The 142,083-nt window shown below is 38.2% G+C and overlaps 1 protein-coding gene and 1 non-coding gene across 2 annotated transcripts; one reads left to right on the top strand and one right to left on the bottom strand.

Annotated features, from left to right (window-relative positions):
* Positions 1 to 1,135: 1,135 nt before the first annotated feature.
* Positions 1,136 to 1,208, bottom strand: TRNAK-CUU (transfer RNA lysine (anticodon CUU)). Its single transcript has one exon. It is a non-coding gene; the product is annotated as a tRNA-Lys (tRNA).
* Positions 1,209 to 26,592: 25,384 nt separating this feature from the next.
* COL21A1 (collagen type XXI alpha 1 chain) lies at positions 26,593 to 141,005 on the top strand. Its single transcript, XM_054822413.1, has 30 exons — positions 26,593 to 26,654; positions 56,982 to 57,101; positions 59,024 to 59,575; positions 63,572 to 63,740; positions 63,879 to 64,095; positions 66,419 to 66,592; positions 69,257 to 69,334; positions 71,628 to 71,636; positions 73,462 to 73,545; positions 76,535 to 76,597; positions 86,308 to 86,361; positions 87,248 to 87,301; positions 89,857 to 89,910; positions 90,716 to 90,769; positions 92,378 to 92,431; positions 92,511 to 92,564; positions 95,918 to 95,971; positions 114,858 to 114,902; positions 115,266 to 115,319; positions 123,830 to 123,883; positions 125,162 to 125,215; positions 125,742 to 125,813; positions 130,091 to 130,126; positions 130,818 to 130,862; positions 132,963 to 132,995; positions 136,553 to 136,699; positions 136,795 to 136,849; positions 137,115 to 137,315; positions 138,798 to 138,875; positions 139,628 to 141,005. Exons 2-30 carry the CDS (start codon positions 57,014 to 57,016, stop codon positions 139,813 to 139,815), a joined length of 2,874 nt encoding a protein of 957 aa, XP_054678388.1. The 5' UTR covers positions 26,593 to 26,654; positions 56,982 to 57,013; the 3' UTR covers positions 139,816 to 141,005.
* Positions 141,006 to 142,083: the final 1,078 nt, after the last annotated feature.

Genomic DNA, 142,083 nt, shown 5'->3' with positions numbered 1-142,083 from the left:
GATTTGGTTTTCTTGTGTGTATAATAGGAATAAATATATTCAATGTAAGAAGATATATCAAATAATGGGAATAAATATATGTGTTGGATTTGCGTGGCAGGGTTTTGGTAGCGGGGGGGCTACAGGGGTGGCTTCTGTGAGAAGCTGCTAGAAGCTCCCCCTGTGTCTGACAGAGCCAATGCCAGCCGGCTCCAAGACGGGCCCGCCGCTGGCCAAGGCCAAGCCAATCAGCGCCTCTGTGATAACATATTTAAGAAGTAGAAAAACACTTAGAGAGAGAGAGCTTTTGCAGCCGGAGAGAGGAGTGAGAAGATGTAAGAAACTCTGCAGACACCAAGGTCAGTGCAGATGGAGGGGGAGGAGGAGCTCCAGGCGCCGGAGCGGAGATCCCCCTGCAGCCCGTGGTGAAGGCCATGGTGAAGCAGGCTGTTCCCCTGCAGCCCATGGAGGAAGGATGAGGGGGTGTAGCGATTCCACCTGCAGCCCGTGGAGGACCCCACGCTGGAGCAGGTGGAGGCACCTGAAGGAGGCTGCGGCCCGTGGGAAGCCCACGCTACAGCAAGTTCCTGGCCGGACCGGTGGACCCGTGCAGTGGGGAGCCCACGCCAGGGCAGGTTTGCTGGCAGGACTTGTGACCTCGTGGGGGACCCCACGCTGGAGTAGTTTGCTCCTGAAGGTCTGCACCCCGTGAGAGGTACTCCATGCTGGAGCAGGGGAATGATGAGAGGAGTCCTCCCCCTGAAGATGAAGAAGCGGCAGAAACACCGTGAGATGAACTGACCGTAACCCCCACTCCCCGTCCCCCTGTGCCGCTGAGGGGGGGAAGGTTGAAGCCGGGAGTGAAGTTGAGCCCGGGAAGATGGGAGGGGTGGGGGGAGGTGTTTTAAGAGTTGATTTTATTTCTCATTCCTCTACTCTGTTTTGCCTAGTAATAAATTAGATGAATTCCCTCTCTAAGATCAGTCTGTTTTGCTCATGACGATAATTAGTGAGTGATCTCTCCCTGTCCTTATCTCGACCCACAAGCATTTCGTTATGCCTTTTCTCCCCTGTCTAGTGAATGAGGGGAGTGAGAGAGCGGCTCTGGTGGGCACCTGGCCCCCAGCCAGGCTCAACCCACCACAGTCCCTTTTGGCGCCCAATGTGGGGCTTGAACCCACGACACTGAGATTAAGAGTCTCATGCTCTACCAACTGAGCTAGCCGGGCAGCAATATCTTGCCATAGTGGGGCAGCCCAGATGGGTTTGCCTCTGCGTTGCCAGGTGTTTCGCTTCCACTGCTGTAACCACCCCCACAGGGCATTGGCCACCATCCATGAGTCAGTATAGAGGTACAGTGTTGGCCACTTTTCTCTTTCAGCAATATCTAAAGCCAGCTGGATGGCTTTCACCTCTGCAAACTGGCTTGATTCACCTTGTGTTAACTAACCAGGTGGCCTTTGCTAAATGCGTGTCCCAGTGTTTGAGGGTCCCACCAGCCATTGCTCTCAGGGTAGTTTTTCACCTTTCAATTTTCCCAGAGGCTGGTGCATGGTAGGGGATGTGATACACCCACTCAATACCATGCTCTTTGGCCCAGGTGTCTATGAGGTTGTTCCGAAAATGAGTCCCATTGTCTGACTTGATTCTCTCTGGGGTGCCATGTCGCCACAGGACTTGCTTTTCAAGACCCAGGATGGTGTTCCGGGCAGTGGCATGGGGCACAGGATATGTTTCTAGCCATCCAGTGGTTGCTTCCACCATTGTAAGAACATAACGCTTGCCTTGGCGGGTTTGTGGGAGCGTGATGTAGTCGATTTGCCATGCTTCCCCATATTTATATTTCAACCATCGGCCTCCGTACCACAGAGGCTTTACCCGCTTGGCTTGCTTGATGGCGGCGCACGTTTCACATTGATGGATGACCTGTGAGATGGCGTCCATGCTCAAGTCCACCCCTCGATCACGGGCCCATCTATATGTCGCATCTCTTCCTTGATGGCCTGAGGTGTCATGGGCCCACCGAGCTATGAACAATTCACCCTTACGCTGCCAGTCCAAATCCACCTGAGCCACTTCAATCTTGGCAGCCTGATCCACCTGCTGGTTGTTCTGATGTTCCTCTGTGGCCCGACTCTTGGGTACGTGGGCATCTACAAGACGTACCTTTACAACTAGCTTCTCTAGCTGGGTAAGTATCTGGTGTGGTCCATGATCACATCTTTGACAATATATAAACATAATACATGTTAAAATGCTATGACATTTACAAATTAAACCTGCCAATTAAGAGCTAGATACTTTCTTTATTAAGCTGTTAAGAAACATTTATTGTTTTCAAAAATCTTAGTGAATAAAAGCCATCAGGATCATTATCATAATAAATATCACAAAGAAGCATGCATCATTTGAAGTGGAAATGATTGAAATAATCATGATCTAAAAAAAAAATTAGAGGAGCATTTATGGAGACTTGTAAATGTTTTCTATGCAAGAAATTTTCTTCTAGCTTTAGGGAGAGTTTGGTTTCTAGGTATATATCCTAAAAGAGATGAAAAGATAGTTTGCTATGCATGCTTGTAATGAAATTAAACTCAAAATACTGTTTTAACTGTTTTCGTGTTTATAATTTTTACTAGCTTTTCACACTTGCTTCTCCTGTGTTTGGTGTTTTTTTTGTTAACCACATACATTTATTGTATGTTTCATCTTGTATAGCCAAGAGTTCTGAATAAAATCAGATCAGTGATCCTCCACTACCTTCGTCATCATGATGGATAATTTGTAGGTTGCTTGGATCTCAGTGAAGATCATAGAGCCATAGAACAGTCTGGGTTGGAAAAGACCTCAAAGACCATCTAGTTCCAACCCCCCTGCCATGGGCAGGGACACCCTCCACTAGACCACGTTGTCCAAAGCCCCATCCAACCTGGCCTTGAACACTACCAGGGAGGGGACACCCACAGCTTCTCTGGGCAACCTGTTCCAGTGCCTCACCACCCTCACAGTAAAGAATTTCTTCCTAATAGCTGATCTAAATCTACTCTCTTTTAGTTTAAACCCATTACCCCTTCTCCTATGGCTACATGCCCTTGTAAACAGTCCCTCTCCAGCTTTCCTGTAGGCCCCCTTTAGGTACTGGAAAGCTGCTATAAGGTCTCCCTGGAGCCTTCTCTTCTCCAGGCTGAACAACCCCAACTCTCTCAGCCTGTCCTCATAGGAGAGGTGCTCCAGCCCTCTGAGCATCTTTGTGGCCCTCCTCTGGACTCACTCCAACAGCTCCATGTCTTTCTTGTACTGGGGTCCCCAGAGCTGGATGCAGTACTCCAGGTGGGGTCTCATGAGAGCGGAGTAGAGGGGCAGGATCACCTCCCTCAACCTGCTGGTCACACCTCTTTTGATGCAGCCCATGACACAGTTGGCTTTCTGGGCTGCAAGCACACGCTGCCGGCTTATGTTGAGCTTCTGATCAATCAACACCCCCAAGTCCTTCTCCTCAGGGCTGCTCTCCATCTATTCTCCACCCAACCTGTAGCTGTGCTTGGGATTGCCCCAACCCATGTGCAGGACCTTGCACTTGGCCTTGTTGAACTTTATGAGGTTTGCATGGGCCCACCTCTCAAGCCTGTCAATAAGCTGTATAATATTAATTACACATACTGTAAGCTGGTATGTATACCAGTGGGAAGTAATTGGGGTTTAAAATTAGGTGGACTATCAACATTCTATATTTTATTTTAAAGGGAGAAAAAGATGTTGAAGGAAGTGTAAGTAAAGAAATGTTTTTGATCTGTGTGTTCCTTTCTCCCTACTCCTGTTGCATTTATCTGACCTGAACTCCTTGCAAAAACAATTGCATAAAGCCAGGAAGAGCTAAATAACTGTTCCAATGGTGTTATGGCAAGCCATAATTTACAAAGTGCTCTAAAAGTGAGTTATTTGTTTAGGAAAGCAGACAAAAGACTGCACAAGCTTGAAGATGCCACGGACGAAGCAGAACAGGGAAGATTGGATGCCAAGTCCCCCTCCCCCGGGAGAAAGATGCTCCCGGAGCCAGCAGTCCCATCCACAGGACCACTTGTGGGACTGCTGTCCTTTTTGAGCTAAAATATCATAAAAGGGAGAAATAGTTAGGGAGAGGAGAAGATACGTGGAATTGATCTGACACAGCAGGAAATCATTATAATGAACACATCAGATGGATCAGAATGGGTACAAACCCAGTGAAAAGTTATTCCTCAGGCCAGTGAAAATGCATTAGGGAAGATTTCTGTCTCACTGAATATGAATTTAACAAGGAAATTAATCCAAACCGATAAGATCGCAGACACTTTCTTGTAAAATTTTTTCTTATTTTTGTAAAAGCCGTGTTTAAAAATAACCACACTTGAATATTTGGACTATAAACATCATTTTAGCCTTAGCTGGATACTAGAAGAGGGCAGTACAGCCAAACATTGTTAACCAGATAATTACAGGAAATTTAGGAGGCATTTTGGTGGGATTTTCTGACAGAACTGTTTCTACTCTATTTTCCTAATGTTTCTAAAGCTCTTTAACTACAGGGACTACCTTTTCCAGAAACTCATGTAATTAAAAGTGTGTGAAAGAATATCCTTAGAGCAAACTTCAACTTTTGCAGACAGCATGAGGAAGAAATGTGCCAGCAGCTGCTCCCTCTACAGAAACGTTCTGACCAGTTCTCCAGGACCTAGGGATATTCCTGGATACCCTGGGCAAGAGGTAAGTGCAGTGGGAGAGAAAAATAGGCCCATTTCACAAATCTAAATGTAGCTGAAGCACCGAGTGACATGGAACTTGAAGTATAAGGAACACAAAAGACTTTCTTTGGCGTAATATTATACTTGATTTTGTTCTCACTGAACTAAATCCAAAGTGAGTTTTCCATTTCCTTCAATAGGAACCAGGGGAGTTTGTTTTCCTGCAGGGAAAACAAATACAGAATAGCTATGGAAGAAATTAGAAGCCTGCAAAACAAAATAAAATGCCCAAAGCAAGTACTTGAGATCATTACTATGTTAACTTTAGCCTGAGAAACAGGCAGTGAAGTTATGGTAAAAGATTAGATAAATACATTTTAATGCTATTACAAGCTGAGCAATAATCTAATAAACTTTTTCTAAAAAGCTACCTCCGAATGATATGCTACAGTTTTAAAACTTTATATGTATCCATGTTTTCAACAACTCTGAAACCACATTGTGACTCATAACCAGAGTATTCATCTCCCACGGGTCTAAAAGGTCTTGAGGGACCATAATTTACTTTTTCCTTTCTTGAGGGACATTTAAGGGATCATAATTTCATTATATACCATTGATTAGTATTTTCTAGTACATACAGCAAAGAATTCCACAGCAAATCTGTTACTGGAGTAGTTATATTCATTACTGTGCTGCAGCCAAAACCTTCTTGCATGATTTAAAAGAAGAGGGAGGGTTTAAAAAGTTATCAGCAAAAATATCTGGGCTATTTCTTTTTCCTTCATATATGTTCCTATATGTTCTTCATATATCTTTGTTACTGTGTTGCTGACCACTGCATACAGTATCATGAATTCTAAACAAGATTTATATTCCAAATCTAGAGTTAAATACTATGGTAATGAGGTTTTTTTTTTAGTGATGCTTTCCAAAGATAGACAAAAATACTCTTTTGAGAGTGGAACAAAATGGTAAGACATTGCATGCCAGGTTTGGAAAACAGGTAAAAATAACCTTGTTTAACCTTGCAAATTTTAGGTTACCACCTATAGAGACATAACATGTTGATAACTTAACTGTATTACAGGTAATTTAATAAGACTGAAAGTACCCATCTGCTTTTAACTCGTCTTCCTTCCTTGCTCCACCTCCCCCTAACACACTTTTCAGTCTGTGTAGACCACAGTGCCAAACTGAAAGTACACAATGTTATCTCCGTTTTCTCGCCATGCAGTTAAATGTCTGGAGTTTTGTTATTTTTTGTTGGATTTTATTGGTTTTGTCCTTTTAAACAAACTTTGAGTTACTTTATTTTATGGTATTTCTTTGTTCTAAACAGTCTTTACCTTCTTAATCCCTCTGTTTTTCCTGAGCTGGTTTTGGTGTCCCCTCTCCACCTGCTGTGGGCTCTCTGCTTTATTCCCCGCCAGGGAGATGTCTCTCCTTGTATCCCCACCCCTTCCAAGCCTCACTTTTCAAATTTGACATGTGAGCAGAACTATCATTCCTCTCCCAAACGTCTTCACATCATCTCTGCCCAGATATAAAAGGGTTAGAAATAATGCTAATACAGAATTGTGCTGGAAGGCAGTGCAGAGCACTGCTGCCTGTGGGACTGTGGGACTTCTCCTTGTCCACAACAGAATAAACCATGGTCAGGTCCATGCCACCAGCTCTCAGCTGTCACAGTCGAAGCACTACTCCTAAGAAAGCAGGCATCTGTAGATACTTTGACCCTTATTCTTACATGATCATTATCTATCATAAGCATCATTGGCTCTCACAGGTAAACTAACCACACCAGGAAGCTCCCCCATGAAGTTCTACAGGTCTCTGAGGTTGTTCTTCATTTTTTTTTTTTTTTTTTTTGCTATGCCTTCTGTATAAAGAAAAGAGCATTTTCAAAGAGTCTACTTCATAAATAAAGACAAGCTGTATCTCTATTTAGAATCAGATCACTGGCTTGCTTTCTACACTGAAAATTTGGACTCATTTCCACTGTTGTCCATAGTTTATTTTGTTAGATGTTACAGATTGGAATTAAACGAGGGAGAATTAATATAAACTGAAATCATGGATTTGCGGCAACATTAAGAATTTTACAGGGCAAACCTGGGTTGAAAGAAATTGATGGGGAGTATGGGGCAGAAGGATTTCATGGTCATTTTCTTGATCCTGGAAAACAGAGACTGAAATGTGTAATATCTTTAAAAGATTTTTTTTTTTAATATTGTCTTTTGCTCAGTGAATTTCAGTTTCAAAGTGTATCAACAATGAACTGTTTTCCACTTGAATGTAAACATTAAAATTATTGTAGTCATTAAATTTTAGGTGAGCGTGGTAAAACTGGAGATAAAGGGGCCAGAGGTTTTGGACTAGTTGGCTTTGAAGGCAACCAAGGCCCAAGAGGTAAGTTTTGTTCTTGAAATTTTGATGGTTGAGGGAATAAACAGACTTGTACAACAAGAAATTTTGTTTGCTTTGCAAAATGATGTTTAAGATGATAGATGTAAATATAATGACTATATATATGGATTCTCAGTATACATGCATTTACTGAGAAAAATCTTGTATGATGGTCTATTGCCAAAGCCACGAGATATATTCAGCTTACAGTGAAACCAGAGTTTTCACAGTTCTACTTCAAACATGGCCCTATTTTTCTCATGCATTTTTTGGTCAAATTTTGCATTTTTGTCTCCTCTCCCCCTTTTTTTTGCAGGAAAGATGAATAATATATGTGAAGAGACCATGCTAAGCGTATTTACCTTGGCATTCTTTGTTCTTAGCTTCCCACATTGTCCTTTGTATTTCTTTTCCAGGATACTGGAGAGGAATCAATGTCAAAATTGACTATTTGGGTGACCTTTTGCACTATTTACTTCATGAAACCCTAGGACAGAGATCTTCTTTCTTGCTTGTAGTGTTTATTTTTATGGGACTATATCGCTTATACGCTGCTTGCCATGCTCTATGCATGGCCCAGAGAGTACTCCAGGAGAGAGGTCTGCAACAGGCATACCCTAACATTTACAGTGATGTCATCTCACAAGGCTGGTTGTATTTGTCTGCTGGATCATATATTTCCTATAAGAATATATTTTCTCTGTGATGTATTCCAGTAACAGCAAAATAAACAGCTTGTGCACTGGATTGGAGCATTTTAAATGAGTACGCATATATGAACAGTTAATTACACTGCTTATGGAATGAAGTTTTTGTACCCTTGCATCCTCAAAGAAAGCGGGTTAGCGCTTTCAGCTCTGTTCATTTGTGAGGTCTCCACAGCAGCTGTGAGCCACTAGCTCCTCTGCAAGTCACGTCTGCAAAGCTGTTCACAGGACCCTGAGCCCAGCAGCCCCCCCTGGGGGTGGGTAGCTGGGAGAGGACCAAAGTACGTATTGGGGCAGGGAGGGAGGTATTTTGGGCAAGCTTTATAGTCTAGAACATGGGGGTGGAAAGCAGAAAATCTGTTAACGTTCCTGATTATCATGCACCAGATATAATCCAGCAAATTACAGCTTTAGGTAAATTATTACCAATGCTTGGCCTCCCTTTCCTTATCTATAAGATGAAGTTTATATGATACATTCTTATGGATCTTCACAGGAGATAGAATATAAAAATGCAGCATGGTTGCTTTCCCCCAGCTCTTCTATACAATAATCTTTTTATTTGCTGTTACAATTGTAAGGAAAGTACTTACATACAGGAGAATATGTACATATTCAATGTAATTTTCTTATATCTCCAGAAGGACCAACCTATCTCTGGCTCCACTTCATACTCCACAGTTGGAGTTTGTTCGTATTTGAATTATCAATTTCCGACTCTTCCTGTTGGTCTTTGAAAACGTTCACAGCCTGATTGCCGTGATCCTGGCGTGGAACAAACGAAACAGCAAACACAAAAGAAAACGTCATTCCCTGGTTGCAAGGTGCACCAAACTTCCTCCACTCTCCCCAACATCTCCTGCTACATAAGAGCAGAACAAGGCACGGTTCATGCTTGTTAATGTAACCCGGGTGTATGAGATCTGGAGAAACAGGACCATGGGGTTCGGGAGGGGTTAAGTTCATACAGCTGAGAGGCTACTTCATTCACTGTTTTGGCTGCCAGACCTGTTGCTGTGGAAATGATAGCTGAGATATACTGCAGTTTTTTAGATCTGTCTTCCAGCTTGAGTTAAGGTTTTCCCTGATGAACCATAAACTTGAAGCTACTGGACAAAGGGAAATAGGGATTTAATCCTTTTAGGCCTCGAGCAGACACCCCTCTGTTCTGGTGCTATTAGCATCCCTCACTGCAGTGAGACTATCAAGGCGATAGGAAGCTGGGAACAACAACATTGCCAAACATTCCCCTTGGGGATGCAAGGCAAACTGGAGACACACGTCTGTAAGTGACATGAGAATGAGTTATGAGCATGAGGAGCAAACGGGCAGGAAGGATCAGCCGGTTCAGGAAGGTACAGGAGAGGATGGGCCGTTGGCGAGCACAGGGGGTTTAAAACTGCTTTAACAAGACACGTGAGGCTAGTTCAGTGTTTTTCCAAAGTTATCTTATCTGTTTTGGATATTTTTATTTCTGGGTCAAGCAGAAGTCAGAGAAGCAACTAATAAAAGTGTAGTCTGCTCTGAACCACTGCATGTGTGCTAGTACTGCCCAGGACTGAATGCCGTTTATTCCAGGAATAATGCGTTTCATTATCTTAACCTTACCTCAGCGATGGCTGCAGGAGCAGTCCCTTCCACTTTGGAGACAAAAGTTACAAATGAGTCAAATTGACTGATGTGATGGTTGGCTGCAGAAAATAAGACGAAAAATTATTTGTTAACATGGATATAGCCCACACCTTGAAGGTGTGCAGTATAACCATGGTCTTATGCAAAACTATCACAACCTGTTCAGCTGACTGATGATAAACAGCTAGTGAAAATAAAGCTGCATCAAGTGATTCAGCTTTTGTAGGAATATATATGAACAAAATGAAGGATATATGATGTGATCAGAGCTTTATCAATGATTTCTCCTAAAAGGGCTGTCCTCCATTATTCATTTGGAGGAATGGGAGTGAGAACAATATGCATTTATATTTTAGTTTAATAGTAGTCTTCATGTCTCCATTTTCCCATCTTAGTGAAGAAAAGTTCAGCCCATAGACTGGCCTCTGTCTGAACGTGTAATGGGTGAATATATGAGAGACTTGTAATAAGCTTGCTTGTTAGTCCAAGTCCTGTAAACACTAAATTGTTCACACAACAGCTGCTATGGCTAGTCACACATAAAGATTTGCTGAGCTAGGTGATGATTTCAGAGCCTGACCTTGTTCAGAGTCTTTTGTAATACTTTCCCTTTTTACGTCTGCTATTTCTGGTGGACAATAAAGTAACAGCGAGGACTGTTCCAATGATTTATACGAGTTTTAATAAGTTTTAAGAAGCATTTTAGATGAAAGATTAATTTAATTTCTATTTTAATGCAAAATGTCCTTCATAAGAATATTTTCCATGCTGGAAAGTAAAATTTTCCAATGTTAGGAAAAGCCCAGTTCAAGCCTGATTGCATTTATTATAATACTGCTTCACTTCAGTTAATTGCTCAAAGCACAGAATAGATAATGCTGCCTTAGAAACAGCTTTTAGATCTTTTGTTGACTTCAGTATGTAGCTGTAGTTGTTCTTATCTGATGATATCTGAGCTGCTGTTAGAAAAAAAATCATTTAGCTTCAGAAGGACTTTTATCAGGCAGCTGTTGCTGCAGTGTCTTCTCTGTTTCACAAAGATGAGTTAGTTTTATCTGACATTACATTGTATGGCAAAGGAATACTTTAATCTCTCCTTCACAGATGTGAAACTGAGCAATAAAAGGACCGTAGTGTGGGGGGAAGCCACTACACTGCTATTAAAAACCACACCAAACACCTGAAATTTCTCTTCCAAAGTACTTAACTTTATACAACCCATTCTCCCTGTTCTGCCTGAGTATCAGACCTTCAATCTGGTACTCACCCTAGGAAGCTCACGCTTAGTGGCTGCTCACTGAGACCCTGGTGTTACCTACCTGCTTGGAATCACACAGGCGAGGACATGTTTTCTAGGACATCTTTTAAAATAAACCCAGAGGGGAGTTTTCATATGAGCTATCCACTGGGTGGCAGAAGTAGATCAGAAAAATCTTACTCAAACATAAAGAACATAAGAGGGATGTATAAATGTAGCCACTATGTGAAGTATTTTGTAACAGCACTGTATGAATCTTCTACCTGAGCTGGATGTATTTGAAAATAACATATTTCGTGAGATAATAAATTGGAAAGGCTTTTTTTACTCTTTTTACCTTTCTGTGTGTAAGCAGAAATAAACTTCTACATGCCCTTCCTTTATTTTTTTTTTTTTCCTTCCTTACCAACTACAAGAGATTATTTTCAGAGGGGAAGACAGCCTGGGCTGCCCTGCGACCTCATCCTTTTCTTCCCACCCCTTTCAGTGGAGAACACTGCTGCTGGAGCTGGAGGCTTTGCTGTGTCCTCTGCCCCAGCTGCTATTCTCCCATTCCCTCCTTTATGAGGAACTTGCTCCTTTGGAAAAATGACATGAGGATGTGTCTTAAACCTTCTCCTACTCCAGTGTTGCCACAGCTAAAACAAATTGTCAGTGTTGAGGATATCAAGATCTCTTCCCAAGGTAGGTGTTCCCGGGTGATCCCCAGGACCTTGAGTTGGTCTCTCTTGCGAGTAGCTCTCCCTTTGTTGTGCCTGGGTTTGTAACTCAAGGCAGATTTGCCAGCTTAAGGAAGAAGTCGAACCAGTTGTAAAATAGTGCGTGACTAGTTAAGAGACTGAGGGGGAGCTGATAATTTTAATAGTGATTAAAAGCTCTCAGTATGATGAGTAACCCACAAATTTTAGTTGAGCACAGTGAAAATGGAGGTAAAGGGGCCAGAGGTTATGGATTATAACCTTCAACTGGCCTTGAAATCAACCAAGATCCAAGATGTAAGTTTTCTTCTTGAAATTTTTCCTGCTAAAAATCCATTTAAATCACAGTCTATATATTCCTTTTGTGTGTGTAATTCCATCAGAAGCAGATCAGCCTAAGTTAAGATTGTGATCCAGTACAATTCCCCATGTGTGTGCGCATCCTGTTGTGACAACTGAACATCATTCCTCTTTGGAAAATAATTTGAAACAAATGATGTCCACTGTAAAGCCCCCAAATCCTAAAACTGACCCAAGAGATCCTGAGGGTTTAAAAGAATATACTACTTCAGTTCACTTCCTGTTTGTTTGTTTAAATACCTTCTCTACAGTATGTATGAGAAAGAAATATAACTAGTGTTGTCACTGCTTAGGATTTTTTTACGGTGGATTTGGCCTTGTTGCCAAAGTTTGCCCTTTACATCCACCTGTTCCTCTGCCCTCCAAACAGCCCAAACTCCCTCTCTTCCCCTTCTCTGCTCTTTCTGGTTCTCCTGGCTTCTTCCACTGCCAGTGGGCAGGGGAAAGATGCAGTATCCAGTACGGTTAGTCCCCATGAATATTTTTGTCCTATTAAACTCAATGTCCAAGAACGTCTTTATTATGTGTTTTATTATTCAGAGGCTGTGAGGACTGCGGTGCTTTGAAAGACGTACCGCCCAGCAGGCGGGCAGAGCATGTGGTGGAGCGGGTTGAGCTCAGCATCTGGAGGATTAGGTCTAACTGTGTGTAGGGTGATTGATCTGGAATGCTTTTAATTTACAAGGGTAGTTCCCAATAGTGTATTTCTAGCATTCTTTCTTTAGAGGACAATGAATGCCAAGTCATAATAACTAAAATGAGGTCAGCTATATCAGGCCCAAGCTATTTGACAGCACACTTTGAAATCTCTGCAATGAATTGGATGAAAGAAGCAAAACTGTTGAATCTCGCTCTGGCATGACTCTTACTCCGTTTTTTTAACTAATTATGGCAGTATTATTCCACTTTGAACACCACTGATAGATGTACACAATACTGTGAAAGTTGATGTGTTTTTTCTGACTTGCATGGTATAGATTTTTAGACAAAACTGCTTATAGCTATATTTAATCTAATCTTTGAGTTAAAATCTGAAGATACGATGCCACTGAACATGCATGGTGGAATACACAAAATTCTGTATGCTATACAAGTTCTATACACACCTGTATCCATATTTGAAGATCAGTAGAAGTTGGTAAATAAAAGTAAGCGCTCTGCAAACAGATGTGATATGTGCAAATAGTGTGTTATGTTGAATTTTTTTTTTTTTACTGAATAGTAACAATCCTGGTACAAACAGAGGAGAGCAGTGGGGAAAAGAACGATGTCTTCCAATTTTTATGCCAGATATAAAATAAGAAAGGTAGATTGCTGGGCACACTTGCTGAAGACTTGCACGTTAATCAGGTCCAAGTTTACTGGAAGGAGTAGCTTCTCCCAGCCAGTCTGCATGCTGGGAGTTGTGGCATGGTGAGACCAAAGCACTGTTCAAAAGAAATAAATATTCACACATATCTTACTAGATCTACTGAATAGTTTTAGATACAACTTTAATATTTTATGCCTATGCATCAATGCTAGGTTCCTTTATCAGGTCACCGTATTTATCACTTAGAAAATGCCTAGTTTTAAAATCTGAATGGAAATTGAAATATTATTAAAGCAGCTCAAAAAATTAACTCCAAACACATCTTGTCTATATTTAATTTTCATGATGTGTAAAATGCTCATCACAAAAATTGCTTGAAGTAAAAGGAGCTTGCCAACTTAACAGACTTAAAAATAAAGAAAAAACCCTTGATGATGTTAAATATACAAGAAGAGAGCCCTGGTATTGTGGTTTGGATTTTTTTTTTTTTTAAATATTCTAAACATATAGCTGGGGATTCTCGGAGAGCCCTACTGTATTTAAAAATCACATGGTAAAATATGAGTTTTTTCACTCTAGCTTTCTGTAGTAAGGAAAATTAGAATTTAAGACACATTACACTCAGTTATTGGGATGGAAATACTTTTTATTCGTGGAACACACATAATTACTATCCTCTGTGTTATTTTTCTTTTTGTTTCCTTCACTATTAAAGAAACAGCAGAAAATTAAAACAAAGTTTAGCCAAACTGAAAAGTAATTAATTTATACAGAAACTGTACAGACTACTCATGGTCTAATGCTATTAGCCCAGGAGAAGTTTTGGTCTTAATGACATTGTATGGTGCTGACATGGGCTTTGGATGTGCAGTGGTTTACAAAACTGCTTCTAGTAACTTGAGCATATACATTTTCCAAGGAAACAGTCCAAATTTTCCAAATAAAAAATATTGAGTGGAAGGACATGCTGGAATCGGAGAAACAAGCCGGGGTGTGGGAAATGTTAACTCACAGAGCAATTGAGTAATGCTGGTTGGTCCCTGTCCCGTTCCCCACTGACCTTTCCGTAAATGAACCCTGGGATGACTCACCCTGCAGTCCCACCTCAGTACCTTGTCTGCCCTCCATCCCTTTGGGGCTGCTGAGAGGTTGCGATGGCAGTCACCTTCATTTGGCTCATTCATAGCAGAATTTTGGTGCTTGCTGTTTGGGGGTTTTTTTGTGGCTTTTCCCCTCCTCAGCTCCTATGCAAAACCATCCCTTCCCTTTCCTTGGGTTACGGCAGAACTCAGTGTGTTGCGATGCAAATTTACACCCTTTCAGAAAGAAGTTGATTCGCACTTCTTTTCTTCTCTAAGGTTCATCTTAGCACATTTTTTTGAAGTTTCTTCAACTGAGCTTTGACTTCTCAACTACCATCACTTTAATTAGTTGATACCAGTTTACCTTGATGCGTGTACTACCACGGAAAAACAGCTCAGTGTCACACAAAACATAATATGTCGTATTTTTCTCATATGCCAAAGGGCAGTTACCAGTCGTGATGACAAGATTATTAATATCTGTTGATCTTGAAGGAAAGTATTATTGTTGCTTTACTTCCTAAGTTTCCAGAAATCAAGTTCCCAAAGACACTGGGATCAGATTTTATGCTAGAGTCACAATTTTATTGCACCAGTTTATTGCTGAACCTTGTGTAATAACAGGATGGACTTGATTATACTTTGAGCAGTAGCACTTGAAACTACAGAACTGGAAAGAAAATTCATGCCTGTTCTCTGGAATACCCAGGGTCCAGCAGACTTGAAAAGGAATCAGAAAATCATTGCGACGTTGCAGTGAGCCATTGGGGAGCCAGGCAAGCCTTGCGGCACTGAGTCAGCATGTAATTTCAGGAGTCTGTATTTCCTCAAATGCAATTCAATTTTGTGTATTCTTTCCTGATTTTTTTTTCCTCCCTCCCTCCCATGCTTTCCATGTTTTTCTGGCTCTATGTTCACATTTTAGCTCTTGAAAGAGAAGGGGTAATAATCCATTTACTTAGTGGGAATTTGCTGCGTTAGGCAGGCTGAGACGGAAAAATTGCCATTTCTGGAGATGCCACAAGTCTGATATCATGGAGTTGTTCCAGGTATCTGTGTTAAAAATATCCATTGAATCTTAGACTCGCCTTGAGCATTTCTGATTGACTTAAATTTATAACATCCTTTGACAAAAATGTCCGCAATCTAATTTTTGTTATTATAGTTATTCCCCCATTCATTGCACTTTGACAGCTGCCTTTATGTTCACTAAATTAAGTGAATGGTTAACAAATTGTTAGGAATAGAAGTATTCAGTATAAAATTAACTTACAGTGGCTGTTTCTTGGAGCTGGCAAGAGGACCCTAATAAAAACTGGGTGCTTAAATATGTAGTATTAGAATAATGGAATAAGAATAAAAAGCCTGGAAAACAATGCAGCACTATTTTCTATTGTACTGGAAATCATGAGTTGTACTTTATTTGATATAAAATTATGGATAGATATGAATTTTCAGTAGAAACTAAATACATAATATTTATATAATATCTTAATCTGATGGCTTGTACCATATGATGGGAGTACTTTTCAGAAAATTCTATTATACTTTAGTAATTATAAAACTTTTATATGGAAGCCTAGAACACGAACTAGGCAGTTTACTTAGGTAGCAATGTAATGCTGCTTAACATTATTTTCTCACTCGCTTACAACTTACAGATATTTGAAAAAACAGAATAAAAGCAAAAGCAGAAAAATAACACACACAGATAGAAGAGGGTCCTCCTGGGGAAAAAAAAAACAAACCCAAACCAAAAAAACCCAACCATGCCAAAAAATGATGGAGAGGGAGGAAAGAAAGTGAAAGATGACCCTTTGTTTAAATCAAGTCATCAACCGGGAGATACATTCCCCTTCTTGAAAGCCTAGCCCTAAGGAAACCTATGGCAGTTCTGATTTTCAACAGGGCCAAATTTCATCCAATATTAATTATTTCTCTACATCAAGAATAAATTTCTAGTATTGACCAGGCTATAGCACAGGTCAGTATTTTTCAATGTCTGACTTTGTCTTTACTCACTTTGGCTTCTGTATCTTTAATGACAGTGGCACATAAGTTATTATAAGAACTTAAATGTTATTAATTCTTAATTAACATGAAAAATGTTGTTCTTAAAATGCAGACCAGGATTTTTTACTTGATATTTGCAAAGGCACATAGCAAATTTATTTCTTTATTGGTGGACATCTTTAAGAGTAAATTAGACAAACACCTTGTGAAAATTATTTAGGACAGGGACTGTGATTTCTTGGGAGTCCTGACAGCCTCCTCTTTTTTTTCTTTTTTTTTCCTCCGTTGTTCATGATTCATTGACTTCCATGCTCTCAGCTTGCCTTAAGCTATCATTTTTTAGGAATTAACAGTAATGGATGACTTTTTAATTAACTTTCACTAACTATTTGAATAATTAGCAGAAACTTATTTTTCAAACTGATTTATTTTTGTGAAACCCTTAAGAATCTACATAGTCTGCCATCTGGCATATACAGCCATGGTCATCTGCTCAGTCAGGTTCAGCATCTGATTATAGGTTTAGCCTGTAGTTGGACTGAGTCTGATGTGGTCTAGCTTGAAATTCTTTGAATGTTTCCATTTGCTTTGTGGATTTTTCTTTAGAGGAGACAGAGTAGAACTGCTCAGGTAGCACATCTGACGTGGTCAGCTGAAAGCCTTCTCCAGTGCTGCTGAAAAGCCACTTTACAAAGTAACTGTCATTCTTAGAAGTCATCCCAAATTAGGGATGAAGTTACTCTCACTAGGTCTGTAGCTGAATCTAAATAAATAATCACTTTTGACTTTCCAGTATTGTGGTGTTATTTGAATGCATGTTTAGGCAGCTTGTGAATTCACAAACATCCTTGGAGTCTCTTTGGAGTCTGTGGTCTATGTACCTGTGACTTCTGTATCCAGTAGGTAAATTTATGACAAAAATGGAAGATTTCCATATAGTCAAATAAATGAACTTTTGTGGTTCTCTAATTTTTGCCCTTTGACAATTTTTGTTCTGTGCCTGTTGAACTTGACCTTTTTTTTATTTTTTTCAAAGTGCAAACTTAACAAAAATCTTTGTCTTACTACAGGTCTATGGCAAGTAGTTGGGATGATTCAGGCACAGAGAGTCCCTCTCTCCTTCAGGATTAATCTTTTGACTATTTCTCAGTCCAGAAGAGTAGCTTGTATTTTCTGCTCCGTAAAAATTTTGTAGAAAGCTGCTGTAGAAGTCATTGTGCCTTCCTCACATATGTAGGAACTTTCCATTATTTTACTCTGCATGTTTTTGGACACAAGACTCCAGCCCACCATCACTGACTTTTTTTCCCAGGAAAATTGTGTGATCCTTTGCAAATGAGCATTATTTCTTACAAATTTAAATCCTGGCTCTTAAAAAGTTTTGGAGTACTTTCCACTTCTACCAGATGTTCCACCCATATTTTATGGGAACAAATGAAGTCATTTTAGAATGTGAGGATGTTTTTTGATCCTCAGAACTTGAGTTATACTCTTCACAAACATCTGAACCGTCCCTGGTGCATTCAAGAGTCTAAAAGGAATTCTGCACCACTGAAGCAATCCATAGGTTATCATAACAGCTGTTTTTATCCCCCCATCCTCCATCTCTGAATGATAGTTCAACTAGAAGGATATCCACGTATTGGATGAATTAAAACTGTGAATATATGCTGCTCCTTACCTGTTTTCCAAAGTATCTCTTGTATAATACGGTGGATGTTCTTGGCCTTTCTGTGAATGAAGACTTTTGTAAACAGAAATCTCTTTATGTCCCTTCATGTCTCTATCAGATGTTTGATACAAGTGTGGAGGAACATGGTGATTGTTGCTTCAAGCCATCCTCTAGCATGAAATTTAATTTCTATCTACTACGTGATATGCTAGAAAATCCAATGGGAGCAAGGCTGCTGCATCCCAGCAATATTCCATGAATTATGCTTCACTGCTGCTCCTCATCATATGTGCCCAGCTCTTCATTATACTTGGAGAACACAAGGTACAAAATAATTGCTCTATTTACTTCCTTTCACTGCTTTCTATGGACATTTCTGTTGGGTCTATTCCTAGATTTTTTTTGATTCTTGTGTTGCTCCACCACTTTTGAGTTCTGTCTTTCTAAGAAGCTCTGAACCACCAACCCCATTGTACGCTCTCCCCATCACTAGCTTTTTCTTTAGCTGCACTTCCTCCTAGTCATTCCTTTGCCTCAGAGCAAAATCCTTCATCTAGCTTGAATCAAAGTTCTGCAGAACAGCAGTCCCTGTTTCAAAGAGTGGTTCTCAACCTTACAGATGTACTTGCATGATTATTTATTATCTTTCTAACTCTTTTATAAGCCCTTGCTCAGAATGAGAGCAATGAGAGGGTGTCCTCCTTGTCACCCTGCATGCAAGGCCATTGCTTCAGGAGGTCACACTTCTTCCTACTGACACTGAGCACCCAAATATTACCCAGAAACACCTTCATTAGTAATGTTAATACTATAACAGCACAACACAATTTACTGCAGAAGAAAGCACACAAAGTGAGCTGTACTTTTCTTGTCTGCAGTGGCAGAGGTTTAGTATTAAGCACAATTTCTTCAGTCCAACCACCTGAGCACTGCTTCCTCTGTGGAGGTCAGCAAACAGTCCAACAGCTCTGCCACTTTGAAGCCATGGATGTCTGTGAAGTGCTATAGGAAACCCAGAAGGTCTGGGGTTGCATAGGTCCTTCTAAAAACTGCTGCCAGACCTCCAGTAACACCAGATTTTCTTCTCCTGTAAAGTGGCAGTCCTCAGCAGACGCCGTTCCACCATCTGGTGCCTTTAAAGTCTACTGCACCTGTAAATACCATGTGGCTTGGAGTCAGCTAAGAAACAAATTTTCTCATTCAGCTGGCCACTGACATTTTGCGAGATTTCTGCTCCTTGAAGTCCTTCAGTATTTTCCAATTACATTGAAAATTACTCATGTTTTGCCTCTGGAAAAAAAAAAAAAAGCTTCCATGAAGTTTCCATGACAATTTCTGCTCATTGCTTGCAACTCATGATCATTGACTTATGCACTATGTTCTCTTTCTTCACCAGGAGCCATTTACAAAAAGACTTTTCACTCAGGTTTCAGTCCATCTCTTGAGCAGACTGTTACGGGAGTTGCCCAGTCAGCCAGCTGCCTTCCTGTGCATCCTGTCTTCTGCTTGCAGTAATGATGGCAAGCTAGGCAATTCTTAAACTTACAGCCTTTCCATATTGAGAATCGTCTATAAATTAAGATTCAAAAGGACTAATATTTAAACACACTCCTTATATACAGTACTTTCTGAATGCCGCTTATTGCTTTAGGTCTTCTTGAATGTGCTAGATCACAAATCCTAGGCTTACATGACTTACCTGTTGGTTTCTTTCTTGTGCAGAAGTCACCAACCATAACTGTTGTGAATGGCAGGGCAGCATTTTGAGGCAGAACTTACCTTTTTTCTTGCTCCCCCTGTATCCAGAGCAACAACAGTGAAACCACTGCTAAATGAAGTACTCCTCCATGGAGGTGCTTCCTAGAATGATTCTTATATAATTTATAAGGTCTAAATCAGATTTTGGGATCTGCATGTTATCGAGTTGCTGTAAGTTAATGATCACATCACAGAAAAAATCTTGGGTGTTAGCCAGTGCAAATATATTGGAAACAATTTTTGCCTACAACACATCTAAATTCAGCTCTGAGTTTCAGCTGATCAATATGGATTATATTAACTCACAAGAGAAGAAAATAGCTCATGGTGCGGTTTACAAGATGCCTGAGTGACAGGACAGCTGTTGGCTCTGGAAGTTCCCCACCCCATGCACTAGAGTCTGCTACATGCAGCCTTCTATCCGTGATAAATCCTACTTTTGTTCTTCTTTATTTCTCATGGCAAATGAGAGTGATTTTATCTGGGACAACTTTCTGTACAACCTGACTATATGAAAACAATATATGTGGGACCAGATTCTGTATGCTGAGTTGTGCTGAGTGTGGTACTCTGAAAAGGTCTAAAGGTGTAGATGAGCCTACTGAATTAATATAACTCTACGCAATGAAAAGAGTGGAGCCTAGCTCTTACTAACTTTTTTGTGTGAATAGAAATCTGTAAGATTTCTGTAAAATCTTGCAAGTCTAAGGAGTTAATTTTTTCCCAGGTTCAAAAGTTTCTGTGCCTTTTAAATACTTTCGTCATCTGTGTTAATGACTACAGTTACTGAAAATCAAATGTACTACCCCATTTTTGAAAGATCTATTTCATCCATGAGGACTATTCACACTATGTAACTTCATTCCAGATTTGTATTATCAATGAAGGATAAAGTCCTAGTCTAAATGTTCTTACCTGCGTCTTGGAGAAGTCTCTCTCTCTCTTCAGTGTTTATGCAAAAAGACCCGGCTCCTACAGTGGACACCAAACTTAGGTGTTTGTATCTATTGCCCAGAGTGCTTACATTATCATCTTCAAACTATGAAGAGCTATCACTTTAACTATGGAAATACAACTTTCCAAACATCAAGCTTTTTTAAGCAATTACTTAAATGACAGGGATTATGGAAACTTCTGTTTGGCAAATCCTGGGCTCCAGCTACTATTTTCCAGTTGTTTATTTCTCATGCATTAGCTCTGGTTTCTCTTTTCCCAGCCCCAAACCCTGCTCTCATCATGATAATGCAGAATTCATTTCAGAATCTGGGCTATGCCAATATAGTAAACCAAAGTATATTTGTTGGAGAAGCGATGTAAAATACAAAAATGCTGGTATGAAATAAAGTTGTCAAACTTCCGTCCCTTAGAAAACAACCTGATCTTGCAGAGATGGTTTAAGAATATGATGTGGTTGCTGACAGCTGAATCAAGCATAAGTCTTGCATTGCTAGTTTTCTAGAGCATAAATTCTAAGTGGTGTGATTACTACAGCTCCTGTATTTATTAGGATTTCATATACAGCTTAAAGTTGTCTTAGAATGCACCCTCATTAGGGTCTGAGTTGTGATTTTGGTGTCCTAAACATAGCCTAAACTCTTATTAAATATTGCCACTCACAGGCACAGTACACTTCATTTATTAGGTATCTGCTGAGGTGAAAAGAAGTATTGCTATTTACCAGGAGCAGGATTGGTCCCATGAAAATTAGCTATCATACACAGGTGTAAACTGAGCTGGTTCAGCATCAGCACTTATCTCCGAGCTTACTGGTTCCTGGCTGGCATCCTATTATTTATTGGATGATTGTAGGTATGGCTAAAAGTAAAGAAATCATAGGCACAGTATTTCAGTGAAACTTCAGGCCAGCCATACCTGAAAACTAGAAATTATGTCTGATGCTAGCAGAAAATATTCTTAAGCTTGAATGTATAAGTAATATCAGCCTGGCCTTTTACAATACATTGAAATGTCACTATTTTGCATGTGATCACTAGTAACAAATACAGAAGTTGGTGTAAATCTCTCAAATTACATGACCTGAACACTGTATTACATTGGAAATAATCTAAATATATGTATTTTTTAAAGATTATGCAGAACAGTTTATGAATTTAAAAGACGCTGTTTCATGACCACTCTTCCATGCCCCACCACTTCATCCGCTCCGTTTGTCCCACACCAAAGGGCATGGGAGAGGGCCCTGTGTTGCCGCTGCGGGGGAAAGAGAAGGGAAATTTGTGGCTGGTGAAATGGGTCTTTGGAGAATTGACCTTCACATGATTTCTACAGTGATGAGTCACGCTACCTCCATGATTCACTTCCTCAGGACTATGCCCTGCAAACCCTAATACGCACACCAATATGCACACCATGTCATTCTTTAGAGTAAAGCTACTACTACGCAAGTCGTTACAAAAGCAGACCTATGTCATAAAGAACTATTTATTAATGTACCTTTTATCTTTTCCAAGCATTTCTCTTCAGTTTAGACGGCAAAGATATCTTCCTGTTTATTCTGTCCTTTAAAACTTCACTGCGGAAAAAATTGCAAAATTAAAATTTTTCTTGAGCAAGGAAGAATAAGGGCTGCAGACTGTGATTCCTGTTTCAGGAGGAGGAAAATTGACATAGAAGAATAGGGCTTGAAAGGTACTTAATCCCAGTCAGTAAAGCTTGAATCTTCAATATATTTAGGTAATATGGATTTAGCTCAGCATAACTCCTGAGAGTTTCTACAAGTTTTCTGTCCACACAAACTTGGTTAATATATCTTGTTTGAAGAAACTTCATCTGAAACCACAGAATCCTGAGACAAAGACAGACACCAAGAGCTTTCACGGTGTGGGAGGAGGATGACACAATTCTGATTGCCTGAAGCAAGACAGGAATGTAACAGAGGCCTCAAAATGACTAATTTGGACACAATTCATGCTTAGGTTTCAGTCTGGATTTTAATTTAATTTGTCTTTCATATTGCCTCACAGGGCACCATACCTTTTTTTATGCTTTACATAAGAATTCTTTCCTCTTCATAATCAACATCTAAGAAATAATATAAAATATTATTGATAAATAATCAGCCAAAAATTCACCATGCTCATAATTTAATGGTAGGAGCATCTTAATTGATGAATAAACATCTTAATGGCAAAACAATGATCTACTGGGGGCTACGTTCACATCCACATTCATGCATAATTTCTTCTAGCCTCAGGGCTAACAAGACTTAATTTTTGCATGTGTTAAACAAAGAAATCATTAGTGAAGCCTGGGTGATCACTGATGGATTTAAGTCATACGATAGCTAATTGTGATTGAGACTGCTGCTTTATTACTCTAATTTTTCAGACTTCATTGTAGACTCTGTTAAAGGCAAAGTTTATGCATACAGCATTATAATGTTTCCAAATTGATTCCCAGGGAGCAGAGTTGTTAAACAGAGCATCCTCAAAACTTGCAAAAGATTCCTGTTTAAAGGGTCACAATACATTGGCCTTGAATGGTAGGAAATTGTTCATGCTGTTAAGAGAAATATTCTCTTCATATGAACAATGGCCCAGAGGTGCTACATATTGAAAAATACTGATTCTGTTAGATTTAAGCCCTCTTAGAGTTGGCATTTACTATTATGTTCTCCGTCCATGGTATAGTTAAACATTACGAATTTTTTTTCTTGAACTTTTTTAGCTAAAATAGGTATTGTCTAGTCTATGACAGTTCATACACAGAATCCCTTAAACATCTCCTAGAGGGTCATCTTTTACATAGGAAAAAAATATACACAAAATACACTATGCGCATGTCTTTAGGTAAGTATGTATATACACATATATATATGAATGAATTCACTGACAGCAATCAAACTGCATCATCGCAAGCTGAGATATACATTGCTTCATTGCTGAGCTGCTCAGTTTTCCGAACATGGTCAGAGCAAGGATGGGAAGCAAGAAATCACTGTCAGAGATGTTCCTTTCAGACGTTCCCAAATAGTGCCTTTCTGGGATACGATTTAGAATGAAAAGCATCTTTTGATCCTTTGCTGTGTTTGGATAGCCAGACAACAGCAGGGTTGATTTTTTTTTTAATTTCTTTCTTTTTTGCACTTAACTGGAAGGTGATAGCTCTTTCTATGAAGTGTGGAGATGTTTGTCTAAGCTTCGTCTCTGTGTATGAGCGGGCAGCACGGACACTTAATGCCTTGTTCATTCACAAAAATCTGCTGCTCTTCAGTGATCCTCAAAAGAGACTACATGTTGAAGCATATCGAGGTTATGTTTGAGCCCAGATTTGTCTCCTGGCTGAATGAACTATGCAAACACAAGCTTGTACACAGGCATCAGTATAAGGAAAGCCTGAAAGATCTGTGGGAAGAGAGAAGCTGAGGTCTCTTAGTAACGTGTACCCTGACTACAAAATAGGTGAAACTGGTCATGGCTACTGCTGTGCGCACAGTACGCACAGCCCACGATGTCTTGGAAAAGCAGATTTAGCATCAGGAAGACAAGCTGGCCACAGATCCTCAAAATGGCAGTGGCAGAGGGGGGTGAGGACCTTGAGTACGAAAGGAAGAAGCCTCTGTTTGGGATCACTGGCATCCATACCTGTACTGCTTTCTAATGTCGGTATCTGTTACGCTTGGGAGAACAAGTATCTTATTCACAGAGAACTAGTGAAGCTGCATTCCCCTTCCTACCTGCCAGCCTCAGACCCCTGTTAGCCAGGTATCCAGTCTGATGGAAGCTGCCACTTCCATGCTATTTAATTAATGTTTTTCTCCATATGCATTCCTTCACAGGAGGACAGGGCTCATGTGGCACAGCTCTGAGGTTCCTCCAGGACCTTCACGGACATGTAGAGAGGAGACATGAGGAACATCACCTAGGTACAACCTGTGAATAAAGAGCAATTAGGGAATGGCCCCAGAGATCTTAAATACTGTGTTGCCTCTGCTAGGCTTGCCACACCTCTCTTGAGTCTGTGGGTTCTTGAAGTTGGTGTAAAGGCAGTGAAGGACACCAGCTCCTGGTTTTGGTAACACCTCTACCCATATGAAAGTCATGCACTCACTGGCTGGTCATCCAAGTCCTTGTATTGAATTTGCATGGCAAGGTTTTGGTAATGGAGGGGAGGCTACTGCAGTGGCTTCCATGAGAAGCTGCTAGAAGCTTCCCCCATGTCCGATAGAGCCCATGCCAGGTGACTCCAAGACAGACCTGCCACTGGCCAAGGCTGAGCCCATCAGTGATGGTGGTAGTGCCTATGGGATAACAGAATTAAGAAGCAAGGGGCGGTGGGAGAAACAAACACCAGGAGCAATTGCAGCCAGAGAATAGTGAGAAGATGTGAGAGGAACAACTCTGCAGACACCAAGGTCAGTGCAGAAGGAGGGGGAGGAGGTGCTCCAGGCACCAGGGATGAGATTCCCCTGCAGCCTGGGGAGAAGACCATGGTGAGGCAGGCTGTCCCCCTGCAGCCCATGGAGGTTCATGGTGGAGCAGATAGCCACCTGCACCAATGGAGGACCCCACGCTGGAGTAGGTGGATGCCCAAAGGAGGCTGTGACCCTGTGGGAAGCCCACGCTGGAGCAGGTTTGCTGGCAGGACTTGTGACCCTGTGGAAGGGACCCATGCTGGAGCAGTTCATGAAGAACTGCAGCCTGTGGGAAGGACTCGCGTTGGAGAAGTTGGAGGACTGTCTCCTGGGAGAGGAACCCCACGCTGGAGCAAGGAAAGAGTGTGAGGAGTCCTCCCCCTGAGGAGGAAGGAGTGGCAGAGACAACATGTGATGAACTGACCACAACCCCCATTCCAGGGGGAGAAGGGAGAGAAATTGGGAGTGAAGTTGAGCCTGGGAAGAAGGGAGGGGTGGGGGGAAGGTATTTTAAGATTTAGTTTTATTTCTTATTACTTGATGCTGATTTGATTGGTAATAAATTAAATTAATTTCCCGGAGTCGAGTCTGTTTTGCCTGTGACGGTAATCGGTGATTGATCTCTCCCTGTCCTTATCTCGACCCATGAGCCTTTCGTTATATTTTCTCACCCCTGCCCAGCTGAGGAGGGCAGTGACAGAGTGGCTTTGGTGGGCACCTGGCCTCCAGCCAGGGTCAACCCACCACATTCCCAAAGGTAAAGTGTTCCCAGCAGCCTGTCTGCTAGACACAGCTGTCGCTGAGGCCAGGGCTCACAAAAGTCATCCTGTGCCTTCACCTGGAAAAAGAAGTGCCGGAAGCTGGACAGGAATTTATTCAAGGTGCCCATCTGTGCATTGCCTTTGCAGCTGCAGGAATAGATCTATTCCTCTGCCACAATACCTTGCAGAGTGCGTCGTCTAAAGGTGGAGCGAGGCATTTGGGTAACAAGAAGGGCCAATAGTTTTGCATGGTCAGAAAAAGGGTGTCTGCACCTGAGCTCTGGTATGGGTGGTGGTACCACGGATGATCAAAGGGTGGTGTGGTGATTACCAGAGGTCTGTGGGACAGCTTCACTTCAGAAAGTGTGAAACCACATGTGCGACAGAAGGGCTGAGGTGTGTGGCCAAATAGTATCTAATCTTGCAGTAGCTCCCCAAACCAGGTACTTCTGAAGTGAAAGGTGCATCATCACCAAGTTACTTCAAACCACTGGTCTGCCTCTCTTGTATCAAACAACTTGCTAATCCCAGATGCAGCCGGGGGTCAAGATGCTCTTCCAGACCAGGGAAAGCCTGTCCAACCCTTTACCGAGGACCGGGTGAGATGGCGGGGGGCCACGCATTTTGGGGGGCAGTGGTGCATAGGAGGTGCAGAAGGGGACCAGCAAAGCTGCGGGCTCGGGCTCGGGTCCTGCGCTGGTCAGCGGCCAGGCCAGGGCCGTGCCAGGACGCGGGGCCGGCGCCGCGGGGAGGCGGGCGGGAGGCGGTGCTGCCGGCGGGGCGGGCTCCTGCTGCCGGCGCGGGGCCGGGGCCGCCGCCGCCGAGTGGGCGTGGGGCAGAGCCGCGCCGCAGCGAGCAGAGCCCTGCGGCAGGTGGGGCAGCGCGGCTGGCGGAGGGAGGGCGTGCGGCCGCCGGCAGGTCAGCGGGGGCTCCCCGGGGGCAGCGGGGCGGAGGGGCGGACTGCCCGGGGGCGCTTCGCCCCTGCGGGGCTCCCCTCGCTCGGGGCGGGGGCGGTGTGTGTGCGGCTGGGGGGGCAGCCGGAGGCGGCTCGGGGACACACACACACCCCCACACACCCCCCCACACACCCCCCGGCAGGTGCAGCCATCGGGGCGGGCTCGGCCCTCGCCCCGCAGCCGGGCTGTCTCCGCGGGAGCCCGGGTGTGGGGACGGTGGGCGCCAGAAAGCCGCGGGTCTGAGATACGGACGTTTGTGCCTCCTTTTTAACGGGCCGCGTCGCTGATGTGGGGGTTTTGCGATGCGGTTGCAGTGCGTGCAGGCAGATTGTACGAGCCTGAAATCCTCACTTAGTTTTTTGGCACGAGATGAAATCATTTATATCACGCTATGTCCTCTGTGCCATGCAGAAATCTGCTTTATTCTCACACCACGGGTCAAACGAGTTACTGACTTTGTGGATTAACTTCTTTGATAGTTTGTGGCATGGGAGTTCAGACTTTACAATACTAAGTAAAGTTGAAGGGTTCGTATTAACTGCAATTATACTTGTTTCTGTACCTGGAAAGAAAAAAATCTGCTCTGTAGGCCACTTCTGATTACTCCTGTGCAGTTGTGTAATGCTTAGATGTGCTGAAAGGATCTGATCTCGGATTCAGGGATTTCACAGGCTGGAAAAACAGCTCACTGGTTGATTCTGGAAGCCTTCCAGCTTTCAGGCACCCGAGAAAGCCTTCCGGGTTTATTAGACTTAGTAAACTCACTTGGAAGTTTTCCCCAAACCTTACTGATTGTAGGGACGGTCATTATATATCTCTCAAATATTTATTCAAATATATAATACTGAACTAAAGAGTGGGCACAAGATATTTAATTGAAGAACCGTGCTAAGTATTTTCCTTAGGAAATTTAGTTTTCAGCATGAAGACTTTGATAGGATACAGAGTGTTAAAGATGTGCAAAATCAAGACAAATTTCATTCTGGGATGCGTAACAGGAGCGTTGCAAATGTGTGATGGCATCCCTTGGTAGTTGTGACTTTGGGGTCTGTGTCTGGTATCAGTACTGTCTGGGATTTTGAATACCACTGTTCCAGCAGAGTCTTACCAGTTCGGCAGGAGATGAGTAGCAAAGGTGATCAGAGATCTAGAAAACAACCTATAAGAAAATAGTGAAAGAACTGGAATGTTATAGTCTAGGGAAGCAAAGACTGTTGAGAGATGCGATAACGATCTTCAACTGTGTAAGTGGTTGCTTACCCAGAGTGGCGGGAAACAAACTGTTCTCCACATCCCGTGGAGATGTAACAAGAACCAGCATGCTGAACTGCAGCAGGAGAGATTAGGTTAAATGGTAGGGAAAGTCCTGCTGAACTGTACAGGTAATTGAGCATTGGACTGTCCAGGTAGGGTGTGGAATCTCTTTCACTAGTGCTCTTTAAGGTCAGATCTAACAAGCATTTACCAGAAATGCTTAAGGCAAGAGTGATGGTGCCTTCTTCTTGTGAGACACACTACATGACCTCTTCAGGTCCCTTACAGGCTCCAGCGGTGGCAGAGGCTACCAGTAGGGCAGCCTGTGAACTCACACTCTCGGCGACAATCATGCATATCAAAGAAGCAGCTTTGTAAGGTAAACACGGCTTAGTAATCCATCTATAATATTTCACTCACATGCCTAACATTTATGCTAGATTTTGTGATTCTTCTTCCATCTGCTCCAACTGCTCCAACAGTTGAAATCTAAGAGCAGTAGCGGATGATCTGCTGAAGAACATCATGTCTTGGTTTGGCACCATCACAACCAGTAAACTGGTTTATTGGTAAATGCTAGGAGATTTGGGCTTAGTTTCAGAGTACAGTTCTGTAAACTGCATCCCGTTGCTCCCTTCAGGTCCTCAGTAATACAGGTGAGTCTCAGGCAGTCCATGAGGCAAAACTGCTTCAGTTTAATTTATCTCTGTCTTGGCTATGATAGTCATCCCTGAAATTACTTGGATTATAATTCAGTTCTTAAACACACTTTGATAAGTGTAGTTGGTCCTACTGCATTAAACAAGTTTTTTGCCTAGTCCAATTATTAGCCCAACTAATTACAGAAATAGCTGGCTGGAATGCGACTTGGTGTTTCTCTTCCCTTGCCTCCATTACCTAGAGGTTTTTGCCACTTTGCTCAAGTTTTATTCTTTTATTGTGTTATTCTTTGTGTTGTTGTTATCAATTTACATATTAATTATTTTAAAAATTCTATGACATTCTTTGCTTCCAGCGACTGCTTGTGAAATTAGCTTCACAGTCTGAAAAAGGATCACTTAAGTTTTTTGAACGTCCCTATGATGTGATACAAGGCCTAACTTCTCTTTCTAGGTTATTCGTTATTGTTTCGTGTCCCTGTGTTCTGCGCTTACTGCTTTAGAGAGGCATTGAATAAAGCTGATTCAGTCTTTCCAGTGTCTCTTTATAAGACAGGCCTTTTTAATGTTCTTAGTTGTCTGTATTATTATGATGCCCTTGTTTCTGCCTTTTTTCTCTTCTTTGAGCTGGTGTGACCAGAGCTGAGCCGAGTAACCCCGCTGAAGATGCGGTGTTCATGCAATATCTTCTGCTGCTTCCTCCTCAGCTGCTTCCCTCGCTTCCCATTGCGGCTGCGGCAGCGCGGCAGATGAGAGTGGCTTGAAGAGACCAAAATGCGCCTTATAAAATGCATTGCCTTGCATTGAGTTTTTCTGATACCAGTTTGTCGCCCTGTAAGCTGTCAGAGTTTCTCTGAATCACCTGAAAGGATGCATTTTGTCAGGGCACAGCGGCAAGGGCTCCCCATGGAGGGGGCGGCAGGGCAGGGCCAGCAAGGTCTCTAGAAGAGTTTTTCATGAGAGAGATGTGTGTGGTTCAGCACCCCGTCCCTCTGCGGCACGTCCTGTGCTGGAGCGTAGGGTTTGATGTCCCCCCGTGCATCTTTTGCCTGGAGAATCCAGTGCACCTCCTTGAGCACCAGTGCTGACCGCACACAGCGCACTGCATTGGAGCTGGCTTCGTCAGCCAGGGTCTGCTTCTGAGTAGCCAACTCTACTGGCCAGGAGTAAAATTTAGGGGTGAGCAGAAAATTGTTGAGGAGGTTGCTACGCCGTGGCACTGCATGTTGCTTTGTTAAATAAATAAATAAAAAAAAATCAAGGCTTGGCATTTCTTCCCTGCTTTTGCCCATGAATGGGGAAATAGGCTGAGCCCTGCAAGGCTTCTGTTTTGTTTCACTTAGAACTGGACTGGCCGTGGAAAAAAGGAGTGTATGGTAGAAGAAAACTTGGACCTGTGGGGGGCACAGACAAAATGACTTGAGAGGCTTTTTTCTCTCCCTAGTTTCTATGGTACTGGGGTACTATGAGACTTACAAAAGAAACTTCTCTAAGTTGCCATTAATCTACACAGACATTGTTTTAAAGCAGCGCTGACTGATTCAGCCTTCCAGGGTAGGTGTCAGGCACACTATTCGTGATTAACAGCAGATAGAAACCAGGGAGATGAGCAGTGTTGATCGTACTGAATAATATTATGAATGGAAATAAGAGTACAAAGTAAATACATGTCAACCTTTTGGAATTTTGCGTGATTTATATCGTTTGAATTTTGGATTGAGTAATTGATCTTTTTATCAGTGTGTTTTATGTTGTAATAAAACAGGATTTAAATATTGAGAAGTTAATAGCTGCTCTAAGTAAAACACACAGGCACTGGAATGAAACACATTCTCTATATATATAACATGCAAAAATTGCAGGGAAGTTTGTTTGAACTTGATGTGGTGAAAAATAAAACTATCATTCATGCCAGTGAGAGATTTACATTTTTCCTTGAATTCTCTCTCAGTGCGAAGTAAGCCTGTAGAGAGTACTGCATTAGCACATAGGCCATCTAAATTTCCACCTTGTATATTAGCACTTTAAGACCTCTTCATAATTCAGACTTTTATATTCCAAGATTTTTCTCTCTCCTATGATTAGTTCCAGTAGCTTGGTCTGAAGCTCTGGTTTGAGGCATGAGACACTGAACTAATAACAAAGAGAAGCTGGAGGCTTCTTAGCCCTGTAGAGAGAAATAAATACTGATGTGGCAAAATGAGCGGGTTCTGGGATCGCGGGGGGAAGACAAGGAGAGGCTGGGATCAGTCGCAGCTCTTCTGGGGCAGGAGGGGTTGAGGAGTGGCTGTAGGGACCACCTGCCTTTGGCTGTGGGACCAGGACCAGGGCTCTTCTGGGAACTGACATGGGGACAGAGGTATGAGGAGGGCTCAGGGCATTTTTAGGACAGGGAGGGTTTGGGGGAGCTTTGTGGGAGCAGAATCTGTCTTATTGCTTCACACTTTTCATCCAGACCAGCTCACCTCATTGTTCTCCACTGTCGCATGTTGTGGGTGCCTCCTGTCACCTCTGCAGCCATCCATTTTTTTCTCAAGCTAACAGTTTTCCTTTTCCTCTCCACTGGCCCCTGCAAATGTTCCTCTCCTTCCCAGGCTTTGGGAAAAGGGCTGGGCTCTCAGTGTCACTTCTTCTGGCTGTTGGGAAGCTGTTAAAGGGAGGTATGAAGAGAGATAAGGGGACTGTGCAGAGGTGAAGACAGCACTTCAGTGACCTTGAAGAGCAAGTGCTGGCAGGTCCTGCTGCTGCCTCACGTACACTCATCTCTGTCCTTAGAGGTGGTGGCGGAAGCACTGTGTAAACAGGAGGTGCCAATCAGTGGTGTGGGATGTAGCTTTGCCATCCCCATCTTCTTTGGCTTAGGTAAAATCTGCTGGTAGAAGTAGACTACTTGTTTACAAGTGTGCAGGTCCATGTGTGGGTGTAAAAGACCCTGAACAAAGAAGTGATCATTGGGGTTTTGTATGTTTTAATTGGGAAATTAAGGTTCTCTGGTAGAGCTCTAAATGTGTCTGTCTGGACACAGCATATCCACAGCTGAAGTGGCTGTAGCATGCTGTATATTTGCTGGCGTGACAAAACTTGTAGGATTTTAAAAAAAAAATTATCTGTGGAACATACTAGAAAAGCGTCTTTATCCAAGATGTCTTTGAAAGGGAGAAATTGAGTTGTTGGAATGAAGAGTGTCCCAACTTCTGTGGTTGGAGTGTACATTAACACTGAATTTTGCTTAGCTTAGAACATTTTTATATATTTTAAAGATCATGTACTATACCCAAAGCTCTGTATTTTTTGTCCAACTTATCAAATGTACAATGTTGATTTGCATTATCCAAACTGTCAATTCTTTTCCTCTTTCTTTTGTGTAAATCTTCAGAGCCATGGTGATGATAAAACATGTTCTAACTTGCCTGAACTCATTTATATCCTACATCAACAGAAAGTGGAAAAAAAACCAGCCCCTGAGCTCTACTTTGAGATTAAGCCAACAATTTTTAAAGCATGCCAGCTTGTATTTTCCAAAATATTTTATAACAATCTGTACTTTCTTCATTAAGTAGAGTTAATGATTTCCAAAAGTTTTCTTTTAGACAAAACTGTTGCAGCATGTAAAAGTGAGCCCAATTAAGGTGATTCGAAGACACGTAAGAGAAGGGTGCTGCAGTTGGTGTAACAGCAGGAGTATGTGTAGGCTCAGCCTTTAACAGACACTTGGGAAGTCTTTGTTGTCAAGAGTACCTTGTGCTTCTTTTGGTCTCAGGAGGTAATTGCAATTCTCCCCCCCGCCAATGAGTATTAGTTCCCTAATTCCACAACAGCTTGCAGTATCTTATGTGGAGAGGTCAAGATAATATTACATAGTTGTATCAACAGTACAGTTTATTAAAATACCAGATGATTGAGCTCAGTTTAGAATCTTGTGGTATTACCCTTGCTTCACTTAAGTGCGCAAAACTGTGTGAACTTCTGCCAAACTAGCAGGGGAGCTGCCAGGGAGGGACCACAAGATCCCAAGATGAGCTTTCTAGACTGTCAGTGTAATGTGTACATTTGAGGGGAGATGTACCAACTGGTATGTTACTTCCTTTCCTGATATCAGGATCTTAAAAGGTTCAAATTATAGGTGCAATTAGAAAGGTACCTACTGCCTTCCGTGTCCCTAAATGAAATAATTTCTTTTTCTTAGTCTTTTAACCAGCTGGTATCTCTTGGGTGGCTTTCTTGGACCTCTGGCCCATTAGCAGAGAGCTAAGCAAGGCTGTTTAAATAAATATCTCTTCCTTTAATTGCAGCTCTCTCTGACCAGATCAGCATGTTCCTACTTACTTGCACTTGGGATCTGACCCTGGTTTCCTACTATTTCCCCTTTCCTCATTGCAAGTAGAGAAAATAGAATAATATTCCCAATTAAATAAGACAGAGGAGAAAATAAGCACTGGAAGTGTAGCTGCACTGTCCTATGTGGAGAAGAGGAGGCAGGCACGTCTGTGCAATAACTTAAAGGATGGGTAAATTACGCAGAATATGAATTGAAGTTGGAAGAAGCAGGAGTGGACCATTGCTGGACTGTTAGGGTTGTGGATTCATTCCTTTCTCAGCTGTGGGAAATGTTTCAAAAGATAAAAACACTCTCTGGGAAGTGGCTCTCTCAGATTAGACTTTATGCCCAAGTCAAAAACCCAGGGCAAAGTTATGTAATGCTGGACTTCCATTTAATCGGAGGATTGATAGCTTATGGGAGGTGGACACGGGAGTCTCCACCTCTTAAACTCTTGGCCTTGATAGCACAGGATTGAAATATAAAGGAGATCACTCCTGGCAGAATATAAGCCGAACTGAATGTCAGTATCTTGGGAAAGAAGGGCACACAGTTCCTTCCCAAGTGGAATGGTATCTGCCTACTTCCTGCATTTAAAAGGTTTCCATTAGGAGGGAGCAGAACTGGGTGGGTGGAAGTGAGAGAACTGTTGAGATACACCGTGAGATTCACCGTCAACTCATGAGATAGAACAATGTGGAAAAGTACAGCCAAGAACATGGGAGCTGTGTAAAGAGTGGAGGCCTTCACTTCATAGCAACTTAAAACAAAGGAAACTTTAGGTGGAAATGCAACAATAAAAGGTGTTAATATGTCAAGAGGCATTTTCAGAGACAAACCGCCTAATTTCAGGAAACCGAAACTCTCACCGGCTGAAACTCTGTCATTTGCAGAGAAAGCAAGGATCAAATGGCAACCCTAAGCAAACCAACCGGATAAATTAAATGGCTTTTTGAATAGCCCTGGCTGGAAGTTGAGCGAAAAAGAAGAATGAGGAAAAAATGGCAATTAAGAGACTTGGAGGAGATTATTCCTATCCGTGAAAAGTAAAATTGAGAATCCTTCAAATCCTGTGAGGAATTGCACAAATCATGAGAAATCACTTATGATAAAATGTATATAAATGCTGGCAATATACAAAACTGTGAAAAATATACTCTTGCAGTATAATAGAAGAGAAAGTGATAAAGGAGTTTTTGCTTTTTTACTACCATGGAAAAGAATGAGGAGTGGGGAAGGGCAGGAACACTTGCTGAATAACAGTGATTTTTTTTTTAAGGTCCTAGACAATGGAGTTTTATGTTTGTTATTCCCTGATGAATTTGCAATGAGGAGAAAGGAATGTAATTGTATGCCCCTGTGATTAAGTCCATTTGCTGTGCAAAGAGGCCCACATGGTCATGGTGTGCTCATGACTCAGCTGAAATGCACATTGACAACTTTTGCCAAAAAGGAGAGGGAAGCCAGGATGCAGAGGATTTCATTAAGGAGCTCAAAAGAGAGGACAGCTGCACCTAATTTTCAGAAGCACATAGTTGTCTTTGAGGAAGCCAAGCAGTACCAAGAATAAAGCTATATTTTTATTTCCTAAAGAGTAAAGGCATTCTATTTGTTTTATCTCTTATTTTCTTTTCCGATCTGGATTTAAATAAGGTATCTGCCCTCAGAAGAGGTGTTTCTAGCAAAGGAGAATTTCTTCTTTGCATATGCATAGATATACCTACTTATGCTAAGTAATCACTATAGGTAATGAGTAGTTGATGCTTTGATGGTACCTGCCAGTAGTAGCAAGAAGAAGGCATTCAACAAAACCCTCCTGGAGCTGTCCAGTACAGAGCATTTCCCTTGCACAAGTTTTGGTGCTTTGGAGAAGACCCAATTCTCTCTGCTCCTCAACATTTGACCACATGCAGTTTTCAATTTGTTTCCTGGTTTAATCTGTCTGGGTTTTAAATAGAGCTTTGGTAATGTATATCTTCTGCTCCTGCAGAAATATTTACAGGATGTCTTTGGAAAGTTGGGCAACTGCAGGCAATGAAATCTTGCTCAGAAATCAAATGTGATGTGAAAGTTCTGTTGTATGGTGATTTCATCCTGACCACTCCACTACAGTAACACCAAAATAGAACTCAAGTGTGGATGATTGACACCTGAAGTAAATATATGATCGCATTAAATCATTAACCTGATTTCTTGTTTGAATAAATAGGAGACAGCCTTTTTCTCCTGAAAATGAATAGGTGAAGAAGTAGAGAATATTTTGATAAAATGGAAAATATTCATAATTATAATGATAATTATTAGGAAATAACCTACTGTCATTTTGACATAGACATTTTGCTGCCTTTTCTGTGAAATGGTTATTTTCTAGTCTTGTTTACTTATACATTTTCATTGGTTGATATTTTAAATCTATTTTCATTGTCGTGGAAGCATATTTTATAATATGGCTGAAAGGGAATTGACTTTCTGTGTTTGTGTATGTGCTTTTTTTCACCTTTGATACTATCTGAGAACCAACAACCATGTGTCTAGATATAGAGTTCATCTTTAACAAGTTCATTCCAAAACATACATAACAGCACTTGATTTTAAAGATTTAAAATATTAAGCAATGCTTATGGATTATGACGTAATTGCCGGTTATTATGGCTAAATTGTAGCTAAATTCTGTTCCTTGCAAATTGATTGTGAACCCTGATGAATTATACAGCCCATGTAAGAACAGAGAATATAATCACACATCTTGGAATAAGGCTTAGAAGCAAAAAAATCCATTTTAGTCAAACAGTGGGTCAATCTCTTTTTGAAGGAGATGACACTTTTATACCAAGTCATTCTGAAGTGGTAAATAATTAAATTAATGAAATTAATTAGCTTATTGTGTGGAGTATCTAGAATTCACAGCCCACTTATATAACTATTGTGATCTTAAAGTACCTCCAAATACCACCATTGTTGCACTGGCAAATGTAGCTTCTATAAAATGTGCCTAAGCATATTAAGTTAATTTTCTCATAATATTCAATATTTCAGTAGTTTTGTATTTTGTAAATATAGTATCAAAATTGGAGCAATAGAATTTTAAAGAACACTTCTTGAACTATGGTTGTTTCTTTTACATCAAAAGCAATGTTAGGTGGAGATGAGACCGTGGCATATCATTCTGTAACTGGAAATAGAATAGCCAGTTATTAAAGTTTCAAGTTATACAATGTAATGTGTTCGTTTATTTATTTTGATGACTTCCTCACTTGTTTCATTTGGAGACCCAGTCCTACAGACAATGCTGTGTTTATTTGGGCCTGAATGCAACAAATTATAGTCCAGGTGCAGATTTTATGTGCCATGGAGATTGTCATTAATTCATTTTGGTTGGGTTTTTTTTTTGTTGTTTTTGTTTCCCCCCCGCAGTGGAAACAGCAGTCCACCCAGTCATATTAAGTTGAAGTAGTCACACTCTGTCTGTACAATCATTGGTTTTGTCTAAACCCACAGGTGCTAGTTTTACAACTTGTGGGTAAATGCTATATTTATTTTACAGTTTTATTTTATACTTTATGTATTTTTTTATACTTCAGCATAGAATGTGGACTATAATATACTTTATAAAAAATTTATTAATTTTATATACAAAATTTTCTTTGGTGCAGATCAGGTAATATTACTATTGGATTGTGCTAATGAATGAAGCATTAATGAATGGACCATCAAAATCTGTATAGAACTGAAACTAGTGGAGTGCTTTGGGTGAGTGGTTATGAATTTCTAAAAACTGGTCTTACTTGTGGGCAGATAGTGAGGAGCATAGTGATGCAGTTGAAGGTAAATAGCGTGGCCAGCAGGACTAGGGAAGTGATCGTCCCCAATTACTCGGCACTGGTGAGGTCGCACCTTGAGTACTGTGTTCAGTTTTGGGCCCCTCACTACAAGAAAGACATTGAGGTGCTGGAGCATGTCCGAAGAAGAGCAACAAAGCTGGTGAAGGGTCTAGAGCACAAGTCTTATGAGGAGCAGCTGAAGGAACTGGGGTTGTTTAGCCTGGAGAAAAGGAGGCTGAGGGGAGACCTTATCACTCTCTACAACTACCTGAAAGGAGGTGGTAGCCAGGTGGGTGTTGGTCTCTTCTCCCAAGTAACAAGTGATAGGACAAGAGGAAATGGCCTCAGGTTGTGCCAGGGGAGGTTTAGATTGGATATTAGGAAATATTTCTTCATCGCAAGGGTTGTCAAGCATTGGAACAGGCTGCCCAGGGAAGTGGTTGAGTCACCATCCCTGGAGGGATTTAAAAGACGTGTAGATGTGGTGCTTAGGGACATGGTTTATTGGTTGGACTTGGCAGTGTTAGGTTAACAGTTGGACTTGATGATCTTAAAGGTCTTTTCCAACCAAAACGGTTCTGTGATTCTAAATGAGTGATATTTGCCAAGTCACAGTAAAGAAACTTGATTTTCAGGTTTCCATGGGACACATGGGAACACAGAAAAATTGGAAGAATGAACCTAAGGAGAGACCAGTGAAATCAGGATTTCTGGGAATACACCTTCAGCAAACAGCACCTAAGTTAGAATTTGTGTCTCTGTTTCGAAGCACAGAATCTACTGCAGAGCATCTGTGTTGGGCATTACTAGTATGTTCTGGCTTAGTTAGAAAAGACTGCCCTCAGTTACAGAAATGAGTCTTGAGTATAACATTACTCAAAGGCCTAAGGACTTTGGTATGTAACGTCTACTCTAGGGGCCTATGTCCAACATTTAAATGCCGTAGAGACTCTTGCTTCTACTCAACCGCAGGGGTAACTGAAGTCATCATGCCTGCGTTTCTGTCAATAAAAATTCCTACACGCCTACACGTCTGATGCAAGGCATGCCTAGAACTGTGTGGCACAGTAGGTACCTAGCACAAGCCCAATTCCTAGAAAGGTTTACAGGGTAGGAATTCCTCTGTCTCATCTGTGGATCCCAATCCAGCAGGAATTTTTAAGACATGTTTTTGGAAAAAGGTTCGTGAAAAGCAATATTTTTTACTCTTTATATCATGTGGGTAGAGTATTAGTCAGAAGGGAAGACCAGGGCTTAGTTCCTTCCTCACTCTGAAGCAGTTTGAACCATTTACCTTCACATTTCTGGTAAATGTTCAAATAGTGAGTTTCTGGATAGAGGTGGAATGGGAGAGGAGAAGTATGCGGTATGGTGTAACTATGGGTGGTATTGTGTGTTTCACGCTGTTTTTTGCCAGCACTGCAGAGAGTCATAACAATAGGTATCAGCATTTTCAGTTTCTAAAGTGATCCTTGTGGCATAATTGACGTGCACCAACACTGGAGATCTCTGATTTGTTTTGGATGTTAGGCCTCTGAAAGAAAGCCGCATCACTCCGGAAGCGTTTGTTGTTTACGCTGTACCAAAGTGAGATGTGTATGTGTCAACTATGGTAGAGATTATGCTTCTTATTAAATGAAGAGGAAAGCTATGTGAAAAGTCTGATTTATTCAGTCGAGGATAATGGCAGACATTGTGTGTGTGTGTTTCTGTATTAGAAACAAAGCCATAAAAGTAAAGCACACAAATGCATTGTTCATACTGCCTCAAGCAATAGCACACTCAATAGCTTCTTTAGGATTTTCTGATTCAAGATGTCTCTGAGCAGAACTGAAGAAGTGTCTCTCTGACACTCACACAGTGATGCTCTGAGGCACTGGCGGAGAAGACTTGCCCAGCAGAGGCTGTGCCTGACTCCAGAATACCCCTCACCACAAGGATGGTGCCTTCTGGTACAGACGTTTTAACACCTATTAGTTGTACCATGTTAGAATCATAGAATGGTTTGTGTTGGGAGGGACCTTAAATACCATCTAGTTCCAACCCCCCTGCCACAGGCAGGGACACCCGCCACTAGACCACGTTGCCCAAAGCCTCATCCAACCTGGCCTTGAACACTTCCAGGGAGGGGACATCCACAACCTCTCTGGGCAACCTGTTCTAGTACCTCACCACCCTCACAGTGAAGAATTTCTTCCTAACATCTAATCTAAATTGACCCTCCTTCAGCTTAAACCCATTACCCCTTGTCCTGTCACTACACTCCCTGATAAACAGTCCCTGACCAGCTTTCCTGTAGGCCCCTTCAGGTACTGGAAGGCTGCTATGAGATCTCCCTGGAGCCTTCTCTTCTCCAGGCTGAACAACCCCAACTCTCTCAGCCTGTCCTCATAGGAGAGCTGCTCCAGCCCTCTGATCATCTTTGTGGTCCTCCTCTGGACTCGCTCCAACGGCTCCATGTCTTTCTTGTACTGGGGCCCTCAGTTCTTACTCTTAGCTTGATAGAGGATTGGAATACAGAAATAAAGCTTTAATGCATTTTTGAACCTGCCTTTTTTAATTTGTGTTACTTAAGTCTACTAGAACTTTGTCTATGAAGTGAACTTCGTAGACAGGGAACATCACATAAAAGGGAATATGTTTAGAAACTCTTCATCTGATCCATTTTGATCTCTTTTTGTGTATGCTGTCTAACATAAATAATTTATTGCTATATGTTGGATAAGTTGGGTATAGAACTTTTTTTTTCTTGTTCTGTGTTTATTTAATGGTTGTTCATGCTGCTGGTTTACTATATTTTTGAGAGTTTATGAATCCCACAATTTAAAAGCTAAAAGGTATTTTCTAATAACACTATAGAAATGAACATGAATCTTGTGCATCATGGACAGTGAATATAAACCAAATGATTTTATCTTGGTGCTCCATAGCATAAATGCAAGCACTGAACTCTGATGAACCTGGAGGTTTTGGTTTGTACCATGACAGGCACTTGCAGCACTTCGTTTTGTAACTAATTACTTTGCACCAAGTATTTAAAAATAACAGGAGCAAAAAAATGTAAAAAACCCTGCTATTATTACCTCCAGCATCTTTAGTGTTCTGGTGATAAATGATCAAAATCTTAGAAGTGCTTGCAGAAGGCTAAGGATTGGATATAATTTAAAAGGATCACTCCCCAAAGGAACGCTGCGGAATCCCATGGTCTGAAGAATCAGTGCTAGTAATGCTTTTAAACTGTGGCTTTTAATTTACTCTAAGAAATACAAATTGGAACTGACATTTAACAGATGAATTTATCTCCACAAGCCTTCTTTACGTGAAGTCACTAGGACTGCATGCGTGGTGCTTTTGTCCAGCTGTATAATCCTTAGCTTCAAGTGCCAGAGTAAACCTTGGAAACACTGTAAGTTTTTGCTCTGAAACACTGTAAGTGATGCTCAAGATTTTGTGTTCTTTGGAACACAGAATATATTAGAATTCTCTCTTGTATATAAATTCAGCTTTTTAAAAGAAGCAAACAAACAAACAAAACCCTTAATCTGCCCATTTTTCTAAGAGCACCAGTTTGACATTTAAAAAAAAAAGCCCTTCTCAACTTGAATAACTCTGGAATATGTCTGAAAATGCATCTGGCATCTTTAGAAATGTCAAATTTCTGGCACGGATAATAACATATTGTATTCTTTTCACTGTTTTTGAAAGCCATGTATTAGAATTTATGACAATATAAAAATCTGCCTTTTTAATTTGTGGGAGTTCTCTGAAAGGTAAGTTATACACCTGTTTATGTAAGAAAGCATGACCTCTGCTATCCGATAGCATTAATATACACTGTAAGCAACTTGTCATAACTCCTAGCAAGTGTGACATGTTGTTTTATGTTGTCTTTTGCAACCTACGTTGGTGACAGTAGACATTTCTTAATGGACTCTATGGAAAATGTTACATGTTTTGTGTGTTTTGAGAGATGGGAACTACTTTGGAAAAATTCCTCTGTGCTTTTGAAAGAAAAAATGTTGCCTAAAGTGCTCTAACCTCTAATGGCCATTTATTTCACCTGTTGCTAATTTAAGTCAAGCTGGCTGAATCAGAAATGTGATATGCCTGATTTATTAACAAATTCTAGGCCCCTTAATGTCAAAAAGAAAGAAAGGGCAGAACTGTTTGTTCTCTTGAGCAGAAAAGCTGCAAGTGGAATGGCACGAAGGAGGCAGCATGGGAAAATCTTCAGCTATTGACTGTGTTGGCTATAATACTGTAAAAGATCTAATCTGTCAGAGTAGCCTGAGGTAGGATGCTCTTTATGCTAAATAATATTTAATTATTGCTCAAAAGAGGGAAAAGAGTGCCTTATTTCTTCTGGTTCCCTGGTGGAAACCTAAGCGGTGTGTGGGTGATGAGTGCTTATGACTGTTTGGGATCACTGCTGAGTATCGTAGCTAATCTCATCCAAGGGCCCAGATGACTCTCTGACCCATACCTTGAAGATTTCTTCATAGACGTAGAGTGGGAGGAAAGAATTTGCCTTCTTCCCATGTGCTGTAACCTGGCAAGATGGAACAGGATGCTGCCCTGCACCCCCAGTCCGTCCTTGCAGTGCCAGCTTGCGGGGAATTGTCTGGGACGGCTGAGGAATAATTTTCTGCATTTTGAACACAGAGATTTCTGAGAATTTCCAAGTGCATAACAAACCTGCATGGCCCTGACTGTTGTAATTGTAAAAACAAACACCTCTCAGGCTTGAGGGTAGTTCTTCTAATGGTATGCTGGAGATTTGGAGTTGTACTCCTCTTGTGTTATTAAATCCTCATTAGTGAATGTCTGAAGATTAAATAAGTGGCCAATAGCACAGATTGTCTGGAGTGAGAGAAAAGCAAAAGCAAAGATATTGGAGGTAAATGGTTATAGTAGTATTACAGGCTTCAGGGACTTTTTCACAGGGAGAGATGAGATGGCACGTACGGTTCTGCTAGGTTAGTAGTGGGAGAATCACTCCCCAGCATCACCAAGGGTGTGGCTTATCATAAACCAAGAATGTGATAGCTAGACAGTTATGATACAGATATGGAGCCACGTATCCAACTATGAAGCGTCACATGTGAAAATTCAAGCACACAAAGACATGTAGGGAACACTTTAATATGTCAATATGAACACAGAAGAGAAGAGCTGGAGTTACTCATGAAAGCAGGAAAGGCACTGCTACATGTTAGAAAATCACAGGCAATAAAAGGCCACTTTAAAAGCTGAAAGCTGAAGAGCTGGTGGATGTCTGCTACAAAGGCTCTTGTTGCCTCTGACCACAAGATGAATTCCTTCAGGAGATGAAGCTCTGGGGGCCCCAGTACAAAAGAGGCATGGAGCTGTTGGAGCGAGTCCAGAGGAGCAAGGCCACGAAGGTGATCAGAGGGGTGGAGCACCTCTCCTATGAGGACAGGCTGAGAGAGTTGGGGTTATTCAGCCTGGAGAAGAGAAGGCTCTGGGGAGACTTTACAGCAGTCTCGCAGTACCTGAAGGGGCCTACAGGAAAGCTGGTGAGGGACTGTTTATCAGGGAGTGTAGTGACAGGACAAGGGGTAATGGGTTTAAGCTGAAGGAGGGTCAATTTAGATTAGATGTTAGGAAGAAATTCTTTACTGTGAGGGTGGTGAGGCGCTGGAACAGGTTGCCCAGAGAAGTTGTGGATGACCCCCTCCCTGGAAGTGTTCAAGGCCAGGTTGGATGGGGCTTTGGGCAACGTGGTCTAGTGGCGGGTGTCCCTGCCTGTGGCAGGGGGGTTTGGAACTAGATGATCTTTGAGGTCCCTTCCAACCCAAACCATTCTATGATTCTATGATTCTATGAACTCCTTGTGGCCTTAATAAAAAAATACTATTTTGTCATTGCTGACTTCAAACTGGAAGTTGTTTGGTAGACATCTCCCGTGCAGGAATCTGGCTGTGTATTCTGTGCATGTGATGGGGGAGATATGGAGTAGCTGTGGGTCTACTCTGAATACCCAACGTGTGGGGTGTACTCTGAACACCTGAACTTTTACTCCTGGTTACTCAGCTGTCTGCTGGTCTTGTTGCGACGAGGAGTGGTCAAGATATGAGGGGTGGCGTGGCTGCCCCTGAAGCCCCATTCTGCCCTCTGGGACAGCAGGAAGGCAGGGCTGTCTGGGCCTGCTTTCCTCACCCCGTCCCACCTCTTCCTCCTGTTTGCTCTTCATCACACTCTCCTCTTACCTTCATAGGCCCTGCTCTGCAACAGAATAGCTCAGAAAAGCAAACAGCTTGGAGAAGGGTGATGTGCCTGAGGGACGGGGGCCGTGCACCTCAAAGACAAGCGCCCTGGAAATTGTACTCTGAAGAGTGAGAAGGAGGGGTACTGGAAAGGACCTGCGGAGATACAGAAACATGGAGGTTGGAAGGGACATGCTGGGATCATCTGGTCCAGCCTCTGCTCAAAGCAGACCCAGTTAGCGTAGGCTGGCTAGAGTCTTGTTCAGTCCAGCTTTGAAAAACGGCAAAGATGGAGATTTTGCCACCTCTTTTAGTGTCTGGCCATCTTCCTGGTAGAACATGTTTCCCTTGCATTGAGCTGGCCTTTCCTCTCTTCCCATGTGTGCCCATTTCACCTCATCCTTCCACTGTACGGCTGTGGGGAGAGTCTGCCTCCATCTCCTCTACACCTTCCCTCTAGGCAGTTGCAGACCACACTGAGATCTCCCCGCAGCTTTCTCTGCATTTAGGTAGGGAGGTTGGGGATGAGGGAGAGAGGAAGAGACCCCGATTTTATTCCTGTCTCGCACTTAGACTTCCACAGCCCCAGAACAATATTGGCCAGGACTGCAGACAGCTTCCCCATCCTCACTCCCTATGCCCCAGGAGCCCTGCAGAGTCCTCCCAGACATCTGACTTGCCTCTCTGTTCTCTCTTAATGACTTGTAGCTGATGCTGCACATGATCTTCACCCCCAGGAGCTAAACTGCTTCAGCAAAGGCCATTCTTTAAATAATTAGAAACAGGTTCATTAGCAGACACTGAGGGATACCTACAAACAGCAGTGCTTCTGAGATCATCCTGAATAACCATTGTCACCAGTTTATTCTTTGTAGGTTACTTCAGAGATGTTGGGGTTTTTGGTGTCACTACTCAGTAGATAATCACCTCACTATGTGCTGTTGCTCCAGGGCTGGGACAAAGTAGACCAGTATGTTTGGATGTGTGAAGTACAAAGCTTTTGCGTAGAAACGGAATTAATCTGGGATCTTACAATAACAAGCATGCTAAAATACTGTGTCCTGTTTTATGTCCACGCCTCAAAAACATTATGTCAAAAATAGAGTTCAAAGGAAAGTAACAAAAAAGAGAAGGGATCTGGAAAACAAGTATAGCTACATGAATCTTATGAGGGTCAAGTGGTTTAGTATATGAAGGACAGGACTGAGTGATGACTTGGAGTGTGGATACATATAGATAGAAAGGAGTCAGGAGGACCTTTCAGTTTTGCTGAGAAAGTCATAGGCAGAACCGGTGGCTGGAAATTCAGACAAATTCATCTTCGAAGTAAGACACAGTTTCTTAAAAGTGGAACTGATTAAACAGTGGAAAAGATTGAGGGGAGTGGGGAGAGGAGGGATGTGCTCCAGTCATTAAAACAAGATTAGATATTTTTCTTAAAAATGCAATTTAATCCAGATTCTTGTTAACAATCTATGGTTTATGCATACAGGGGTCAAACTAGATGACAAGAATATCCTGGATGATCCTCTCTCTTCCCAAGATCACGTATGATGGCTTTGGCAAAGCAGATGAATTTTCACTTAACTGTATGGATGTTGAAATGGCATTTCTCTTCTAAACGTATGTGCTTTCATGTACAACTTAAACCAGCTCCTTGTTCAGACACCCATCTGGGGGACTGGGAAATACTGGTGGTTTTCCTATGTCAGGAAGTGATTTACAACATCCAGGGTGAGGTTTGTATGGTATCTGCTGGCTTACTTCCTATTTTTTCTTAATGCTATTTACCTGTGTGAAGCAAAGTTGAAATCAGGGAGAAATACACAGGAATTTTCTGGGGAGGGAATACCCAGAGACACGGGTTGTGTAGTGCGGGACGGTCCTGGCCTTATCCCCACCCTGCACCTTTGCAAAACCTTCTTGGTGTGACTTGTCCGTTCATTAGTTACTCAGCTCTGCAGCTACTGTGTCCTTAGTTGCTTGGTGCACTGAAGGAAAAATATAAGTTGGGGACAAGGAAGGAGTTTTATACTTTATGAATGTAATAAAAATAATTGTCTTCATATAACAGGCTGTAAGAGTCATCACATTGTGAAGAAAGTGAGCTTGAATACTTGCTGGAGTATCTTTAGTCTTCTTGCAGGTGAAAAGCAGCTAAGCGTGTAAATTTTGCATGGTTTTAATTTTTGCTTGGGATCATACCATACCTGGAACTGTGAGTGTTTCTCCAAGTACCAAATTTTGGATATACTTGAAACAGTAAATGTTTATGTTTGAGCATGAATGTGCTAAATTCCTGTTTTCTTCCCTCAAAAAACTGTTTAAAATATTAAGGGTCTGATTTAGCTCCACTGAAGGCAGCTGGAGTTCTTTCAAAGTTTTCAGTAGTTCAGGTCCTAAATTCCTCTAGAATTTCTACTGTTTCCATTCCTTCAGCAATCACAGCCTCCTTTGAATGGCTTCTCAATATTTTCAGTAAAAACAAGACTAAGTAAAAAAACTCTGTCATTTGAAAAACATCGAACTGGAAAACCTAAAATTCTTTTTTGTCTGTTTAGCTCATATGACTCGTCTTGGATTGATGTCAGTGAGTTTATACATCATTGTCAAAATGCTAACATATAATCAAACGTTTTAAAGGCCAGTCTACTTCATGATACCTTTATACGTAGTCTACTACAACGGCTGTTGTAGTAAGTTAAATGGAATAAAATCCATTCATTCTGTAACATAAAACAATAAAATCAAGTTTTGAAGCTTGAACAGAGACTTTAACCAGCTTTTCCCATGGCTATGAATTGCTATTAAAAAAAGGGAAAAAAAAGGATGAATCTATTTTGCCTTTTATTGAATGTTTTGGGAAATGAGGGAAAAAGAGGGAGGACAGTTAAAGAATTGGAAAGGATTAAGCTTTCAAATAAAGTTTTGAAACCTTCAGCTAAAGTAGGAGTCCGTGTCATCTTTCTTATCCCTTCCAGCATTTGACAGTACTTAAATTCACGCTGGGAGTAACATCAAGTATAATTTGTGGAAAAAGACAATGAATAACACTAATGGGCTTGATCCGTTGTGCTTGATGCTGGAATCCAAACCTGTTTGAGGGATAAACAAGACAAACAAATAGAAGAAAAATATAGGAAGACAGAAAATATAACTTCTGTTTCTGATGCTGGCCCTTACTTGCAGGAGGCAAACATACCCTTATTCTTTCCTTCACATAGCAAACTTATTTTACATCACCTGTTGTGTATTTCTTACTGCTTCTCTTGTTTTCACAGTGAATGTTGCGATCATCACATTGCAAATAACAGCTAAGCCAGCCCTACCCTCCCTTTTCTAAAAGTGGAGGAAAAAAATGAAAAGATGGAAAGAAAATAAATGTTAGGGGGAAAAGAAAGAAGTGGGTGAGGAGCTATTGGCAGCAACGTGTATCTGACCTATCAGGACCTAGCTGAATTTGGTAGCACTGACAATGTTTCTGAATCCTTGGCTGACTTGCTTTTCTGAGAACTTTGAGCAATTCTGTGTCTCTCTTGTCAACTAGGCATGATCCTTATGTAGTCTTTAAATTGCATTAGATCTTACTTGGATTGGTTCAGGTTTTATGTCGCCTTTATGCCTCTTTGTGTCAACATTCGTTGATAGAGATTGTTGGACCTTTCTCTCAGACTTGAGCCAATTTCTATAGTGGTTTCATTGCTAAATTATATATAATTATATGTAATTATATATAATGATTATATATCATTTCCAGTTATTGCATTATGTGCCCCAATGACTGTTTTCCTTCAGTTTACCAACAATTGTCACTGGCCCAATTGATCTCTACATTCCTTACCTCAGATGAAATGGTCTCCCAAACTATTGCTCCAGGTAGTCATTTGTATTAAATTGTTTTCTCTTTCCCTGTTTGGTAACATAGATACATATACATGTGCACATTCAAAATTCAAACTTTTGGTTTTCTTGCAGCAGTAGGTTTAACATTTCTTATGCAGAATCCTGTTATCGTATGCTGGGTTAATTTCAACTGTACAATCTGAGTGTCAGATTTTATCCTATTGATTAGCTATTTTGTTTTCCTTGGGTCCGTCCAAGGAGGGATAATTCTGTGGAATCTCAAGTTGCTTGATAAAGAGAGAAATAACAGCACAGGCTTTTCACAGACGGGATGAAATCATGGTTTCCAGGGAGACCTCAAATTCATTTGTTGCAGCCAGAGCACTGAGCTGCCAACTGTGGTTGCTTACATAAGTTGCCCATCCTATATTGTTTTCCAATCAGTTGTATATCAGTCCAGCAGCTCAAATGCTGTGGTAAGCTGGTAAGCCTCTTTTTTTTTTTATTTTTTTTAACCCATAATAACTAGCTGCTGGCACCTGGCACAGCATCCTCTGGGAGTGGGAATAAATCCAACGAACTCCAAAGTGCCAGAATAAATTGGATTTAAAAATACAAGACTTCTGTGACTTCAGATGTTGGAGCATGAATACAAACTTTCTCTGCTGTAGACTGGAGGAGTCTGTGGGTTTGCTGTGCTTTAATGAATCATATGAAAATTAAACAGTCAGCCCATCCCACTTAAGAGGATTCTTTGCTTTAATAAATATGTATCTTCTTGCTGGGGTTATAATATATATCAAGTAGTTACTTTGGTCTTCGATGTACAGCATCAGAGTTGATATAAAGCCTTTATACAGTTGACACAAAGCCTTTTTCCTGAAATCTGGTGAAAATATGATAATTTCTTTAATCCGCTGTGCTCCTTTATATAATCGGCATAATACTTTATGCAGTATATATATCAAAGCTATAAACATGGAGTGTAATGTTACCATGCAGTACTAATTCCTGTGGGTTTGTTTATAGTGAATACCCCTAATAGTGGAAATTGTAATCGTGTTGCAGAATAGTTTCATTTAAACTACCAGTCCATAGGGATTTTTTTCTTACCTATACCTAAAATGTCTTTTGGAGTGCAGATTGGAGTGGTTTGCTTTGTCAGTAGCTTGGGCAATGCTCTTTGGACTGTTAAGTTAACCATTTTTAACGAGAGGCTTAAATTGTGGCTATGGCACAAACGAATGAAATATCAACCATAAACTCGAAGTAGTTGTTAGTGCCTTTCCTGAGCTTTGGGGGAGAAATCCAAAATAATGTTTGAGCAGCAGGAGCAGACTGCGCTAGTGCATACTTGAGGGACCACAGGTGGATCTGCAGAGACAGGTGAGATCGATTTCTGAAAATTGCAGGCAAGATGTGATGCTCCTGCTTCTCCGAGGTCTCCGATATTCATTCACTTTCTGCAGGCGCTTGGACAGTCACCTTCAGCTAACCCAAGTCGCTTTGCCGTCAGCACCGCGCAGCTCCCATTGCTGCAGCTGTGGACTTGATAGACTCACTTACTCAGCTGCAATAGGTCTCCTCACTTCTCTCCTGGGTTTCTCCAGCTCTGTCTGGAGATCTCTGTTCTGTAGCCTGTCTACCAGGTAGGCTTTTAGACTTCTACAGGGAGGGGAAACACAGCTGTACCCCTTACCCTTGCCACTGTTGTAGAAAGAAAGACAGCAAAGGTGGTGGGAGTCAGGGGGGGGGGCTAAGAAATAAAAGGGTGAGGAAATAAAGTATATCTCAAACAAACTGTGTACTTTGTATAGCCATGTATTCTTATATAGACTAAGTTCAGATATTGCTTAGCTGGAATGGAACCATTTTACAATTACTATTAAAAAAAATTAAAGAAAACTCAGAATATGCATAACTTAAACACATTTTCTTTCTTGACACCTCTTAATAAAACCTCATCTGAACTACTCTATAATCATATATTTAATGTTGTAGAACACTCCTGGTATAAATGTAATTATACTGGTGATTGTGCCAAAATAGTTCATTCCAACATAGAAATAGAAAGAAATCATATCGGGAATACAAATGTATTTGTCACTGCAGGAGACTTTTTTTCTATTTATACACGGTCTTGCATTTATATACATATGCATATGTGTAAACCAAGCCTAAATTAATGATGTCTTCACAGCCTCACCCTTCCCAGGAAATGCTGCTATTCTTTCAAATGTTTGCGAGTATAATAGCCTCATCAGTTATGCCCACCAAGAAAAATAAATGAAGAGGAACAATATGTGGAAAACATGAATGCAGAATGGGACCGAAATCAAAGTGGAAATAAATACAGATTCAGATGTATTACTTGTTAAGAGTAACTGGCTTGGAGTAACCTCATAGACTTTTTGAATGCTTAGGACTGGTAGTATATGGTAGAGTGAGGAATAAATAGTTAAATGTAAATTGCCCTAACATTTTATTTGTAAAACACATTAATTTTGAAAGCAGAGAACAACTATAAAAAGAAGATGATGCAATATTGCATTACTTTTCCACATTATTTAATGCATATAAATCAGGATTTTCCAGGTTGCTTTTCTCTTGCTGTACAGTTTCTGTAGTATTGCGTAAGTTTTGGAAATGCAAAGAATCTCCTGTATGCCCTTTCGATCATGATTGCTGTAACGTTTTAATATTTGATCCTTTGTAGGCCAAACCTAATGATCTCCAGTTGAATTAAGAGATGTTTATACAGTGATGTAATATGAGAGAAGTGTTAATTTGTACTTGGAAGCCAAGATAATGTATATAACCTTTAGTCTGGTTCAATTTTGTCGGTGCTGGAAAAGGTTAAAATCATACCCTTCCTGGCCTCCTCCTTAGACAGTAACTAGCTATGGGAAGAAGTGAAGGAAGGAACTCCTCCTTTCGCTATATTTCTTCAGTGTAGTTCTTCAGCAAGAAATCTTCATGCAGCAGAGAAGCCAGGGTTTTCAGAGAAAGGATTTCTCTCTCTCTTTCTCTCCATTCCCCAGTTTGAACAGTGACAAAACTGCACTGAAGAGCACGTATTTTTGATTCAGGAAGATTCCAAATTGCTCTAAATGGAAAGTTTCTTCAGAGAGTATTCCTGGGAAGAGTAAAATGATATACTTATCTGGGCGCTGGAATGCTGGATATGGAAAGACTGCGTCAGTAAACTGCCTTTTGACATGCAGAAGGTGCTGCTTTTAGGCATCTTAAATGCAAAGTGGAAATGCTGCCAAACCTGCTTAGACACCTAAATTTCCTACTGAAAACTTAATTGGGATGTGAAATTCTTCGGCTGTGCATGCATACAGGAGATGCTGTGGTTTGAGCCTCTGTGCACTTTTGCGTAGCAAAGCAGTTCTGGGAGTTGTACGCCTTTGCCATCTCTAACACGCTGCCAGCCTTGAATTCATTCAAAAATCGAATAGAGGCTATTGGTTTCAGCAATGGCTGTACCTCAATTTACTTGCCAGTTGGAGGCGTTCAGTGGCCCTGTTTGTGCAAATGCTGCTGCACAGCAAAATTGCAGCACCCAGAAAAAAGCAAGAAATACATTGCAGGAACCGTCTAATTGGTTACAGCTGCCTAAAATGACATAGCAAGTAGGCAAGTCAGTATGTCACCAATTTTCAAACTTCATATAGGGGTTTTCCTCCTATATGTGACAAAACCTGAATGTGCATTGGGGAAGTTGTAATTTACCTGTCTCTGACCATGCACTCACATGGGCTGATGCAGCGAAGCTTTATTGTACCTTCTTTCTCTCCTGCCTTTGGTGAAGGTAGAAATAATACTCGGCTAACTCTGCTTTGGTGGAGAACAGGGTCTTACACTACTGCTCTATGGGTCACGGTTCAAGGGCCTGTGTGCTTAGTAGCACTGCTATGGTTTTACTTTTCATTTACTTTGAGATGCACCGAAACTTGCCTGAGTCTTGATGCAAGCCTCAAAACTACTAAAATATATTTGGTGTACTCTACAACCCCTTATTTCAGGGGCTGAGAGCAGAGGCCTTTACATAAGCTCTTTGGGATCCCTCTGTGCAAGACAGACCATTTTACCCCAGGGGACTGTTTCTACTGACTCCAAACATCCCTTCTGCTATCAAAGTGGCATTAAAAAAAACAAGATAAAAAGCATACAGTGAAGAACAGAAGAAGGGCCATAATGAGTCACACTAAAGGTCCGCCCAACGCAGTATCCTGTCTCCGTGAATGTCTGATAGGTCCTTGGGCTTTAATTTAAACAGTTTTGTGGAGTTGGGAGATCGCCAGAGGCTTGCTCCTGCCACCCTGTGCATCACCAGAATGACAAAGCCTCTGGGTGCAGTGCACTGTCCCATATAAGGTGGAAAAATGAAATAACCATGGGGGATGCCTTGAAAAATAGAGTAACACATATGCTATTTCTCCACTAATACTCTCAGTCTGCAAACCTTTACTTGAGCTGGATGCAATGTCTGTGTATTTATTTAGTAACCCTGTATGGATTTCTCTTACATGAGCTTCCATACACTAAAAGTGTTTTGGCATAAATGAGAGGTGGGAAAGCAGTTTCATAAATGTGTTTTCCTGGTTAAGTTTGGTAAAACCACAAACTAATCACAACAGATAATTTGGAAAAAGACAGAGACTAAAAGTCTTATTTAAGACATTTTCTGTTTTGTGGGGTTTTTGTGTTTTTGTGGGGTTTTTTTTCCTTTTCACATTGCTTAGCATAATATCATAGAATCATAGAATATCTCAGTGTGGAAGGGACCCTTAAGGATCATTGAGTCCTGGCTACTGTTTGCAGATGCAGAGAAAACAAGGACCAAGCGTGAATCCTGTGTCCCTCTGCCTGTGCAGTGCCGGGACAGATTTATCATCCCTTAGCACTTCCCCGCATAATCTGACCCAGCTCCTACAGCTCCAGCAGCAGATGTTTGGCACGAGGACCCTGACTTCTCGTAGCAGCCAGCAGAGCTCTCAAGGGCAGAGAAGCAGGGAGCACTTTCATGGACCACCATGGAGACGTCTTTCTCTCTTTCTCTTAAAAAAGCTGGAGATGGAAAGGACATGATCAGCAGTGATGAATTTTGGCTTTTGGCAATGTCAGTGGAGAGGTCCTGGGCTGATATTAATGGTGGCCTGTCCATGGTAGCAGTAAGGCACTTGGGCAAGTATTTTCTGTAAGTCATTTCCAGTACAATTCTGTTGCCTGTGCTATAATTACTGTGTCAACAAGACACAGAAGGTTGGTCTCTGGAGTTGTTGGTTTGGCATCTCTTTTGTCTGTTAAAAGTGCAGTGCTATATTATTTTCTTTCAAATAAATTGAATACTGGATAATTCCTGGAATCCTCATTGGCTGGTTGCTTAAGTCTTGGGTTTATCCTTTTAATTTTGGTTTCTATTAATAAGTCCATTTTGGACTACTAAATAGTTATTTGGCTTTATACTTACAATGAAGTTCTCAAGTTCAGTATCCCATGCTTTTCAGACTTTGTTGTAAATTAAATACAGAAGGACTTTGACAAATAGATGGAAAAATTGGTCAGTTGAGGGAATACAATTTGATTCTGCAAATCAGATAAGCTTGTTTTGCCAGTTATTTTACTGATTCTTTTTAAGAAATACAAGTTGGAGCATGGTTTTCACCAGAAGAAATCTTGCTCTGATGTGATGATAGTTTCAATACTTTAATGTCTTTCAAGATTAGAGACATAGACTGAAGGCTGCTGTAGCATTCAGTAGTGAAGAATGGAAATTCTTCACCATGAGAAGTGAGACATAAATGATTCCTGTCCTGTAAGTCTCTCCTGTGCTCCCCCACACTGATGCCTGATAGCTTGTGAGGATATTCCCAGTATTATTGCTTTTACCGGTGGACCAAGAGCGAGTTTGGATATGCCCCTCGTATGAGGCCAGGGCTGCACAGCAGACAGCAGTTCTCTGTTTGGGTAGGTGGGGCTGGGGCCAGGAGGAACTTGCAAATGTTTCTTCTTTCTTGTTCGACCTTTTTTCTTTCAGGACTCCTGTTTTGCAGATTTTTAAGACAACTCAATGAGAGCTGACCAGCGGGGTCGTACGAGGGATGTGCCATTAATTTTTGTGTGTTGTTTAATATATATACATGAATGAGATGAATGCAAATGAATGATAGGAGAATACAGAACTGAAAAAATCATATATCCCCATGAATTTTCCTTTCCTTCTATTTCCCCTCTAACACCCCTCACTCCTATTTGCGGTGATTTTGACATGACCTTTCCCCTCTGCTCCTAAACCAGGTTCCCTGACACTCTCTGTACTCCAGGACAGCCAGTAAACGCTGCTTTCACGTGTACCTCTTCCACAGCAAAATATTAGTGTTTCTGTGGAGCACCTTGCAGCCCCCTACTCTCTCCTTCCCACCCAGCCAGCTCTGAGCATCTTCCTCTTCCCTGTAGCATCTCTCGTTCCTGCTGATCTGGGGGTTTCATCCCTGAAGGTACCCTGAAGGTACCAGTGGGTAAATGTTTGGGGAAGGATGAAAGGAGTTGGTGCAGTTTAAGGCAGGCATTAATGGCTTCTGCAGGCGTTGGTGAAAGGAGAGCTGCGCCAGCGAGCAGGATCCCCGTGTCCCCGCCTGACCTGAGGTGCCTGCACATACAAGTTTTGTGCTGCAGGGAGTGTGTTGTTAAAATAATTTTGTAGATTTAGCGTGCTGTTTTATTTTCAAAAAAAGTGCAATATTAATGGTGGCAGTCCTTGTACTCTCTTTAGTGAAGACTGATGCAGTGAAGTGTCTAAGTTCCTTGGTTTTTATCTTCCTTTTACATAAATTCTATGGATTTTACATAAATAACCATTTACACGACCACAGAGATGACAAATACCAAAAATTAGTAAATGTACTGTTGTGATATTTTCCTCAGTCGTCTTTTTCACAACTATTCCTTATCAATTTTTTGGACCTTTTTCATTTTGGGTTGTTGGTGGGAGGAATCTGTAGGATTTTATAGTTTGTTGGGGTCAGCATTGTGCTTTTTTGATATATATCAGCTCTCTGCACAGTAGTCTGTCTTTTTTCTTCAGTTATAGGCTGACATTTTTCTGGTATTCTCAAAGAATGCAGTTGTCCTTCTCTGGTTACCTGCTATTCAAATTGCCTATAGATTTAATTTCATATGTTCTTCTTTGGTATTACTCAATTTGGCCTTGTGATGGATGTGTTTTACCCTTCAGTAAACACTTGCACAGAAAAGGCTGAAAGTGAATTTAAAATGATGAATCTTACAAACCATCAAGTCTGAAATAATCAATGTAAATTGTCCACTTCTCCTATGGTAAGATTTTCTCATTATTACATGTCTATAACTCATACGCTTAATTTCATAGTTTAAACAGATCCTTTTTCAAATAGCTGGGACAAGAAACTGCCACTTAATCTATTTAAATGAGGTTGATAACCCAGTATTTGTGTAGCATCATTGGAACAGTGCATCTTATGTCCTATCCCGTAGACCCCAAAGTGCTTCTCACCCATTCTGACTCAAGGTAATATGAATAACAAAATATGGAGTTACCTTGCAATTATCTGTAATCTGAAGGTGATATTTAATAACATAATAATTATGGTTTTTATTATTAACTTTGGGGGATTATATTAAGTAGGACTAGCATTTCCTGGAAATTTACTTTTGTGCATTTCTTGAGGTTGTTTGTGGAGGTAATTTTTTTTTTTTTTTTTTTTTGGTCTTAATGGAATGAGTGCTTTTTAAGCAATGGAAAAAGCAAAGCAGCTGACTGAAAAGCCAGAGTAATGAACTGATTTTGTGGCTCATCTTCTATTTGGCAAATACAGATCATGAATCTAACAGAAATGAACGTGACATTGAAGTTGCTGCCTCTCTCCTTGTTATTGTCTTGCCCCCACAACTCTGTAATCCCTTTTTCCCATATCATTTTCCTAAAAACATCATGTCAGGTATATACATCTTTAGAGAGAAAGGTCTACATTTAATTGCTGTAGAATTTTGTTGCAGAAAACAGCTTACTGGCTGCTTGATGGCAGCTCAGTATGTTATAATGATTAAATGGCATTCTCTTCAGTTTACTCCCTTGACTAGTCTTGGAAAATGGTTACTTATTTCAATTTACCTGTTGCTTCTCCTAAAGGGGACTTTCAATAGGCATGCTGAAATGTGTTTTGGTGTGGTTTTGGAGAATAGCATTTTCCAGCACTACGGAAGTTTCAGAACATCTGCAAGTACCTTATTACTGGTAATGTGGTGGACACCTTTTCTACCCTGAAGAGTTCAAAATTAAAGATTAGCAATATAAAAAGGACAAATACACACAACTTTCACCCCCCCTCCCGCAATGTATTGACTTTTAATTTTGTTGTGTAACAAATATTTTCATTTATATTTGACCTTTTAGGTGAGTGTGTAGATCATTTTGGTGTGGGCATAAGTAATGTTTATGAGTAGCAGAAAAAGATATGAAAAGGGGAGGAGTCTTGGCCTTATTCAAGGAAGGCATTTCAATGCGAGGAAATGGACTGAAAAAAGCAGGAAGAATGTTAGTGATAAACTAGCATGTAATAGATAAAGACTAACATGACTGACAAAGCAAAGCTCGTAGAGAGAAGAGGAATATTTAATCTTCTGGCTAGATGTAAAATACTTAAATTAGTGACACTGAAGGGTAGTGCAATGAATTGGCCCTGAACTGCTACTGTAAATTTGTCCTAAATTTAGCTTTTTTTTTTTTCATGGTTTTCATGGTTTAGAGATTTTCCCATAAATATGGGAAAATTTAAAAGCAGTGGGTTGGTTGGCCAATTACTGAGTAGCACAAAGACAATGTTGTTCTGAATACAAATCAAATAACTCAATGGGGAAAAAAGTTTTGTTAAGCTATGCCAAGACAGATATAAGTTATCGTAAAATTCTGCCCTCTGTTATGTTCATGACATTCGATTCACCAAATCTCCACTTACAGGAACAAGTACCACTTCACATAGTTTAGTAGAAATCAAAGGGTCACAGAATGGTTAAGGTTGAAAGGGACCTCTGGAGGTCATCTGGTCCAAACCCTAGACCTGAATGCCCAGGACCATGTCCAGAAGGCTTTTGAGTATCTCCAAGGATGGAGAGTCCACAGCCTTTCTGGGCAACCTGTGCCAGTTCTTAATCACTGGTGAATGCACTTACTCAGACCAGCAGTTAATCCTCCCTTTTTCTGTTAGGGTGTTCATGTTTTGTAGTGGAGGATAAAATGTAGTTAGAAAAATTGCATTTTGCATTGGATGATGAGAAGACAGAATACAAAAGAGATTCAGTATACCTTTTTTTTCCTCCAGAGCCTTAAAGTGAATTAATCTCTAATACAATACTCCAAAAATGTATCTTTTCCCATTATTCTTTTTTTTAATAAACATAAGTAATAAATATGACTTAATTTAATAAATTTCTCAAGTAATATTTATGACAGGAACATGAGACCAAAATTGCATGTTTGCTTCAGGACCCTTTTGGGGATATAATTCAGAGACCATGATAACAAAGGAGACAAAAAAATCAAAAGTTGATTTGGATGTTAGGGTACACTGTCTGCGGGACTTGGCTCTGCTGGGGGAGACCTGGGGCTGGTTGAGACCCTGACTGCTGGTGGCAGTCTCAGCCGTGGGGTAGAGGAGTGGGAAGTGTCCCAGACTCCCTAAAGTAGCCAGGTCTGTGGGTTGAGACTGGAGTAACGTCTCCCCACCAGCACCTGACACATAAACACTTGACAAATTTTGGAGCAGTAGCTGTCCAGTCTTTGGATAATGGCTGCAGAGTGGGATGGCAGTGGGACATGTGTGACTGGGAATATAACCTACTCACGTCGGTACCTAGCAGGAGAAGTATATAAATGTGCCTTGGTGCAAAATGAGCTTCCACAGAAAGGCTGGTGAGCGTTGTTGAATTTAGACTCTCAGTTTTGGGCTTACAGGCCTGACTGGCACTTTTTGGGTCTGTGGTACACTGCAGGCTGGCCTTACATCTGGACTTGTGGATTCGATTCAAAGTTCTTCCTTGTGCACAAGTTTTAAAACACAGAAGTTTGGATTTGTTTTGTAATATAACAACACTGTATTTTCTTTTAATTTCTTCCCCATCTAGTTTAATCTCAAGACTTTGAAAATACCATACACATGGCACAGATCGTAACTTTTTTCCAGATGCTATTAATTCTGCTACTTCATGATTACATCTCAGCTGAAGATGGGGAAACGAGAGCAAGTAAGTCTTCATTTTTATATTTCAGATAAGGGCAACTTCAAAGCATACCTTGAATTTATAGTAACTGTTTTCAGGTCCACATATACACTTCTGTTGATGGTGATTTTTTTCCAGTATAGTTTGCCTGGTGAAAATCCTATAATATATGACAAGTAACTTAAATATCTTATTTCTCCTTTAGGAAGGGAATATTTTTATTTCTTTTAGTGTCTTGTAAATGCCCAAGGGCAAATGGAGCTGTAAAGCTCCAGTCTCGATTTAAACTTGTGTCTTGAGTATTTATATTTTAATTTCTTCAGAAGTCGTGTTTTGAATAGCTTAATGTTATATGAGAAACTAAATAAGAAAATTAAAGGTTCTGTGAGAGGAAGCTGAGATAACCCCAGCTCTGGGTCAGACCTTCTTGCCTATTCTTCAAAATTAGCATCTCAAACCCCACCAAACCAGGTTTTATACTCTAAATCTAGTTTACAGAAAAGAAAAAATTAAAGCAAGGTAGCTTTTTGAAAGACAAAGAGGCTGAATAAAAAGAGCGTGGAAAACTTTCCTCTCACCACAATGATACTTTCAGGGTAGGTCTTCTTTCTCCAGTTTTGCTCTCAATCCAGCAATTTTCACTGTTTTACAATAAACTCCATAAAATTCATTTTGGTCTCTAGAAAGACTTTTTTTTTTTTTTTTTTTAATGTCTACCTGCTCTGAGCTGGGCCTGCTTTCAGCAGTGTCCAAAGACATCCACAGTCCCTTCCAATGGAAATTACTCTGTGATTCATATCCCTGGACCACAGAGTGATCGCTCCTCGCTCCTTCTCCCAATGTCTTTTCTCTTCACCACCACCTACATTGCAAAAGCATCTCTCCAGCAGACTGTGGTCACTTGCTTTCAGGGAAGGTGGAATCTTGAGTGACCAGAAGTGTCTGTAGGCAGATGTCAGGACAAGGCAAAGCTCTCTTTCCTGTGGTGGAGCTGCAGCCTTTCACAAACCAGAAAGCACTGTAATACACAGCAACCCCCATGACCATGTGCCAAATAATCTCTCCTGGTTTTGGCCATCTCCTTGACACCTCATGTGTCAGTTATCTAAGCTCCTTTCACAGTCAATGGAAGGTGATTCTCTCCTCTAGAAAGTTATTCACTTCATCTGAGGATGTGCATATAAGATGAATAGGACTGTCCTATTGAAATGCTGGTGTCAGTCCATGGCCTGTAGATGGAAATTTAGTCTAAAAGCTCCATTTATAAGTGACTACAGCTAGGAGAGCTGAATCCATGCCTAAGTCTTCATGCAGTTACATTATATTTGGTAAATGCTTACACAATCTTATATTCTGGAGGTTGAGCTCATTCACGGAGCATTTTTCTTCTACTAAAATGAGAATATGCTACCAGACACAGGATTTGATAATAATTAGTTCTGTTAAGTGCCATGTCGCAGTGTCAGAAGTAAATTAAAATGTATTTGTAAAAGGATTGGATATTACTGCTGAATTCTGGAATATTCAGACTATAACCTTCCTCTGCAGTGTGCTTGGTTTGCTAACAAAAATGAGGTTTTATGTTTATCATCTCTGCAGACAAAGAGATATGGAAAAAACCAAAATGTATTCCTCTGCTGATTGCATGAAATGCAATTGCCAGCTAAGGCACTGAATTCCAGTTTTTTTCATAGTTTTTTCTGGTGATAATGTAAAAACCAGAAAATGGTATGGTTTTCAGATACCAAGTTGGATCTGTGTGGCTTACGGAAACAATCTTGTTTTCTCTGATAAATTCAGCTGTTTTTTTAAAAAATGGAATGTATTTGTCAATGTAGAGTCTAATACAAACAGTAATTGATATGAAAAATATTTCCTCTGGAAAAAAAAAGTGGAAGAGTTCATTAAAATACTTGTTTTATTTTTGTGGTTTTTTTTTTTTTTAGGTTGCAGAACTGCTCCGGCGGATTTAGTTTTTATCTTAGACGGCTCTTACAGTGTTGGCCCAGAAAACTTTGAAATAATCAAAAGCTGGCTTGTCAATATTACAAGAAATTTTGACATAGGGCCAAAGTTTATTCAAGTTGGAGTTGTCCAGTACAGTGATTACCCTGTACTTGAAATTCCCCTCGGAACTCATGAATCCACAGAGAATCTCATCAGGGAAATGGAGTCCATACATTACCTGGGAGGAAACACAAGAACAGGAAGAGCTATTCAGTTTGCCTTTGACCATCTTTTTGCAAAATCTTCAAGATTTTTAACAAAAATAGCAGTTGTTCTCACTGATGGAAAGTCCCAAGATGAAGTCAAAGATGTAGCAGCAGAAGCAAGGAAAAATAAAATCACTTTGTTTGCTATTGGTGTTGGCTCAGAAATTGAGGAGGAGGAACTTAAAGCTATTGCCAACAAGCCTTCATCAACTTATGTGTTTTATGTTGAAGATTATATTGCAATATCAAGAATTAAAGAAGTTATAAAGCAGAAACTCTGTGAAGGTAAGTAATTGTTTATAAAATAATGTAGTTCTGTACCCATATTTCTTTATTTCACAAGCAGAATGCATGATTGATGTAACAACCTAAGGCACCTCATAATCTTTACTATGACGATCTTTCACTTTCATCTTGTTTGTGGAAATCATTGCCAAAATATTATTTTCTCCATTAAACAAAGAGGTATATTTGGGAAAGATATGGTGTTTTAAAACAGTGTGTGGTTAATTTCGGTACGTAGCATTTTGCCCTAAGCTCCAATTTTTTTGCATTGGTAAAGCTTAGAAACCCTACAATAGTTGAGCAACTCTCACAGTGCTGAGAATATAGGGCTTGCTATATCCTCTTCCTAGGTGCGGCTGATGCTTGTCCACAGTCTAGCATTTCTTCTTGACAGTTGGGAGGATAGACTATCATTACAAACAGGAGTTCTTCCGCTAGTATGTGTTGAAAAACCCAGAAGAAAGACTCTTGGCAAAAGTGTCTGGAATTGTAACAAGCTGTTATGATCTTTTTAGAAGGATTTTATAGAAGATTTAGCCAAGACCAACATTGTAAAATGACTTTTTAGCTTTAGAATGATAGCAGCATTACTGCACTGAGTTTTCTGATAACTTTATAAAGCAATGGCTTTCCCATATATATAAAAAAGATAGCAAATTGCTTCTAAAATATATCACTCAGAAGGACTCTATTATACAGCAAATATTTATCAGTGCTTTTTTATACATGCTTTATTACCAAGAAATTATGCAAGTCATATTTCAGTTGTACCATATTTCTGCACTTAGTAAGAATGAAAAATAGTTTTTGTTTGCTCTCACTTCCAGTACAGACTTTATTGAAAAAATATGGTGATACTTATGTTGAGGATAATAGTATTTATTTCTTGATACACTTATGAAAATCATAATAATTCCTGGCGGCTGATGTAGTAAGGTGGTCAGTCCAAAAATTAAGTCAGCTAAGTGCAGCTAAATTCTTTAATAAAACTTCACGCAGGGAGAGATTCCCCAAAATAAACACAATATTTTCTTTAAATAAAGTTTAGAAGAAGTGACATTATATTTCATCAAGACGGATTTTCTGCTTTCAGAATTAAGTTAGCTAGTATCCTTTAAAATTCAGCTGCGATATTTGACATGACTCTTACAGCAGTAATCTCCGAGTGTTGACTATGTATGCAAAAGAGTACTTACTGTTATACTTTAAGTGACCCTTTGCTTCCACCCTCTTACGTTGCACTCTTCTCTCGTGTTAGCATTGAGATGCCTCTCTCAAAGAGCAATCGGAGCCAGCTGGCAGCTTCATTTCTAACTGCAATGTCTTTAGCAGGTGAAGTGAAAGACTAGTAAATTGGAAATTTTATATCTGAGTGGTGGATTATTTTATTCATGTTGTTAAGATTCACTTTGACTCTGGGAGAGGAAGTTCTATGAGGGCAAAGCAGCAATGATTTGGCTGTGATCAACCACATGAAACTGCCTGAAAAGTTGGCAATGCTCTCTTGATTGTCTGTGAATGTCTAAAAAAATGCTAGTCTACTTTCTGGTGTTTTTAACTTCGTTATTACGTGAACATAGATATAAGAGCATAGGGGCAGTATTTACTTTCTGGAAAAAGCAGGCTGAGGTTTGGTGGTTCATGTAGCAATTAGCGCTATTACGAATGGCCTTGCAGATGGAGGGTCTCCTGTTCCTTTTGGGAACTCTAGTGCTTGTTTTAGAGTATGGCAGGTTGAAAAAACCTGCTGAACCTGTCTTCCAGAAAGGACAACGTGGCTAAAAGAGTCCCCAAATATTTAAGGAATATTTAATATTTATTCTGGAAGTCGAATAGTCCTATGCTATTAATGTTCTCTAGCAAAAATATAGAAAAGATTGTGGGTTAGGAATGCATTTAAAAACAATACTCAATGCAGACTTCAGAAGTATGTCTGGAGGATGCTGAGGAAAGTTCCTTTGTGCTAGATAATGGGATTTAACATCAAAAAGTAATTTCATGCTTCAGGTAGGAAAAGTAAAGCATCTGAAAACTATATAAAAACACTAAAAGGGAACAAGATTTCAGTATAGGCTAGAGAGTTGCTGCGACTGGTACTATGGCCTGGAAACACAACCCTGTTTCCTATGGAAGATAGTTCTTAATTTTGCCACTGACTTCTGCATCCAGTGTAATGGCTCAGTTAGTTATCAAAATAGTCCTGGCAGAAGATAATCCAGAAGACCTAAAAAATATCTACCTTACTGGGAATGTTTTTATGTAATTCTTCAATGTGCCATTGGAAATAAAGAATATTTTCTTAATGTATAATTTTACACATGCTTAATTTGTACTGTATTGGTTTGGAATAGTTACTGATCCAGAATAATGGCCCTCACACAGAAAGTGAACCTATTTCTCTATTTATTTTTTGATCTTACACCAGATTTCTAATAGCGTAACTGATAAGAGGTTCTTGCATTCATTTTCTTGTCAGTGTATAAGATTGTAATCGGTATTAATGGCAATGTGATCATTATTCAGCTTTGAAATAAATGAGTTTAGAAAATGTTTCCATAACAATGCACAGTGAAGAAACGTGGAAAAAATACAATGTTATTACTCTTACCTAATACCATAAGTATGTTGACTTAAATCCTGCATCTGTGTTTTGAAGAGTGAGAAGGAAAGTTGTGCTGGACTTTGTATTTCATTTTTTTTTGGAAGCATTCAGAAGGTAGACATTTTAGTTTACAAAATGTAGGCGGAGAGTTCTTGCAATTTTTTCTTGTAGAATGAGACAGATTACTTTTAATATCTTTTTAATTTGGGATTCAGGTGACATTTTGCTGTGGGGAGGGAAAGAAAACTAAGGGGAATGTGCATGGCTTCTTGCTGCTGCCCCAAGTACCTGTGGCATGTCCCGTTCAGATGGATTGTCCTGTCCAACCATAGATAGTTTGTGCAGACACTTAGCTGAATTTTCTTAAGAGTTTATATATCCTGCCTCCCTCACCAGAATGGGGTAGCTTCTGACTGCCCTTGGGTTGGTTAGAAAGAGCAGCTGTGCAGCGTTGCTCATATTATAAAGAGAAGCCAGTTTAGAGCTTTGAGTTGATAATTCCCTGGCACTGAAACATGAGTTTTTCAGTCCATGGCTGGTCCAGATGGAGATGAGAGAACTCTTCACCCCCCTTCTTTGGAATGTATTCCTAACCTCTTCCCTTTCTACGAACTGATGCTTTTCTGAAGGAACAATGGGAAATGAATTATGAAAATGTATTTATTGTAAATACTTTAGCATAATTTTAATAAAACAGAAAGTCATTTGCTTTATTACTCTGATACAATGTTGGCTTTAGCATTAAATTTCACTCTGCTATCTCACTTTTTTTTTTTTTGAGACAACTTAGGTCCACTGCCTAGTATTGTTTTTGTGTAAAGAGAATCAGAGATAACATTCAGCTAACTTTAGTTACCACAGAAGATAAACCACACAATATTTGTCCAGTGAGAATAGCTTCAAGCAGATTTCAGTGTAACAAACTAAATAGATCAGAGTCCATTTTGAGCAAAAGAAGATGAAAAAAATAATTGTAGATAATACTACCTTTGTCCATTTTCAACCTGAGTTTATATTTGGGAGGGATGCTGGATTAATCCAAATTGTTAGTGCATCGTGGAAATTAACATTTATAATTTTGTAGCATTTGGAAACCATACAATTTTAGAAATTAAAATTGATTTTATTAGATACTGTAATACCTTGTAACTACAATTAGTGACAATTCAGAATAGTATGTGAATGTAACTGAAGTAAAATATGACATCTCAGTATTCTCGCTTCATGTCTCTGAGGATTCTGCGTGTCACTTCTCTCAGGTTATACTTAACTGGCAGTTCTCAATGCTCTTTTATTTCTTGAAAGGCAACTACAAAAATTTAGGCAAGTGGGAGGTTACTTTTGGAAAGTTTTATGTCATATTTTGAACTATACTTGTATTTATTACTTTGCAGAATCTGTTTGTCCGACAAGAATTCCAGTGGCAGCTCGAGATGAAAAAGGATTTGACATTCTTGTAGGATTAGGTGTGAAGAAAAAGGTTAAAAAGAGAATTCAAATACCAACCACTAATGCAAAAGCTTATGAAGTAACCTCACGTGTTGACCTGTCAGAACTGACAAGGTATTTCAATTTATAAATACACTTCTAAGTTTAGTAAGATTATTTTGTCTTGTTTGCTTAAAGTGAGAGAGACTTATTTTAAGATTTATACAAACATTCAACTACTGTCTTTTCTTCCCCTCCTTCCTCCTTATTTAGGAATGTGTTTCCAGAAGGTCTGCCTCCATCCTATGTGTTTGTTTCCACTCAAAGATTTAAAGTAAAAAAGACGTGGGATTTGTGGAGAATTCTAAGTCTGGATAAGAGACCACAGATAGCAGTCACTATTAATGGAGAAGAGAAAACATTATCATTCACTACGACAAGTTTAATAAATGGTACACAAGTTATTACTTTTGCTGCACCTCGTGTAAAGGTAAGGAGTAAGTCATCATCATATTGGAATACTCATTTAAGCACACATTATTCCTTTGCCCTTTTATGGGGTTTTTTATTTGTTTTTAAATGTGTGGTCTTATTTTTGACTGCTTAGGCATTTAAAAATAGATGGGGGGGTACTTTACCCACGTTTCCAGAGTGTCCACAGTGATCATCACTAAATGCTTTGCAGGTTCTTTCTACTCAGCAGTTTCCAGCAGGTAACTGTGAAGGTCACAGAGACTTTTTGTCACACAGCTCTTTGCTTAACATATGCTGGAAAGTATTTTCTGCATTTGATATGTAGACTAGAAAACGTGAATGACAATTTTTAGAGAGAGTTTTTGTTAAGTGTCTGAATTCCTTGAAAATACATAATGACAGAAGTGACTTTCTTCTCCAGAAAGGTAAAAAGCAGCTTACAAAATGAGAGTTCAGTCTGGATTTGTCTAGTTCCCTGTTGAATAAAAATTCTTTTCAGCTACTTATTTTTCTCACTGAAGGGATTCCCCTCTTTGTGCAACCAATTTTATTGTTTTCTAGTGTAATCTGAGGGTTGTCTTTTAATCTTTCTTCAGTAATTTCCAGTGAAGTATTCAACTCTTGTAAGAAATATTATCTCAGATGCAGGTGAGACAGAGAGAAGGAGATTGAATGTCTCTGCTCTTGCACTTGTAGCAGTATAGGAATGTGCCGCCCAGCGATTCCCATTCCTGCCACAGGGAGTATTATTAAGTGATGCTTCAGCAAAGAGTGGGAAAGATTTACTGCTGGAGTGCTTCATGGCCAAGGGGGTTCAACTTTTCTGGGAAGCGGTGGCCTGCATTCGAATCCTTACTCCAAATCAGGCTGAAGGAATTTGAAATATAAATCCTCAGAGAAGGAAGAACTGCTATCCAAGAGAAGGTCTTAACTACTAAGCTTTAGCTAGGGAGAGGTATTTTATTCTTCTGTTATTGGATGGGGTATTGTACTTTTTCTTTCCAAATTGCCTTTTTATACTTATTTGTATGTGAAATATTTTTTTTAAATGTGTTAAACTTCATTTACAAGGAAATCGTTAGAAAATTCAGTTTCAAGTCAATCTGAAAATTTGTATTTAATTGTTTCTGGCAGCTACAGTGACAAATCATTCTTATTTCTGCAGTCCCAGGTATCCATGAACTTCATCATGAAAAGAAGACTTTTGCTTTTTTTTTTTTTTGTTTGCTTTTATTGCTATTACGGAGAGCAATAATTTTATGCCCTTTTTAGAGCTGTATGTCTCTAAACACACTATAAATGTCACTATGCTTTTAATGAACCTTTTTATTTAATAAATCTTTATGATAATTTATCACTTTTGCTCAGGAAAATGGAAATGTTAAATATTCTGATCTGTTGTTTATTTTATCTTGTATTGAGAGCCATTGTAAATAAAACAATCTACAAATGAAAATAAAGTAGAAACAGAGGTGCTATCTAAGGGTGTATACTATCAAGTGAGGTAAGCTTAATTTCTGTTTATGTCTGCAAAAGGTAACAAAGATATGTAACATACGGAAAGATGTATCTTTCAGTTTACTCTTAGGTATACCAATTTAGCGTGGGATTAATCTCTATTAAATTTAGCTGTATAAAACATAAGTATCTAGTCTATGTTAGGCTAAAGAGCTAGACTGTTTTTTTGAAGTTAATGGATAGGCTCAGGAATAAGGCATATCTTCCCATGTTGAATTTCCTTTCTAAGGTAGGTGAGATAAATACTTCCTTAAAGGTATCTCTCATTTTCTATTACTTGTAGAACTATGCTATTTGTTTAAATGTTAAGCTTTAGAAACCTGAGGTTTTGTGAGATGATGAATGTAATATTTGGGTTAGTCATTGCAATACTGTGATTCTTCCTGCCAGTATCATGTCATCTTTATGACTTTTTTCATAAGAAATTAAGTAGAAAGACTTTCAAGTACCAATTTGTTTTCACCATGATTTAAGATCTGAAGTGAATGAGACATACCACTCCTGAAAAAAAGGCCTCTAGCTTCATGTTTTTAACAAATACAGGTTTGAGCATGTTCAAGATCACAGACTGAAAAAATCTATGTGAGTTATAAAATAATTCTGAAATAGGGATTAATTATTACCAAATATCATCTTCTCAATTATAACATTACTTGGCAAATAATTTTTGCCTATACAGTTTACAATTTTTTGCATGACACAACCTGGAACATTGATCATCACAACCATTAACAGTAGTTTAAGTGCTGAAATGCAGTTTTATTGTATTTAAATTGAAGACGTTTTGTTATAAACAATTCTGTTTTCTTCACTTTTCTTAGACATTGTTTGATGAAGGCTGGCATCAAATTCGTCTCTTAGTAACAGAAGACTTTGTAACTTTGTATATAGATGACCAAGCAATTGAAACGAAGCCATTACATCCTGTTTTAGGTATTTACATCAGTGGCCTAACCCAAATAGGAAAGTATTCTGGAAAGGAGGAAACTGTACAGGTAAGCATGTGCTAAAACCACAATAATTCAGAAATTCTACTGTAGTTTAACATTGCATTGGCGCCTTCTGTTTTCTTGAACTTACTCTTCTAACTTACACTAGGCTGAAATTTAATATACAAAATTTTAACAGTTAAGAGGGAACATAAACAGTCAGGAGGATGGAGGACTCAACACAACTGATACATCCTGCATGGTGCATGCTTAATTGGTCTCACTGACTTCAAGGGGCATTCATTTTTGCCGAAACACAAATTTGATGCAGTGTGGTCACCTGAATTTGGGAAACAGTGTGTCAAAGCAGGGGATTTCCTCTGGGCTTGACACTTACATATAATTTCCTTCCATCAGTGTATGGGTTATGCTGTCACAAGCGGGAGAGAACAAAATTTTGAGGAAGTTTCTTTTCCATCACTAGCTGTCAAGAAAGTACAAAGCGTATCAACTCTGTTTCTGTCATACTGCAAATATTTGGTACTCAGACTGGCACTCTGGCAACTGCTGGGCTGGAAGAAAACCCCTGAAAACCCTATACTGAGATTATCCTCTGTTCTGAGGAACATTAAAGCCCTTTTGCCTTCAGCTATACGCAGACACCAAAAAGCTGGTTAAAACTTAAGGCTGTAAAGGTAAAGGCTGTGTCAACCAGCGGTGAAGACTAGTATGTTGACAGTGTTCCAGATGTTGCCTAAATATTGTTTCCTTATAGTTATAGCAATGTAGGAATCACATCACTAATTAGAGTGAGAGTAATGGAAACAATACTAAGAAATACTGAATTACATGAGTAGATATTATTTTTAGTTATTTTGAAAATTACATTTTTGTTGTAGTCTCATGATCCTTACTGCACCTATTAAAATATATTAATCTGTTTTGCATCATCTTCATTAACCCTCTTCAGATGTCTTTACTCAGTTACTTCTGAATTTTGTGTATTTGTAGCCAGGCTTCAGTTCTATTATTATCATATCCTAAAAGTGTACATGGAAACTTGGATGACGCACTGCGTGTGTGACTCAGCATTTCTGGTAGTAACATTGTCCGTATACAAAAGTACCCCTTTGCGAAAACTACTGAATATTTGTCAGAGCTTTCTGATAGGACTTCAGGCACTTACTGCAAGGATAGTAGAGATTTCAGAATTGTAATCGGTCTCATGTGTTTTCTCTGTCGGTGCAGGATTATCCCATTTTTATAGTTTTGTGCATTCTAGGATTCTCGGGTTGTTTGTTTGTTGTTGTTGTGTCTTGGTTTTTCTCTTCAGTCACTGCAGAAACGGCACTCCTGTAGATTCCTAGTACAACAGTTTCTGAGTTAAAGAGTGTTAGTAGCAAGACCTGTTATCTAAAATAAAAATGAAAACATTTTAGGAATGTCACATTGTATAAGATCCTCTTCTGATAGTGGACTAGAAGAAAAGTAGAAAATCTGCCTCAGGTTGCAATTTTATATTTCCAGATGATTTCTATAATCTAAAAAAGGCATTTCCTTTTCTCCGGTTTCTTAGATTGTGATGCATTCTGCAAAGCATTAACAGTCGAACAAAGATATTTCTATTTAAACTATGATTATAGAGAAATATTTTAATGAATCTGCATACAGCCTTTCAGTGAAAAGGTATTTTGAAATCCTTTAAGAAAGAATCAGTTGGAGTTGGTTACAAAGTATGATATAAGAATCTTCAGAGATTCTTTGGTGAATTTTCATTCTCTTTCTGTGCTCAGATTCAGATGTTTTCTAGTGATATTTTGCCAGTGTTTTCAATTTAATTAGGGTCTTACTGGCTGAAATGCTTTCCAGTATAGCGATGATAAGCTTGTGTACATGCTCAAGTGTTGTGAATTGGAGACACTGAAAATTTGAAAACACTAGGCATGGTATTACGAGACTCCATTTTCTGTGCCTTATTCCTCTGCTAGTCCAATTTATAGCCTGTCATTCCAGATAAGTGAAAGGGCTTTTTTCTTTTTGCTGTCGTGGTACCTTATGTTAGAAAAACTGACTTCATCGGTTTTATTTTTCTGGAGTACAGCGACAGAACAGAATGGCACTTCTGCTTCTGCTTACCTGGTGCCAGTGTTTTTATTGGCTGCTTTTTAAAGTTTTATGTTATACAGCTAAACTCTAAACCAAATTCTTCCAAGTGTCAGGGATGCCTTCTGATGCTTCACCAAAACTTTGTAATCTTACATCTAGTAGAGGCAGGTCAGTGTAGAAACATCTTCCTAGGACTGTTAAGGTAAAAAGGAAAAGATTGGTTTTGCTTGTGCTGTTGTAACTTGTTTCCCTATGATATTGGCAGCCAGTGCAATTCGTGCTGTGCGTGTTTAGATTTATTGCCCAGGATTAGAGACTATGATTTCTATTATTTTAGAAAACAAAATCTTGGATTGATTATTTTTCTTTAAATAATTCTGTTCCAGAATGCCTAATTGGCTGCATGTATTAATCGTGAGTAGCCTGACTAAAAATGTTTACATCTTTAATTGATTTTCAACTGCAGTGGACACACAGAGCTTCCAGTTTCTCTTGCTTTTAATATTTTGTTCATTTTTTTAAACTTGTGGATGATATAATTTAAGAAGAGTATAGTTTAAACTAACTTAATGTCAGAATATCAACACTTTGTCTAAAAAAAGTCTTTTATGTTTTGAATTATAGTTTGATATACAAAAACTTCGAATCTACTGTGACCCAGAGCAAAATAATCGAGAAACAGCCTGTGAGATCCCAGGATTTGTGAGTATGATAGATGAACTTTTGAGAACTACTTGGCAGTTTTTACAAATCCCTGTTTAAAGCTGACTCAGTGAATTCTTAAAATAAGTAATACTACATTGATTCAGCTGGTGCAAACAAATGCTTGTTACCTGTGCAATATCAAGTGACGCAGAACTTGTCTGTTTTCAGCCTTATCTTTGCACGAACATATTTTAAAAGTGGGGGTTTTTTAGTTTAGATATTTGATAGTGGTATAGAAGTATCTCTTCTGTTACAATTTAAGATTTTAAACATTATAAATTAATAAAACTACTAGGTTACAGCAGTGTAAAATACTTCAAATACTACTTTTCAACTTATCTGATATACTTCTTGCTACTTGTCATTTAATGTCTGAAATTTTTGTACATAACCAACAAACCTATATTTTTAAATCAGCTTTTCCTATCCGAAGTATCTTTGTTGATGTCTGTGTTAAATATCCCACTAAGTGAAATGTTGCCAAGATTTCGTGAAGTGTATTATGGATAAGAGAAAAATAAAATCTTGTTCAGAATATTATGATTCATGCACCCAATTAGGAAGCTTATGGGGATCCTTTGACCCTCCCTTTACCCTCTTACTTACAGTTAATTATGCAATGAAATGTAAACCACATGCAAACAGATTTGGAAAGCATTCATGACACACAGTTGGAGCCAGATTTTCAAAAGCATCTATACGTACAGTTTCCTTCAAAATGTCCTCCTTTCTTTGGTGTCTAAACCAAACCGAGCTAAAGATAATCAGACACCAGTGTCTCACTATGGAAACCTGCATTCTTCACGTTGTGATTTGGTTTAATATTAGGACTATTTTGCCAGTTCAACAATAGAACCTGTATATCTTCAACATCCAGATATTTCCCTTTTTTGGTCAGACTTGCACAGACCCCCAGCTAGTCTGTTTTTCTTCTGTTTATTTGGGGGCAGTGTGTCTATCACAATCAGCACCCTTATTAGGGCTTTTTCAAAACTCACAGCTTTCATTTAAGCAACGATTAGTTGGCTGGATTATTAGCTGTTCTGAAATCTGACTGTGTGTGTCAAGAACTAATGGGTTCAGGAACACTCTTGTAAAGTTAGTTTTAAATTCTGAAGTAAATTTAGTATTTGGCTATTTAACTGCACCACATATATTTTTGCGCTTTACAAAATAGAAGTGGGATATGAAGAGTAAACAAATGAAAAAAATTTTTGCATAAAGAAAGTAAACACTAAAACGTCCAACATATCTTGCATTCTCTGCGATTTGGCAAGAAGTCCACACAAAAGGTTGCCTTTTGCCAGTTTAGTTTCACTTGCTGTTGTAAATTAAATTAGGACTTTACCCATGAAATTCTGGACTCCTTCAGAAAATAAAAAGGTTGGATGGTCTCCAAGGAGAAATATGTGGTTTGTGGTTGTATTCTGTCAGAGTGTGGTTGTGTCAGAGCTCCTGAACTAAGGGGCTGTATGTATTAATTACAGCCTGAATTCATCCCTTTTCCCAGAGACACCTAGCTGCATAGTCATTTTAAGCTCCCTCTATGATCTGTGGAGGAATATGACCTTCTCTAGAGGTTGCCCAAGATGAATACAGAGGAAGCTGTCTCTCTCCACAGATTGTGTATGAAGTCTGTGGTGACTCTGTGCATTAGAAAACTCCTGTACACGGTGCAGCTAATGATGACTACTAAACCATTAAGGCAGACAATTTCATTGTTGTTATGCTGAAATATTTGGGGATGGATTGTTCTGTGGTGTTGCAGATACTGGAAAACTCAATTCAATTGATAGCAGAGTCTAATGCAGTCACAAAGGAAAGCGAGAAAAAGCCAGCCTTGCCTCTGTGCTGCTGTATGTTTTCCCAGATGCTGGATTCAGGCAGAGATCAGAGATTTTAGAAATATTTTGGTACATGCTCTGACATGAATGAGTAAGCAGGGGATTTTTTTGACAAGAAGTTACTCCTGGCAAAAGGTTTGACCCAAATCTAAACATTTAGTGTGTAAATATTTCATGGTTCAGTATTAATTCTGGTTTTGTCATTGCCTTTTAAAAATTACTACTGGTAGCTCCTGTTGAAAGACCCTTAAACAAAATGAACTAAAAATTCATATGCATTGATAGCAGCTGCACATAAGTCTGAGAAAGTCTAAAATTTTGCATTATAATTCCTTGACAGTTACAGCCCTAAATTTATGATTGGTTTTGGTAGTGTTTACAAATGAATAGATTTTGCTTATTAAAAATATTGCTGTATTCTTAAACTGTGTTTCTTCTTTTTTCAGAACGGAGAGGTAGGCTCAATCCTAAACGGGTCAATCTCAGTTTAAGGTAGTATTTGACTTTAAATAAACTTCTTATTGTTCTAGGGAATATACACTTTGTTTTGAAAAGTGGACAGAGGTTTGCTAAGCTTAAAAGTGCTGAATTTCCATTAATTGAACTCCAGTCAACAGACAAAAATCAGTTTTCCGAAGAAACTCACGTTTATTAGACTAAATGGCCTGATTTTTTCCCCTGGTTCAATTCAATTGCTCTTATTTGCAGGGCTGGATACTGTTGCAAGGTGAATGGGGATATGCACGGTCAGGTGGCTGTTACCTGCGTTATGCTCCTGGGAGCTCCCTGAAGGGGAGCTTGTCTGAAGACTTAATATGATAGCTTCCCTAACCATCCTCGTAACTCCACTTGGTACCATTGCAAAGGAAATGTGGATTTGTATTTTGATCTATCATTTGACCCTGAGAAAGAATTCCATTCTGACAACATTGTAAAAAGTCTGCATTATTTTAGAAAGTATAACTAAAATGTTATAGAAAGTGTTTTAGATAATGTCCTGGTTCTGGCTAGGATAGAGTTAATTCTCACCAGGAGCCAGGACAGGTGAGCCAAGCTGGCTGGGGGCTATTCCATAGCATGTGATGTCATGCTCGCCATAACAGGGGGCTGGTCGGGCAGGGGTGGGTTCGGTGTGGCGCCGGGACAGGCTGTGTGTGGGCTCAGCACCTGGTCGGTCGTTGGATCGGTAAATTGTTCTCTGTTATCACCCATTGTGAATATCTGTTATCAGTACTGTTGTTGATTGTTTCCCTCTCCCGTGCCGTCCCAGTAACCTGTCTTTACCCCAACCCTTGAGGCCTTGCCGTTGTTTTTTCTGTTCTTCTCCCCATCCCGCTGGGAGAGGGCTGAGCGAGCGGCAGTGTGGTGCTCAGCTGGGGCTGGGGCTGAACCACGACAGCTAATAAATGCAAAATTGCAAAATCTAACTTCAGCATATAGATTTAGTACAGATGCACTTAAATTTTGGTTGCCTGACCTTGGGCAAATGGCAGTAGCTCTCCCCTTCCCTACCTTGGTACAACACTGAGGTTTCATGTGACCTTAATGGTGAGAATTAGACACCTAAAAAAAAAAAATTAAAATCTCTAGAGAGTGATGTGGTCTGCCCAGGTTTTGTGTTTACTGCTGCTTGTATAGGAAGTATAGTTTGGAGGGGGTCACCTAATGGTCTTTGGAGGACAGGCATGCTGGGGGCCAGGACTGGTGACTGGTAGGAGTTGGTGGTAGCAGCCATACCCCACCTTTCCTCAAGTACCTTCATAGTAGGGACACCTGCCTAGGAAGTAGGAGACTTCGGCTTTACGTTCTTTTCAGGCTTGCTACATGTGATATGTACCCATCGGTTGTGGTCATTATGCCATATGTAATATTTTTAGATTCTTTTTACAAAGTTTAATTAAATAGTTATATTTTGCTAATTGATCACACTTTAAATGATGAATATCACTTAGTTTAGGAGAAGAGTTTTGCATGTTGCCAGATTGAAAATTATCAAAGTATATAACAAAATATTTGCGGAAAAGTGAACAGAGTTTCAGATATCAGCCCAGTATCGGTACTTAATTTTTTATTTATTTTTTTTCTGGGTAAAATGATGAATTCATGCATGCAAAGTAGTTGGAGGGCAATATTTAGGTAAGCAGAAGTTCCAGCTGAGTTCCAGAGGAATGAAACCCAGGACCTATGCAACCTAAGGAAAATCTGCTTCGTATAATGCTATGATAACATTTGTTAAATGCTTTTGGCATGTGTATTGATGGTTGGTTTCACTCTTGGTAGTGTATGAATGGCCCTAGTGATGTAGGCTCAACGCCTGCCCCCTGCATATGCCCACCAGGAAAACAAGGACCTCCAGGCCCGAAAGTAAGTTCCAGTCTGTCTTATTGAGTGTACCTGACTTCTTTTTTTTTTTTTAAGTCTTATGTTAGTCAGTCATAATCAGGCAGATTAAAAAAGTAGGGGACAAGTTCTCCTAGTTAAATGCATGAATACAGTGATTATGATCCTCAAGGCCAAATTTTGGTGCCATAATTCCTAATAACACAAATATATCTTTTTTCTTTTTTTAAGGAAAATGCTCATGGATGTAAAATTGTGTTTCCTTGATACTCTTTAGCAAATGATCTTGTAACTGATGTGTTTAACTTTTTTTAATTATGGTGACGGGATAGGTTGTGTATAGTCTCTGTAAACAAGGTGATGAGATTATTAGCAATAGTAAGGTAATGGTCGAATGATTGTGTTGTTAGTAACCAGTCTTGCTGCTATGGACCCTGTACAGCCCCAACCTAATAGGTAACTAATAAAAACATTTTAAGAATGAGAACCTGAGAGCTTGATGGTACCATGGAGCTGATAAATTGTGTAGTTGGTACATGAACCAAGTAATATTTCATTTTCTGTCAAAATCATGTCCTATGAGTGAACTTTGTTCATTATAATCTAATTATAATACCAAAACACACTGCCATTCTAAAAGCTACCCGCCTCCAAGGTACGACCACCTCTCACTGGGCATGCTGTCTGAATTTCTTTAAGTCTATAGCTTTAAAAGCAAAGCGAGAAAGTTTTACGCCAATCATAATGAAGTAACTATGTAACTATGTGATGTAATTTTAACTATGTGTGTTTGGAGAATATAAATATGTGTATGTTTGTAGGCTAGGGGGGCATGTTAGGAGGAGAGATCCCCCATGCACCCCAGCGCTGAATAAACCAATGTTGCCTTTCTAAACTGCATTTCTGTTTGGAAAGTGGTTTTTTATTGCCGTTTGAGCGGTAACAATCTTGCACTGTTAATTGTTTGAGAATGAAATGGTTTGCTAATAAAATTCCTTTAATGGAGAAGGTTTTTTCTTCTTTGTTTAAGAATGGACTAGATGCTTACTTGGAGAGTTCCACGTTAGCTGTTCTGATGACCTCCCTTCAGTGTTGGTGAAGGATTAAAGGGAGAACCAGACTTGAGTCTGAAACGTTTAACAGGGCAAACTCAAATCCCTAGTATTTTGCCGTAGTACCGTTCCCAATAACTGTGCTAAGCACTGCTTCCAGAATTACTAGCCTGCCTTACAAGGGTAGCCAAAAAAACCCCAAACCACTTGTGTCTCAATAAGCAGATGATTAAAAACCCCTTACTCTCCTTATGTAAGGGGTTAACAGTCTGCTGCAGCTACCTCAAGTCAAAGACCTTGCTACAATGGTAATGGCTACTATTTAGGGAATTGGAGTCCAGAAGATGGAGATCATTATTATTTCACGTAATAGATTTTTTGTGATCTTTTACTTTTTTCTTTCTCTTTAGCATATAAGAGAAAAAAGAGAGTGAGAAGAAAGTATTTTTATAATATAAAATATTACTTTTATCATTTAAAAAAAGTTGAAAGCCATATCCCGTCAAGTATGAAGGTATATGAAATGTCAGAATTAGGGTGACCTATACAATTTTATTTAGATCCCTTCTTCATGTATGATTTTTCAATTGCATTGCAGTATAATATTTGTTTGGGGATAACTGAATAATACAGGTGACAAGATGGTCCCTAACACAAAAGACTGCAGAAAGAGTGAAAAGGAAGCCAATTTAAGATTGTATAGGATATCTTAGTTACAGTATTTCTTAACTTTTGAATACTAAGCTTTGGAACTCCATAGACTTTAACTTAATTTGTGTGTTTGTGATATTAATGGAGTACAATGGGATCAATTAAATTAAAACAATTTAAAAATACAAGTAACTGGTATTTTAACCTTTTCAAGTTAAAGGCATAAAATTTCATACTTTATATAGTATATTTGAAAGCAAATTTGTTTTGCTCAAATCTCAAACCTGGACTTCTTAATTTGGACAATATTAATTCTGGATAAGTTATTAATTTAGCAAATTATAACTTATGCTTTTCCAAAGAGATATTATTCTATATCCTTTCCCACTTAGTTCAGCATTACATTTATGTTATTTATATGTGAAAAGATGTTTTTTCACAGTCACATTGAAAGCTAGTTTCCTATTCCCCTCCTAACGTCCTCCCTGCTTATAACAATTCTGCAGTTGTAACTCACCCATAGGTCTGTTGGTAGTTCAGGCTGAAGAAAGCAGTACCTGCTTCACACTCCCGTAGAAGTAAAATGTTTTTATAGATCAAGCCTTATTGGATTTTACTGGGCTCAAATCAAGTCCATTAATAAAACAGAGAACTTGAATACACTAGGAGGATATATTGTGTAGGAAGTTAAATTCCTGCTTTCTTACCATAAACATGAAGCCCGGGGAACCAACTTTTCTTTTCCTTTACAATGGTCATAACAGAGGTTATCAAAATAATTGCAAAGGCCTTATAAGAAGAAATCTAAAAGAATATCTTTTTTAGACAGCAATAAGTGTGTGGAGAGGAGTTTAGTATTTAGGAGGCTTTTATACTGGCTCCTGCCTTTCCAGTGCTTTTGCTTTAAGAACTAGACTCAGCCAAAGCAGGTGAGAGTTTTCTTCTCAGTAGAACTACGAGATTAGCAAGGTTTTAATAATGATTTTTTTGTCTATTTGATGAGAAGTGGTTTTATTTCTGTATATTAAGAAGTTAAAAATCTTGAAAACATTTGAGATGATGGGCCAAACTTGTGCTGTAACTGAGCATGAGCTCACATCTCCAAGTCCTGCACAAGAAGTTAGGGAGAATTTTCCTAGGGAGGGGGTTACAAGATCGGTTCCTTTTTGCTGTAGGAAATATTCCTCAATAGCAGGTATCCGGGCTTGCAGCCACTGTTCTGGGGAGTGTGTTAGGATTAAGGTTGCTCTGTGCTAATTTTAAAATGCTCTTTTATATCTTTTGTGTGTCTATCTATTGCTTCTCCATAGGGTGACCCTGGGCAGCCTGGGAATCATGGTTATCCTGGTCAGCCTGGTCCAGATGGTAAGCCTGTGAGTACTAAAAACTTAGTCATATATTGTAAATGCAAAACTAACAGGAGAAAAAACATATACCACTGATATCAGATTTCCAAATTTAGGTGATTGTGTCTCCATTCTTTGAAAATGTGAATGTCACTTAAGCACTATCTGAATGTAACAGTTCTATGGATATGCTAATCATAGTATTTTTGTTTCAAGCTAAAATATTATAAATATGATAGTGTAAGTTAGGCACTGTTGTAAAGCAGAGACCAGGCCACGAGTGCTCCTGTTGGTCTTTGCATCAGTTTGCTGCAGTTATCGCCTTCTGACCTTTAATCTTTACTGCTTAAGAATTTTTGTGTTAGCACTTTAGGGCAGCTAAAATCCTGTCTGTTTTGGTTTAGAGATTTGCTTCTTGTGTTTAAGCTTGGTTCATTTAATTTCTTTTTAGTTGCCTCAAGTAGTCCATCAAAATATGTAGATATACATATACAGTGTTAAAAATATAGATATTTTGCAGTTCTAAAAATTATGTGTTAAAACACACATCATAAAAATACATGTATTTTTCTCTTACCCTAGATTTTACTTTTTAAGCTGGCATTCCATTAGTATGTATGGTGAAGTATGGAAGAAAGTAGGTGAATAACATACATCCCTAAACTGACAGATTTGGCAATGGCTCGTCTGGTCTTCATGGTTAACACATTTTGTTGTAATAAAATTGTAATAAAAGCAAATTAATATACAAAAATAGCCTAAAGCTTCATTAAAAAATATATTCGATCTCTGAGCATAATTGGAGGCCTCTAAGATACTGACAGACAAGCTTCTCTGTTGATGAAGGTTTTGTTAATAGCCTGCAGTCCCCATATCACCAAAGTGGTGGTGCACATTTGCCTCTGGTGTGTTAAGGTAGGCCAAAAGCTGGGAGACTTGACCATCCATGTTTCTTTTCTAAGAATGTGGCCTCTGATGTTGCTTACTATTCATTAGAAACTATTTTATTTATATTTAAAAAAAAAAAAAAAAGAAAAATACAGTTGGGAGCATTAATTTGCTTCTGAAAAGAGGATAATTTCTCTGCTTGGATACCAAAAGCAGGAAAAGAAAAGTGCATGCACATACTAGAAACTGTTAATTCATTGTAGCTTTTCATTCTTATTGTGAGGACTAAATTTTATGGTTGAGTCCTTAGGTTGTAGTGTTATTTTGAAATCTCCGTGGTGAAGTAGAAGAGAAGGTAAGCATCATGTCTTGAAATCCACAGAAAATACAATTAGGGAGGAGTCCCAAATACTATTGAGAATAAAAATATAAGAAGATGTACCAAAACATTAGAAAATATAAGTGGATTAGTGCAAAGAAGACAAAATAATTTATGAAAGAAATATTGGATTATGAACTGGGGAACTAATAGTCTATGGGTTTGGTTGAAACTTGGAAGAGATATGAAGTTATTTTGGGCCATTTTGGTCCACGCTTCACAAACAAGAGAGACTTCAGAGAAGGGCAACAAGGGTCTGGATTGGACTTTTGAACTTCACTCATTTAGTAATTTTTCTGTCCTGTGGAAAGATGAATGAGAATATTGTAACTAATCACAAGTCCTTCCCAAATCTGCCCTTGCTTATCAATTTTAGTACCTCTAGCATGTTATTCTTACTAAAGAGGCACTACCCACCAACTTTGATGACTTCATAAAAACACTTAATGTTCTATTTTTTGTTAAGAATTTTTAATACTAGTAATACATTTCATTTCTATGTCAGCTAAAGATGGAAACAGTGAGATTGATTCTTACTTGGAAGCATACTGTAAGGGTAATAAATACTACCAGTCACAAAGAGAAAGCTCCATGGTACACATTATAAAATGTTCACATTTCTCCTATTCTGTTGCTTAGTTGTGTGTTGGCCTTTTCTTAGGGATAGCAGCTGGTTCATTCAACTGTGGTGATTCCTTCTGGAAGCAGAGTTCATTTGATTGGAAAAAATAGGCACTGAAAACAAGAAATGCAATTGTTTGTAAAAATTGAAAATTCCTGTTTTAAAATATGGGACTTGGTATACTGAAACCTGGCCCCAATGGCCCAGGAGAGCACTGACTACATGCATTTTTCCGTAGTCCCACAAGCAAAAAGATCTTCATTTTTCCTGTGATAAAAGATTTTTATACTTTTTCTTTTGTCTTAAACAGCTTTTGATACGTATTCTCTTCAAAGTTTTTTGGAACTAGAAATAGAGAAAACAATCTGGATTGAAATTGTCAGTGCTATAAAATACTACATTTTCGTTCCAGACAATCTTGAAAATACAGGTTTTAAAATAGGAATGGGTGGAATCTGAGTTGGGGAAGTGTGATCTAATCAGAACAACTTTTCAGTTGATTATTGATGGTGCTTAAGCTTCTGAAGAGCAGTCCTGTTCTTCTATACAGGTATACAAACTGTCTCAACTGGGTGTTGCATGGGAGGTGTCCATCAGTTTGACCATGCTGATTGCTAGAAGTAGACTTGCAGTATGGATAAGCAGAGCAGAACTGTCTTTAATCTAGCTAACTCTGATATTTTGAAAAATCAAGTGATATTGTGTAAGCTTTAGTGAAGCCAGAATGGACTGGATATTGGTAGAGAACTGTTAGTTTCCATTCTTTCTTTCAAAAAATAGATTAAGACTTTATTTCTGAATTGTCCAGTCAGCTGCAACAGTATTGTTTTAGAAACAATGTTACGACTTTTTCATACTTTTATTAACAGGTTTCCACTTCAATGCTATGTATCTTCCCATAAGCAATGAAATATGTAACAGTGTGAATCATGAAGGAGAAATAAATTGATACTGTAGTCTTTCTGTAACTTTGTAATCTGGCAGTTATGTTTTTTTTCCTGTGAGTCATAATGTGCATAGATAAGCATTTTCTGAACATAAAAAAGATTAACAAAAGTATCTCAGACATTTAGAAGAGAATCAAAAAGCCCCACTAAAGGACAAATCTTACCATTTTGCTGAATTGAAGTTCATATGTTATTTGAAGTGCTTACAGTTAAATTCTACTAAATCCTTTTTAAAAAAAAAAAAAAAATCAGCTGTAGCTTTTTGCACTTGTTCTTTGTAAGGACATAATTGCAAACCTATTAGATCATCTGCAGCTCTGGCCAGTACATTATTGTTCCTTACAGTAGATTCTTGAGTGCTTTCCAGGCTAGCTTTAAGTCATGAACGATGGGAGACCCTTTAGATGCTCTATTCAGGAAAACAGATTCCTCTCGCAGTCTTTTTCTTTCTGTTTTACTTATTTATTTGCTAATACGACTTGCACATTTTCTGTGCTGTCAGTGATTTTCCATGTTTGAGATAACTTTGCTCATATGAATCTTTTTAGTTGTATGCCCTGGGGAACTCTGAAAAGCAAGGTCTTAATTCAGACAGCACAATAGGCTTACAGGTAGTTGTGTAGTCAGTGTTGTTTAATCAAATGGCTTTTGCATGAAAAGCTTTTCCTGGAAAGTCAGTCTTTTCTGTTCCCGAACACATTTTTATGTTCTTCTCTAAAGTTATTCCAGTTTGCCTATCTGGTATTCATTTTCTTGGAACAGTATAACTGGGCAACAAAATGTTTCTTCCTCTCAGAAGGGTTTTAGGCATGTGTTTATATTACTATATGTAACTGATTTTTTAAAGTAAAGCATCAAAGAAAATTTAGTTTATGGTTTGTGGGCTGGTTAGTTTGTTGTAATACTTACAGTTAGTTTTAGTCCAGAAAAATTCAGAACAATTCCCACAAATATCTTCAATATTACCAAAAAATAATTATTCACCTGGTGTTAACCAGTAGAACTGTTTGCTGTACTATTTGGGGAAGTGAACATAAACATGACTAATTTTCAATCATTCTTTAATTGTTTTTTTAAATAGTTTTGTTTATAGGTTCTGTTTTTTCCCTTTAATTACCACTTCTGTTTATTTTCCACACTCCGATACATACAGAAAAGATCAATTGAAGTAACTGGAGAGAAGTACAAAAGTGAGAAGCATAATAAGGAATGAAAATACATTTTTTTTCAATCAATCAGAAATGTTATTTGGGACCTGATTAAATTGTCTTGTCACGAGAAATAGCACTGGTAAATAAGCACAAGGGTAAAAATAGTATTTGAATCTCAACTGGAACTCATTTTAATGGGCACTATTCATCAGAAAGAAGCAGCTGGAGTTGTTGCTGGCCCTGACTGCACAGTCACAAAGCCATTTTTTATTCCCAAGGATACTTCATAGGTACTAGGGAAAAACTCAAGGGGAAAAAAATAAATGAACAGAGTCTATGCAGTGATCACTTGTGGTTAATAGAGGTTATCGGTCTGCTGAAAGAAATGAAAAAATACACTTATTTGTCAATTTTGAACTTTGAACCATGCGGCTGGCAAATCTGGACAATTTTCCAGAATTCCATCTAGTTTCATTCCTGAAAGCTTGGAACCATTTACCTTGTCTTTGCAGTGTCCACAAGCAATAAGCAGTTTAAAAGTAATCTGGTGAGACTGACTTTACTGATATACCCAGATACAGAGTTCATAAGGTATCAAAAGCCTCACACAATAAGTAATTTCTGATCATTCCAATATTTCTTTTCAAAAAACTGTTGAACATTATCACAGCTGTACTACATAGAGTTTAATAATATTTAGTGACCAACTGAAGGCCGAATCTTTTATGATGAACTTAGTAAAACGGCAATGGCCAGCTATTTCAACAGTACTTTTGGAATAAAAATGGGTAATAGTTTCATGTATACATAGGATTACCTGTGCTATTGGATGGTTTGTCTGGGGATTTAAGTTGATATAAACTCTGCAGCTACTTTTCTCATGAAACTTTCACAGACATAGTTGATAATTCATCTGTAAAATGCTGCTCTGAATTCCAGAAAAATACGTATTCCTCAGTAACACCGTGACCTTGTTATTCTTAGAGGACATAAGTTTGCTACATTCTGACTAATACAGTCATGTAATGGCTTCACTGAGACCTACTACGTTGAAATCAGGGCAATGCCTGATGTTGATTTGTGTTGCATACAGCTGTACATTTTGGACTATCTTCAGCAGTGGCCAAGGGTGGATGATAAGGGCATCTAACCAGCAAGCAGGAAGTTATACTTCCCTGGTATATCATCCCATGTCCCAGAAGTCTGAAGCTCGGGAACTTTTTAAGCTGGATTTATGACCTTTTATTTAATAATCTTGATAGATTTATTTTTATTTTTTTTTCCTCTGTGGTAGTGGAGCCCAGAATATCATGCTCAGGTAGAATATACTGCTAGCAGGTCTGAGCTGTGAAAGCCTTGGCAGATGACAGAGTAGCCAATGGAAGGAAGTGTAATCAACTGGAGAAAGAATTAAGCAGGCCAAAACAAAGCAAAAAAGGCAACAGACAAGGCAATGAAAACTCTTTTCTATACTTTTTCCATAATAATGTTCATGTGACTACAAATCTTTGATCAGGAGTGTATATCCTCCAATATAAATTTTGAGGTACAGCTGCATTTAGTTACCTTTGTGATCTAATGCTGGATCTGCTCTTCATTTTCATGTTTTGGTATGTGTAGACGGAGGGGCTTCACCGCAGAGACAGTTCTGGTAGCCTGCAGAAGCAGATGCCACAAGAAAGTCCCTCTATGGGGCTGTGCTGTTTAACAGAGGGAGGAGAGAGGAGATGACACTTTTTCTGAGCTCCTGTGTTACCACTGCTTAAAGAAGTCCCAGAGAAAGGAGTAAGGCACAGGGTCCCAACAGACCTGCTGGACAGGACCACCTGACCAATCCACCTGTCCAAAGGGGCAGGAAAAAGACAAGCAGTAGGCAGATGAGTACAGGCATAGGGAGGTGTTAGAGAAGGTTGTTTGGGGGTGGGAAAAAAGCTCAAGAAAAGGAGGAGGATGGACCTGAGGCAAAATCATTAGATGATAAACAAATTCTCAGAGAAAAGCTAAACCACTTCATTCAAATACATCAAGTACTTTCTAACATTCCTGTTACTGCCAGTGAGGGAGAAGGTCATTGTGTGACTGCAAATTTGAGCGTAGGCATGGGTGCGTGTCTGAATAGCTGTAAGAATTTTTGTCCTTCAATATGTAATGTATTTTATGTAAAGGGTTTGCAAACTTCTAATGCTTTAGATAATTGTGCTTTAAACGTACTAAAGATTTTCTGCAAGAGACTTCCATAAGAGGTCCACAGACCTCTCTGTTCAGGAGGTTTTCCTAACACCAAGTTAAATTTTTCTTTTGCAGTTGAATTCCATTATGCTTAGTTACATCGCCCTAAATAGTTCTGTTTACTTAGTGTTTACAGTCCTTAAATATCTTTAGACCATTACTGTTGATCCTTGGTTACTTCCTAGCCAAACTGAGCTTGTTTACTTTTCTCTTGTCTTTCCCAACTAGTCCTGTTGTCATGCCTTTGTCATTTATGTTGTTCAGTGACTCCAAGAGATTTTCAGTAAGGAAGTGTGCAGTGCAGTTGTCATTGCCTTATCTTTACATCTTTTATTTTATATTATGTCTGATGTACTACACCTATGAATGCTGTCTGAACTTTTGTCCTTTAGGCATGCAACTGCATTGCAGATATACTTCTGAGGTTTATTCTGCTATTGCACCTAAAAGTTCTTTGGAATTAATACTTGTCATATGTCCTTCTTGCTCAATTTTTTCCTTTGCAGGTAAACTAACTCTCATTTGCCAGCAAGGCTCTTAATTCACTGACGATGACAGTATTGCTAATTTGTCTGTGTCCTTTATGTAAGTTCTTTGGCCTAAGAAGTCTGTTCAACTTTTTCCCATAGAATTATTTGTAAATTATTGCCATTTTCTTTAAATTCCAAAGTTACATTCTATCTGTAATTTTTTTAAGTACCCAGCCATCTGGTACAAAACTAAGCATCTCAGTACCTTGCTGTTTATCACTTTGCCTTTACAGATTTTTCAAGCACTAGAAATTTATCGGTATTATTGCCACCCACAACAAACTGAGAGGCAGATTTTGTATAATCCTGCTTTCAGTTGCACTGATATAAAATAATGAATGAGAGCGTGCTATGGAGTAGTGCTGATTGACAACATTGATGAAACATTATAGGTGGGATTCAGTTTACGACACCTACATTTAGTGTTTACATGTGTACAGAGATACTGGGTGTCTACATTCCCATATTATTCAACAGATACTTAACTAATATATCCCAAGAGGTGTGGGATTCTTATGCTGTAAGGTATTTTGTCTCGCCCACGCTACTGCTTCAAAAGGATGAAAGCCTCCCAAATATTTTGTGCCACTATCTTCTAACATTGGGTGGGTGTCTAGGGAATCTCAAAAGCCAGGAGTTGCCTATGTTTAGGCAACTGGATTCAAAATGGAGTATCAAATTCAAGGTTAGCTATAATACTTTTTGTATACATTTGTGTGTCTTCTGAAAAGTTCATGAGAGAAGACCAAGTCCAAATAAAAATAATTCTTTTTGACGGCAAATTCAGTGCTTTCACCTTATTTGAAAGTGAACCTTTAGTCCTGAACTTGTCTGTGTCAATTGAAAAGGGAATTTTCACTTCTGTCCCATCTCAGCTATGGCACAGCTGTTCTTGGAGCATATGTATGTATGTATGTCACATACATAGTCCTACTGAGGGCTTTAAGGTTAGGGAAAGAGGACTTGAGCTGCCTTTAGTGCTAAAAAATTGTAGGCATTAGCATATAGATTATTGATCCCTACTACAAAAGGAGTAGTGATACAAAGACATGCTCAGTTTTTATGAAAGCCGGTTTTCGTAATTTACAGAAGGTGTTTTTAACTTGTCCAAACAATTGCTATGTTATTTGTACCAGGCAGTGATTCTTATTTTTGTGACTTTCTGTGACTTTCCTTCTGAATCTTCTCTGTTCCAGCTTTCTATTAAACCAACACACTGACAATGTGTTTGATTTGCTTTGAAATCACATTACAAGATCTAGCTCTGAGCTAAATATGCAGTTTTGTAAGCTGAAAACTCTTCTGCCATCACACATTCATCTCGTGAATTTTGAAATTCAGTTCAACTAGGAAATTGTCCTCCTCTACTTCTTCCCCTACTCAGTTAGAAGGAGAAGGAAGGGAAATTGCATTTCAGAGATCTAAAATGTGAAATAAAATTTTATTTATATAGAATTATATCCTACAGGAAGTCATACAAACTTTTTGCTTTTTTTGGAGATGAAATAAAAGGATAAACTTTTAAAGGCATTTTTTTGGCTTGGTGAATTGTTTCAGCTACCCGGGAGGCTTATAAGCAATCTGGGAATGCTACACCATTTACAGTTAAAGCTGATTTTGCTAGAACTGCCTTGAGCACTAAAAGTGAAATGCTTGATAAAGGATCCATGTATGACAGAGGCCTAGAATTCTGTTTACTTCTATACTAAACATTACCAGCTGGCTCGTCAGGCATCTGCTCAAATGTCTTTTGGGAAGAGGGCACAGCAAGTACTCTCTTGTATCTAACCCAGCAAATAATTTTAGCTCTGTTTATTATTCCCAGGAAGCTCTGACTGATTTTAAAAAGAAATCAGACATACACATTGCCTTTCTTGTATTGAAAAGGTTCTACTAGCTCCTTTTTATTGGTGTGGAAATCCTCCCATTAAATTTTGTGCTAAGTTTTAAGACTGAAACTCATTTAGAAATAGGATTATTAGTTCTTTCAGTTCAAATCAAGATCAAATTCTGGGTGTTTGAAATTGGATAGTCCATTTTATGGGATTTATCAAATTTAGTTTGGGCTGCCTATTGAAATATCTGAGCCAAATAGCCTCAGAGTTTTATAGAACAATTTGTCTTCTTGTTTTGTATGTTTCTCAACACCCCACCCCCCTTTTTGTAGCTCATTTTGTCCATTGGAATGACATGTTTCTAACGGAGCTAGGTGAAATTCCTATTCTTTGGTTACATGCCTCTGCTAAAGGGTTCTTCTAAAGCAGTTGTTAATTTTGTATAAAAACTGGCTATCTTTGCTGTACTCATTCAATCTAATCTACCAAAACACCTCAGGCGTGTATTTTGGGTTCTGTAAAGGTTCTCTTGTTCTGCCAATGTTGATTTCTAGTAAAGCATTCCTGAAATTGTCTTCAACTCATGAATTATTTAGTATTTCTTTTCTTAGTCCCAGTCATTCAAATTATTTTTTTTTACTTGCATAGCCTGTTATATACCTTCAAGTTCATAGCTAAGTGCTTAGTATTGAGAACGGAATTTTTATTTTTTAGAGATATTATAAAACTAGCTGCATAATGTATTAGAACATGCCTTATTTGTTAAAGCTTATTCCTGTAACTGGAAATAAGCCTTTAAGAGTCCTAGCATTTTTCAGCTATTTTTCTTGAGCGAGAGAGGAAAAAAAAAGTGTCTACTTTTTTTTTTTTCCTAATGGGGAATACACCAATATGTTACATTCTCATGTAAAAATTCTAAAATAATGGATTTTAGTATAAAGTCTGGAGACTGGAAACTTCAGATGCAGAGATGAAAGCCGAAATCTAAATCTCAAATGTATGGCTGTGATAGCAGTTACTGAAATCTGTGACCTAAAATGGCAGGGTTGTGACAATTCTCTAGTAACCAGGAGGATTTTTTTTTCCTTAAATAGGTGTTTGGAAATTTGTAAATATAACTCATGAAAAGTCACAAATCCTGTTTTCTTTTCCTTAGGGATATCAGGGATCAGCAGGAACTCCAGGTATCCCTGGAACTCCAGGGGTTCAAGTAAGTTTCAGTTTCATTCCTAGAATTTGAAAATCTGAGACAAATCCCACCAACTTTCTCCCAATATCCATTGTTTGTCATTGAGAGTTGAGGTGTGGGGAATGAAAAGGGCTCAAGGGATGGCATGAAGTCAGGGGCCATCCTTGGAACTCACATGGCTTTGGGGTTTGTAGGTAGGCTGACAATTAGACCGCAAATCTAATCGTTGCTAGGTAAGGCCTGTAGGAGCAGGACTTAGCTGGTGCTTAGACATTTTCATCCTCATCCAGAAGCCAAACAGTAGTTCTTTCCATTTTTCTATGAACCGGTAACAGTGATCTGAAGCCTTGACATGGTGATTGATTGCCCACAAGTTACATGTCCAAAAGAAGGTTTCAGACAAAGCCCAGACTGATGGAGGAGAATTCTCTTTCTTTCTTCATTGTATTAATTTAGTAACCCTTACTGGGACAGTTACTGGAAACCAGTGCTGTATTTTACTTGTGGCATGATCCAGTCTGGCTGGATAGCTGAGGACTTACTAATTTGTTGAATTAAATATCTGAGAGCATGCAGGGGCCAAAAGTGAGCCTTCAACATAGCATATGTGAAGGCTGTCTGATGGACATTTGAAAGGAAGGGGACATCTCTGAACTAGTACAGGCTGTGTGATGTCTTTTTTTCCTGGGGTGGTGCTTGGTTAGAGCAAAGAATTGTTTTGGTGTTCCCCAGTCATGGGTTATGATAGTGTGCCATATCCATACATGCTTTTGTATCCAGTTACCAAAATGTTCTGATAATCCAGCTGACACATCAGTCCCTGGGTCATGTTGTAGTACATTTCTGTGTCTTGTTCTGTATAAAATTGTATTAGTACTTGAGCTGGTTTTCATTTTTTCTCTCGTAGGGACCACGTGGCTTACCAGGTATCAAGGGAGAGCCAGGGAAGGATGGGGCTAAGGTAAAAAAAAAACCCAAACAAAAAACGTCCAGTAATAAAAAAAAGATTTTACTCTTACCATTTATCATTTTTGGTTGTACAATTATCAATATTTTCACATAAGGCTTCTGTGAGAATTGTTTGCTAAAAAGGTAATAAAGAAGGAATAAAAATCCTTTATTTAGAATGTTACTTCAATTCTGAGTCTGGTCTGCTTAATTTAATAAAGTGTATATAGGCTTTCGCACTAACAGTAACACCTTTATTGCACTGAATAATTTATATTTAGAAAGCACATCTAAATATGGGTACCTGGAAACACGATACAGACATCTGTCAGAATGGTTTCATTCTATCTCTTTTCACCCTTTTTCTCTATAAGTGAGCATCCAGATGAGCTAGGTAGGAATTTTTGGATGGCACTTTTTATCAGAAAACACTGACTAATTGAAACCAAAGCTTTTTGTGGAAAAATTCCACCTGAGGTGTAGCCAGTAGCTTGGAGCTGCAGACAGATGTGGAAGCTTATATATAACTCCCTTCTGTTAATCGGAATAAACTTGAATCTGGATCTCCTGTATACACAGTGAATAAACTAGGCATTGGCTATTGGCAAGTCTTATTGCTATGTAAATATCTGTGTCCACCTTTCTCTCACACTTTTGCCCAGTGTTTAGAAAAGTTCTAAGTTCATTGTGATAAAAACATATTTTGTTTTTGGTTTATTAAAACTTCAAAGCCTTTTTTGTAAAACAAACACTTGTTTTCCAAATGGATTTTACTGTAGAAATTCCTTCTTCTCAAGTTCCCAATATTAAAAGCAGATCCTTAAATTCATCACTGTTCAGCAGAATTCTCAAATGTATGATTAGAGCTGAAAAATGTGCTTATGTGTTCTGTGCTTTAGGCATCTTAATCTCATTGATCTTAGATGTTAATCTAATTGATCAGTCAGTATTGGGCCACGTGATGAAAGTAAGATACTGACGATGAAAAGCTCTATTCTCCTGGCAGTGCAGGGTTGTGACAGATAGAATATTTCCTAATGCTCAGTCCAGCCTTGTTTAAAATATGCCAAGAAATCGGGCTTCCACCACTGTTTTAGAAAACTTCTTCCGTTGTAAAATAGGTCTTGCCATTAGAATTTTTTTCCTGATGATTCAGTCCAAATTTTCATCTCTTAATTTCATCCCGTTACTTGTAAAGTTTCTGTAGCAACTAATTTAAAACTGTTTCCATTGCCAAGTGTTTTATTTTATCCAATAATTGAATTACCACTTCTGAGCAGAAACTGAGGCTACATTCTTTTTCATTAAGAAGCAATGGATGCATAAGTGTTTATTTTATAAGGTTTGCTCATTTTTTGAACTCCATTCCATTGCCTGTTTTCAATATATATTTGTCAAGAGATATTTTGATAACATTAACAGACAAGCTGTCATTCCTGTGGTCGTGTTCCTGTCATCTGTGAATATGTGACAGAGCTCTCCAAATCTGCTTATACATGAGTGGGTTTGAAAAATACCACTGAGACATGTTTTCTTTTACCCTTTGTCTTAGAACTTGAGATATATAAAATAACTTCCTGAGCAGAATTTATTATTCCTCCTTTATGATCGAAATACATTAAACAAATTGAAATATATTGCTCAATATAAAGTTAGATATTAACAAAGGAAAAACATTGTGATTGTCCAAAAATGTTTTGTCAATTGGCCTCTTGTCCTGAGTGAAGTAGATCCTGTCCACTAAAACAGGCAACTAAGCTTGTTTTTATTGTTTCAAGTCAGGTAGTGCCGAGTTATAGTTTAGCTTTTTGTTGTAATTGCTCAAGGGAGCTTGCAGACATATTGTCAGATAAATATCTTCAGTACCGATAGCATAATTTTGCAAGTCCTGATTATTTGACACCTGTGAGGACAATAAAAAGAATCTATGTTTTGGCTTGTGTTTTCATTTGCCAACTGCATTTACCAAAGTGGAATCTTTCTTCCACTGAAATGAGAACTCATTTGTCAAATTGCCAAAGTTGTTTTATCAGCGTATTTTGTCTTCATTTTGTTTATTTTTTTAGAGAAAGTATTTAATACCTTATTTTTTTAATAGTGTACTCATCCACAGTAAGCTGGTGAGAAATTTGATGAGGTCAGTAGATCTTTGATATTTTCAGTAAGAGGTAGGAGGGAAGCCATCCCAAATGTAGGGAATTTCCTTATTCTTCAGGAATTAGAAATGGATGGTAGAATTATCACAGCTCCTACAGAGATTTTTCCAAGCTCTTTTCAAAGCTTTTTTCCTCTTGTCAAAGCTAAATTGCTACTTTTGAACCTCCATAAGCCTTGTTGAGAGATTACAGTAAAATTTATTCTAAAAAATTTAGTGATTGTTTAATTTTTTCTTTTATATATCTTTTTTAAAGATTAACAAACTGTCATCAGTCAGCATACCAATGTTATGTAGTTGATATGGTGATATATGTCTTTCCACTATTTGTTAATCATTGATAATATGAATTGTATTATAGTATATTACTACTATTTTAGATAAAAGGATTTAAAATATGTTTGCTCTTCTAGGGTGACCGCGGACTACCTGGTTTTCCTGGATTACATGGGATGCCAGCACCAAAGGTTGAAATTAAATATTTCTTCTTACAATATTCATGTGTTTCAGCTTGGTCTATAGTTTAATTAAAAGGAAAACTAAGTTTATATACAATATTATGTCAGTCATTTGATGAACTACATAAAATTAATGGATATGATGCTGAAATTGAAGGGAAATACATGCCATGGGACTTCATTACATACATATCAAGCAATGGAAACAACCTGTTTTTTCATTTTTGTTCTGTTCCGCGGGATTCTATGTTAATTACTTTGAACTTTGATTTAAAAAAATAATTTTCTGAAGTCATTCAATTTGAGTGACAGCCTTTTGAAGGATAATTCTGGACTAACCCAGTGAGTTTATTTCACGAGTATGTTTCCCAAAACATCATCAACCATATCTTTTGCTCTTTTGTGTTAGTAGTCAACTGAACTTACTTCTTAGTTTTACCAAATTTGTGTTTTAAACTTTCAAATAAGGTCTTCAAAAGAGTGCAGCGCTTTTCAAAGAGCTGAATTTTCACTTAGGTTCTTATCTATATTGAAGTGACCAGAAATTCCAAGTGCCTTCCATTGAAAATAGACACATTAAGCCTGTGAGCTGTGGATTGTCTCACCAGCAGCGTTGGACATTCTGGGCTTTTCCCCTAGGAGGCCTTGGAAAATTGAAGATTTGCATTTACTGTCTTGAGTATATTTTTTTATATCAGATTGAGCTCTTTGTCTGCTTTATTTTATGGCTGCTATACATGTATACTCTGTATATGTATCTGTATATAACTATTTCTATTTTAAAAATTAACTTATTCACACATATTTTGTCTAGGGAGAAAGGGGTCCTAAAGGAGATCAAGGAGTGCCAGGAATATATGGAAAAAAGGCAAGCAAATTTATAATGATAAAATTAAGCAAAATGTTGTTGGTATCTGTGATGGGCTGACCTTGGCTGCCTGCATGATGCCCCCCCAGCCACTCTCTCGTTCCCCCTCCTCAACAGTACAGGGGGAGAAAATAAGAGGGAAAAAGCTTGTGGGTCCAGATAAGGACAGGGAAATCAGCTACTAGTTACTGTCATGAGCAGACTTGGGGAAAATTAATCTAATTTTTTGCCAACTAAAATAGATTTGGATAGTGAGAAACAAAAACTAAAACACCTTCCCCCTACCTTGCTTTTTCCCAGGCTCAACTTGACTCCTTTGTGGATGGGGAATGGGGAGCAGGGTGGGGTGATCAGTCTATAAAGGCTCCTCTCTGTTCTCTTCACACTTCTTCCCTGCTCCAGCGTGGGTCCTTCCCATGGGCTGAAGTCCTTCAGGATAAACCTGCCTCTGCATGGGGTCTTCATGGGCTGCAGCTTGGCTGCCACAGCTCCACCATGGTCCTCTCCCCAGGCTGCAGGGGAATCTCTGCTCTGGTGCCTGGAGCACCTCCTCCCCTCCTTCTTCTTCACTGACCTCGGTGTCTGCAGAGTTGTTTCACTTTTCCCCTCACTCTTTACTTTGCCTGTGTTATGTTTTTGCACTTTTTAAAATACCTTTTCCCAGAGACTCCCCCACCTTGGCTATGGGGCTCAGCTGTGCCCTGCGGTGGGTGGGTCGAAGCCGGCTGGAACCGGCTGTGTCCGGCACGGGGCAGCCCCGGCCTCTCCTCACAGGGGCTGCCCTGCAGTCCCTGCTGCCAGCGCCTGGGCACCTGCCCCCAATACAATATAATTTATATTTTTATAATAGATGTGTGCACAGAGAATTTATTTCTGCAGTCCTGACTTAGAAAAAATTCCACTGCAGTTACTGGATATACTTACGTCTAGTAATATTAAACTCATGCTCTGCTTATTTGGATATTTTGAGAACTCTGTTCATCCTTCTGTTAATGGATCGATGTAATTCATTTTGACGTAACACAAAATGCTTATAAATATATTTTTTGCAAATATGTCTATGCCTTTAATATGGGGTGTATGCAGTAATTAAATTGCAAAGAAGTCTGTGCTTTTTAATACATAGAAATGTATGTGAACGATATAACCAAAATGGAGAGAGGGACGAGTAAGGGGTGTGAGGAGACGAGCACACGAATGGAGTGAGACTGGTAGTGGCCTAGAAAAGAGATGTTGTTTTAATCTGTAATTTATATAAAGCAGGATGTGCTTGCATGTAAATATTTATATTTCAGAGCACATATTTTGTTCATGCAATGTTAACAGTTACATTTTCACCTGTCCTTATGTTTTTTCATGTATTTATTGGTCTAGAGTTTTAAGCAATTTGAAAGAGAGTCTGTGTTCACATTTCTGTATTTTAGAGTATATTTACATTTCTGTAACAAGGGGTAGTTATTAATTGACCACTGCCTGTGTTAAGAAAGAAACAGATCTTCCATACATTTTCAAAATAAGAAATAACATACATTAATCATAGGTTATTTGTACCGAATTTGCAGCATAAACATTGAGCACTACTTACTTCTTGTTTGCTGTATTTCTCAGGGTTCAAAAGGAGAGAAAGGTGATACGGGGTTTCCAGGAATGCCTGGGCGATCCGTAAGTTTTATGAAGACAATTTGCCTTTAACTTTTGCTTGTTAATTCACCTACTGATGACTGTTTAACCGTTGCCACAGGGAGACCCTGGCAGAAGTGGGAAAGATGGATTACCAGGAAGTCCTGGTTTCAAGGTATGTGCAAATGTATATTCATATCTTGCCAAAGTCTTTAATAGCGTTGCTATTGGTCTAAATATACCCAGTTTATTCTGTGGAGAACTACTGGAAGTTAAAATGATGTGTGTTACTGGGAAATGCCAAAGTTTACAGCAGTCAATGGACAGACTGCATTGATTTCGGTTCATCTGTGAGCAGGGGCAAAGCTCTTATTAAGAGTGTCTTAGTGATCATCAGAGATTGTTTATACTTTGTCTCCCTTGTCCTGTTTGTGTTTCTCTAACTCTGTGAATCTGTTAATGAAATTTATATACATGCATACGCTACAGAACATACCTGTTGAGTACAGTTAAGAAGGAAGTAATCTGATCACTATTATTGCTTTTGAAGGGAGCTGGATGAAAGTTAGTGGAAAATACCTTCAGTACTGGATTCATGTTTATGTTCATATTCTCTTTGCTGTGCAGTGCCCTTTATATTTAATTTAGAACAGTTTTTCAAGTGGACTAGGTGCCTACAGTAAAAAAGACTACAGGATCTGATATTTCTATTATGTATTGCAGTCTGTGAGCTCACTGGACATTTTGTTTACCCAGTTGTTGTTTGCACTGTTCTAATTTGTGAAAAGATGGACTTTAGCGGCATCAGTTTTAAGTTCATAGGAAAAGAAAAAATTTTAATATGCTATGTAAATGGTCAGTTGAATTGATCTAAAAAAGCTTTTTAACAGCAGCTTTGTTTCTATAATATTTTTCTTAATAATAACAATGAAGTGATCTAGGGCTGCTCAAGATTAATGTTCCTTCAGTGTCTAAAAATGCAAATGTGCTTTTAAGTGCATTTGTCTAAATCCTGATTACTGTAGCTGGAATTCTGGGTCTTTATTCCATTTTGTGACCATGCTTGTCTAGAGTAGTTGGGGATACCATGGCATATCTGTGACATCTGCTGCAGCAGGGAGATATGACACACGACCTATGAGAGACCTAAACAGTTCCAGGCAGCAGCTGCCAACAAGGTCGATCCAGTAGGATCCCAGGCTCTCTCAGGCTGGAGGGGACTTTATTTGGGGCTTCTCCTGGACCAGCCTCCTGCTCACAAGTGGGACAGCACTGAATCCATACCAGATTGCTCAGCTGGGTCTTGACCTCCAAGCATGGAGACTGCACAACTGGGCAACTTGTTCCATCCTCGACTGAAAAATTTTTCACCCTTGTTTGCAGCGGAAATGGCTCTGCGTGTCTATGTGTTGACAACTGAATCAAGCTCCTAGTAAATATAATAAATGGAGCCTCTAAAGTCATTCAGCTGCTGACTGTTAACTGCTATAACTTTTGTGAGATCACTCATAGGTTTGCAGTCCTATTTGCTGGTTTTGGGTATCCCAGGTGACCTGTAAGTGCCAATTCAGAAGGACACAGGTCTCCCGTAGGTGGTACCTGCCAGCCCATTGTGGAAGCCTAGGCTGCCCTAGAGCACCTTGAATAGCACCAGGCATTTTTGATTAGGTAACTGAATCAAGCCCCTGTTCACTGTAATGGGATCTTAGATCCCCAGTGTATCTCTAGACAACTTCAAGTAGAAAAACACATGTCAACATCTTAATGTGAAGTTAAAGGGGGGAGTTATCACTTACATACAACACTACAGCACTGTTATTCTAAAAATTGCCCAACTTAAATGTGTAACTAAGCATCCTGCAATTCAAAAATTTATTAGAACACATCTAAAATAACAGCCTTTAAAAAGTACGTATAAAATTTAACTTTTATGGTAGGTAAACTCAGTGTTTCCTATTTTGCTTGCTCTCTTTGGAAGGCCTAATGAGACTGTGTTAAAAGGTAGTGGAATAACTTTATTTTATGTCAAGTTGGTGTACTGCTTTTTTTTACTGCCCTTAAGTTTATACTGCTAAAATAGATTAGTAAAAGAAGTTGTAAATCTTAATTATGAAAAAAAAAATTCTTATTACTTATTTTTGTGGTTAACTTAAGCAACCAACAGCAGATTATTTCTATGATACTGAAGGACTTTTTCTTTATTTGTTACTTGGTTTAGTTTTAAATACTCCTACATTCATTTAATTTTAATCTTCAAATCCCATTGATACGTGCCTACAAATTGTCATTATTAATATATATCTACAAAAGCATGTTTCTCTGACACTTGCAAATGTCAGGCAAAGACAATTAGATGATATAGATACACACACCCCCCTCTGCTAAGTTGGTGGAGACTTTCCTTCTCTGGTACTATAGAAAGTAGAAAAAATAATTGGATATTAGATTTTTCCTCTCTGGTATTTGATAACGTGGACTGGTAATAGTTGCAGTTCTTTAACATAGAATTTTAACTGTCACTGGTGGTCCTTTAGAGTGAAGTATTATGTTGATAAAGCATGAATTTGGAGAGTATTTTGATCTGGTTTTATGCTTGTACACAATATACAAATAATTCAATATATTAGTTCTGTGGATGTGTGTACATTTAAACTGAAAGGCATTTTCTTGACTATTTTCTTAATTATTGTAGTACAAAAATATGACATACTCATTAGTTTTTATTCATTTTAGAATATAATGGTTAACACAAGCCATATTCTTCATTCAAACATTTTGTCAGCTTGACTTCAACATCTGCTTGCTATAAAACATTGCTTCATTCTGGGTCTGTAATCAAATTCAGAGCAGTAACAAACAGGCTGTCTTTGAAGGAAATTTCTGCTGGAGCTTTCCTGTTTTCTTACAATATTCATTCTGGGAAAGAATGTGGAAAAAAAGTGTGGCTTGAAACCCAGATGCTACCCATTGTTACTTCAAATACAGTTTTTGTAATTTTAAGTTAATTATTACCAGATTATTTTATATACATATTAATTGATCTTTGCATTTGTTTTATGTGCTTTTATTTATGAAATTATTCTTCAAATTTTCAGAATGTTTTTGGTATCATACATATTTTGAGTAAGGACATAAAGATTTGATCATATCTGGTACTGCTGGAGTGTTTTAAAATAGTTTTCACACTATTAGTTGTACTAACAATTAGACAATAGCAATTTATTACTTTTTTTATGCACTTCTTCAACCAGTAATTGCTGTTCTGATTCAAAAGACAATTGTCTCTGTCACCTCTTTTTGCAAACTGTTTGACAGCTGTCTGCTGTATGCAGCGTGAGGTAATATCAGATTGACAACACTCAGTGTGTTTGAAACGGTTTTTAAGAGATATTTGTTTGATGAAGCCTCGATCATGTGTATTGGTTTTACATTTTACTTATCTTAAAAATAATAATTTACTATTATTTTTATTATGCAAAGGAAGGTCTTTTTTTAATATTCTGTTTAACAGTCTTTTCTGTTTTAAAGGGAGAAGTCGGACAGCCTGGATCTCCAGGCCTAGAAGGGCATCGGGGAGAGCCTGTAAGTGATTAAATTGATGACATATGCTTATATACTGATTTACTTGTTTTGCTTTTTTTTTTTTTTTGAGTTGAAGGATGCTATACTTCATTTTAATTGGCTGATACATCCATTTTTGTAAAAGCGCTTTTTTATTTTCTGGTGTTTATCTTTAAATTTGGATTTAGTAAATGAAGTAAGGCTTTAAAGTCAAAGATGCATTAAAAGATTCTTAACAATATTGCTGTTATATGCCAATTTGTATACATGTTATAAAATTGTCTCATTATTGACTTGTTTCTTATTGATAGGATGGTATAGTTAGATATTGATAGTTACACGAGGAAAGATTCTGGGTGTTTTTAACTTTCATTTCTGCAATATGGTGTATGTTCTTTCATATACTCGTTAATTGCACTTTTTAAGTTTGTTTTTTCACTGTCTACCACTTTGTCTCCTTTGTCCAGTTTTATTGGTCTTTTACTTCCTTGCATCTTGTTACACTGTCTATGTTATCTGTGTCTCTGTTCTTCTTGCTTAGCTGGAGAACATGCTTCTGCATATTTTTTTCTGCTTGCTTCCAAAGACATTGTTCCTCTGCTGGTGTTTGGGCAGCTCCTCAGGGCAGCTCTTTTTTCCTCCTCTTTTTATGTGATAGCTAGGCTTTGTCCTCCTTGTTTCCTTGTTTGGCTCTTTAAGGCCACCAGACTTTGCGTAAAGCAGAGGAGCCAAGATACCTGTAGAAAGAGCTGAAGGCTTTGAGTGCCAAGAGAGCGCCAGCTGTCTTAAACCATCAGTAATTCTTCTGTAGGCCAAGAGCAGTAAATGGAACTCAGTTTGTGAAACACTGCCTTCCAGATGAATTACATTCTGAATTACATTTTGAATTATAGGATAAGGAGATATAGCTTTAGATGTTTAGAAAATTTTGTGGTGTTGAATGTAAGACCGAGATGCGACATGTATTATATGGTACTGAAATCTGGTAGAGAGTTTTGATAGTGAGGAGGTGGAAATAACACTCCCAGCTGAAAAATTCTCAAGCTCTTTCATTTAGATTTTTTTATATATTCACCAAAACCTCATAAAAACACTGTCAGTAGACTGCAAAACACTGGGCAATCATTCCCAAGAGACTTTCTTCCTGCTGGCAGATTTAAGACATTAAAATCACTACGAAGTATTTTAAAATCACAGTAAAATAACATAGAAGAAGACTTATAGATGAAGTTGGCCTTCATCAGATGGAAAGTGAGCTGGATTGTGGGGCTGAGAGGGGTGTCTTGTGCGACTTATTGCTTCTGTTGTTTCTGTTGTTCCTCCAACATGTATTTGATGTATAACATGTAAGCACCTCCTCTCTTCTCTTCTGTGCAATTCAGTGTGATCTTCTCTGGTGTGATACCCTAGTAGTTAGGGAACTGATGTGGGATAGAGGGACTGAACTCTACTGTGCCCTCCCTGTGATAGCCAAATAGGCTGCCTAAGCTCAAGACAAGCCTTGGATGATGCTGTTGAAGCTGTATGACTCCATATCATTAACCAGCCAGATGCAACTGCGGCCCTGGGACAACTCAGCAGGTTGCATGGATACCCCACCCACACAAACATACCCGCAAACAATCTTTATTTCTTCCATTCAGCCACATTAGTGTTAGACATGGCCTAATTTTTTAAGCTGATCTTTTTAAAAATAGCCATCTTATGATCCCTCTTGCTTTAGCAAATAAAAAGAGCATTGTTGTGAAATGAATGCATCTTGAGACAAAACCTAAGAGACAACTGTCTAGGATGGAGAGCATAGTTGAACTGCATTCCCTTTGCCTTCAGCTTCTGAAATGTGGTTATTTTCCAGACAACTTACTTTCTGGTATATTATTACTCTTATTAATCCTCAAATTTATGAACAGGAAAAAGTAGGTTGTAAAGCTAAGTAAATAATTCCAAGTGATGTGGTTGTTTTCCTTCAATAGTACTATTTGGAACTTAAGTTAGCCAGGCCATCCCAATCCTACCAACTCTGTGTAAGAAAAACATTTGACAGTGCGGACAGAATAATTTAGATAGCATTTAGTAAAGCTAGTAATCAAGCTCATTTTACTGATGACAAAAATAGGCCATGCTCCAAGTGCAGTCATGCTGTCACTTGAGTAGTTTAATGACTAGTCATGTATCTTACTGATGACAGGCTGTTTTGATATATACGTTTTTTTGAGGGGCCAACTGTCTAAAGGATAGAATAAATCAAGATTTATTTGAGCTTAATTTCAGTCTGGTCGTCCTTTTTAACATAGGTAGAGTTTTGTCAGAGTTTGGTTTCAGTGGAAGCTGTGTTAGACCTCTCCTTGTGTTTACAGTCATGCAGATGGGAACTCTGAAGTGAGTTCTTGTGGGTGAAGCTGGCAGGACATTTATAGCACTCTTCTAGGCCTAGCATATGCTGTCCTGCCACAAGTAATATGTCTGAACATTTGCAACTGCTCATGTTTACTCTCCAGAAATCATATTTTTCAGAAATACAGCTGCAAACACTTAAAATGGTAGAGTTTGCTCTTGATATTTAGGTCACATCACAAGACCTCAGATGTGGCCTCATTTGTGCCAGCGATAGCAGCATAACATGGCTTTCAGCTTCTGACCTGACTGCCACCGTTACTGGCACAATATTCCCAGTTTGTCAACTGATCTCTTATAATGGCATTAGGAATGTCAGATCTAGATCAATGCATTCTCTGAAAAATGTATATGTTATGCTACGTTATAGTAGCAAAATTCTTTTTTGAAACGTGTTCAAGATAAACTGAGGATATAGAAATCTCCAACAGAAGTTGTTGTATTTTTCTTCATAAAGCAGAAATCTTTAAAATACAACATAGAAACTGGTATAGCCAGGTAGCTTGTATATTTGGAAAGCAAACCTAAAGTTAATGTAATTCTACTGCATCTATAGCCATGCTGAGATTAATAGAAACAGCACCTAAAGGAAGAAAATTCCTGCCTTAGTTATATGGTGGTATGCAGAACAAAATTTTTTTTGGTGTTTTTTTCTTCTGTGTGCCATGTAATATTCCCCCACTCCCTTATTATACAGTTTTCTAGATCTCTTCCCTACGAACAAATTGGCTTTAGTGGAAACCTTATGGTGCAACACCATGAGGCAAGATGGCTTGTTAAATAGTCTTGTGTTCAGTGTTGCCTCTCTTGTCTTTCTTGCATAGGAAACTATTTGAGTGAAAAATGTGAAATGAATCAATGGTGTGTAAAAAGGAACATCTTTTATAAGATTATCCAATATAGTTAGATGAGATGTGCAAATTTTAAGGTGTTCAAGTCCCCCTTCAAGTCTACAACAGAATCAGAAAGTAATTTTAACATGATTTCTGTACATTTAACTTGGTTAAGTTAGGTAGACCATATGAGACCATATACCTGTGGAATAAGGTGGGACTGTGAACAATGCAAAACTTGGTAATTGTTTCAAACTATTCATGGAAGGAAATTTAAAATTCACAGTCAAAACCTTTGCAATAGACAGTAGAGTAGAAGAGCTATGCTAGTCTGATTAGGAGGAAACGTACTATCCAACTTAATTAAAAAAAAAGCTCAAATTTTGTACTTTTAGTTGTCATATTTATCAACTGTATTTGCAGACTTGTTTCTGGTAACAATATTTGAGAACGCAGCATCATGTGTGAATACTTTGTCAGTCCTGTCTTCCTGTTTCACAAATAGAAGGAGCAGCACAGTGTATTAATGTTGACTGAAACAGATGATGACCACTGGCTGAGATCAGTGGAAGTGCAATACTACACCATATGGACGCACAAATGCGTTTTTCAGTGATCACAACGATATGCTTTGCTTGATGCACTTTATGTTCATGTTATGTTGGTTTGTACCAGTTTTAGTTAATAAGATGTTGTTTACTCAACATTTATATTTTATATCTGCATTTATATACTGAGTTATGAAATACTTCAATTAGAAACAAACCTAAAAACTCTATAGTATATATTTGCAATAGGCCTTGTGAAAAAAATCTTTCTTTCTGAAAGTGTTACTTAGTTTATTTTTAATGTGCCTAGTCTAATTATTGTTGTACTTCTATTTTTAATCTCTCAGTAGATTAAAGCATAAAAATCCTGTTGTATTTCCAGTGCTCAAAAGATCATGTGTTGTGTGGATTTAATACTTGTGAAAATGTTTCATAGAGTACTAAATACTCATTCAAGTTTTATATTGCCTTAAAGTAGGCAGTGCTATAAAATAGCACTCTCTTTATAAGTAATATGTTTAGAAGAAATTATTTCCTGTCAGTCTTTAAGAGAAAAGTGATCAGGAGACTCAGCAAACTTGTTGGTGTGAGTCTATCAAAATTCTTAGCTTCAAATCTAACATTCATGCTTTTTTATTAGTCTGAGTTGCCTCGATAGTAGCAGCGGAACTCTGAACACTGATGGTCTGCTTTTCAAAAGTGTCAGAGTTACAGTCATAAGGGAAGTAAGGACTACTATTTGCTCAGCAAATGATGTCTTGCGGGTCTCGAAATAATACCTAATTTCTTTGTTGCAAATTCTGACATTGACCTGTAAATACATTTATGTGTAAAGTGAAATGGTTATTTAAGTGGGGTGGTTTTTTCTACATAAACAGCTGATGCAGTAAGACTTCGGTAGGCGTATGCCATACATCATTATTTCTTTACAGGTAGGTTTGGTTAATGGAATTAGCTTTTTAGTGATTCTGTATTTCTTCTTCTAATTTTTGAATTGTTGGAGTAAACAGGGCAGAGTCTTGCTGATGGCTTTCTGATTGCTGGAGCTACTATAACAGATGTTGTTAGTCTTGTTCCCACTTGAGGAAGGGGGAGATGACAGCTTTGACAGCACAATATTTTCAATAGTCATTCTTTAATTACACAGTGCTTGCTGTAAGCTCCACCACATTTATTAGACTGAATGCAAGTTTTCCTGTCAATTATAACTTTTTAGGTACACTTTAGGTGTATATATTTTTAACAGACTTTATTTACAACCTAGGTTATCTTCTTCATTCTGACTGACAAGTTATTTTAATTAAATTCAGTCTGTACTACATATTTGGCAGAGTTAATTGCAATTAAGAAGATAAATATGAGAATGGTGCTGTAAAGAAACAGGTAGTTAAAGACTTCTTGAACTTCAGGCAGACTAGTCTGAACTATTCTATTATTCCCAGTTGACAAAGATGATATAAGACATGACAGCATATTTGTTGATTCAAAGCATATCGAAGTCAATGGAAAGATTCCCATTGAATTCAGTCTGGACTGAGGCCACAATAAATGCTGTAATAAACTTGGACCCACTGACCTAATGCAACTTGGAAAATAATGCCTGCTTTTCTAAGTTGTAAAACTAACAGTTCTGTCCTATCTAATTCTCACTTTCTGCCTGTTCCTCATGATTTCTAATTTTAAAGTTTCTGTCTTCACACACTATGTAATTACATTAATTATATTAATTTTCTATAATTATATAGTATCTTTTTTATTTTTATTTTGTCTACAGAGACTTAGGAAAGTACTATGTTTAGATTTTATTTTTTTTTGGTTAGTATCATTTCAAATTTGATAACTTTGGAATATTAAGTGGAGAAAAGGTGCCATACCTTGCTGCCATTTCTTTAAGACTATTTTATAGATGCAATGTTAACAAAGGCAATTTCTTAAAAGATGTAAGGAAATACAAAAGGAGCTGTAGTTTTAATCCTATTATGGACATGAATAGCATGTGCTATAAATAGTTATAAACAGTACTCGGGAGTAATCTGTTTTATGGTTGTATGCTATAGTGACCTTTTTATGGCTATGCCGACACTTTTCTAACTAATTCATGTGCTGATAGACGTTACATACCAGCATTACTCCTCCATTGCAGCTGGTTTGTAAACACAGTGACAGAAATATCTCTGACCAATATGTTGTACCAATTTAAAATCTCCCTGGAGACTGGAAGAGTTGTATTACAATAAACAGATGCTTGTCGTTTGTTAAAATGTCTCTTCATAATTTTTTAATCGTGTATAAATTAAAAAATCTGTTAAAACAGTATGATTCTGAAAGAATTGTCCTGCAGCAAACACTTTAAGGTGCGGTTATGTTAAAGAGTGCAGTAACTATCTTTAAAGCACAAAAGTAGTGGTAGTGCTTATTTATTTGTATTCTAGGACTGATTCCAATGTACTAGTCCTGTTTATGCAGAAAACTCTTCTGAAGAGAGTAATTTCTTCTATGCATTAAAATAATTTTGGGTATTTATTGGAAATTTTTGTGTAGAAACTTTAAACTTGATATTATACTTATTAGTTATCTGTACTAGAAAGTGAGCTTTAATTCTCAGATGAAGTGCTTAGGCGTACGTTTATACTGTCTGTAGAGTAAGAGCTGTGACACACATTGTTCCACCTGTGGTTTTTCCCACTGAGGGAATGATCATACTTCATACTGCAGCTTCAGCCTTCAGCTGTTATGTTCTCAGCTTGGCTAAGATGGATTCTAGAGATCTGGTATGAAACTAAGAGTGAGTCAACTTGGCAGTATGGATATATACAGTACACATCAGATATCCCCTCATGTGGTAATATTACTCAAAAATACATGTAAATATTTGCCCATTTAAATGCTTGTGCATTTAGGAGACCGGAGACCTTCACGTCAGTTGCAGAGACTGCAATATGCACATGCTTAAAAACATCACTACCTTCTTTCTGAGTACCAGAAACTAGATTTTCTTAGTATTAATCATAGAACTGTTTTGGTGCGAAAAGACCTTTAAGATCATCAAGTCCAACCGTTAACCTAGCACTGCCAAATCCAGCACTAAACCATGTCCCTAAGCACCACATCTACATGTCTTTTAAATACCTCCAGGGATGGTGACTCAACCACTTCCCTGGGCAGCCTGTTCCTGTGCTTGACAACCCTTGTGATGAAGAAATCTTTCCTAATATCCAATCTAAACCTCCCCTGGTGCAACCTGAGGCCATTTACTCTCATCCTATCACTTGTTCCTTGGGAGAAGAGACCAATACCCACCTGGCTACAACCTCCTTTCAGGTAGTTGTGGAGAGCAATAAGGTCTCCCATCAGCCTCAGCCTCCTTTTCTCCAGGCTAAACAACCCCAGTTCCTTCAGCTGCTCCTCATAAGACTTGTGCTCTAGACCCTTCACCAGCTTCGTTGTCCTTCTCTGGACGTGCTCCAGCACCTCAATGTCTTTCTAGTAGTGAGGGGCCCAAAACTGAACATAGTACGCGAGGTGAATAATATTGCAGTGAGCCTTCCTGTAGAGATGGTTTATCAATATTTGAACATTTTAGTTATACAATTTGATTTTTAGTGTATTTTTAGGTGGGAAAAAGTCAGTTTACTATAACAGATGATTATTCAAAATAATTTCCAATGAGTTGTTTTATGTTATTTTGAACAAATGATGTACAGATACATTTCAAGTATATTAGCTAATATACTACTGCTTGGACTGAAAAAAAGACATTCTGAAAAATTACTGGACTTGATAAAGTGTGTGTGACAGAGAGAGAGAAAGAGAGAGAATCCAGTTTGGCTCTGTCTGGGTAGCTGATCTGAGTTAGAAAGTTTAGAAGTTCTTTAATCATTCTTTACTTTCCCTGTAAGTTTACTACATTATGTGTTTGCTTAAGTGTTTAATCTAATTTGATCTGATCTAATACTTTCCAGGTATAGTGGGTTACTTCACCTCACTAAGAAGAGAATAACCACTAAAGATGTTGAAAGTTATACAGTAGAACTGATGTAAAATAGGTATGCCTTAAGTGATTAACATTCACTTCCTTTGACATCTGGTATTTAAAAAAGGACTCATTTGCATTCTTTTGGATCCTGATGTCAATAATAGTACTTAGAGCATTCCTGAACTTGTGTGCTAATTTCTTACATCCAAGAAACACTTTTTTGAAGCAGGAGATGCTTGAAGAGAATGTTTGGGCTAGTATATGTTGTGTATTGGGCTGACGTCTACCATTTTAATGCCAGGAAAGTTGGTGTTTATCCTTCCTGTAAACAATGTTTCACATGTGCTGATTAATCTTGAAACAGCAACATCTCTCCATTATTCTTGCCTTACAGTTTTCTTCTTAACTCCCACAGTTTTCAAAGAACAATTCAAGACACTGTCAATCCTTCAGTAATATAGATAACATATTCAAAATTGCATCTTTAGCAAAATGGATTTTGTATATTCCTCAACAGAAACAGTATGCCTAGGGTCAGAAAAATAAATATATGCGTAGTGAAATACTTATGAATTTGAACAAACTAGTGACAGCCAAAGTATCCAACAGTGCTTATTGGGTAGCAGTACAATCACATGATTTTGGCCTGATTTAGTCATATATGCATCACCTTTTGACCAAAATATATGACAAAGTACTTGAAATTATTGAAGTAATATTTTTGCAGTTTATTGGGACGAAAGAGCAAAAAATGAAAAAAAAAAGTGGAGTAAACATCCCATTCGGGGATTGTGGCAGAGGAGTTACAAGTAAGCAATATGCAAGATATTTTTTTCTCTTTGTGTTTAAATATTTTGCAGCAATGCCAGCTTTATTATTTGTGTATTTGTCTATGGTAAGTTTCCACTCTCCCACATATTACAGAAGTAGGATATGAAATACCTCAGTTTCTAGTATCTATACTAATAGAATTAAAAATAGTTTAGTAACAATATATGGTCATTTAGACAGTAGATTTTATGCAAAAATACAAGGCATAGAACATATTAATTTAGTTCACCGGATTATAAATAAGAATGCCATTTTTGCATTTCTTTCCTCTGTAATTCAGAGCAGCTGTGTTCAAGATTATTGCTCAGCAGCTCTGTTCAATCACACAGAAAGTGTCACGTATGTTAGACTGAGAAATGCATGAATATGTAATTAATATGTGCCTGTCCTAAGTGGCAAGTCACTAAACACTGTGCTCACTGTGGTCTTTCATTTTGTTAGGTCTCAGAAGCAAGATACGGAAAATCAAGATGGATCTGGATTTTTTGACATTGTTTTAACATATGCTGCAAAATGAAAATGTTTTAAATTTTAAATATTTGTCAGACAATAAAGTTTTAGCTCTAAGATTATCATCTATGGTGAATAAAAGCAGAGTGTGTGTAGGTTATTTTTTTCCCCCATTTATGTGTCTAAATACAAAATTCAGACCAAGCTTTTCAAATTGTACATTGGTAATTCCATGTAGTCATGGGCAATGTTGTAGAAGGTAGTGCTTTACAATGCAATTTCTGTTTGTGTGTGCAATTTCATATTTCATTTTTAGGCACACACATTATCGATTCTCACTGGTTTGTATCATTTCATTTTGATACAACAGTAATATGAAGTGTGATTTGAATTCCTAAATGTACTCAAATGTTGCTGTATAGAGCCCAGGGACGTGGTGTTTCAGGTTTCTAGGGAAAGCGCCCTCTTCTTGGTATGAGTTGTGTCTCTGGTAATGTTCATGCTAGATAATAATCAAAAGAAGAGACGTCTGAATGCCTTTAGCACATCCCCTAAATATTTCTGTCTTCCTTTCCTAACACACTATGAACACTAGGAATTAGCTTTTTGATTTACAGTCTAGGTAAATATCTGCTGGAGTTTCCAGTGACTCTGGAGACCAAACAGAAACTTCCCTTAGCTGATTGCTATACTTAGAAACCAAATGTAGGCAGTAGGCTATGAACGAAGAAGACACTCAGTTAGAATGTAGCAGCCATAAATATTTATTATTTCAGTTGATTTCATTTACACATTGCTGTTCTGTTCTGTGCTTTGCAACATGTTTATGGTGAGTTACTTAACCACAAGTAGAAAGAGGATTACCAAAAGGATGTTTGACTTTCCTTCTTCTGATCCAACTTCAACAGGGTAGTAGCAGCACAGTAGCCAGTTTTCTTGCTAGTCATCATTCTTCAACATATGGGACAAAACAGAGAAAAGATTTGCTGTACCTATGTCCTCAGAAGGTCTGAGGTACAGCCTCCTTGAGACTGCGGTCAGGGTGGTGATATGAAGCAATCTGGCTGTAAGTCCTTCAGGGCTCTAAGTCCTGCATCTGGGCATCTAGTCTACAGTCTATACTCTGATAATTATCCAGAACAGTTTTCATTTTACCTCATATGGTCAAGTAGACTTAGTCTACTTAGTGTTTAGTCCTTCTCTGTGTTATGATTCTTCTCTGATATGAAACTAGTATCTGCATAGGATTATTCATCCTATCATGAAATACTTGTCTCAAATAGAAGGGGTCATTTTCTTCTGAAGTTTTCTATTTCTTTTAACTGGCTTAGACAGTTTAGATCTTTAGATTAGTTAAAGTTAATTGAATTGAACCCTTCCAGAAAATGTGGAAGAGAAAAACAAGCAAACAACTTAAAGCAGGGCTTCTTTGTTATTTTTGTGTTCAAGTGGTAGCTGGGTGTCAGAGTAACCAGTTTCTTGTTATGCTTCTTCCATGTGTTCTTCATGATCAATAGCATTGCATTATTCTTGTGCAGTATGCTCAGTTAGGGTCATGCCAATTCTTCAAGATAGATTGTCACATACCTTATAACATAGAAATAGGAAAAGATATAGCGAAGTTAAATAAGAGAGATCTGCAGTATTTGTGAGCCTTAAAAATCCTTTCATCAGAGAAACCATATTAGTATTGCCTATACTCGATATTCTTGCTATAAAGAAGGTGATAAAGATAGTTTTGTAACTGAGATCAGTTGGTTCACCTCTATTCAGGAAGAAATGAAGACAGTCCTTGTCCACAAAGAGCTTTAAGCCTGAAATTGAGTTGTTGATACTCAAATCTCAGGCATTCAAGTAGATACGGGGCTAGCAAATTCGGGGAAATTTGGTGCGGTTAGTGTTTTTGTATTTTATATATTAAAATTACAGTGAATTGAAGCTATGAAAAGTCTTGTCTGAATACAGGCTAGCTTCCCATCCATAATGAAACAAAAACGAAACAGTCTTTAATCAGAGTGAATTTCAATCCATTTGTAAGGTTTAATTAATTTTTCTGCTAAGATTAAAATATCGTGATGGTATAAGACCTCTCCTTCCCAAACTGGAAAAAAAAAATCATGATAAAAATACGTAATTTTTCATTTGTTCCACATGTTGTTTTATTGGAATTCTTCATTATTATGTATGTTATGACCAGCATTTGGGGTTTTTTCAGACAGATAATTTAAAAATATTGGATATTTGTGCTTAGCCATTGTTCTATAAAGATTACACATCACAAATCAAATAGTACTTTGAGCTAATGAAGCACAAGGAACACAGTGCTTATGGGATCCTGTTCTTGAGTCAAGCTTAAAAAAAATTGACTTTAAGAATTTGACACATTTTACTCATATTGGACCACTATGGAATAAATTACTACAGGACCAGCAAAATCAAGGTTGTAAGATCCACTAAGACCAAGAACGAAGAAATGTACTACAGAAATATTAAACCATTTCAGAAACAACCTTTGGCTCTTATTGTGCAAATTAATTTTTGCTTTAGTAACTAGTTTTAGAAATTAAATTTAGTGTCAGCGATCGCTACATGAGCCAAGGTGTGATTTTCCTACTTTGTGCTCTGGAAGGGTTTGATCCCGGTCTCTGCACCAACTTTTCTTAGCTATTTCTTAAACAGATAAGAACTGCCAAGCAGACTCAGACCAAAGGAATTATCACAGAACGTTTTCTCTGACAATGAATAGGAGTATGTAGAAAATGAATTTTTTTTTGCCTGTTATTTACTGCCAGATTCTGTCTGTCAAATCTTTTGGGACTTCCTTAGCCAAAAATGCATGCTGGCCCATCCAACTTCATAGCCAGCAATGGACCAATTTTCTAGTAATTTTACAGTCCTTTCTGGAACACAGTTTTACTGTTTTCATTTGCTACATCCTGTGACAAGTTTCACAGCACACACCGTATGGAGAAAATGCATGATTTGTTGTTAAAGCTACTCACTCCTAATTTAACTGAGTGGCTCCTTGCTACAGGAAAGGGGGATGGCTGAACATTGCATTCTTCTGCATCAGTGTGACCTGCATGAACAGAGCTGTGATTCTTGTGGTGTCAGACAGCCGGGCGTGTTGGGTGCAAGGAGCAGAGCAGTAGTCAGTGCCCTTCAAGGAGGCTCTGCCGTCCTCAGCCTGCCCTCTCTTATGTGTGCAAGGTGCTCAAACTGTGTGACCCACCATGAGCTTTTCTCCAGAATTTAAGTACTGGAGAAATTTTCAAACATTTTGATGGCATGTAACTGCTTGAATATCAGTGTGCTTACATGTGAGTGTCAAACATGGGTCAGTTTGTGAGCTGTTAGAAGTCAGTGTAAACTTTTTAGACAGACTGGATTGGATGTTGCTTTGCATAGTGCATAAGGCTGGTGCCTGGCACAGCAGGCAGAAGGGAGGACATCGTGGTGTCACCTGCAGGGCTGGGCACTTGGGTTTCGTCTGGATCCACAAAGATTTGACAAGTCTGATACTCATATTATTTTGAAGGGTATTTACAAGAAACAGTGATGCTAGTTTCAGCCTGTGACAGATACACACAGTTTTCATTTTCTATTAGTATTTCCAGCTTTCAAATTGCAGTTTTCCAAGGTCTGTGTTGTTGGCAATGCAACAGGGGTCACTGTGTTCCACATTTAACATATGTGTGTTTTATTTTTAATAGCTGACTTGCCAAAAAAAGTGTTTGCAAACTCTGGTCTTATAACTACAAAAATCTTGGTAATGCGTTTTCCTTTCCTGCGTTTAATTTAAGGCTGCTATGCTAGTCCGGTGGATGTTCATTATGTCTGTGGGAATGCTTCTTTGTATTTAGCCCATTTTTCTGTGTCATGAATTCCAAATACTCAGTAGTAGCAGATGCAACTTGATTGAATTTCTTTTACATGTATTTTGCTATTTTCCCCAGTAGAAAGTTTTATCCATTATCCAAATTGGGTTTGTGTCTTTCATTCTATTAGGAATTATCAAGGATTTTCTGTAATCTTCTAAAAAGTATCTGGACTGTTGTACTTTTATCCAAATTATGGCTTGACTTGTACTTTTTTACATACCTCTAGTAAATCTCTCATGTATCATCAAGTATGCTTTTTCAAGTAAGGATCAGTAATACATAAACAGTCATATTTTTCAGGTGTTTAAAGGGATCTTGGGAACGTCTGGGTAGATAGATATCTTTTGTGAATCTTGTTCTGTTGCTATAATTCATGTAATGTTCTTTAGTGTCTTCCCAGAATCAGAATTGCAGATTTTTCAGAATGGAAGGAACTATTTGATTGAAATATAATTCAAAGAACTCATATACACTAGAAAAAAAGCATCTTTTTATCAGTAGTCATGACTTTTATCTGTTTAAAACCTGATCCTTCAGCTGACTCTGATTAACAGTTACCCTGTTGAAGAAAGAGTAAGGTCAAAATTAGTACCATTCTGGCAATCTTCTTAAAAAGCCTATGATGGACCATTTAAGACTGAAACTCTGACTGCAGTTTCTCAGTGCCTTGCTGGGATTCATTGGTGAGGGTTGTGTCACTGCCTGAATTATGAATGATCATTAGGGTTACAGTTTGAATTTTTGTTGTATAAATGGGCAACAGCCTGGAATGTGACCATCTTTTAACAAAAGTTTCTAAATGTTACTCAATGGATCAATTTTTTTTTTTAATTAATATAATTTAAACAAGGTAGAGTCACAGCAAAATAACCTCACTGACCATCCTCATAAAAAATAAAGTATGAAAGCAGATAGTAGCTTAAACCATAAAATAAACCGTAATATTTACCAATAGTCAACAATAGTAGTAGACAAGCTGGTAGATTTTCCCCCCCCCACATAATGACCTCTGAAATAAAGGGTCTATGCTTACCTTACATTTTACTACTTTTTCATTTTTTTCAGAAGGTCTCACTGTTTAAACAGGAAGTATTTTTATGATAACTTTTAACATCATGATCATTTTTAATAGAGAAAAATGATATTATTTCAGATATTTTTGTCTTGATGTTGAAAGAAAAATGGATAGTTTGAAAAACTGTTCCATAGATATTTGTCTTAGACAGTATTTATCAAATGTTTGACACATTACAAAATAAGTCCAGATGTACTGCATTCAGTGAGGAGCTTGTTTAAAGCGTTATGTTGAAAGAGTACAGTTTTGTATACCTATGCTAAGAAAATAAGATAATAATAAAATAATTATACTAATGTTCTGTCCATCTTCTTGGGGAATTGACTGCAAAACAGTTTGCTCGTAACAGAGAAGCTTTTGGAAATATTCTATAATTTTGCATCTTCCAGAGACAGAATTTGCTGATAATGGATATGTTATCTGTGGTCTAGAAACCCCTACTTTCCATACTAGGGCTATCAGCTAGTACTGAAGAATGAAGTCCTACCAGGCACTGAAGAGATGGGGAATATTAAAGACAGTAGCAGCAAATGAACAGAATAGGCTAATAAATATTCATTTTAGGAGTAAAATAGTTTTTGTTTTGTTCTGGAAAAAGTTTTTATGTGTGGTTTCTCCTCTGTTCACAAGCATAAAATTAAGCATGAGAGGGTTAAAAATAATCCATAATACTAGCTAGAAAAAGTGGGAAAAATATTTTGAGAAATGTAGCTTGTGGCTTAAGTAAAAATGCTTACACCTAGTTGATCTGTATATAAGGCCTCAGGCAATTTACTTAATGGATTTTTTGTGGGGCTGCATGGAAAAAAATCCAGCTGTTTAATATAATCCAAAACAAAAATAGACACTTCATGATTAATGAAAGCTACAAGAAACATTTTCCAGGGATTGTGAAACCATGTTCCTTTTACAGTTAAATCCATTGTATCTGCCAGGTATTATCAAGGAATGGAAGATTTATTTAAATTGCTAAAACTGGGATAAAATAGAATATTTATATGGAATTGTATAAGTGTCATCATTGAAGGTTGTCATCACAATAGGAACAATTTCATGGGTTTGGGTGTTCTGAAGTCCCAGCTGTGGGCGCTGCAGCTGAGGAGGACTGCATCAGGGGATGTAGTTGCATACCCAGATGAGCTTCATTCTGTGGTGAAGCTGATACCCATAGCTAAGCACTGCTATTTATTGCACATAAAGCATACCCATAGCTCCTTTTACCTTTGAATATCCTAGTTTTCACTTATATGTCCTGTGATTCCTAGCCAATGTGAAGACTTTGCAGAAGCTTTTGCTATCTGAGCCTATAGAGACCTATCACGCCAGGCATATAGGAACAAGCAAAGAAAAGAAAAAAAAGGAGATACTTTTTGCTCCAGAGAATGAGACATCAAGGTGTGTGAGATTTGGTCGCCTAGGCATTGGCACCGAGAGCCATTTGAGATTTATGAGGGCAATGCAACATCTGGCATGTATGACACAATTCTTAGAGCAGACTGACATCTTTTTCAAAGGGTAGATCAGCTATCCCACAGCACTTTCAGTGACACCAGAGACGCTTTCAGTTACTTACATGGCATTCAGGTGTCCTGGAGGTACCCTGCAAAGCCTCCCCAGGTCTGTAACAAGAGCTTAGAAAGCTGACAGGCTTCTAGGTACACATAGGTAACACAGGGGGGAAGATAAATGATTGAACAGGCAAAGAAGGCTGAATAAAGGGTAAAGACAGCACTGTCTCAATAAATAAAAAATCTTGTTAGCTGCCAGACTGATACACGATCACATTACTTTTTAGGCACGAACTCAGCAGCGTGTGATAAAACTTGCAGTTGAGAATCTTTAGAATAGACACATTTTTAAACCAAGAAATTAGATTTATAAAGCCAGCTTGCTGGCCTTAAATTTCATGTGATTATAGCACTTGCTGATTAAGGCTAAAATAATGAATATTATTACAGGCTTTTATGGGGTAAGCAAAGACTTCCCATTTAGGGGAAAATTTCAGAGAAAGGAGGAAGGCATTTGAATAAAATGAAGGTAATTAAGAAAGTCAGATTGATGATGTTGAAAGAACTAAGGCAGTAGTAAGGCTTGCAATAAACTGCATTTTTAAATATGAAGAAACACTGAATAAACCTTACATAAAATTTGATGTTAAAGAAGAAGGGGACCAGATTGATTCGGAAGCATAAGATGGTCCAACTCATGTAAAGACACTAAAAAAACTTTACTCATGTAAAGTCACTAAAGCACAGTAGATGCTTTGATTTTTAGTTGTTCTGGCTAGAAATGTAATGCCATGTTTTATTGGTATTATACCTGCATATATGATAAATACAAACCATTTAAAATAAGTTTTCTGGAAAGACAAAAGAAAATCTAGAATTACAAACCCTTTTCCTTATTTCATATGAACAAAATGTTGCTTGATAGCTTTGCAAAGGACATCCCCAAAGGCAATTTTTTTCCGTAGGCCAGTGAATCATGAATTATTCCATAGCATTGAATCTGTTACTCCCAGTGGGTGGCAGTTTTCCCATTTGTAGTAGTTCCAAACATTGTGTTTCCCTTAGTGGCAGAAAAATTGCATGATGAATCTGTTTCATATTAAGTTTTGATTAAACACAGGCGTTTGTGATAAATTTAGTTACAATATACTCTTCACAAAAATTACATTTTTATCTTAAAAATGGAGTAAAACTAGTTGCCTCGCTTCATGCTTTAAAGTAAGAATACTTTTTTTATAATTAGAGTAAGGTTTCTTTGATAGTTTAGTTAGTGTTATGTCATCCTATTAAACATAACTTCCTTTTAAAAGTGCCTTATTCCTCGTGGTGGACAAAAATATGCTCAGATTCTGAGCATGATTTGTACTGCTTGTGAAACCTCTGTTTAGGAACAAGACACACTACCAAAGCTTGGTCTGGCTTTTGATCTAGAAGTATAGGCAAGAATCTCAGGATATCTAAACTACTTTTTAACCTTGTCTTCTGGGAAAGTGCAAATAATTCTAATTGACATAACCAGAGATTATCCATGTAAAAGGAAGTGATTGGGACTAGATAATGAGAAGGAAACCAAATTTAATTTTTTAGGCATCGTGGTGCTGATCCTACAGAAATTAGTCTTTGTAATTACTGAACCGTGGAAGCTGTACAGAAAAATAACTCTCATAGGAAAACCTCATTCTTTATGATCAAATTAGCCACTTCATTCTTCTCCTTTTGTGCCAACTGACGTGTGGAGAACAACTGAAAATCTCCACCCCATGTATTCTGGGAATCACTCACATTAGCATAAGTGATAGATTCATTCTTAGCTGACAATGTCAGTGAGCCATAAAAGGGTTTTAAGGGTCTGGAGCAGCTCCCACTGCAATAAGAGCCTAAAAGTTCCATGTACTTCAGTAGTGCAGAGTCAATCAGAAGGAGAAAAAAAAGGGGGAAAAAAAAAAAGGACTATGACTTAGTTTTACGATTGCTGTTTGAGTTTTATTCTTCTTTTATATCAGTGGCAAAGTTAAATGTCTTGTATCAGCAATTTCTGTTTTGTATTACAGATACAGATATTTATAATTTAGTTTTGTATTTTACAGCTACAGAAATTAACTGTTAAATAATTATACTGAGAACTCATGGACAGGTCTGGAAGTTCCTAAACGTGGTGATAAATACGCCCTATTTCCCATCTTTTTATTTGTGCAAAAGATATAAGATGCTTTTGCACAAAAGTTTAGCAAGAAGAGTTATGTTACACAGTGTGAGTAGAAGTCTCAGAATAAGGCATTGTTTTCCAGTTCTTTTTATTATATTCTTTGATCTCTTCTTTTAATGATAGGTACATTGGAATTTTGATGACCTGTAAAAAGCTCAGGACGTCATTGTTAACTCATGTGCCATTGACCAATGAACTCTTTCTGCTTGATGGGGTCATTATTAACTAGAAGCTGGGTGTAAACTGCAAAACAATGGAACTATATTTTCCAAGCCAGTGTTGCACAGATGTAATCCATATGGAAACTATCAGGTTATTCCTGGTTGTTACATTCGTGTTAATTTTTTTCCCACAGAATGCATTTGGTTTGGTGGTGTCTAGAACAGTCCTCTTGTTTTCAGTGTAGCATATTAATTTCAATATTAGATTAAAATGTAAAGTCTGTAAGCCAAATTCTTGCTGCAGATTAATGATGATACAAGTAAGAACAGTGTCTGACCAATAAATTCGAGCAGTTTTACTTGAGAGAAAAAATAGATTAACTGAATGTAGACTACAGTTATAAGTATATATGGAGTTTTGTTTTAAAATGGAATTACATTCGATTAAATGATCACCGTAAGAAAACTGAGATATACGGTAGAGCTAAATGAGCAACGATGCTGAGGAAATGACAGAGACAAGTATTAGTGGAGGTGGAAGCTAGCATACATCAAATATAATTATAGCTATCTCTTGTGTTCTGTTACAATCACTGCATTTTAGATAGAAAAATAGGATTTGTCATACTCAAGGTCCCATTGGCGAGGACTTTCACTCTATCTTATGCAGGAAATCTTATGGATAATGAAAAGTGGTTTCTTTCCCTGCATCAGTCAGGGTTTTCAGTAAAGCATTGCAGCTCTTGGTGGGCAACCAGGAGCATGTGAGCCTGCCCAGCAGCAGACGTGGACTCCTGGCAGGAAAGCACTGGAGAGCAACTGAACATGAGTGTCTCACTGTATCCCCAGATTAAATAGTTTGCATCTTTCCAGCTGAAGCTCTCTTCTCTTATGTGGTTTTTTAATTTTCTATTTCCTGCCCATATTTTGAACCCCAATGATATGGCAAATGTTAAATTTATGAGGACATGAACTGGGGGGTTATATATCATTTTCTGGAGAAACTATTCCATATATTTAAAAGATTTTCTTTTTCCTCCTCAGGGAATTCCTGGAATCCCTGGAAATCAAGGAGCAAAAGGACAAAAGGTATTATGAACAGTTCAAAATACAGTTAAAACCTGTGCATATATATATTCCCATTCCAAACTAAGTGTTCAGTCTGTGCTTAGAGTAGAGTTTTCATAGTGGGGATTCAGAACATCAAATCATGCTGTGAATGAATGCACACATGCTCCAAATTCTTTGTGGCATGTTTGAAAATCTCTCATTAGGTTTTATTTCAACTATTCCAGAAGGAATGAATAATTTAAAAGTAGCAAAGTTAATTTTATAATACTTTGAAAAAAAATCCTAACTAAATAAATCTGCATAATTAAAGAATATTTAGCAAATTTGTTAACTTCACCTATGTTATATCACAGGATTCTTCTCTTTATGTAAAAAATATAGGGTGAAATTGGACCACCGGGTCAACCAGGAGCAAAAGGGTCACCAGGGGAAACTGTAAGTTTGCAAAATAGTGTTGTTATGAACAAATGATGCGGTCATTCTCTACTTGTAATAAGCAAAGAAGCAACGGCAAATACAGCAGCAACCTAGCATTTTCAGGTTGGAAAATACAATCAGACTAAGTCTAATCTCTGAATTCCCCCCAAGATATTATATACCCACTTTTCTTTTAAAATTGATGATTTCCTGACTGCAGTTGATAAACAAATCCAGCAAACACATTAGTCTGAATTTACTCTCTGAATTAATTAACTTTAAATTAACTTTGAAAGTACTCAAGTAAATTTATTTTGAAAGTTAAGACCAACTTAAATATTGTCCTAGTTTGCAGTGGATTTCTGAAGATGAATTTCAGGATGCTTTTGTGATAGTGCTCTTTTGACAGAGACTGTGAGAATAGCTGAGATCACTGAATTCTCAGACTGCTTAAAGAGAGATTTTTATTTTGGAATGAAGGAAACAGAGAATAATTCACTCTTTTTGGACAGTCCACCTTACAACATCTTTGTTACTGTCTGAGTAGGGTGATTTCCATGTTCTTTATAATTTATATAAGCTGTTTACTGTGACTTTTTATTTAGTTAAGCTATGTCACCCTATATTCGACCTCAAGCACATCATTATAGACTATTACTGCTAGAATGAAGTAAATACTGTAGAGAATTAAGTAGAGAATTAAGACTGATGCTATTATCTCTATGGACAACAGAGCACTAAATGACTAAAAAGTTTTAACCTTCTAAGAAATTTGTAGTTTATTCTTAGTGTATATAGCCATATGGTAGTATAAGAGATTTTATGCAGTTGTATTCAGGCCACAGAATTAGTAACTCTTGTCACGGATAAAAATCAGATAACACTTCTGGATTTGTGGCTGAGCGGCATATGCAAATGTTTTAATGTGTGACAATGGGTCACTTACTTTTTTCTTGCCTTGTTGCCTCATCTTGAGATTCACTATATGTTGTGCATGTAATGGGCTTGTCCATGCCCAGTCCAAACAGAAGAAACTTAAGTTTCTTGGGAAGCCAAGAAAGCATTTCATTGAAAATATTTATTTGGGAAATTTCAGCATTTCTGTAGTGTTATTACTGGGATAAATATGATTATATGGGAAACTGTAAGATACTGCTTAATTTCTTTAGCTTGGAAAATGCATTCAAAGATAAATAATTACCAAGCCCAACTCCGTCTGTGATTTTTATTTTTATAACAATAGCGATCAGATTTCTAATATCCGAACCAAGAGAAAGTATCAGATTCTTATAAATCCTTTGATAAGTAAGAGACGAACATGTAAACACTTGTTGCAAAAATCAATCTCAGAGCAATAATTCTCTTGCTAATTAGTTCTGTCTGAAAGGGAAAGGTAAAAGGAAATAATAAATGAAATTATCTGGACAAAGCTGAGGGATCTGAATAACAGCAAGATGGAAATGCGCTTGATAGACCTTCAGAAAAATTATTAGACATAAGTAGATATTAATGAAACGAAGGAAGAGACTGAGAAGCTTAGATAGTGATGCCTGCATTGTAGGTAGAAATGGTACTGACCATTTTATTCCTAAATAGGGAAGTTATGGTCAGAAGTTGCAATATTCCTTCTATCAGCAGCAAAAGGCAAGGCTATGGCAAATGCCAATTTTTAGCCCAGCGGCATATTTAAAGTGTGGAAATTGTGGGTGAAAGCTGTGAACTCTTCTCTCTGCTTCCCTTGCTGTTATGTTAAGCCTCCTGATACTTTGGCAACAGGTGAGAGAACATTGCTATAGGTTCTTGGATTTTGGCGATTGTTAAGAGTTTCATAACTTGTCTGCTCAATTTATCTACCCCATCCCTTTTTAAGGTCTTTCCCTATGAAAATGCTTCATCAGTAGTGAACTTCCTCTTGATATCCAGCTACCAGGCTGGATTTCATCCATTCCAGAAGACTGGAAGGTCAAATACAGGATAGTCAGTGGCTCTCTAAAGGGGGCTTGATGTTCATTCCTCAGTCATCAGGATGCCTACTGTCACACTGCTAAGGCCATCTTACTGTCAGTTTCTACCTTTCATTGCAGGACAGGAATAATCTCTTCAGGGACTTGTATTTTCTGCTCTCAGTGACTCCACTGGTGTTTACCCAGGTTATTGTGGTAGCTTGTGCCTCATGTTGGTGGGCAACAGGAACCCTGAAGAAAGCGAATGCCAGGGATCTCAGTGTGCACCTTTTGATACTCTGTCTTTCTTGCTGAATCTCTCTAAAATGCTAGTTAAGGTTACTGTCTTCTAGATTATATAAGGGCAGACCTGATATCAAAATTGTTTGGGGTTTACATCCCGCTGTATCATTCCTCATTCTAAAGAGCATCCCTGTTTGGATGGAGGTTAGCAACATGTATGTCTGACCAGCTTGGTGTGTGCAGTCTTGCCTAACTATGTGTTGCTGCATGCCAAATTAACCATCTGAGTATGAAGGTAAGTACTAGCCTAAGGGTCGTTTTTAAACTAGTGCTGGAATGTTCCACAGAGTATGGCACTTCTCTGTCCAGATTGTTACTGGTGCATTTTTCCCTCCTAAGACAGAAAGGTTATCCAAAACCAGGAGTCTCTTTTCTCTAGAGAAAAAGAAAATACACCTTGACATATTGGAATTCAGAGCTTCGGCAGAAGCTTCTTTAAGGGGAGCCCAGGTTAAGGACTTACTATAAGCCAATAGTGACTGAAAACATGAGTCTCCATCCCCAAGCAAAGTAATGTAAGGGGTTTTCTTCTTTTCTGGGAAGACATTGCAATTGTTTTGTCAGATATTTGAGTTACATATGAGTCTTCAACATGATGTCAGACATTCTCATTCACTTTAGAATACTGAATCAGGAGTGAGAAATTTGTTCTTGATGTCATTTTAATGAATAGGGGTTTCCAGAATTTTGTCTCTTTGCTTTTAACTGGAAATACAGGCTGCTTTCCTTTAGAGTTCTACACTTTCGGAGTTGAAGTCACAGAGGGAGATAATGCTTTATGCCTTTTCCATGGCTGTCTAAGGATCACCAAAAGACAAAGTCAGATGTAGTTTACCAGATTTTGCCTACATTTGGCCATCTGAGACAGTTTTGGTTTGTGAATTTTCTGAGCTTGGTGATAAGGAGTCCCATACTCTTCTGACACCCAGCAGACCTGACAATAAAGGATTTAGAGAAGACAGTATGCCTCAGTTACAACACATGTGGATGCTGAATGGTTCTTTATTTCTACAAAGTGCCTGTTCTTCTCCAATTACTCCTGGTAATAAGAGCAATATATGCCTACCTGGCTAAATGGAGCATGTACTTGGCCTAAGACCTATCTAAATCTGAGTCCTCTCTATCCTTGCTATTTTTCAATTATATCTTAGTGTTGAAGTTTTGATTATGCGCATCAGTTCAGTTAAAGTCCTTTCAGTATCTGTAACTCCCACTGCCCTCTCCCTGAAAGCATGTCTATATTTTTTTCTGTCACAAATTTATTGGGATTTTGTGATTTTATATGGGATTGTTTGATTGATTATTTGGTGAGCCAGTCTTTGATTTAATAGCATGTTATGGTCATTGTGGGAAGACTTCTCTATTTTTCTGTGAAGGTTGCCTTTTCTCCCCAATCAGAAGGCGGATGAATTTCAGATGCTTAAGGCTGAATAGCAGTCTAATTTTACTTTTCAGAGACAATATATTTTCAGACCCCTCCCAACTTTCTTGCATCTGAATTGCTCTTAAATCAGGTGCTAGACTTCATTTGTAATCAGTCAGGTTGTTGAGACCTCCAAAGGGAGGAATGATCACACCCCCTGTAGGTCAAAGCTTGCTGTGTGTCTATCCAGTAATGTACGTCTATCCCATTACAAGTAAACCTCACCATTTTTGAGGTGATCTTTTGGTTTCAATTGTGCATTTGTCAGAATGATGCTGAGATCATTGATTCCACAAAGGACTCTTAAATCTTTACTTTAGCATGCTGTAATTGTGCTGAGTGCTGCCGAGTCACGTGGAATCCAAATGGATATGTGGATTATCACTTGAAGAAGCTGAGGAGGTTATTAAACTGTAAATAGATTTTTCAAAGTTGCACAGTCCACAGATCTCATCTTCTTTCCTATTTCTTTTCTCAAATTTTCACTTTGTTTTATTGTTTTTCATCAGCTAAAATTTAGAAGAACTAAGGGTGTGGTTCGTGCTTTCTCCTATATCTCTGAAGATAACCACAAGCAAAGGAGGGAGCCCTGAACTTGCTCTCTGAATAATGCTAGGTTTAAAAAACTTGACTCTGGTTTCCAGATAACAAAGATTATATATAGGCATATCAATGTCCATAAACGTATCGAAGAGGTCACTTCTGTTTTTCCATGCTCACAGTTCCTTAATATAATATATAATCAAACAAAACCAATGCAGTCCTAGTTGGAGAGAAAGATTGAAACCAGTTTTGGGTTTTACAAATTCTGGGTTACTTTGTCATCCAATACATTCAGAATTTCCTGCACAATGTACAGCTACCCTGCATCCACCCAGCAGCTCTTCCTTTCCTGACTCTACTACAGGCATGACCACTACATTACAGCTGTCAGAAGCCCTTTTGTATAAAATGAGTACACTGGTTAATTTTCTTTTCATGAACTTAAAGGACTTTTTCAGCCACCCAAAGATCTTCTCTGGCAAGAATAAATTTCCTTGACAACCAACTATTGCAGTTGTTTAGATCAAATTTGGATGAAACATTGCCTGAACTGGAAATTGAGATGCCCCCTAGTTAACACATGCACATTTGGTCTCTCACCTGTGTCTCTAATAATTTTTATTGCCAATTTCTGGAAATTTTTTCTCCATTTCTTTCTGAGCAAAGTTGAACAAAATGCTGGAGGGAATGCTGTATCATCAGCTCTAATAAAGCTTTGTGGGATTCCAAAGTGTAGGTATTTATTCAAGTAACTCACCTACCATGTTTTCTTCAAACTTTATTTAGATAAATAACATCTGGTTCTTGATACACTTGAAAATAATTCATTCGTGTTTCCTGTCAACTCATTTAATGTATCTTTTGTCACCTGATAAAATAAGTAGAAAATTGATGCATGGAATATTTGAATATGTTATACGGCATTAGGGAATTTCAACCAGAAAAGATAGTGGGATTTTCCTTGTATTAGTCACACTGAATATGTTTATTCCAGAAAAAACAGATGGAAAGCTTGTGGATGGTCGGTTAATACCTTGGGAAAATTCTTCAGTAACAAGTTCTTCAGTAATAACTCTCCCTATTACATTGCCAACATCAGTAATTTATTAATTCATCTGCCACATATATTGTCAGCTCTGAAAAATGGGGGAGTAATGCTACATTTTATGTCCTTGAATTGTTCTTTATTTTTGTTCAAGACATGCTCTTCTCTTTTAATTTTACATGCCATAGTTTTCAGATGATGTTCTCAAGCTTTTCCTGTATTGCATCTGAAAGTTTTCTTCTTGCAGTGTACTGACTTCATGTAGTCTTCTTCCTGTAATTTTTTAAATAAAATACATTAAATATGGACTAGTAATGAAAGTGCAAGAAAGAAAGCCTGAGACAACTGGGTTTTATTTCTCCCTTTTCCACAGATTTATGCCTGACCTTTAGTTATAGTAAACGTATTTTCTGATTTCCCTTCTCTAGTATATGTATGCTGGTCAATGTGGATATATACACGTATCTGATTAAAAAAAAAAAAAAAGGTACTCTGTACCCATAGTATTTCCACTTTGTATAAGATAAAATGAATGAGGGACATTTGTGATGTACATTTACCACTTCTGTAATCCAAGGACTGGTGTGGGCATAAACTAGAAGTGATCTAATGTGGAGTTGGTAGGCCTTTCAGCTTGTTACATGAATTGAAACACAGGGCTGCACTGAGGTGGCAATGGAGCCAGAAATCCCCGTCGCATTTCTCATCCCTTCCCACTATCCCTCCCCAAACCCACGCTTGCTTTTCTCTACTGATTAATGTGCTAGTAATTAGCACAGAACAGGAATCTGAGGAGAAGACAATAATAATTTCACAATGTTTTTTGGAAAAGGAAGGTAGCCTTCAAGGAATGCAAAAAAGATCATGCAATGAAGAGAGCTGTATTTCAGAAGTGAGGAGGTCAATAGATAACATGAAATTTGATTTAAAACAGCCAAATTGAATTAAGCCTTACAGTGAAATGAAAATTAATAAAACCTTATTTTGCTATGTAAATCAGAAGAGAAAAAATGAAGAAGCAGGCCTGATGTGCAAGTGAATTGAGACAGTCTTAATACAATCAAGGTTAGGTTCCAAAACCACATTAATATTTTCTTACGCTTGCTGTAATAAAGCTGGCGCTTAACATAGGCCATAAGCAAATAATTAATGGGAATACAGTGTCTCTTAGGTTATGAGTGGAAGCAGACCTCAGAAGCTTCACTCCAGCTGGAGAGGAATTGGTAATTTCTATTCCAAAACTATGAAAGAAATGGCATAGGGGATAGTAAACTTTTATTTACCAGATAATAGATTACACTAGATTAACTGCATCATCTTTGATAAAATGGCTGATTTTCTATGTAAGTAAGAACAAACAGATCTAATCTTCAAAGTTCAGGAAAGTATTACAAATTATTTGATGTATGTTATTATTATTTTAGAGAAATTGAAGATTAATAGAAGAATTTTCATGTGCAATTGACTGAACAGGAAAAGTCTGAGGAAAATTGGCAGCAAAGTCACTCAAGTTTTAGTCCTGTGATTAATACCATTTATTTGTATTTGCAGACCTGTGTCTGTGGCCTAAAGAGCAAGTTACTGTTTATTGATGGAAAGTTTTGGTGACCAGTACTTTCTTACAACATAGCAGGAAAGAAACCTGAGTTAATCTGTGCTGCCTCAATTAACAGTAAAGCACAGGTGAAATACCAGAAAAATTATGAAATGCTGAAAATCCTTGCTACAAAGAATTACTTCTTGTTCCAAACATTCTGAATTTTCTCTTGTATTTGCATAAATAAAGCCATCCTTTTAGTTTTAGCAAAGAAAGTTAATATTTTTTTTTTCAAAACTGAGTTACAATCCGTATAACATATTACTGCAGACATGCATTTATTTTTGATCTCATGTAACTTTTGAAGGATGTCTGAGATAATGTCATGGAACTGAATAGTTCCTAACATTTAGTACTAAATGGAAGGTGGTTGTTTTTATCTATATGAAAGCAAAAATTAAATAACAATAATGAGAGTAGGTTTTGAAAATACTATCAGTTAGAATCATTGATAAAACTTAATCTCTGGCAAGTTAGATTTCCAGGCGTTATTTAATTGTTTGACTTTCTGTATTATTATGCTTTCATTGTATGCTGTGTCTTAAGTACACTGATATAGCAGATCATATTTCAGAGTATATATGCAAGTCCAAATAAAACAATAATAATATATTGCTTTTATTGACGCATGCAGTTCTAGAGTCAAAGAGAACTGAGATGAAGTGGTGACAAAGACATGTATTAACACTAGATGTGGAAAATACTATAAATGGGAATTCCTTCCTGGAAAGTATGATTTTAAAAAAAGACTTCTTTTCTAATGTGTACTTGAGAGTAGCTTTAAACAGAAATTAAGCAAGCCAGCCATTTGATGGTTTAACATCATAGAACCATAGAGTCATAGAATGGTTTGGGTTGGATGGGACCTTAAAGATCAACTAGTTCCAACCCCCCTGCCATGGGCAGGGACACCCTCAACTAGACCACTTTGCCCGAAGCCTCATCCTTTAGCTCCTATTTTATGTATGGAACAAAGATAACTAAACATGCCTTTATCAACATGTTTCCATGAGAGGAGTCCAAGGGACTGTTTTGGCAATGCTCTGGCTTTGTGCTGAAGTGTTGTGATCTGAAACGACAGAAGATATTGGGTTCTTGAATGAACAGTTCAGTCCGGAAGATTCTGCAGAAGATGCAAAGGTGTGACCCCAAAGTTAACTGCTCCTGATAAATCTCCACAAAGTTTGCAAAAGGAAGGCATGGCAACCCTTGAGGGACACACAGTCAGAAAGAAGGGACAGAATTATGAAACGCCTCATATACTTTTGCTGGTTTTGAGAACCCTAAATAGAAACTAAGAAACTCTTGTGTCACTTCCAATTATAGCTAAGGACATATTAAAGATATGTTAAAGATTATATCATGCAGACGGGGGTTTTGAGTTGCAGAATTTTTTCTCTCAGGAGTATTTCATGACAGTGCTGTGCTTTGTTCCTGCTTGTTTTTTCCCATTGCACAGTAGCCCTTCCTTAGGCCATAGAAGGTTTAAAATAATCCACCATGCTGTATCAGAGCTACAGCCTGTATAGTAATATGATCAAGACATATTTCCTCTCCTATTTATTTCACTATAGAAATGTAATAATGCTACTAATAATACTAATACACTATACTGAAACCATTATTCCTCTAGCTTAGTACAGAAATGTCTCTGCCTTTTTCACAAATAAATAGGGTTTGATGGGACCAGAAGGCTCATTTGGTCTACCTGGAGCTCCTGGGCCTAAGGTAAGTGTTTGTGTTAATTTGCTTGTGACTTTAATAAATGACTGCTTTATAGATGACAAAACACCAGGATTTTGCAGCTAATTTTTTTGTATATTAAATATTGGTGAGTTGCTGTATGATTTTCCCTATACTGCCTTATAGGTAATATCAGTCTTAAGAGAGCTTCAATCTCAAGAGAGCTTAATAAAGCTCAGTAAATGGTGCCTGTCATCCCAGGAGGTTTGGAACAATTGCAGAAATGGTCATGAGACTGTTTCAGCTTTGCAGTCCTGGAAAATGTTCTGCAATGCTGAGAGCCAGATAATTCTCAGTATACATCAGAACTTTCTACCCATGTTACAGTTATTTATATTCTAATTGTGTTAAATAGTGTTACGTGCTGCTTTTTCCATCCAAGGAGCCAAATTTATTTCAGATGTAACTTTATTGATTGCACTGCAGCTACAGCAAGAATTAATTTGACCCATGCTCTCAGGAACTAAAATAGATACTATAAATCCAGATCTGTTAGTGTAACCTTTTAATTTAATCCAAGATGAGTTTTGGCCAGTAAGCACTGAATTGTGTGTCCTAGAGGATATTTAGGAATACGGAATCCATTTTCCAAACTTTGTATTTACATTTAACTCCATTTCCACTCATACATTATTTTATATCCAAAAGTACATATGTATTTATTTTAAATTTTATACTGAAGGTAACATTTTTTAAAATGGTCAATGTTTGCTATGGTCAAGAAGATCGAATACCTATGAAGTAACTAAAAATTCATTAGCTTTATTTTCTTTTGTGAAAAATGCTTTTGTTTTGTTTATTTCTCTCTCATTCAGAATATAAGGCAATTCTTACAGAATCATGCTTAATAAGCTTATTCGTACAGAAGAGCATCATGAAGTAATGAATAATTCTTAGATTTTAATGAAAATTCTCATGCTGCATATATGTCTAATTCCATAGGCTACAATAAAAAACAAAAGATAAATATTTTGGTTTGTGTACACACAAACATGGTATGACTGGGCAAGGGAAATTAGGCAGGTGGGGAAGGGACAGGTGAGCAGAGACTGGCAGATCATGTTTTGTCATCAGTAACTCATCTCTCCTGAGAGAAAGTTGAAAATTCAGGTGTCCTGTAAGGGAGCAGAACTTTAGCCTTTCAGTCACTACCCGTGCCTATTTTTAAGGCAATTTCCCAGCAGCATCTGTTTATGTTTGCTAGTCATATTACATGTGACAAACATACTGATGTATCAGCCACACTCTTTTATTCTTATATAGGGTGATAAAGGCGAACCTGGAATACAGGGGAAACCAGGATCATCAGGAGCCAAGGTAAATATGAATCTGGAAGTATTCTAGTTAAAGAAGAGATTTATTTACTTTTCCATGATTTACTCATTTTCCATGGTTTTCCATGATTAGCTACAAGGCACTTTGTTTCAAAATGAAGCAGTAGTTAACATAAAATTGCATCAGAATCCATTTGATGGCTTATTCTTACTAATTTTATACTAGCTTTTAGGCAATGTAAGTCAGCTGTTCATGAAGTTCAAACCTGAACACATTGCCATTACTTCAGACAGTTTTATTTGTGTAATTTTGAAAAATGAACATCAACTGTATTAAAAGGCAATTAAAAAGGACAGATACTAGAAAACTGAAGTTAAGAATTAGGAGTCCCTTTTGTGGCTTCTCTGTATTCAACATACTTTCACAAATTCTCCCGACATTTCAATCATCCTCAGTTATAAAATTTCAAAATATCATAGCCAAACCATATCATCTGACCTTGAGAAAACATGCAATATATGTTTTTACACACAGAACATCACTGACACAGAGCTATTGTATTACTCAGGGAGAAGTAGGAGTACCGGGTGCTCCAGGTGAACCAGGCTACCCAGGCATTCCTGGTACCCAGGGTATAAAGGTAAGTATTTTTTGCAGTTTTATATTAATTGCATCTTTTATTGGAAGTAATGTAAGTAATCATTATTAAAGGAAATCTTCTTTCTAAATACATCATTATTATTAGAGAATAGTTGGTATATTTTGGAAGACCCATTCTTTTAAAAAATAATTGTTTTTCTGTCCTGGTTTCAGCTGAGAGGGTTGATTTTCTTCACAGTAGCTAGTGTGGGGATATGTTTTGGATTTGTGCTGGAGACAGCATTGATAATATAGAGATGTTTTTGTTCTATGGACCTGTTGTTGAGCAGGGTTTACACGGGGCCAAGGCCTTTTCTGCTTCTTGCACTGCCCTGCCAGCGGGATGGCTGGGGGTGCACAAGAAGTTGGGAGGAGACACAGACAGGACAGGTGACCCAAACTGACCAAAAGGATATTCCATACCATATGACGTCATGCTCAGTTTATAAGGAGCTTGGGGGAAGGGCGGGGGGGCGGTGGCGTTTGGAGTGATGGCATTTGTCTTCCCAAGTAACCGTTACGTGTGACAGAGCCCTGCTTTCCTGGAGATGGCTGAACACCTGCCAGCCCATGGGAAGTGGTGAATGAATTCCTTGCTTTGCTTTGCTTGTGCGCGCGGCTTTTGCTTTACCTGTTAAACTGTCTTTATCTCAACCCACGAGTTTTCTCACTTTCACTTTTCCAATTCTCTCCCCCATCCCGATGAGGGGGAGTGAGCGAGCAGCTGCGTGGTGCTCGGCTGCCGGCTGGGGTAAACCCACGACATTTTCGTAGGGAGAAGAGAATGGCCAAAATGGAGAAACTTAATGTAAAATGCTACGATATAGGTATTAATGAAATATCCATTATGAATTGTAGTACATAATGGTATGATCCATGATTCTATATTTACTTAATATTATATCTTATAGCAAGTGCTACATCCATAAAGTCTTTTGTGGAGCTACTGTAAGAACTGGAGCAATTAACCCTAGGCAGCTGGGACAGATTCAGCTCAGTTAGCCTTAGCCAGTAAGTTATCTGATCTAACCAAGCTGTCTGTGTTCTCTCCATTTTCAGTTGAGAGAGTCTGAGCTCCTTGAGGAGTCATTAATTCACATCTCTATGCCTGCCTTTGACTGTAGCTGAAGCCTAGACAGTTAGCTAAATTAAATGTTGAAATTTTAGATGGCAAAAGTTCGGTTATTTGGATCCTACTTCTACTGTACGTGTTGAAAATTATTTCTTCTTTTCAGACGAACCTATGTGTACTCTTGCATATGGAGTTCTCATAAAGATCATGCCTTCAAGGATCTCACCATCTCTTGGTGCAGCCTTACATCTATCAAACACTGCTATAGACGTGGTTGTGCTGAAATTCTTCATTGCTGAAGGATTGCTTTGTGAACACATTGTAAAATCTAGTATTGATGTTTTACTTATCTGGATAGTCATTCTTATTTTTAAAATGTAGGTGTGTAGGATTTTCTGACAGTCACATGTCTTTAAGGAGTCCCAGGTTGAAAATCATAGAATCATAGAATGGTTTGGGTTGGAAGGTATCTTAAAGATCATCTAGTTCCAACCCCCCCTGCCATGGGTAGGGACACCCTCCAGTAGACCAGGTTGCCCAAAGCCCCATCCAACCGGGCCTTAAACACTTCCAGGGAGAGGACATCCACAGCTTCTCTGGGCGACAAAGATTATAGGCAATATTGTTCTTTGGTATGTTTTGAAATTCAAGCACACAGCTTTTTGCATAACTTAAAGCTGTAATTAACATTACATTAAGTGCTTTTCTGGAGATTTTCTTCTATAAGATGACAACATTCTACTAAAAATCTCCTGTGTAGTTGAAAGCTCTCAGTTTTGTCTCAGCCACTATGGCTGAACTTTTTGTTTGACTGGAAGCTATATTTATATATATAGGAAAAAAATTCTATAAAAATAAATTAAGTATCTTTAGGTAATATATCTGACACTTGTGTTGGAAATCTAGCAGTGTTTCCTGGAAAATACTGGAGTCTCAACTAGGGCAAAGATTCCTCCATTATATATTCAAATTACAGCTTTCAGAATAAGTAGGAAAAAGCAAAGGAAGCTCAGGGAAGGTGTCAGATAGAAATAAGCAGTTAGTAAAAAATAATAATGCATCTTTGTAGTATTACTAGCAGTGTAGAGGACCACCTTTTGAAGGATGAAGCCCTTCATATAAAGGCTTTACAGAAATAGAGTTGAATCAGGTACTTCACTATGGAAAGAAAGGTTAAAAGGTAATGAAGCAGTAAGTTAGAAGGGTGGTGTTACATTTAAAGTTTTATGAAAATCCCATGCAGAAGTATTCCACTAGACTTCAGCTTCTGCTCCAGAAGGGCTCGGGTTTCCTGTATGTCCACTGTCATGTATGCCAGCCATGGATGGATGTCTTAGGTATGCTGGAGTATTTCAGATGTCAGTGGACACATACGGGGATGTCTTGAGTTGCCTAAAGCATCTTAAATCTCTATGTTTAGACAACTGAAGCAAGTCTCTGGTCAATGGAGGCTAGAGAATGATCCAAATTTAGATGAGGTTATCTCACCTAAATGAGATGATGGAACCTGAGTTCCATTTTCCAAGGCAAGATGTAGAAAAATTAGTCTTCTGACCAGTTTCAAAATAATGATTTCCAGAGTACATAAGGACAAAGATTTCCTGGCTTAAGTCTTTCAAAATGTACTGAAGCCCAATGAAAGAGTGACCTGAGTTGAGTCAGTGTCATAACAATAGTTTAATTAGTTTATTATCATATATTCAGTTTCAATATCTGAGGATCATGTAAGGTACATGTACCAAGACAGTAATACTGGTTTTAAGAAGGGACATTTTGTTAAAATTTATGGAACCTCTTTAAATTTTAAACTGAAGAAGCTTTTGCAAAAGTCATTATTAATTTTATATGAAGATGCAAGTCAGAATATATATTGCTGGTTAACTGGACTTACAAGTCATAAGTACGACAAACTCTTGAATTATTCAGGAAAAAAAGTGCAGTTTGGGCATCTGACAGCAAAAGTGAACCCTTTCAGCTATAGCTTAATTTAAAACTTGAAACCAAACCAAATATTTTACATTCAAGTACAATACAACCAAATACAGCTGGCATAAATACCCTCTTACATTCTGGGATTTTCGATCAGGAAAATATTTGCCATGACAAAATCTCCTCTTTACTACTGTTTAGCATTTAACTAAACATTCTCTTTTTTCAAAAGACAACCAAACACACACATGTTTGGCACTTAAAAGAAAACTGGCAAAACAGATCCGAAAAACTCCATCCTGATTCTGTTCTTTATTAAATGCAGTTTTGCACGCCCCCCCACAGATCTGTCTTTTGTTTCATGAGTTGCTATGTTCTTGGCCCAACATTTTGATTCATGTCTATTTAAACAGAGTCACACTGATTTAAGAGGTCAGAGTTAGGGCAGGAGCCATCTCCCATAACTTTTAAGTTTCCTTTTCAGTCTATGAAGAGAGATAGGCACATTCTGGGAGTACACATTTTATACCTCGTTAATTGGCATGAATGGTTTTCAAGAGCTGCCTGTTTCTTTCTAGTGTCAATAAGATGGTGTTCAAACAACTTCATAAACCTAGATATCTGCCTTTTAAGTACCATTTGCACCATCTGATTGCCAGTCGCCCCACTAATGTTTATTTAATATAAACATTTCCGTGAAAGTCAAAAGGAGTGGGTGGAAGTCGCAGTTAGTCCTTACACAGTTCTGATTAAATTTAAACATAAATATTTTTTCTGATTCAAAAAAATACTTTTTTCTTTGGTGTGTCATGTATGACTTCAACATTCAATGGGTTTGTAGTAAATCTTACAAAAATTATTTATACTCTGTTCTCTGTGGGTGAAGGCAAGCATGCTTAGTGGTTAGCATTCATATGAAATTTAACCCATCAGAAATACTAGCCCCCTCCCTGCCTACATCCTCTCCACTCCCATACAGAGTGGATAAAATCCTGCTGGATTTGCCACCTCATTATGTTGTATTTTTTAATTTTAATTTGGTATATGAGTATTCACTTTTTTATAGTTTGTTCTTTGACAGATTCCCTTCTTAGTATAACTTTCTGTGCTTTTCTCAGTGTTTTTGTACATGGGGATAAAGTGATTTGTTTTCATTCAGTAGAAATAAAAGCTATTAGATGCTTCTTTTGTATTTACTGTGTTAAATGAAAACACAGACTACATGTCTTCGAGATGAATCATGTTATAATGGAGACTTTTCTTCTAATATTTTACAGGGGGACAAAGGAAACCAAGGTGAAAGTGGTATCCAGGTATATCAACTTTGTTTCTGATGATATCATCTGGCAACTATTAATACAAGTCTTAGGTGTTAATTCAGGAGCTTTATTTTTGAGATTAAGATCCATAGAAGGTTTGCTTGAAGAACAGCAGCAGTGAGCTCTAACTCTTCTTCAAGGAAAACTGCCCAGTATGCCCAGTATGAATTTCCAGCTGCATTTCGGGGGCTGAGCAGGCTATTGACATTTGGTCCAGAGCTGTGTGGTCCTAGCAATGGTGGGGGCTCAGGGGTGTGGGTTGTGCTGCTGCCTCAGGGGGCTGGGACATGACCCAGCACTGTCCCCGGATGGGTTCCGTCGCTGGCTGCCCCCGGCACTGTGGCAAGTGCTCACAGTCAAATAAATGCCACCTGGCCTCTGCCTACCTACTATGTTGTAACAAGTGGGATTTTCCTCCTTGTTATCCAAATGTCATGGAAATATCTACAAGAAAAAGAATACCATGTCACTGCTCAAATCCTAACTTGGCTCCTCTGTGTTCAGAGTAGAAACTGAATCCTTCTGCACGGTTTCTACTCTGAACTCTTGAAGAGTAACTTTTCAGATTGATTGGGCCTGGTTTAGGATGAGATTTTAGGTTTTACCTCTTTGTGTTATTTTTGGTAGTTTAATTACGTCTCCCAGATAAATGTATATTTTAGGAAAATGTGCTTCTTTTCTGAAGGGGCTGAAAGGAGAAAAAGGAAGACAAGGAAATCCAGGCTTACAGGTACTGTTAAAATAGCGAACCTAGTTCAAGAGAGCCATGATTCATATTTGTTTCTTACGATTACTTCCATCAACATGGATAGTTCTTTGCATCAGGTGAAATATATTTATGTATAGCATGATTACATAGTTATATAAATGACCTCTTAAACAACCTTACTATTTTTAAAATAGCAAATACAACACACATAGAGAAGATGGAGCCACACTTTTCTCGGCTGTGCACAGTGGAAGGATGAGAGAAAATGGGCACGAGCTGGAACACAGGAAATCCCAACTTGATATACGGGAAAAGCATTTTGCTTTGAGAGTAGTCAAACACTGGAGAAAGCTGCTCACAGAGATTGTGGCAAAACCTGCCTGGACAGGGTGTTGAGCAGCCTGCTCTAGCTGGATCTGTTCTGAAAAGGAAGTTGAACCCATGGAGGTCCCTTCCTACCTACATGTTTCTGTGATTCCGGAATACTGTATCTTGAGAAACAATCCGGAAGTACATTCTTCTGGATTATTTTATTAAATCCTTAATTATGAAAATTTTTCATGAAACAATTAGAAGTAATACAAAATGCAGATAACAGCACAAAGTGGCTTTTGTGTAAAGGTTGGAAGAGTGATGCTTGAGATGTTAAGATTTTGCATGTACCATGCTACACTTTCATGTAATTCATTACCTCCTAGACTATACTGGGAGTCGTTATTAACATCTTCTGTGCTCATAAATTACAGATGTTTCCTGTTTCAGCTGCAAATCAGAGAGATCCAGTTGTTTCTCTTTAACTGTGGGCCAATGTATCCTGATTGTGTCATAGTTGGCTATCTTGTTATACCACAGAAAATAACTGTTAGTATTTATAAATACTTGTTAACTGCATAATCTATGTCGTGTCTAAACAGAGAAGTATTTGTTAGAGGTACATATCTGAAACTAGACTTGGAAGGAAGTCACAGTTGCTTTTTTCAGAATTACGACATCAATACAGCTGCCTGTCTAGCCAGGAGTTGATTCCATTGGAGCATGGGCAGGAGATCTAGATTGTATGTTAGCCTAGTTTTATCACTCTCAGGGGTATGTAGGTTGTCAGGAGTCTGGTAGTAAGGCTGAGCAGACATTTTTGAAAAGAAATAGTTTAAACTAAAATGCCCGTCATTGGTATTAATGAAATGTAATGTCCTACTCTAGTATTTTACAAATTAAACTTTTTGGTTTTTTCCTTTTGCAAATAATGGATAATTCTTTTATATATTTAATATTTTAATCATAAGGTAAACCAAAGTGATAGCGAAAGAAAACATTTTTTTTTCCAGATAGAATGATGCAACTGAATTGCTGTTGCTTGCTTTTTTTTTTTTTTTTTTTTTTTGAGAAAGCTGAAAAAATAATACAGGCTCGGTCTAAAATTGTTTCCCATGCTTATCTAGTTTGGTCAGCAACCAAAACATCAGTCATTCAGATACTTCTGGTAGACAGCGCTAGGTCCTTCCAAGGTTTCTCAAGCCTCCAGGACTTCTCAAAGATATAATACAGATTTGCTTGTCCATAAGAGTATGTCAGAAAAGTGAAAAAGCCTGCGCTGAACTGCCATCTTGCCATGGAACTTAATGATCAATAAGAGCATTGAACCATTTGGCAGTAATGACAGCAAAATCATTTGCCAACATGTAAAATCTGGCTTACGGACTGTGTTTGTATTTCAAAGGCTCTGAACTAGATTTTCGTCTAGTAAGACAGTATTAAACCAGCAGAATCAGGGGTTTCCTTTTGCTAGAACAAAAAATTTATTTCTTTTGTAGAGTGAATAAGGTTTTGTCTATATGTCTATATTATGTCTATTTTTTTATATGTATGATATATTCCCAACTTATCCTTTTATCATACAATATTAAAGGTATTACTAAAGCATTAATTCACCATGATACAAATTTTTCATCCTTATATGCAGTTTGGTTTTTTCGTACAAATACCAATCACAGAATCTTTAAAAATTGATATTTGTGATTAATTATTGGAAACAAAGGACAAAAAATATTATTTTTTTATTCCAAGTAATTTGGGTCACCTTGCTTTTTTAACTTTTTTTTTTTTTAATATTAATTCCTAAAGGGAGTAGAAGGATTGAGTGGAGAACGAGGAGAGGTAAGTATTTTGTAATGACAACTATAGTACTACAAAATTATTCCATTTGTTTCTGCAAATTATGTGATCTGTAAAATGTGTGTTTACAGTCTTATTTCCGTATTCACATCTCTATAAGCAACAGAACAGAAATGAATTGAGAAATATCAGAGAAGGGAAGAAGTATTAGTTAAAAAGAGACATAGTGAAATATATATTTCATTAAATGAATGATTAAAAAAAATAATTAAAGCCAAGTGTGTGTGTGTGTGTGTGTGTATATGTATAGCCAAGTATATACTTTAAGAGAATTAAAGAAACAAACAACAAAATAAATGAGAAAGAGCTGGTCGAAGACAGCAAATAAAGAAAAAAGATGTAGAGATTCAAAGTTCATTGAAAAATAAAAATATATTCATAAAAGAATACAGGATAACTTGATCAAAACGACCCATATTGTTCAGCAGCAGCAAATAATAGCAGGGCAGGCTACAAAAATAAGGACCAGCATACACAAAGAAGATCCATCTTCTTGTATACCTTCATTCTTTTTGGCAGGCAACAAATTAGGGGCATTTAAGCTAGAGATCAGGACCATTGCATTTAATGTCAGTTTTGAATTTGCCTTATTCCTTTTGAACTGTGCTGATGTACTATACTTTCAGCTTCCATAAAAGTCTCTGGTAAAGACTTCCACAGCTGAACTATTTGTCTTGTGTGTTTTAACCTTCACCAGTGAGATTTCTTTATGTGCCTTTCAAAGCTAATGAGAGGGAATATAGCCTTTGAGAGACTGACTCAGAAAATGCAGGGCAGAATTCTTTCTCTCTACTACTAAGTTTATACAGGAATAATTCAACTCAGGCTGAAACTTGAGGGGCATAAGGGGAAGCCTGCTTGGACTGCTCTTGGTCTGTCAGAAACTGCATTTGTAGTTCTCCAGGATTTTTTTTAAAGTTCCATCTTTTCTTTTCTTTTTCTTGTGTTTGGCTAATGTAGATATATTTATGACCAAACCTTTTAATCTTTGTGTTGCATGTTGTTTAAAAATTAGTATTTAAAATATTAACTTTGTTAGTTATTTTTTATTTATTCCAATATTTAGGGAAATCAGGGTACACATTGTCTCATTAATATAATTCTTCAATTTTATTTAGAGGTTTCTTCGTTCAACCCTTTTTCATTAAAGCGTTGTTGCATAGCAATAACTGGACATATTCATTCGAATCTCAATTCTCATAATTAAATAACTTTATGCATTTAAACATATAAATTGCCCTATATGCTGCTGTGGTTCTATGAAATACTTAAAATTACAGTATGGCTTATAGGTGTTTTGCTAAATCATTGCCAAAATTAGTAAAAGATTCCTTGTATACCATTGAACTAGCCTCTTTAAATATTGTAAATCATGGTAATAACATCTTTATTCTGAAAAATCTTTTTAATAATATTCTTACTCTGTGCTAAGACACAATGATGTCATTGTCTTTATTTGTCAGACCTATAAAAATAGTTTATTTTTATAAAATATGTTGTCTTTTGTTAGACTCTGACTCCTCAATAAAAAGTAAAAAGTTTTCTTTTCCTTTTTTTAATTTTCTTTGCCAATAGTAAAGGTCAACAAACAAGGCCACACATGGGATGTGGCTGAGCATTACAAGACCAAGATATACTGTAGAAAATGTTCCCTCAGCAGTTTCATTTGCTTTTTGGCAAGTTCTGCAAGCAGTTGTGCTGATCCTTCCAACGTTTCATCCTGGTGTTTTTATACTGGCTTCTTGCCTGTAATGTTTTTCTACAATAGATGCCATTTTCCCAATATTTCACTGGTTCTTAATGCTTTCTAGACCCTTTAACATTTATTCTAAATAAATCAACTTGCAAGTCAGATGCCTTTTATGTAAAAATGGTCCATAGGTGTAAAAGTAATTAAAATTAAAACAAATAACTTTTAGCTACAAGAACAGAATGATTTTCAGATCCCAGCACATATAGCTCCTTGTATAGCCACAGGCAGCTACATACGCTCCATATGTTTATCTCTGAGCCTTGCTGACTCTGATAAATGGAAAAAATAAATAAATTTGTAATTATGTATTAGACACGAATAAGTACAAATCTACATGGTGTAACTAAGAGCGTCAGTTCTCTATGACTACAACACTCAAGTTGACAGTATCAAGAAAATAAAATACAATTACAATCTTGGAAAAAGTCAGTGCTCAATTACTGTATAACTTTTGTAGTGGGAAGAGGGTATGGACTGCTGTTCAATTCATGCATGGCATCTTACTGCTGGACCATCTTTCCAGGAGTACTCTTAGGCACTTGACTGACATCTGTCACATTTTTTCTCATTTCTCTGCTTTTTTTAAGAGGAAAAACTACCTGCCTTATTTTGGCGGCTAGCTCTCTCCATACAACTGAGTAATCCGATACTGGATTATGAAGCTCGCTATCCTGTAATAATTCATGTAGAGAACTCAGGGCATTGTTACTCATTCAGACCAAGCCAGAAAGCTTTGGATTTTTCTGATGTAAAGAATTTTGATAAGTACTATACAGAATGATACAAAGTAATGTAAATACCATATTTTAAAATTCAGTGTAAGTCTATGAAGACTGTATGCCTAACTTGCATTATTTGCTCCAGTCAGTTTTGTCATACATAGTAATCCTGCTGCCTTGTTTCCATAATTCCATCTAAAACAGTTGGAAAGGGCGAAAGAAAATTTTGAAGCAACTGATAACATTATGTAGAAGCTGTGCAAAAATGGTAGGAAAAAAACTCATCAGGGAGAAAACATAGTATACTGACTTTAATCTTGGGCATGCACCAAATTACATTGTACTGATGTTTTGTTGGCTCCAGCATAGGGAAAGAGTTCCACATGAACTATTGCAGTAGGTAATTCCATACATAGAAGAACCATTGCTTTGATGAAGATATATAAAAATATTTTCCAGCATTATTTTAACCTTTTCCAGTGAAGCAAATGAACTATGGTTGTTATCAATCACATGGAGAATAAATGAAGTCAGAAAAAAAAAACCCCAAAACCCCCTAACTGAAATCAAACTATTTTTTCCTTTGTCTTCTACGCTACAGACATAGGGTAAAAGTCTTGATTATTATAGTAAGTTTGCCAAGAACTTCAGTGATGCCAGAATTTTATTTCTAATTTTTCCAGCCTTCTAAGGATTTTAATGTACTGTAACAAATTCTCTAATTCTCATGAAAAAGTAAATAAAGCCTTTCTTTCCATATGTTAATAAGGAAGACTATTTTGTTTTATATTAATATGTAAAATGGGTCCTTAAAAAAATATAATGGTAATTTATTTTTAGTCATATTTGGTAAATAATTGTATCTGAAAGTTACTAAAGAATCTGAAAACTTCAGTACATTTTAGTGAAATAGATTTCATCAGTATCAAGTTAATTTTCAGTGACAATTATATTCATTTTATGAAGATCATCAATAAAGATTTTCTCAGAATATCTTTGCTTGGTGCTACCTAGCTTCCAAATGGTCTGGGAAGATATGATTGGCTTTTCGTCGGTTTTCATTCCAGAAAGGTGAGAAAGGAGATCCAGGCATTCGAGGCATCAATGGGCAAAAAGGAGAATCCGGTATCCAGGGTTTGGTTGGACCTCCTGGTCTCAGAGGTCAGCCAGGAGACAGAGGACCTCCAGGAACACCTGGATCAGACGGAAAACCTGTATGTATAGGACCTCAAAGTCATAATTTTGTATACCTTAAAAACCCCAAACAAATGCATGCTCTGTTTTTTTAACCATTCTCCGTTCAATTCAGGCACGAGAATTTTCAGAAGAATTTATTCGACAGGTGTGTTCAGATGTACTGAGAAGTAAGTTTGAAAGCCTCTTTACTGTTCTTTCCTTTTTTAACGTGCTAAAGCAGTTTCCTGATAATTATAAAGAAGCTTTCTAGATAGTGAGATTGATATTGCTGCTTTATCACTTGTTTTCCTATAGGTTCCATACTTTACCATCTTGTTTCCTAAAGGTATCATATTCTCTGAAGAGAGGGAACTGTTTTAGTGGCTAAGGGGCAATATTTTTATATTTTATTGTTACAACACTCTAAGCAATCTTTTGTTTGAATTCTCCTAGCCCAGTTGCCTGCCATCCTCCAGAGTGGAAGGCTACAAAACTGTAACCACTGTCAGTCCCAAAGCGCTTCCCCCGGACTTCCAGGACCACCAGGTCCAAGAGGCCCTGAAGGCCCAAGAGGGTTTCCTGGTTTACCGGGAAATGATGGCATTCCAGGGCTGACAGGCATCCCGGGTCGTCCTGGGGCTCGTGGGACAAGAGGTACTGTGTGCATGCATCATGGTGCTAATGAACTTGATGACTTTGTTTTCTGCATCCAGTTTTGAAGGGGATTAGTGCAGGGTGGAGTAAGGGAATAGCTGGGTTTGCATCACGAAGTGTAGTTGAGGACACGGTGCAATGTAAAAGTTTCACTGCTTACAAAGAGCACATGTCAGAAGAAGAGAAAATACAAGAACGCAACAAGATAGGTAGTGTTCAGTTTTACTATTGTGAAACTTTGATTTGATCTTTTTAGAGAGTTCTTAGTCTCATGTAAATGTTTTTAACAGCATTTAGATTTTTTTTAGATCAAATATGCTTAGACGTGGATTTCAATGCATTTCCATGTTTTCTGGTTTATTTTCTTCCAAACTTCTTTGTTTCTCCTATTTTAAAGAAATGGTATTCACTGGCTATTTACTGTCTGCTATCCTGTAGGCTGATTTTTTTTGGCATGCAACACCTTTATACTCCCTCTGATTTCCTGGGGCTTTCTCCTTTTTTTCTTTTTATCTCATAAGGATTTTTACACGTTTCTTTATGTTTTTCTTAAACATTCTGGTTTCTTTTCAGGCAAGCTAAGCTTTACGCTTTCAGATAACTCACCCGTCCAAGCATTCCAACTGATTTCTGTGGTGCGTTTGCAGACTATGCATATATAGTCTGGAACTGGACCGAGAAACTGAGTGAAGTCTGTAATTTGATAACTGGTGCCAGCAGCAACTGTGTTTCCTATAGCACCAAATAATCAGGAAAGCTGTATGAAATACAGCTAACTAGTAACGTGCCAAGGGTAGGCAGGCAAATGGTTAGTACATATTAACTTTCTTTGTGGCTTACTAACTGTGACCTAGAACGTCAAACTCATTTTGAGTGTAATGATGATTTGTCTGTAATGCTTTTATAATTTCATCTCCAATAGGAGAATGTGCAGTTTTCCTCTGGAGCTGACACAGTTCTGTCTATTCCATAAGAGCTAGAAAATTAGATACCTGTTTCTATGAAGAAATTTAATTTATTGGCTTGTACTAGTGTAAGAGAGCACATATTTTGCCCTTCTCAGTATTTCTTTGGTGGAGATTTAATTATGTCATACATTGTGAAAGATTGTCCATATGTTCTGCATTCCACAGGGACTGTGGTGAATACCTTACACTTCTTTCATACAATTTCTCAAAAACTTTGTCAATGGAAAGGCAATGACAGCAAATTTCTTAATTGCCCATCATCTATTACCTCAACTTATGCTAGCTGTCTGCTTAACAGATGCTACATCAGTTCTTAATTCAGTAGAAATGAGGATAATTAACAACCCAGTCACACTATGCAGGTTAAAAGGAAATGCTTATTTTACATCCCATTATCTGCTTTTGAACTATTACATTTTTCATTCAGTAAGTATTATCAGATGCTGACTTCCTAATTCATTGGATGAATATATTCTCAGTGGCCAAAGATATACATGTGTTTGCTAATTCACAGGACTTCCAGGGAAAAATGGTGCAAAAGGCAATCAAGGAATTGGGGTTCCTGGCATCCAAGGCCCTCCAGGGCCTCCAGGTGAGGGATGGTTCAGCTGTGCAGTTTTGGTACATGCTAATAATTTCCCCCAAAAAATGTCGTTTAGAAAAAATGTTGATATAATTTTGAAAAACTTAGTTATTTACACATCTTAATTACCATATATGTTTTATGGCTAATGCCTGTCTCTTGCATGCCCTTTAAATTGTCATATAGCACATTATTTAATACAAGACAGGTCTTGTAGAGATTGGTACCTGACATTTGCTGTTTCTCGATAGATGGCTCTTAAAGTCAGCCATTATCTGAAAACTGAGCCCTGATATAATCACGTGACTTGTAGGCATTGCTTAGTGAAGGAAAATGTTCTTCTTAACAGCAGTGTATTCATGCAAAATGCAAAGCGGAGCATTTAGAAGAGATATTAGGGCCTGATCCAAAGCCAGAGAAACAAGTAGAAATCAGAGGACTCTGATTCATGCCATGGTGGTTCCACATTATAATATAAAGTATAACAGTATACTAAAGTAGATTTTTATATTTCCTTTGAAAAGCTATTTTTTAAAGTGTTTTTCATGTGCTTTTAAAAAAAATCTTCATAAGGTATCATGTTGGTTATATAAAACATATATGAATTTTGTGACAAGAACTGCCTTTTTCAGAAAATGAAGTTTTCTTTATCTGCATACTTCACCAAAGAGCAGGGGGTTTGTAGGTCCGTACTGGCTCTTGTTTTCATTTTAATATAGATCCTCTGTAATGTATTTGTATATTGCATGTGTCTCATTAAGGTCCTGAAGGTCCCCCGGGTATGAGTAAGGAAGGACGTCCTGGAGAGCGTGGGCAGCCCGGTAAAGATGGAGATCGTGGCAGTCCGGGAATGCCAGGACCGGTTGGACCCCCTGGAATTTGTGACCCATCACTATGTTTTAGTGTAATTGTGGGGAGAGATCCATTTAGAAAGGGACCAAATTATTAATTTGTTATACAATAATTTAGAGGAATAGGTATGGTGCTTGTCTTTTATGGTCTTTCAAGTCTCAGGAAGGTGACCAGCAATAATCCCATAAGCAGGAACAAAAGTACCTCTGACATTATAAATGTTACAAATAATGATCCCAAAGGTTATAAGTTCCTTTAGACAAGAAACTCCAATACTTTTTTAATACCTTGCATCAATTGAATCTCAAGTGTTTTTAAAGACATCATCAGTTTTAATAGGAATAAAATTAACCATAATATTTGGTGTTTAGTATTTAAGTGTCCTGTCATACTCCTGTTACCACTGAAGTCCTTTGCAAAATTGCTGGAGACGCCACTGGGAGTGGGATTAGGCCTTAAATGGTATTTGTCAGGTATAAATTACTGTGAAATTTTTCACATGCAGCCGACATATACAGTATTTGATTTTGAAAGAATGTGTCTGGATTTGACTTCATATGTGTGTGAATCTCATTGGCTTGTGTACATTTCATATGTCATAGCTCCAAGTGTTCTGTGAGCAAAGGCATATATCAGATTTTTATAAATTAAGAGAAATATCTGGACTTATTATGGAAGTAATATCACCTATTTTGCCATGCAACTCTTTGCTTAAAACCAAGGTGAAATGCAAGGGTAAAACTACTGGTTCAAGAAGGGCCAAGGTTTTATTGAAGATGGTACTTTCAGCTATGAAAGGTCAAAAGGTTCCTTGTGGGTGATTCAGTTTATATGAAAATAGCATTAAAAAATGAAAAAGAACAAAAAACTGGTAGAGCTGGCTTATAGCTACAATTTGGCAGAAATAAAAATTAAAAAATGTTTGCACAACCCCAATGGAATGGTTCTGCGTAATTAAGTTATATACCCTTTGCTGTTTCTCCCCAAGGACTGCAGTTGCCAAATTGAAGAAGCAGGTTTACAAGGAGAAAGGTCTAACTGCTGGCTGACTAGCTGCAATGTTTGTTATGCCATTTCTTTTTTCATTTTAAGCAAGCTATGTGTAATTTTCATTGTATGCTTTGCTAATGAGGTGTATTGCTTGCTTTTACATAAAGAGCAAAGGCACAGTTCCCAGGAGAATTTAAAATCTGTTTCTTAAATTAAGGCAGTCTTGCATTGAACTTAACCAACGCTTTTTAAGTGGCTTTTTTCTAATGTGTTGTTTTTCTGTTGTCCTGCTATCAGAGATTGGTAATATGCTTGACATTCAAGGTAAAATAAAATTTTGTAAAGAACTGGTGGTAGTTTGATGAGCGATTGCAAGAGTTGCCTGTGTCCTGTGTCACAGAAAAGAGTGATGCCTGTAATACATGGAGGGATAGTTCCACCTTGCAGCTGTGCCTTTTGCCCTCCCGTGTCCTTCCATTTCCTCTGGAGAAAGCACCATCCCCAGGAGCAGCACCTTTCTGCTGGGCTGCCACAGAGCTGCACTGTGCCCAATGGCTGCTGCCCACCCAGAGCTGCGGGCCCACGGCAGGGGGGTGCTTTGCAGTGAGTAGCTTAGCCAAACCACAGCCTTGGTTATAACAGAGTGCAATCATTAGCATCTCATAAAACCTAGTCTAAAGACCTCCAAGATGATTCTTGGAAGATACTGACATGGACCTTAGAAATGAAGCTGTGCATGAAGTTTTCTCCCCAGACAAGTCTTCCTCGGTACACGCTGTACAACTTTGCTCATGTGAACAAGCATTGATTGAATTTGTGGAAGAATCTAGAAACCCCTATTTTGTTGCGTTCAGTCTCATGCTGTTTATTTTTTGAGAGCTGGAAGTGAAACATATGGCTAGGTCAGGAAGGAATCAAGATCCCATCATGTTTGTAGAAACTTTCTGAGCTGTCCACGCTGCATGCTAATTTAGATCTATGTTTAAGACACCTTTTCCAATAAAATGTATGATGATGCGACTGGCGAGCCTGGGAGGAAGCAAAAACAACAACAAAGAGCAAGTCAGAAGGACCTCTGACTGCAGCGAATACAAACAGAAAACCAGAATTCCTTACTTGTAGAAAATCCCAGTATTTGTTATAATTTAAAATAACACACACACATTCTTCCACATCAGACACTCGGTAGAAAAGTTGGAAATGTTTGAATATTTCACTTTTTTTCCATTCATTTAGGCAAAACATTTCCTTCTTTATCCAAAGAGTTCAGTTTTTTCAAGAGGAAGAAGAATTTTAATGTAGTGCATCTGATAGGAAACAGCCAGTCTGATTTTTTCATAGCTTAGGTTATGATTTCATTTGATCAAATTCACAT

The sequence above is a fragment of the Grus americana genome, chromosome 3, assembly GCF_028858705.1.
Source record: "Grus americana isolate bGruAme1 chromosome 3, bGruAme1.mat, whole genome shotgun sequence".
Classification (NCBI taxonomy): Eukaryota; Metazoa; Chordata; class Aves; order Gruiformes; family Gruidae; genus Grus; species Grus americana.
This window is presented reverse-complemented; position numbering and strand designations above follow the sequence as displayed.

What these genes read in the sequence shown, in the direction of transcription:
- COL21A1 (XM_054822413.1), top strand. Translation starts at nt 57,014, where the DNA reads ATGGCACAGATCGTAACTTTTTTCCAGATGCTATTAATTCTGCTACTT. An exon ending in CAGGGAAGGATGGGGCTAAG is followed by an intron (nt 87,302 to 89,856) that starts GTAAAAAAAAAA and finishes TTGCTCTTCTAG; the next exon opens with GGTGACCGCGGACTACCTGG. An exon ending in TGAGTGGAGAACGAGGAGAG is followed by an intron (nt 132,996 to 136,552) that starts GTAAGTATTTTG and finishes TTTTCATTCCAG; the next exon opens with AAAGGTGAGAAAGGAGATCC.